The following is a 142,653-nucleotide window of genomic DNA, read 5'->3' as shown; positions in this document are numbered from 1 at the left end:
AACACAAAGATGAAAATATCTTCACTAAAAGGTTTGAATGTTGCAACTAGACGTCGTCGCTAAAGAGTTTATCTTTACAATAAAATCTTTTTTCAGAATGAATTTAATGTCATGATTTTTTTTCTTTTGGCCTCTGAACATTTCCCCAAATCAACCAAAACAACATCATAAACGACAAACTGCAACCAATCAAATTAAAATAAATACATAATAAATATAAAATACAATATGAATCCAGAAAGTAAAAGTCTTATAAATGTTTTCACTGAGGATTTTACTTTTTCAGTTGTAGACAAAAACAAAAACATAGTAAAGCATCATTGTGGTTATTCTCTACTTAAAACAAATGAAAACATGAAAAATGATCAATGCAAATGCAACAGACATGAGAAATAATTCTACATTTCATTTGTTCAAAAATGATTTGACCTGAACAGCAGAATTAAAGAAAATCTGAAAATTTTCAAGATTTTTGGTTAAAATAATCTAATGAATCCTCAAAATAAAAAGACTTAGAATGAGGAAGTTTGGAGATGATTTTTCGTTTTGGCGCCCCTCCAGCGCAGCGCCCCCTCCAGCACGGCGCCCCTCCGGGCCGCAGGTTCTGTGGGTTTGGTGAAGTTCTGATTTCACAGCGTTCTGAGGATTTTCTGCTGTTTCTCACTAAACGGACCAACAGTCTGGTTTCTGTTTGATTCTATCCATTGTTATGTCAGGAATGTGCAGAAATTTGGTGAAACATAGAAATTCCACTACAGATGTTTACATCAGAGCGCGCGCACACGCACGTTACTATGCGTAGCAAGTCCTCGGGAGCGCGCATCCACACACATGTCTCTGCTGACACGAGAGTTTTTCTGATGAAGAGGAGAACCGCAGCTATCAAGGTGTGTGTCGCGTCCCCGCGCGGGTGCGCGCACCTGTGAGTGTGCGCGCACGTCACGTCGGTGCTGATGAAGCTGGCTGGTTCTCCCCTCCTCATCTTCTTCAGTTTCAGTATCGAGCTACTTCACGCAGCATCTCCGCTCCGCTTCCTCCGGTCTCCACCCTCCTCTTCCTCCTCTTCCTCCGCGGTTCCGCTGCAGGTGGATGGAGGCTGGCAGCCCCGGAGGCGCGCACCATGCTCGGACTCGGCCGCTGGTAGGGCTCGGTGTTTGTTCCTGTGGGCTGGGAGGCTGGATGGGGATGTTTCTGGGTTTGTTTCTGTTTTTGTTTCTGGGTTTGTTCCTTCATGTCAGCTGTTGGACTCACCGTCTGGTTGATATTCATGTTTCCAGACGTGAAGCCGCAGCGGTGAGTTTGTAGAGTTTCCTCGCAGCAGCAGGGCGTGTTTTACGCACAGCTCGGTTCTGGTTCCTGTTGGCTGCAGATGCCGATGCTTTCTTCTCCTCCTCTTCCTCTCGTTTCTTCATCATCCCCGCTTCCCTCTGTCCCCCAGGCGCACCGCTGAGAACCTCCCCGCCCCCCGGAGACCTCCTCCCGGATTGACCCGCGGCTGAACACCGGGTGTCTGGTCCGGATCATGGCATGCTGCCCTCACCGGCCCTCCAGCACTGACCATGGGGCTCCGGTCCAGGACCGTCGCTAGCGGCTCCGAAGAGCAGAAGAAGACCTCCGGCGCTCCTCTTCCTCCTTCCGGGGACTTACTGGACCAAAGCGGAGCCGGAGGAGCGGACAAAGATGGGGCCCTGCTGCTTATGGGCCGGGAGGACTTCAAGCGGGGGGCTCAGGGCATCACCATCGGGCTGCTGGCCAAAACCCCCCTGAGCTACACCCGGCCGGCCAAGAGGAATAACATCCGCAAGAGGAAGATCCAGAACCTGATCTACGACACGCTGGAGAGGCCGAGAGGATGGGCGCTGCTCTACCACGCGTTCGTGTGAGTAAATGCTGCTGGGTATGCAGGTGTTTGCTGATCATTTCGCTCATCTGTTGGTGAGAAGTGAAGCTGCGCGTCCTGAAGAGGAGCCAGGCGAAACTTCTGACCCAACAAACTACGGGAGGGGACGAGGGCCACTGAACAGAAATAAAAAATGAATTCTGACTTTAAACTTTGAGATTAAAGTTAATTAAAAGTATTTTTCTGTTTTCCAGTGACTCTAGTTCCCATTCGGTCCCTCCAGGATGTTGCCATGTTTTTCTGTGATTGTTGGATTTTATTCCACCAGAAAACTCACAGATTCTTAAATGAATCAGAAATTTTCTAGAAAAACTTGGACATTTTCAGAGCACAGACAGTTTAAATCTTTGGATTGTATTTCCTTAACTAGCAAAGGCTGTAAAGCGACATCAGCGTCATCGGTAACCAGTTTAATCTGATCAGCTGGCATGGATTAACTAGTCATTTAGAAAACATTCCCATCATGCAGCTTCACTTTCTCAGTTTTGACCTGCTGGTTTGTGGATGATGCTCTGATGGAAATGGAAACATTTAAGCATGATGAGTGAATTTGGATGAATAATTGAGACCTCAACTTCCTGGAGAGACGGAGCTCAACATGATATGAACCAGAACCGGTTCTGGATCAGAACCAGTCTGGACCAGTCTGAACTGGTTTACTGCTGTCTGGAGGCTGGATCTCTGCTGGGAGGGATTTTGGTTTTAAAAGTCAGTCAGAGGTTTGAAATATGAATGTCAGGAATCAAACTGGGTGTTGGTGTTGATCGTCGCCATGGTGACAGATGTTGTTTGTAAAATTAGTCAAAAACTAACAGCCGTAATTTGGGTTTTTGACCAAGTTTTCAGCTGATTTATGGACAGTTACCAAAGTGTTCACACCCTGTTATGGGATTTTCTGTGATTGTTGGACGATCCGCCTGTTTTCCAATCAGCTGTTGACCTTTGACCCCCTTCAGAGAACTCGTCTCAGCGCTCTGATCTCCGACGCAGGGGTTTTTAAATGTCTGCCTGTCTGCGGTGAGGAGGAGTGTTTGTTGTGCTCCGTTAATCTGATCTTGTCGTCGTCGTCTGCGGCTGATAGAGCAGCGAACTCATCAGTTTGGACCAAAACTGACAGGAAGAAACTTGTTTCCTCCGACCGGTTCCGCTCACTTTTCTCCTTACATCACTGGAATCTGGGCCAGGAAAATAAAAAAGGCTTAAATTCAGCTTTGATTTTATCTGTCAGAAACATGAATTAAATTTGGATCGTTTCTCTGCTGCTCCTCTTCTCTTCTGGATCTGAGTTTGTGCTTCACTTCCTCTCCAGTTTGATGCCACATTAATCTAATTTAGCTGCTGCTTTCCGTCTTTTTGTATTTCTCCTTCTCATTCAGTGTTTTAAGCTTTGTGTTTGATCCAGGGTTGAGGAATCCCTTCAGTCTTCTTGTCGTGACTCTTTATTTCTGCTCCCTGCACCTTGAGCAGAAACCTGCTGTTTCCATCACGGTTTGCAGCAGCAGCCAGTTTTCCCCTCTGCTGATGTCGGGTGGGAGTCCGTATCAAAGTGACCTCATTGTTGGTTCTGGTGTGAAATCCTCTCCTCTACAGGAGGCAGCGGAAACGCCACTCCTTTTGTTCTCCCTGTGGTTTAATCTGCACCGGCTTTTATGGAGAAATCCTAAAAATGCATCCAAATATTCACAGTTTTCTGAGGTTATTCATAAAATATGTTTTCTTAATTGCACATGAAGGCATAAAGATGCATGCTGCATATTTCCTTCTGTCCTACTGGGAGTACTGGGAGCTGTGGTGGGTGGCGTCCCCAGCGTCCGTCGTCTGGCCTCTTCCCACATCGCTCTGTTAATGCTGGACCGTTATTGACCAGAAATCTGAGGCTTCCTGGGATTTAATGCAGGATTTTTCAGTAAAGAGAAAGAAAAATCCTCCTCAGATTTGGCTGAAAATGTTCCACTGAACTCTGAGACGTCGAAACGTTTCTGGTTTTAAATCTTATTGAGGCGGACGCTGATATTAGCATTAGCTGCAACATGTTAGCATTGAGATGCTATTTCAGGTTTGAATACCTTGCTGACAGGCTAACTCCTTTTAGCACAACAACAACCTTCCAATCAGATCGTTTTAGGAGCAGAAATGAACCGTCATTGGCTGAAAGAAGCAGCTTCATCGTCTGTTGCTGCTGTTAGCGGATCTTCATGGTGTTAATGTGAAAATGAACAAAGAAAGTTGCACTGAACGGAGAAAAACCCTGAAGAAAGTGACACAGAAACCTCTGAAGACACAGAGAGAAACTTTCTTCTTCATGAAATGGAAACTAAAATGGAGGCGTCAGATTTTAGCGGCTGGAGGATTTCTCTTCAATCTTTGGCTAAAACCAGGAGTCATTTCTCATGCTAGTGCTAGGCTAGCATGTTTGTTTTGGTTGCATTTACCCAGAATGCCATGGGCTGTAGTCCACTTCCTGCTTTTGGAGAGGACTCCAGTCCGCTTGGCGTTCACATATGAATACAAACCGAACCAGAGTTCACTTCAACCAAACCCAGACCGAGGTCGACTCGCCAACTGGACCGGACCGGACCTTCTTGATAAACGGACTGGAGTTGGATTAAAGCGGACTGAACTCTAAATGGTTGGTCATTTCTCAAAGTTTTAGCAGAAAACATCTCATTAAAGATGATGAGAAACTCCAGCTCTGGATCCCGGGCCGTTCAGCAGAACCGGGTGTAAACCCAGACGGCCGGGGGACTGGAACCGGACCGCTGAACAGCTGGTGGGTTCAGGAGGGACCGAATGAACGGCGGCTGACAAGAGCAGGACAATTGAATCTCCTGTGCTGTTTGGTGTAATCACCGTCTGCCGGAGGGAAACCGAGGCTCCCTGAGGCGGCAGCGGCAGGGCGGCGCCGCCGGAGCAGAGGATAAAAACTGGACCGGCCCGGTTCTGCTTCCTGCTGCGTTAGAGTCCAGAATACCGGGCAGTTCCTGGCTCTGATGACCTTTAACCTTAACCGTCATGGAGGCGTTTCTGCAGGAAGGGTTTTTACCTAGCAACCACATCTGAGTCCCACCCGTTACCTAGCAACCACATCTGAGCATCGAACAACCAGATGACCACATCTACATTCGGTCATCTGGTTTCCTGCTATCTGCGCTGTATAATGGCTGCTGGAAAAGACAAGCCTTTTGTTGTTGACTTATCATCCAGTTGACAGTAAATTTGAAAATGTTTCTGGGTAAATTTGTGTTACTGGAAGATTTTATTAAAAATATTGAAACATCATTTATAAAGACTTAAAAACTAAAGTAAACAAACAGCCTGGTGACCCGCCAGGCTGATAAAACACTGAGGGAAACCTGGAGGATTAACAGCCTGAGCCAAACCGACAGCATCATCCTCTGAAGGTCCAGCCATCAGAACCAGATCAGAACCGACGGGTCCGGACAGAACCTGCCACTCCCAGCAGAGAGACGGATGTGATTATTCTAAACGGCCACAAACACAGACTCCAGTCTGACCCGAGAGCTGCACAGAGACTGGATCAGAACCAGAACCAGAACCAGGTTAATACCCCAAACCTAGAGCTGGGTTTACTGCAGGAACCTGTGGGAGAAATGAAACAGAACCTTTTACGAAACAGCCCAGAACATCCGGGTCCGGTCGGAAAACAGAACCTGCTCTAACGCGTGTGTGTGTGTGTGTGTGTGTGTATGTGTGTTCTCTTTTTACAGCTACTTTACTGCGGTTAATTGATTACTAAATCACAATATTGAAAGAGGAATTAAACTTTATAAGAACCAGATCATTAAAAGGAACATTTTTATGATTTATCTGCTTTCATCAACAAAAGTCTTCAGTCTTCAATTAAGGGCTTGGAAATACATTTAATCTGACAACAAAACATTTAATCTGACAACAAAACATTTAATCTGACAACAAAACATTTAATCTGTAATTAATTTACTAGTTTTAACATGGTCAAAGTGAGTTTTTATGCATCAGAGGAAAATAAAGCAGCTTGTTTCTTCCTGCTTGTCCAATGTCAGCAGCGAATGCTTTGAACAGTCTGATGACTGTAAATATGAAAAGTCCCAGTAAATTAAAACAAATGACCCAAAACAGCAGTTCTGTTTAAGCAGCCAATAAAATGGGGACAAATATGAAACATTGTCAAGCTAAAGGTTTTTAATCACCAACCTTACAGCTTTCTAAACATGTTTAGAAAAATCAGCTTTTTCTGACTTCAGGATCAAACCTGTCAGGGAAACGCTAACGATGAGATCAGAATGATTCTGCTGAGTCAGCATTCAGTCAGTCAGAATATTAAAGTCGTTCTGTGAAACGAGTCAGCAGCGCGGAGCTGAACCTGCCGCTAACGAGCCGCTCAGCTTCCTGCTGCTCCAGTTTCATCCTGCTGACGCTGCTCATCACAGAACACTAAAAACTACAAACATGGCAGAATGTAAACTCAGACATCAGCAGCAAAACGACTTTTATTTACAATTCTACACAAAGTTTAAGATCATTTATTTTCTAATTGTCACATTGTGTAATTTTATGGTCAGTGGAAATTGGTCAAAGGTTTTTTGCTTTAAACATTTTTATCTTTTGTATCAGTAGTATTTCATTTTATTGCTCCTGATTGTTAATTTTATCTGGCCAGTCCGAACTCTGCCCGGTAACTGCTGATGCGTCTTTTCCTGGTGAGCTGCACGACTCAGATGGTAACTAAGAGGCCAGGATGGGATTTATCCAGCGTCTCATCCACAAGACTCTCTGCTGTCAGCCTGGTGTGTCTGGACGTCTGCAGGGGGTCAAAGGTCAGCAGCGATCTGCCACCAAAACTGATGACGCCCCAGATCTCCAGTTTCTCCTTCACACCCTCTGCTTTCACACACACACACACACACACACACACACGCTCGCTCAGCCCGGCTCTCAGCCTCCATCCCGAGCCGGCTCTGCTCGCTCTCATCAGTGCGTTGCCATGGAGACCAGTATTTGGGTACCAGAGTGAAGAATTTGGCTCTGACCTGAAATGCCCTCCTGCAGATCGAAACTGAATCCAGTCGAAGATTTACAGTAAAAAACAGCAAACAGACGTTACGATGAGAAGCTGAAACTCTGTGATCCGACAGACCCAAACCGGGTTCATTTAACCTGGATTAGAACCTGATCCAGGTTGGAACCATTTCTACGATTCAACTGTGGACATTGGGAACTTTTTTTAATCTGGTTTCAGATTTCTGTCTTCCCTCCAGTTCATGTCTAACCTTCGTTCTCTGAACTAACGAGCTTCATTACAGTATCGTGTAAAATTGAGTTTTTAATCTTCCCATCATGTTGTGATGATATTTTCATCAAAAACACACCTGGAGAGTTGCCTTGATATTTTTCATGTATTTGAGAAATCCTTTCATCTCCATGGCAACCATTCAGCTGTGCAAACGCCTGGGTGGACGTAGCCCCGCCTTCAAGCCGAAGCTCCGCCTCTGAGCTGCAGTCAAATTGTTAAAGGGTTAACAGAGGAGCTGTGATGACTTCCTGGAGGCGGAGCTTCAGAAAGACCAGGAGTTTTTAAAGAGACAGGGGCCCAAATTCAAGCTGCTACATTACAAAGTTACTTTTAAGTCAGATTTTATATGTATCATTTTTATAACAATTGGCTCTGATGATGTTATAAAATGGCAGTATGTGTGTGCAGCTAAAAGTGTACATGCTAAAACAAATGCTATAGAATCATGCAACTGTTTGAAGCTAACAGCAATATCATGCTAACTCTAAAGTTAGCATTAAGCCAACATTTTAACAAGTCTGTTTAATATCTCATTAAACATTCCTGCACTAACCAACATTAATGTTACAATGTGAACAATGCATTTAAAATATTAAGCTAACATCTTAATGCTAAGACACTGTTAGCATGCTAAGGGTAACATCTAAAGCTTTGTACAGACGATCTGAAGATCCCAAAGCAGATTTGGGTTGCTAGTCAGATTTAGCTTCAGTTTAAAGGTTAGCGTTAGAAATCTGCACAATGTTTGTTTGTATTTGGGTCATATTTTTTTAATTTCTCAGACTTTCAGTGCCAAACAAACCAAAGTGTGAAACATTTGCTCTTCCTGTCCACCTCCTCGTCTTTCTGTGTCGAGTTTCCTTATCGCAGCTCGTTGAACCGTTTCTCCTCTTTAATCCTCATCCCACTTCCCTCTCGGTTTTTATACGTGTCATGTTGAAGTGCTGCGTGTGCATCATAATCTGTGGGTGCACAGAGTGACTAATGTTTTCTCCTGCTGTCAGAAACGAGCCACTGAAGTGCCCTTGAGCAACTCATCCATGAGCAGCAGTTGAAAGCTGTAACAATGTCGGTTAGTCACACTTTTAGTCCAACAAATTATTTTATTCTGGTCCAGTAAATCTTGTCCTGGCCGAGTGAATCGGTTTGTTTTTCCAGAGTGAAATGAAATCTGAATAAAACGAAACTCTTCTGTTCAGTTCACTGTAATCCAGATTCAGTCTGTTTGTCTGGAAAGTCCGGTTCACTTGCAGAGGTGTGAATGTGTAACCGAGCTCTGAAACGAACTTCGTTTACTGTTTTTAGGTTTCCTTTGACTGTTTTATTGCACAATTTATTTAGAAAATAAACGTTCTGAAACACGGGAAATTAAAAAAAATCTTTTTGGTAAAAAGTTTTGGCTCTAGGATGAGGTGGTTATTTTGGCCGTATTAAAATTGGTTTATTTTGGATTTATTTCATCAAACGAGTCACATAATCAACAACCGGATGTTACTACTGGGGAAACGACAAAGAAGACGACAGGAAGTGGTTGGAGGATGATGACACAGCGTGTTTTTAATGACTCATCGTGTGAACAAACCTGTCCTCACTGGTTTTAGTTTCATTTTGTATTTAAAGAAAACAGCAGTTGTGTTTTTTCACCATTAGCAGAATATTGACAAAGTTTAATTGGATATTTCGGTCGGCTGTTCTGAAGGAGACGGGCAGAATCGGTTTGGATTGGTGGAAACGGGTCCAGTTATTCTGCCTGCAGCAGCAGATAGAGGATGATGATGATGATTTCTCAGCTTCTTCCTCTCCAGTGACTCAGATGGTTTACAACTGCAGAGATGCATGCTGGGAAGCGGGAGCTGGAGTTTTCAGAGTTTTATTCTGCGTTGACCTCAGCGGAGGATTTTATTGAGCCGTTAAGACGTAATGAAGGGATGAAGGATGAAGGATGAGGGCAGCGATGCTACCTGGGGATAAAACGTCCTGCTGCTCCTCCAGGTCACACGGAGACGCTCTCACAGTTTTCTCTGCTGGTTTCCAGGGCGACGTTTGGACGATGGTGTTTTTTATGCTCCAGTTTTCAGCCGTTCTGTTTCCACTGGTTTTGATTTCAGTATTTTATTATTTTATCTGCAGAGTGTTGCATCACTCTGTAGCTGCTTGGTGTTAATCTGGGATCATGAAGCTCTTTGTGTTTTTAATTGTTGGTTGTTTTTATTAATTTGTGTTTTTGTTTTTGAGAGTTTGTGTTACTTTGAATATTTTCTTTACTTTGTTTAGTTTTTTTACACACCAATAGGAAAATACTCAAAGTTTTGACAGATTTAGGTAAAGTCATGTTCTAGTTGTTTCTTTTGTTTCTGTTAATGTTTTGCAGAAGGCGAGTCATTCTGGGGTTTTACTAACAGACTCTGGAGTAAACATTAGGGTGATGGCACAGAGGCTTTCCAGCCTTCATCACCAAACGTTGAATCAGTGGAAACCTGCAGTTACATGAAGTTGGTCACAGAAAAGGTTGAAAATGTAATAAATATTTTTAGGTTATGTATTTCCAATAAATCCTCTTGTATTAGTTATGATTGATAAATGTCCATTCAGTAGGAAACTTTACAGTTTAATGAAAATAAATTTAAATCTACCAAAGTTCAGAATAATTGTGTCCTTTGCTCCAACAAAAATAACTTAGTTTTTGGTGTTTATATTTCCTAAATCCTGCTATCGTGTTTTTTTTTAATGTTTTTTATTGTTCGAATTGGACCGTCCCAGTTTGGAAGGCAGGAAGTCGAGACTTCAGCTGCTCCAGCAGGAGAAACCAAGATGTTTTAGATGCTTCTGAAACGTTTACAGATTTATGATCCACAGCCTGCAGCATCTGGCTGCATCTTAAAGATGATTTGGTTTTGGGGCAGCCCTGAACTGTGCAGCTTGGGATCCGGATCGATGGTGCAGGTGGAGCGGCCGGACCCAGAGGAGGATGCTCTTACTGGGAGGAGAAACCAGATCCACACCAGTAAAGGGAAACCCCCCTCCCTCCAATCCCACAATCCCACTGCAGCTGCTACACCCAAACCTGTGTGTGTGTGTGTGTGTGTGCGGGTGTGTGTGTGTGTGTGGGTGTGTGTGTGTGTGTGTGTGTAGGGTGCAGTGGGGGAACCAGGGAGAGCCGAATCTTTGCCGTCTGTAATTTCAGTCCCATCTGAATCACTTGTGATTTCTCGCAGCGTCTCTCGGCTTCCAGCAACACGGAGGGAATCATTTCTGCTTCCTGTAATTTATTCAATAATTCATGAAATGTTTTGTAGTTTTCTGTTATTTCTGCCATTTTGTCTGTTTTTAAATGACTTAACTTTAAAAGTCACAAAGCAAGAAATTTTTCTATTGAATTTACTTTTGTGAATAAAAAAACTTTGCAAAAAATGCAGTAAAATGATTATTTTTTAATTATTTTCTTGAATAATTGTGAAAACCAAGAACAATATTATCCCAACGTAAAACAAAATCTTTAGAAATATATCGATTGTAAACTAACACACATCTTTCTAGTCGATGCAAAGCCAGAAAAGTGAACAATAGTTCAGGATGAGAATCACATGGTGAACATTTTGAGTTATGAATCTTTTTTTCTGTGTTTTATTTTCTGTCTCAGGTTTGGGCCTGAATGGAGCTTTTATGGTCAGTTTGAGATGAAACCTTTAGGTTTTGCTCCTGTTATGGTGTCATGTTGACATGAACCTGATTTGTTAATGTTTGGTTCTGAGACAGCAGCGGTTCTGTTCGGGTCGAGCGGCCCGGCAGTAAAAATCCAACTGATTACCTCATTAGAGTCAGTCTGGATTAGATCACTGCTGATTGAACGTCTGAGTCTCTGCAGACTGAAGCAGACACCGTCAGTTTGGTCCAATCAGAACGCAGCATCACCCTTAGAGGAAGGAGGGAAGGAAGGAAGGAAGGAAGGAAGCTGCTTGTGGTTGTTTGTGTGGGAGCTTCAGATACAGTCTGTGTGGTAACAATGAATTTGCACTTAATTATCTGGTGCAGCTGTTTTCTCCTGCAGTGTGTTGGCGCACATTAGTGGAGTAATTTCCCTGTTATGTTGGGGCGGGTTGTATGTGTGTGTGTGTGTGTGTGTGCGTGTGTGTGTGTGTGTGTGTGTCTGTGTGTGTGTGTGTGTGTGTGTGCGTGTGTGTGTATCTGTTGCTGTTAAAACCAACAAACCTTTTAATCCTGACAGAACAAAAACAGAGTCAAAGCTCCGTCTCTGTTCCTGGTATCTCAGCTGTTTAATGACCTGAATTTGTGTTTTATGTTTTGATGAATATTTATGTTCAGGCACTTTTTGGCCACCTTTTGCTTTAAAAGCTTCACTTTAAATGTTGCATTAACTGATGATTTATGGACCCAAACGGACGACGTCAAAATAATCTCACCAAAAACCTGTAAAGACGGACAATTAGTCATTCCCATCCAACCATCCAACGATTCATCCAACCATCCATCCATCCAACCATCCAACCATCCATCCATCCATCCAACCATCCAACGATTCATCCAACCATTCATCCATCCATCCAACCATCCAACCATCCATCCAACCATCCAACCAGCCATCCAACCATCCAACAACCAGTCATCCAACCATCCAACCATTCATCCAACCAACCATCCAACCATTCATCCAACCAACCATCCCACCAGCCATCCAACCATCCAACGATTCATCCAACCATTCATCCATCCATCCAACCATCCATTCATCCAACCATCCAACCATCCAACCATTCATCCAACCATCCATACATCCAACCATCCAACGATTCATCCAACCATCCATCCATCCATCCAACCATCCAACCATCCATCCATCCATCCAACCATCCAACGATTCATCCAACCATTCATCCATCCATCCAACCATCCAACCATCCATCCATCCATCCATCCAACCATCCAACGATTCATCCAACCATTCATCCATCCATCCAACCATCCAACCATTCATCCAACCAACCATCCAACCATTCATCCAACCAACCATCCTACCAGCCATCCAACCATCCAACGATTCATCCAACCATTCATCCATCCATCCAACCATCCATTCATCCAACCATCCAACCATCCAACCATTCATCCAACCATCCATTCATCCAACCATCCAACCATCCAACCATTCATCCAACCATCCAACCAACCATCCATCCATCCAACCATCCATCCAACCATCCATCCATCCATCCAACCATCCATCCAACCATCCAACCATTCATCCAACCAACCATTCATCCAACCAACCAGCAATACAACCAGCCATCCAACCATCCAACCATCCATCCATCCAACCAACCAACCATCCATCCATCCAACCATCCATCCAACCATCCAACCAACCATCCATCCATCCATCCATCCAACCAGCCATCCATCCAACCAACCAACCATTCATCCAACCAACCATTCATCCAACCAACCATTCATCCAACCATCCATCCAACCAACCAACCATCCATCCATCCAACCAACCATCCATCCAACCAACCATCCAACCAGCCATCCAACCAGCCATGATGGATGGATTCTAACCTTCCATTCATCTCCATCAGTTCCAGTTTTAAGTTTTCTAACTTTGGGTTTCTTTGTAGAACCATCAGAACTTTAATCTTCATTTAGATCATCTGAGAATGTTGATGTATTTTACCTAAAGTCTGATTTTTAATTTGTAAAGGTGATTAAATACCAACCTGTAGCGTTTTCCTTTTGCCTCATTTTATTGGATCTTTTTAGAGGAGCTTCCTGCTGGTCTGGTTCTCCCATAATTTATCTCGTTTGTCTCCATAGAAACATTTTTATCCTTTAAAATAAATGAGGAGCTCAGATTATGTTTAGTGTCTCCTAGAAAACGTCTGACTAAAGAAATGTGACAGATTTATGACCTCACAGCAGCAGCTGCTTTATTTCATTCCTGATCATCTAACAAACCCAACATTTGGTTCTGGTTCTGGTTCTGGTTCTGGTTCTGGACCGGGATACCAGTCTGAACAGTCCAGAGCTGCTTTTACCAACAAGTGAGTACGACCACATTGGATTATTTGAAGACAAAATAATGGATTAAAGTAAAACTGCAAACTAAACTAAATCTGTAAAGGTGCAAAAAGACGCCAATGTTCCTGGATTATTATTATTATTATTATTATTATTATTATTATTATTATTATTATTATTATTCTCTTAGAGATTTATTAAAATTGTTTTAATTTTAGTGATTTTCTGGGAGTTCTGGACATTGGACCCGTGTTGGGTCGGACCTCATGTCGTGTCTCTGGACAAAATATTTTGTATTTTCTTTGTGACATTCTGTCTAACTACATATGTATGTTAAATGTCATTGGAAAGAGAAAAGTTTTGATTTTCTGAAGATTTATGGCATCAAGGATAAAATCATAACCATGGGCAGCGAAAGCGTTTCTGTCGAACATCGTGGGAATTCAGAATGAAGTCCAGCTCACCGTTTGAAGCCTTTTGTCATTGATTTCATCCATTAGCATGCTAACCCATGCTAACCCATGCTAACCCAACCCATCAGAACCACTGCAGGTTGAATTCAGTGGTTCTGAAGTAAATAAAAGTAAATATCTCCTGCATGAGTTTCAGGGTCCTGTCATTGTTTTAGACTCTTCTGGGTAAAAAGCTCCAGCTGTCTGCAGGCCTTTCATACTCATAAAGTCCCTGAATATTAAAGATTAATGTTCTACTACGTCTCTGTTGCCTCTGATCTGGACCCAGGTCTTGGTTCAGGTTCTGTGAGTGTTTGCGGCTGCAGCATCAGATTGCAGATCTCTGCTGCAGCTGACAGAGCACTTAGCTCCAGTGTGAACTCTGCTCATCATTTATTGATGCAGGGTTTTGCACCAGGAACCATTAGTTCTGCCCGTCCTCCACCGCGCCCTGGACCTTCCTGTCTTAATGGAGCATCACTTCCGATCCGCCCGGAGCTCAGAAAGCTTCTCCTTACGGCTCTGCTTGTTCCCTGAATGTCGATGGCTGGGCCTCCGGTGATCCACCGTTTGAGTTTACTTCAGTTTTTGGCCAAAAACCCCACAGAGTGAGGCTCTTCCTGTTTCTGGAGGCTCTTCCTGTCTCTGGAGGCTCTTCCTGTTTCTGGAGGCTCTTCCTGTTTCTGGAGGCTCTTCCTGTTTCTGGAGGCTCTTCCTGTTTCTGGAGGATCTTTCTGTTTTTCACTGAGGCTTTGTAAATATTTGAGTCAACAGAATCGGCTTCTCTCTTTTGTCAGAGTGAAGAAGTAAGACAGGAACTGATGCAGCATTGGTCCGACTAACTGACATTTTCTCCGTGAGAAACGATGGAGAATCCATGATTTTACCTCTTCATACAGTGCAGACCAAACGTTTGGACACACCTTCTCATTGAATTTAATTAGAAAGTGTCCAAACTTTTGGTCTGTTCTGTATAAACTGCAGGGAATATAAGAACCGAGCATGTTGAGGATTTCTCCATAAATAAATTACTGACTCTGGCATTGAGTTGAAGCTGAGATCAGATGCAAACAGTGAATCGACACATTTATTGAAATGAAAACAAATTAACTGTCGGTCTGTTAGGACCAAACAATCTGTGGATGAAAGTTTCCTGTTTGGGAGAATTTCCTTTTATTCTGACTCGGTCAACGTTTGGTCAACGTTCTGACTGTGGTTTGCTTCTGGACCATTTCTCTGACACAACTGGTGGAACTGGGTCGGGTTCAGGCCACCGGACTCACACACCTTCCCAGCCCTCTGGATCAGGACTTTGTGACGGACTCCAGACTGCTGGTCTGTTTGGGTTGTTTTCTGTTATATCGTCTCGGTTTAAACTTTGAGCTTCTTGGTGTAAAATCCGTGACGGTGCATTCAGGTGTTTCTGTAAATCGATTGTCATTATAAATTGTGATTGAAAAACATTTTCATGGCGGCTCTGACTCTGTGCCTCATTACACTTTGACTGACGTTGGTCTGGGCATCAGTTTAAACATTAGGAGTTTATTAAGGCTGCCAGTAAATCCCCTAATTACTCTTGTTATCAGTTTGCAAAAGAGAATCAGCTGAGTTCAAAGTCCTTTTAACTTTAAATGCCTTTTATATCAGTACAGCTTTAAATTTAAAGTGATCTTTCATGTTTCTAAAGGTCGTTTTATTTAACTTCTAAAGAGTCACAGTTTCTAATCTGAATAACAAAGAGGAATCCGGATCCTTTGGTCGGTTTTCAGGTGAGGCTGACGTTGTAGCGCTGATAATAAGTGGATCAGCAGATCCGGGGACGGTACATCTGCTAACATTCCCCTCGAACTGAAACCAGATCACTGGCAGGGATTCAGATCCGTGTGGTGCCTGAAGGACGGGAGAGGACACGGCTGGAGTCCGAGACGCTCAGAGGGATGCTGATGCGGCTTTTCTTCTCCTGGAGGCGACAGAAACTTTCAACAGGACTGCAGTCGTTTATTACATCTGTTTCTTCCTTTGGCGTCAAATCTGGAGAAACATTTCAGCCAGTCGTTTCTGTGAATTAATTACCTTAACTGTTATTTCTACCAACGTGATTCCAGTGGTGAGCCAGAGGTGGCGCTATAAAGATGCATCATTTCGTCTCACTGAAGGTTTCCTCCTGGAAACTTTGATCGTTGGAGCTCAGCTGAACAAAACAGACTGGATGTCCAAACAATTTGTAATAATTTATCAACAGCAGCTGGTCTGACTAAGGCTGTGAGTTACTGCAGTGAAAAACACCAATCATATCAAAATAAAGAAATCAGATGATGGAGACCAAAGTTTCATGTTCTGATGAAATGGTTTTCCAGCTTCATGGTAGTTTATGAACAACCAGACGTTGCCACCGGCGTAAACCATGAAGAAGAAGACAGGAAGTGGTAGCAGGATGACGGTGCTGCCTGTTTTTTAATGACGTGATTTTAATTCTGTTTCTTATTTAATGGAACGATGCAGTTGTAAAACTGTGTTGTTGGCTTTTTTTGCAATATTGACAAAGTTTTGCAGACATTTTAATGGAAACGCAGCTGGTGAGATTGTGACTCTTTATTGTGGCCCAGCAGAAAGGTTGTGTTTGGAAACATGCAGTTTATTTGTACTGGAACCAGTTTGTGGTCATGAAAGATCTGAAGTTCTGGTTCCTAACAGGAAAAGGTGGAGTTTTCCCTCTCAGGAGTTTCCTGGATGGTTTGTCTTCATGAAGAAGCTGAACTTACAGAGTTCAGCTCCAACTTTATTGCCATGATGGGATTTGGGAGAGAGGAACCTTCAGGACTCATGAATATTTGGAGGTTCAAGTGATCCGTCCGCCATTTCAAACAGAAACAAAGTAACAAAATAAAGAGTTTCATTTTAAAGTGAAAGGTTTAATTAAAAGCAAAGCCATCAGTGAGGCAGATTCTCCCGGTTCTCCTTCCTCCTCCTGATGGATCCTGATGTTCACTAACTTACTGGATGATGGATGAGCAGCTCTGAAAAAGATCAGGCAGATAACTCCTCCTGCCTTAAAGGGATTATTTAAGGCCTAATTAGATCTGGAAAACATTTGGGCTCTGGAACGTGCAGATGTTTTTCTTAGCCTCATAATGGAGCCAGCAGAACAGCATTAGGCACTAAATAAAAACAGGACCACACCCGAACACCAGACCGGCTGCAGGATGGACGGTTTGGACTAAACATTCAGAGTTTTTCTAAACAGAAGTAAAGAAGATTTATTTTCAGTTTTTAGAAATTAATTTCCTAATCTAAAACCTTAAATAGTACGGCATAGACAAGTTGACCAGTTTTCCATCCTGATTTGTGATTGGAAGATCAAAAACTGAAAAAAATATATTTTTATTTCTATTCATCAACATATATGTGTTTCTGATAGTTGGACAACCAGCAGGAGTAGTTTCAGGTAACCTTGGCCAATCACAATGCAGTTGTCTTTTGTTTATTTGTTTATTTTTTGTTTAGTTTTAAAATCTGTGTAATATGTATTTTTAGCCTCCCGGTCCACATTGTATTCCAGTAGATGGCGGTAATGCGCATGCGAACCGACATTAAAAAAAAGAAGAAGAACCTCAGCCAATCACATTGTTTGCCCCGCCCCCAGTTTGCGTTTTGCCTGTGCTGTGATCAGAGAAGCTAGCTAACCTCGTAAGTTGCCGAATCAGTTCATGAAACTAACTTGTATTTTTTGATATTATGATATTAATTTGTGTTTTATAGTGAAAGCGTGAGGTAAACATTGTGAGGAGTTTCTGTTTTTGATGTAACAGCCAGTCGACTGACAATAGTTTCCTTCCCTAATCAAAGTTGCATTGGCGAGTTCACATCAACCTCGCGAACCCGTTAGCCGCTATGCTAGTTTGGACTATTGTAAACTCCATTGAGCTATGCTAAAACCGTTAGCATGTGGATTCCGTGAGTTACAGAGCAAAGTAGATGGAGGTTAATCTATAATTACTCAGAGTGTGGCTAAAGGTATTTTAGCACTGTTCTTTGTTTTATATATTAGTAGTCATGTATTGTGTTCTATTACCTTTAGCTGTTTTTTCTGTATTAACTGGACGATACTAATTCATATTAATTTTATTTGATTAAATAAATTGTACAACAGAAGTATAAGTGAAATATGAGTAAAGTGACGTTTCAGTTTTATTTCATGGCAGTTAATTGTTATGGTTTTTCGTAAAGCATGAGTGTAATATAGTTCTGACCTGATCCATAGGTCAGTTTGTTATATTATCAGGATCTGGAGGACCAGAGATCTGAGACGTTTGACTGGATCCAGACTTTAGATGCTCCATTCATGGATGGCGACCCGTTGGCCATTTGAACAGAACCTATTGTGATTGGCCACGGTGTGGTAGGACAAACTGCACCAGCCTTACATTTACAGACTGGCATATAACAAGACAACTAAAGATCAGGATCAACTTTTATTTTGGGTAAACAGGGTGCACACATTTCTTTTGTGTCTTTTGAATATTACATTTTTCTGATAATATGTTTTTTGTTGTAGTTATTTATCCTCCAGGCCCCTGGCCTTCATAAGATTTTCTGAACTGGTCTAAAGCAAATGTAATATTTCCAGTAGTTAACACTTCCTCTTATTAATGTTACCTGTTACTAAGTGAAGTGTTACTGATTACATAATGACATATTTGCCAGTCCAAGTCTCCCGGCAGCAAAATATCACACTAGCACAAATAAAATTGTCAAAATGCTAAAGATCACACCAACATTATTTACCTCGCACATTTTTCCATACAATGCAGTCCTAAGTTTTATGTCTATCATCAGATAAGCTCCACAACATTTATAATGGAGCTTTTTAACCTTTTGGAGCAGTTGCATTTATAAAATCCAGATTTTTTTTTTTCTCACTCCATTTGATGATTGTCATTAGTTGTCCCGTCCTTTTCAGTCCCACTAAACGGTAGCTGGACTGACACTCAGAAATTAAGGCTCTTTCATGCATCAGTATGCAGATTGGTGGGTAATTTGGCTTCAGCTGCTGCAGCAAAAGGCCCATTGATATGTTCCAGGAGGGAAACTGGAATCAAACCCACAACTGTTAGATATCCTGCCCTCTGCAGCCCCCTTACAGAGGGCTAATGAAATCCAGCGTGACCTTCTCCTAGCAGGGAAAAGGTGCTGCAGGTTTGCTCCAGGACAGAGGAGAGAGGCCTCCTTCCTTTCAACCTGACAGACCTGCAGACTGTGTGTTCATAGTGGTGTGAAGACCCAGAGCCGGCTGACATTTTCCAGCCGTCCCTGACTTCTGAATTATTGATCACAGGCTTCACATCTCTGTTTGTGTTTGTCCTCCTCAAACGCTCCATCGGTTGTCCACCCAGCTGCTGCTGCCGCCTGCCAATCAGCCTCTGCTCTGGTTTTATGTGAAGGTAAAGTCCATGTGCAGAGTGCTGCTCTGCTTTCATCCATATATACTAGATAAATAAAAGGGAGAGGTGGCAATGAGACCTACTTCTCTTTTGTTGCTGTTCTTCAGGACCGGTGTTTGAACTATTTTCTCAGGGATGCAGTCGACTCTCTGCTCTTTTATCAGCCTCTTGTTGCCATGCTCTCAGCTCCCCGCCACCAGCTGTCGGTTATTTCTGCTTCTATGTTCCTTTCTCGTCTCCCGCCAGCCTTTTATTTCTGCCTCTCGCCCCACTTTTTTTGTTTTTCCTCTTCCAAAGCCGCCAACTCACACGCATCTACTGCTGGCAGCCTTTTTTACATCCTTTTTCTCTATTTTTTTGGATTAGCTGGAATATGCTTGGCAGCGTTTGGTTTCACTGTATTAAATAGCACAGAAAAATCCTTATGACTTTAGTTTGTGATTGCATTGGGATGAAGGTGATTCCAGGCAAAGCGATGGATCCAAGCTGATGTTTTCTAATATGAAGTAGTTCATGAACACCTTTGCTGTTTGTTTGGTTTAGTTGCTGCTCATCATTATCATTAATACAGAAAATCTCACAGCCTTTCTGAAAAGTCCTTTCACCAAGAATGAGTTCAATCTGTTAAATGTTTTGACCAAATTTATTGTCTAACATTCAGAAAGCAGAAGATTCAACGGCTCAGTCCAGACCTGCAGTCCGTTTGGAAATCCGATCGTTCACATCAGTACAACTGTTGTTTACATGGACCGTGGAAAGGCGACCCCAGTGGGAATATTCGTGCAGAAGAAGAGTGGGAGGTAGCTGCACTGAGGTCAAGTTTCACGGCCAAAATGATTCCCATTAGTTTGACTTTAGTTTTTGCTACAGTTACTTGGTAGAGAAAGGAAAATCTGTTTTCCTTTAGATTTTGTTCCTAACATCAAACAGGTGGAAGAATATGGATCATGAAAAGGTGGTTCACATACAGCAGAGTTGTTTCTCTGTTGATGTTGGGTAATCAGATTCTGTCGTCGACTCACCATCCTGACTGTCTGCGAGGTTTGAGAGCCATTGATCTGGGAGAAGACTTCACACCTTAGCTTGCTTTGCTGCACTTCAACTCTCCGTTTTTGAAAATGAACCGGTCAGTGCCAGGCAGGTACAGTAGTTGCCCGCTTCCTCCAGAGCAATATCACTGGAAGCTGCCAAGTATAAACTGGAGGTAAGGCAAGCAGCTCGCCACCACGTTTCGTCCACAGCTGCTGGAGAAGATTGCCAGGATCAGGGAGACGGAGGCCCCACCCTGGAGCCAGGCCTGCGTTCGGAGGGGGCAGCTGGTGTTTGAGCCTGGAGGCCTGGGGCTGATCTCAGCCTCAGCAACATCACCCCTCTGGGGAACACTGAGGTTGGATGTAATCTGAGAATCTGAGGTGCCAGTCAGGGATGGATGCTCAACTTCCTGGAGGTTTATTATCCAGCCAATCACAACCCATGTAAGACGTAACAGAGGATGTTCAGAGACTCAGTTCACCTCAGTGGAAGAGCTCAGGTGTTTCCTGCACTCTAAATGTAAATCAGTCGTCAACATGGATTAAAAAAACTCAGCTACGAATGACTCCAGTAAAGTTTTCCTTTTGTAACTTTACATCTTTGTAAACAGAAAACCAGAGTTTTTCTCTGCAGACCCAAGTCACCATGTAAAAACCAGCTCAGGTCTTTATGGACAGAGTTCAGTTTTCTTTTCCTCCCTGAGCTGAAGCTCCTGTGAACGGCTGATAGGAACATCTTCTTCTGGTACGTCCTGCTGGTTCTCCACCAGTCCCACCACCACTGTGATTCGGACCAGTTCCAGTGGTTATTGTACATAATCGCCTCATTTCAGCCTGAAATCTGCAATGTTTGGTCTTTAAAGTGATCAGAGCACCTTGTTGAAGTAAAAGACTGGCACCGGGTTCGTGCATTAAACAGAACCGTGACCCGATGTTTTCCCCTGAGACGACGCCGGTTTGCTGACTGCATCAATGCCTGCCTATATTTAGCAGGTTGGTGGGTGTGAGGGCTCAAGATGTGTGTGTGTTTTGTCTGTAATGAGTGTGTTTTGTGCTTCAGCAACAACACGATGACACAGCCGAGTCCCAGTTGCTAGGCAACCCCAGTTAAAACACTCGGCAGCGTTTGCTGCAGCAGGTTGCAGAGCTGCAGAGGATCACTAGATCCTGGAAAACAACAGTTTGTTTCACACTCAGATTATCTGTAGACGTGGGATTTAGTGACAGCATGACGCTGCAGATTTACGGTCCGTAGAGAATCCAACTGTTCCTCAAGCAGAGAATCAGAGGAGGAAATGAAAAACAATATATTTTCAAATCTGAAGAAAGACACCATAGTTTAAAATAAAGATTTGAGGCCCGTAATATGAAACGTGTTCAATCAGAAAGAAACTGAAAAACAAAACGTTACTGAGAGAACAGGCAGCCGCAAATGAAGCCAACTGTTGATTCTGGAGAGCTCTATTTTGCCTCCAAACTTTGACTAGGCCTTCTTTTTTTTCTGATGTAAATCTGCTGCTGTTGGAATCAGTCCAGTTGGTGACTGAGTTTGGGTCGAGTTTCTGGGATACTTTGGTATTCAGAGGAAATCCTGGTTGCAGTCAGATGTGACCCAAATCCAACTCTTTTCATGGCCGTCTGAATGACCCATTTCCTATCTTTTTGACCAAAAGACAATTGAATTTGTGCCACTTCCACTTCTGTAACTAAATCAGATGCGTCTCTGTAAACGTCTGCAGTGAATCAGCCATGTTGCATTTTATCCAACATGCATCATAATTTGGTACCAGAAGAGGCCAAATGAATCTGAACGAAGCAGCGGTTCTGATGAAACCGTCGGCTCCCGATGCTGAATAACTTTACAATCGATCCATAGATCAATTATTTCCTCGGTAAACAGAGAGCTGCTGTGTGACGTCTACATTCGTCTTCATGGTGCTTTAGGGTTGTACATCATTCATACCCAAGACGGATTGCAGAGGCATTTTATTAGCTGTACAAACGACCACAAAAAATCTGATTTCAGCAAAAATAATAAAAATCTGAACTGAGCATCAGGACCTGAGGTACCCGGAACCTGTGGGTCCGGAAAGACGCTGAGCTGGAGCAGCTCTCACACACAGAGGATCACAACCAGTTTCTCCTCAACTACCCCTCACTGCCAGCACTCAGTGAGTCGACACACTCATCCAGCATCAACATCCGTCCTCTGAGACACTTTGAGGACGTGACAGCAGCTGTGTCAGAGCTCAGAGAGAAACTACAGGACGTCCTGAGAGACTCATGGACAAACATCTCACTGATGGTCACTGGGGTGGATGTTCTACTGTCAGGACCAGAACCAAGGAGCAGAGATGGATTCTTAAGATATGCATGTAAAATCACATTGGATCCAAATACAGCTCACACACAGCTGGCACTATCAGAAGGGAACAGGAAGGTGACATTGATGAATCAACCTCAGTCTTAGTCCAGACAGATTCACTGGTTGGTTTCAGGTTCTGATAAAGAGAGTCTGACTGGACGTTGTTACTGGGAGGTGGAGTGGAGAGCGACATGGATTTATTTAGCAGAACATCAGCAGAGCAGGAGGTGGGAATGAATGTGGATTTGGAGATAATAACAAATCTTGGGTTTTATATTGTTGTGGTTCTGGGGACACATAGCAGACCAGAACCAGAACCAGAACCAAAAGACCAGAGAGGTCTGGAAGATTCATACAACTCCAGCAGAACTTGTATGTAGTTTGGTGCAAAGTGGTTCAGTGGTTTATGAACCACCAACAGTATTTTAAAGTCTCTTCTCTCAGTGTAAGGACTTCAGCCCTGTGTGATGTGATCCATCTTCCTGGTTTTAGTCAGAGCGCCAGCAGCAGCGTTTTGGATCACCTGCAGATGTCTAATTGATATTTTTAGGCAGATTTGTAAAGAGAGTTACAGTAATCAATGCGACTAAAGATAAGTGCATGGATGAGTTTCTAGATCTTTCTGAGACGTTAGTTAGAGTTTTAATTCTGGAAATGTTCTTCTAACTGATTGTAAATGAGACAGTGTGGAAATCAGAAATGTTGTCCGAGTGTCAATGTGAGGTTTGCTTTGACAAGCAGAGTTATGCAACTTTCACTTGATATACATGTGAAACTATCAGAAATGGCTTTGGGTTTATTTCCAACGTAATGGACAGAGAGAGACGAAAAGGTTTAAAGAGAAAGAAGGAAATAAAAGTAAAGGAGAGAAAGAAGTAGATAGAATACAACACCCTAGACATCTTCTCCTAAAGAAATAAATAAAAAGCAGAAAGTTGTCCCGCTCTGACCTGCAGAGGTCAGCGGCAGCCTTTCAAGTTGACCTTTGACCCTGAAAACCTTCCAGTTTTTCTCTGCACTGCGGCTGAAGTCCTGCTGAGTCCAGTTGGAAACTAACAACCTTGGTTAATTAAACGTAGCTCAGAAAGTCTCTGTTCACGTCAGAACGCTGACGGGCCCTCAGCACCAGGATCCTCCCGTTGAAATGGCTCCCAGCCAGACTTTGATCATCCTGTGAAAACCGATTCACTGTTTACATATTAAAGAGGATTTTAGGGCATGAAGGAGCATTATTGGTCTGATTCCAGTTGAATAAAGTTAAAGCCAGATTAGATCAGAGTTTGAATATCAGTAGGTAATGAGGTGTAATAAATGTCTCAAAGTCACCCTGTGAAACCTGCACTTCTGATTTTACTGCTAGTGGAGAAAAGGAGGAGCGGATTTGGAGGAGGGCAGGACTTCTGGCGAGGAGTCGCGGACTCTGAGCCAGCGGAAGGATCTCCGGATTAATTAGCCCCGGACCTCGGGCGGTTCCCGAGCCAAAGCTGCTGGTTCTGGAAGTTAGCAGTTTGATCCAGACATTGAGCTCCTTTATCTGCCACTCACTTTCCTGAAGAGGAAAAGTGAACTTTTAACAAACAGACGACTAAAAGTGTGATCACAGAGGACGGAGAAAGATGTGGAAGAGTTAAAGAAAGGAAATGCAATTTGTATTTTCCAAACATAATAAGGATTTAGAATAACTGAGCTTTTTTTTTTCTGTGCATATTTTGCATAAATCCAGCAACTGAGCAGCGCCTCCCATGACGGCTGCAGCCTTCGATGCCAGGCTGATGTCTCATGTCTGTTGTTCTTTAAACAGGCTGCACTGAAATGTCACTTTCCCACCTGGGAGCCTAAAAGATATTCCAGTTCCAGACACTGAGCACAACTTCCTGCTTCATGAAATGGAAACAAAAATGGAGTTTAGTGGTTGAGAATTTCTCTTTTGTCTTGGAAAAAAAAAAAACACGACCCATTTTATCCGCTAGCGCTAGGCTAACGTGTTTGTTTTGGTTGTATTTACCCAGAATGCCCTGTGCTGTAGTCCACTTCCTGCTTTTGGAGTGGGTTCTGGTCCGCTTGGTGTTCACATGTGCATTCGAACTGAACCAGAGTCCGTTTCAACTGAACCCAGATTGATGTTTGTAGGAGACCAAAGTTAAAGCGGACTGAACAGGAAATGCAGCCTACGGCACCGGAGCTGCAGGATCAACAAACACTGATGGAAAGGAGGTTATGAAACTCATTTTTATGATTTTAATTATTAATTTCACATCTTCATCTTTTCTATCATAGTTTTGGTCGTTTCATTCCAACCTTTTCTGGATGTTTTGTGTTTTCTTTGTTAAAAAAGCATTTAAAATCATTTTCTATTATCTCCTCTGCATCTGCAGAAGGAAGTGTGTTTTATCCGAGTCCAGTGACTGACAGCCGACACCATGACGATGGATAACAGTCATTATAATGATGAATGAACAGTTCAAGCGACTCACAATTCCTCATATTCATAAGAACCAGCTGTCCAAATGTGGATCCACCACCATCAGTTTAGTTACACAAGATATTAAGAAAATATTAGATTTAATCAGATTCATCACCAGTTTGAAAGAAATGGGTACAAAAGGAAGAAAAACTTTATGGTGATAAAATAGTTGTATGTTTTTGTTGCTCTGTTTTCAGACATACATGTGATTTAATATTGAAAAACTGGAGACATTTCAGCATTTTTCTGCTTGTTTTGCCTGTTTTTCCATCAACATTCAGAGTCGATTGTTCTGTCGTTCTGAAAGCAGGATCTCTGTCTTCCCGTCTCCGGTTGGACGCCGGTTTGTCCCCGGAGAACTCGGACCAGCTCAGCTTGTCGCATCGATAGCTGTGGAAGCGTTTTCCTAGACGAGGAGAAGCAGCAGAAGCTGCCGGTGGCGTCACGCTGACTGTCCCTCTGAGGCTTCAAGCTGCCAAAACGTGGCCCAGATAATGAGCGTTTATCTCAAACTGTCCTGAAATGTCTCCTTTAATAGGCGGTAAAATCTGCAGAGTTCTCAATGAGGAGACAGAAATACATTTACATGCACAAGTTGGAGCAGAAAACATTAATTTATCTCAGAAATAAGAACACTGGTGGATTTAATTACATGTAATTATACTGTTAATATGAAAACACGGAAAGTATTTTATTTTTACAGTTGTGTGAAATATTAACTCGTATATTTAAAGTAATTACTGGGACAGTTTACCAGACCAGTGTTGTGATCTGCAGCGTGTGATTATATATTCATATTTAATCTGAATTATTTTTCTGTTGAAATGAGAAATATTACTTTTCTGACTCTCACATATTTAGGATGTTATTTAGATTTTGGAGCATCATCCACCACAGAAATGGGTAAATATTACCGTGAAATATAGAATTCACCTCCAGATCTGCTTTTTTTTTTACTGATAAACTCACTAAATGTGTTATTTAGGGTTGTATCTGTGCAGAAGAAACTTATTCCTTAAACCTATTAAACTTATTCTGAAACTTATTCAGAATAGTCAACATAAAACTCTCCAACAACAGAAAAAAGCCTCTAGATTTGTTGGATGGTCTGGAAAGTCGTTGACTTACTAACAGTTGTTTTGACTCCACACTTGGCCACGCCTCTCAGCGTCTCTTGGCTCCGCCCACTTTGCTGAAATCTTTAAGACATTTGTCAGGACTTGGCTCTCACACATCCATCTCCGGTTCTGACCTGGTGATGTTGGACCCGGTCAGTTCAGTGTTTGGGTTTTCCTCAGTGATCAGATGTTCTGCAACGTTTATCCTGGGCCTGGAGTTCAATCAGAGCGGACTGAACACGGCCGGTGTGAATGCAGCCTGTGTGAATGCAGCCTGTGTGAATGGAACCTGTGTGAATGCAGTCGGTGTGAATGCAGCCGGTGTGAATGCAGCCTGTGTGAATGGAACCTGTGTGAATGCAGCCTGTGTGAATGGAACCTGTGTGAATGCAGTCGGTGTGAATGCAGCCGGTGTGAATGCAGCCTGTGTGAATGGAACCTGTGTGAATGGAACCTGTGTGAATGCAGCCTGTGTGAATGCAGCCGGTGTGAATGCAGTCGGTGTGAATGCAGCCGGTGTGAATGCAGCCTGTGTGAATGGAACCTGTGTGAATGGAACCTGTGTGAATGCAGTCGGTGTGAATGCAGCCTGTGTGAATGGAACCTGTGTGAATGCAGTCGGTGTGAATGCAGCCGGTGTGAATGCAGCCGGTGTGAATGCAGCCTGTGTGAATGCAGTCGGTGTGAATGCAGCCTGTGAATGCAGCCGGTGTGAATGCAGCTTGTGAATGCAGCCTGTGTGAATGCAGCCGGTGTGAATGCAGCCGGTGAATGCAGCCTGTGAATGCAGCCTGTGTGAATGCAGCCGGTGTGAATGCAGCCGGTGTGAATGCAGCTTGTGAATGCAGGCTGCATTCACTGAAAGCAGACAGATGAGCATCAGAGAAAAATCAATCAGATTAATTTTAATATGAGGTGGGATTAATGTGCCGAACATTGTGCTGCTTGTGCTGATCTGGTTTTTGTAATGATGTGGAGTCTGAGAAGTTATTCAGCCGTGTTATTTCTGACAGTGATTTATTTGACTGTGCTTGTAGCTTCAACACCGTAATATAAGAGGAGGCGGCAGTGACGCGTCTGGAGTCCAAATCATGTGACTCTAATGTGTTTTTATCTTTTTATCCTGATTATCTTCATTTACCTCTGCGATGTTTCCTCTTGTCTCTCGTCGGGGTTGCAGAGGAGCAGCTTGTATGTAACTTGTTGCAGGACATTTTGTCTTTTCATGTTATTTAGTTTCACTCACATAAAATCTGCTAAATCCGCCAAAAAGCCATGACTAAACACAGAAACTGCTTCTACACTGAATCCTTCCCAGCGCTGAGACCTGAGACACTCCGACCTGGAGATCCGACCAGCAGGATCAGCCCAAGACGATCAATCCAGGTGACAGGAAGTCAATTTAACAAGCTCCTCCAGAGCTGCACTGCTAAGACCTCCGTCTCTCTGCTGCGGCTCGTTTACAGCTCAAGTAATGATCCAGCGTCGCTGCGTATAGGAAAACTAAATGTTGCCTCTCTGAGGCATAATGAGAGGCGCTGCTGCAGCCTCCGTGGTTCTGCAGGTGCAATAAAGGGAGCTTACAGTGTGAAATACGGCCTGCAGCAGGACAGCTGCAGCTATAATAGTCCAATGACTCAGTCTGTGACAGGTTTAAAGGGTCCGGATGCTCATCCTGACCCGGGACAGAAACACGGCGCTGCTGAGACGGTTCTGTTCATGCAGGACCGTCTGGACCCAGAAAACAAACTCAGAGCAGCTCTGGGATCCAGGAAACATGGAGGAACCGATGGAGACGCTAGAAAACCTGCTGGGTTCAGGTTTCCTCTGAGAGAAATTCTGAATTTACAGAGAAACATAAACGGCTTCATTTCATATTTTACTGCAGAGAGAAAACACGAGTTTAAAAAAATACAGTTTCAGCTACACAGCCATCTGTCACATTTAATCAAAACCATATCGACAAGATGAGCAACATTTTCAAGTCAAAAACTGTTTCTCCTGCTAAATTGTTGAATAAATGTAGATATGAGCTCAACAACAAAGTCAGTTTTGGTTTTAATCGGTTCTACATGTTGGAGCAAAGTTTAATTCTCTCCATCCAGAGTTTCAGAAAGTCTTGATTCATCGAGCTTCTTTAGAAATGTGGACGCTGACGTTAGCATTAGACTTAGGCAGACTTTATTGTCATTTTGTATGCACATAATGAAATTTCGTTGCATACGGCTCAGGACAATGTTTTGAGGTTCGCTGCTACATGTTAGCTGCTGCAGAAATGCTACTTTAGCTTTTAATTGCTTCGCTGACAGGCTAACTCCTTATAGCACAGTGTGAACACAACAGTAGAGTTTTCCTTCAGATGGGTTTAGAATCAGAAATTAACCCTCATTGGGCCGAGAGAAGCTTCATCGTCCATCACGGCCTGTGCGTCAGATTTATGGGCGTACCAGAAACATGAATACAAAGGTTCCACTCAGAAAAATGCAATCAACAGTCATTTCCTCAGAGAATAACCTGAAGAAATGACTCTGATTACGTTTATCTGTCAGAGAAAAGAAGAAAAAACATAATTTTAGTTGATGTTGTTTTTTTTTTTTTTTAAATCACTTGAAGTTCGGTTCTGTTGGATTTGAACGATTTGATTACAGATAATAAAGGGATGCAAATACAATACTTGTTTCTGAAATTTAAAATTACACATAATCTTCTCTCAGCATCACCTTCAGTCGTTTTCAGTGGTTGGTTTGAGGAGTTTCATCCTCTGGGTTTTAGATTTTATCTTAAAGAATCTCTTTACATCTGGATTCCTGTTGCTAATCGGAGGAAAATAATCCTGCAGGAAACCAGAGTAAGAAACGTAGCTGAGTCTTTGTCCTCCATGTTTATAAGTATCAGTGAAATAAAACGGCAAACTGGGAGCTCTGACTGCAGAACGCAGCATCAGCCGGAGTTTCAGGAGAATTTGTCAGAATAAAACACAGAAGCTGCTGAACGTCTGCTTCCTCTCGTCTGATTACCGTTTTCACTCCCTGCACGCTGAGCAGATCCAAAATGACTGCATGATGGGAGGAAGGAGGGCCGAAAGGTTTCCAGTCGCCATGGAAACTAATGCCAAACGCAGCAGTGCGTTGCTCTGAAGGAAAGATGGAGGGAAAAAATAGCAAAACAGTCTGATTAGATGTTGGACAACAATCGTCGTGGTCAGGGAGGATTTATCTGACGAGCTGAGAGACAAACAGACCAGTGATCCCAGTGATGGAGGAATGGTGGATCTGAGAGGAAATTCCTTTGATTTCAACGTGACGTCATCGCCTCGGGTTGTTTACGTTGCCATAGTAACGATGTTCCCATCTGACGGTCACGCAGATTTTAAGAAAATATTTGAAGTTGGTCGAGTTTCCATCTGCTGGGTTTGGAGCGAATCAGTCAGGATATGATGTCATCAATGTTGACGCCACGCAGAGCTACAGTAAACAGGAAGTAGAGGTTGAAACCTGGCCTGGACCGAGTCTTAGGAAAGAAACGTTTTCCCCTGTGAGCCGGAGGGTTGAACCTCAGACCCGCCAGCAGGGGGCGCCTTCGCTGCGTCAGCTCATTGGTAAATGTGTTTCACTTTTAGCACTTTAACTTTTTCAGAAAAGTCAAATCTCAACTCAAGGGAACATAAAATCTTTTTTGTTGAATTGAGGAAATTATTTTTAATTTTTTTGTTTCCATCAACCTTTTTTAATGCGGTTCTTCAAAATGCGAATAAAAAACCGATGTGAACACATCCAGTGACCACCATAACTCCACATGAAAGGTTTTATGACAGATTAATAAATTCTTCCCAGTTAGAGGACAAAATGCTTCCACCCAGTCCCACATCATGATCCCTCCTCCACCGTGTTTTGGAGGAGTTTGTCCTGTTTGGATTTGCTCTTCATTTTGTTGTTCTTGTTGGTTTGTAAAGCAGGTCCGGCAGCCATCTTGTTTTTAGAGGTGTTCTTCTTCAAACAGCCTTACTGGTTCCAAGTTTTACTAACTGACCTTTCATGACCTTTCACCTGCTGCCTGTGGTCTGTAGAGGCTGTGAGATTTAGTGGTTTATTATTTCTTAGTTGTTTTAATCTGCAGTAAAATCCTGCTTGTCAGAGGAAACACTCTGGCTGATTCCTGCAGACGGAGCTCGTCTGCTGGACCTGTTGGACGTCTCCATGTCCTCACAGTCCCACTCTGTCCTCATCACATCACTGACACCCCAAGCTGACAGACTGGTGTCGGCTGACTCCAAGAATCTATCGCAGAAGAGACGCCACACTCAGATCTGTCTGCAGCCGAGCAAATCCAATCACCACAATAATGATATAAAGATGTTTGTACATTTATTGATACATAAAAAGTGACCAGACCCTAACCCAGAGTATTTGAGCTGTAAGGATCCGGGTGGAGCTGTAATGCAGAACCAAACCAATAAAATGAAACTCGTCTTTCGTGAGCTCTGCTGTTCCTCACAGAGAAACGAAGTGAAGATGAAACCCACAGAAACATGAAGCCGTCTGTCGGTGAGCAGGACGCAGCTGCCACTTCAGGATAATTAATCAGGGGAGGATCAGAGGAAAACTCCTGGCTCTGCTGGGACGGACTCATTTACTCCATTAAATATCAAACTTTTTAGGTGTTTATACTCAAACAGCCGACTGGTTGAACTTCCTCCTTTAATCCAGACACGTTGATGCTTAAAGATCCATCAACATGCTGCTCCAGGCGGTAAATAAGTGACCCCTCGTCCCCCAGGGCGTAAAAACATCTGAGCATCATGAAGATGAGCCACCTGACCAACTGGGAGAAGTGACCTTCAGAGCCTCATTATTCATGTCTAATTCATACATTAACATATTCAGGGTCAGTTTGAGCAGGTTTATGAATCTGGTCAGAAGATCTGATGATGGTCAGAAATCAGCAGCAACCGTTCAAACTTTGATTTATGGAACAACATTTGTGGAAAAAACTGCAAATAATGGAAGAAACATTCACAAAATGGATCCATTCTTCTGCTTTGGAAGCCTTTGATCGGGTTGGATGGGATTCGCTTGTTGGATCCGTCCAGATTTAAATGTTTCCAGGCAGCAGAATTTGATGAAAAGCATCGTAACTAATCAGTTATAAACCATGAATCCAACCCTTAAACATTCATCTGAGGAGGTGTCACAGCAGTCATCATCGTTCTCTTCCTCACTGAGCAGACCGGTAAACCTCCAGACGTCCAGCAGAACCAGAACATCCAGTAGAACTGGAGTTTTCCATCCTGGATCTCTGAGCAGAGAAACTGGCTGACGTCTCCTCCGGCGGAGAACAAGACTCCTGCATTAGGAGGCGAAGCTCTCTGACGTGTCTGGTCCGAGATAACGGTTCATCGTTAATGGACCACACGTCTGGTCCAATCTGATCCGATCTCAGGCTGCAGCAGGTTTAAGCTTCGTTTTACAGAACAGGATCCCAACAGGGTGGTGGAGCTCCCAGTGTTGCTGCTGGTTCCCAGTATTTCTACTGGTTCCCAGTGTTGCTGCTCGTTCCCAGTACTGCTGCTGGTTCCCAGTACTGCTGCTGGTTCCCAGTATCGCCTGGCTCCTCCCTGACCTGTGTGTTGCTTTGATCGGTTTTCCAGCAGCTCAGGAAAATGTTTTCCTTGATGCCGTTGAAACGTTCCAGTCCGTTTGTGTTTCTTGTGTTTCAGAAATCGAAGGCAGATGTTTGTAGTGAAACATTTTCTGTTTCTGAAAACTGGAAATGTTTTCGGTTTCTCTGCTGTAACCTGTTGGAGGTGATGAAGCTGTGAATGCTGCTGTTTAATAACTTCCAGTCTTTATCATCAGTTTTCAGTTTTGAAGCGTTCTCTAATCGTTTTATACTTTTCTGTCTACATTTCTTCATGAAGTCTCCTTGAAGGAAGGATGACATCATGCCTTCAGATGGCTTTTTGTTGATTCTGTCTGAGGATTTTCTGTTTACTCGTTCTGAAAGGCGTCCAATCACGTCGCGCCGCTCGCTGTGCGACTCGTCTGCCATGCGCTCGTCGCCATGGAGACACTGACAGCGGAGGTAATGCCGGTGTTCCCTGGCAGCAGGGAGGGAGACGAGCAGGTGTCGCCATGGTGATGGGGAGCGGGAGGGATGCTCCAGTGAGCAGCTGTTGCCATGGAGACGCAGAAAGCATCTGGTGTGCAGGAGCAGAGAGGATGGAGCGATGCTGCAGCTCGTTTAGCTCAGAGAGGAAACAGGAAGCGGAGAAACGCTGACGTGACGTTTGACCAGGAACAGCTGAGAGATTTTTAATTTTATCAAACCGAAACACACAAAATACATTAAAATACCATCTTTATTCATCGGGATTTTTTCTTTTTTAAATATTTATTTGTTCAATTAGAGATGCTTTCATATCTAGACCAACAGACAGCAGGTGGCGCTGTTATAAAACCTTAATAATAATAATAATAATAATAATAAAAGCCTGTATAGTTCTAATCACCTTTTAAATCCTTCATCTGTTTGATTACTGCTGCTGGTTTAAACAGTAAAACCAGTTTGTTTACTGCAACAATAAGACAGGATTGATTAATGACCAAACGATCGATACGGAGTGGAAAGCAGATAATCATCCGCTGCAGTGGGAGGATCCTGGATCCTCTGGTTGTTTCTGTTTGTGACCATCCAGACCCGATACGTTCAGCTCTGGTTTGGGTCAGTGTCCAGTTTATGGAACAAACTGTCTGGATGTTTTTCTGCAGGTAAATTCAGACAACAGTCAACCTCACCTTTTAGGTTTAATGTTGTTTTAGTAATAAGCCTGGCAGTATAATTCACAGCAGACAACCAGACCTCGTGTTTAACCCTGTTAAAAACCAATGATACTCAGTAGTTACACCATGAACTCTTTGTAGGAAGTTTGATAATGAGTTACAACATAATTTACTTTCCATTTAGGATCAAAAGGTGTTTTTGAATGAAGTTGACTGTAAGTCATTATGAAAATGATTTCCTTCTCTACATTACTCTGGAAAGAATAAAACTTTATTAAGAAGGATAAATAAATATTGTTTAAACAACACTAACAATGTTTCCTCTTGGAGGACAGACATACGTCCACAGATACTCTCCACTCAACAAAACCCCAACTTTACTATCGTTCCCCTTTCTGTGATTTTACAACCTCCTGTTCATTTTTACTCAAGTCTTACAAAGAGCAAAACATCTGAAAACCTCATCAGTGGTTGTATTGAAAAATTATCTGACTGAAACTAAAACATGCAGGATGGATGCCAGCGCTCCAGGACCCACCACTGTCATAAGTAAACCCACCACTGTCATAAGTAAACCCACCACTGTCATAAGTAAACCCACCACTGTCATAAGTAAACCCACCACTGTCATAAGTAAACCCACCACTGCCATAAGTAAACCCACCACTGCCATAAGTAAACCCACCACTGCCATAAGTAAACCCACCCCTGTCATAAGTAAACCCACCACTGTCATAAGTAAACCCACCCCTGTCATAAGTAAACCCACCCCTTTGGTTCCCCATAATTATTCTCCAAATATCCCATAAATTAGCTCAAGGTGCCTGAGATGCTCTGCCGGTTATCCTGTAACGGAGAAGCTTCGGGTGGAAATTATTCCTCTATTGCTAATTATAAAAGACGCATCACGTCGTCCAGAATTGAAGCCCATCAGTGCGTCCAGCAGACCCAGGTCCCCATGTTGACCTTTTGGTCTCTCGGAGAGCGCCTGACTGCCGCTGCTGCAGACTAAATGAGCTGCTGAAGGTGACAAAGCAAACCTGTTTCCATCAGCCCAGACGGAGCGACAGACGTCAGAGTCAGTGAGGCGAGAGCAGTCTTTGTGCTAATGAACAGCTCTGCTGGACGCCTGACACTGATTGCTGACACCTCGTCCTGCCAAGCCAGTAATGGCCGCCTCGGCCTCCAGGGCACTCAGGTGACAAATCCCAGCCTTTGGCAGACCAGCCCATCGGAAACTCGGTCCGGACGAGAGCTTGGCGCTGAATTATGCAGCTGGGAACTGTTGAAGGTACCAACTGTACGTAGAGTCTCATCTAAATGTGTGATTAATTCCTGCAGAGCTGCATGAGCTGAAGAGTCTGAAGCAGATAACTTCATGGTTCATTGACCTGATTCTTCTCTCCATGTCTGTTAAAACTCACACCTTTTGTTTTCAAAACACTCTAAATATACTTTAAGTTTTGAGAACAACAAAGTTTCCAAATTTTGAGTTGCCAAAGATAAAGTACTGGGTTTGGTGCATTATGTCTGAGCTTCTGTAACAAAGGCAACTGGTTCTGACAACACAAGGTACCAATACATGCAACTTGGTACTTACAAGGATTCTGCTGCGTTATGTAGTGGCTTGTTACAGCGTACTTACAGTTACACTCGCTGGTACTGTTGTCATTTCTCAGAAATTTTTATTTTAAATCAGTTTTAATGTCTAATACAAGCTTAAAGTGTCGCCATAAACCTGTATTGATGTGCATCTGTAACAAGCAACCCCACAACCAGATCGTTTGTCTTCAACGGCCCAGTTTCACATGTTGGCCTCATATAGAAGCAACAACCTGGAGAATGTCATGACCAGACAAAAATAAAGTCAGAACAACCAGCATTGAGATGTGACTGGATGCTCTGGGTTCCTCATGTTTTATCTGAATTAAATATCAGATCTTCTGTCCTCATGTTTCATCACAAACTTTGGGTTGTGACCAAAACAAGGAGATTCTGGATGCAAACGGTTGAAATGGGTGTGAGGGCCCAGCATGGTCGACCTGGATACGCTGGAGGAACGACGTCTCCCTGCTGTCTGGAAACCCTGAACCCTGACCCCTGACCCCTGACCCTAGATGATGACAACCACTGATAGATTAATTGTACTGCAGTTTGTTTAAGGTGTTCAATAATTCATGTGAAACTTGCAGCCTCACTCAGGAGCGTCAGGCGTTATAATTATCTGCAGCTGTGGTGTTTTTGCTAATAGCTAAGCTAACAGGCGCCCATCCTAGCTGTAGCGCTCTCTTCATGCTTTCAAATGTTTTGGCTCTGATTTTCCTTCCTGGCCTCCTTCTTGCCTCATTAATGCTTCAGGTAGCTTCACATTTATTCTAATTTTCCACTCTCACTCTCTGGCAGCTGGTCGGGGAGTTGCTCTTTGTCTCCCTGCAGGCAACAATAAGTTGCTGCTCAGCCCGTCTGATTTCGTTCCCTCTGTAAACAGACAGAAGCTCGTCAAAACGTGAGCCAGACTCAGATCCTTTCCTTCATGTGAGACTTTTACCCAGTGATTTTTCATCATAACATCTTCGGTTCTGTTAATAACGTCAGACAAACTCGGCTGATTGATGGACGAGCTGCGAGTTGGAGGAACGCCGTTGATTGATGAGCGACGGACGTCCTTTAGGAGTGACTGATCAGGCTGAACCTCCTCAGTAACAGGAGAAACTGTTTCTGGAGTCTGCTGCTTAAATACGCATCCATTTCTCCAAAGTAATGATTCAAAATCATTGATGACAGTCCTGCCTGTCTTAAATCACTTTGAGACAAATCCACCAGTAAAACCAGTAAAACCAGTTGTGCTCAGTCTGTGGGTTGGCTCCTCCTGCAGAGGAAACAAAGTGTTGGTTATTTTAGACGGCTGATGGATCCGCAGAGGTTCTTCTAAAAGCTCTGGGTTGTGAAAGTAAAGTGTTCAGTGGCAGAGATTTAAAAATGTTTGAGAAGAAAGTCCGGATGTTTAGACAGAAAACATCTGAATATTTTTAGAAAATAACGATACTAAAGATGAGATAGTTTAACAGATAGAAAAAAAGTCATTTTACACCAAAAGAATTTCATGAAATTTCTTTAAAAATCAAGAACATTTTGTTTGAAAAGTCACAAATGTGTTAGAAAACAACTCAAATTTTGAGATTAGTCCCAGAAATTTTTGTAGAAAAAAGAAATTAGAAATATTTCTGAGTTTAAAGAGTCAGAAATTTGCTTGAAAAAACCCCCCCCAGAAATTTTAGCAATGACAAAAATGTAGCAGAAAAAAAACCTGAAAAATTTTGAAAAGTTTCAAATTTGCAAGAAAAAGCTTCAGTGGAAACGAAGGTGGAAAACTTTCCATATTTTCTTTCTTAATTTCTGAAGTTTATTGCAAAAAGATTTTTCTAGCAAATTTGTAGTTTTGTTCTAGAAAAGATGATCTGTCTCATTCCACACAGTGACCAGGCAGCGTGGCCTTACTGGCTGGCTGTACTGGTTTTTGTTACTGGTTCAGGTTTTTGTTACTGGTTCAGGTTTTTGTTACTGGTTCAGGTTTATTTCTGCCTCAGCTTTAGTGTGAACACAACGTACAAAAATCTGTTTCATCCTGAAATGAGGGATTTGATGTAAATCATCCGACGTCTCAGCCGTCAGAATCGTTGCTTTGCAAAAGCCACAAATATTGAATAATTCAGAGTAGCACAGATTCCATCTTTAAGTGTCTGAGATTCTTCTGGTTTGTGACTCGGCTGCATTTTTCTCATTATTACACGTCAGTGAAGCCAGCAGCTGCTGTGCTGCGTTGCTTCCTGACTCACGGCTCGTCCGGTCCAAACTGTCCTGCAGGGTCAGCAGGTCTGGACCGGAGTGTGAATCTTCCTCCTCCGCTGAGCTGCCGGAGGAACGGCGGTTTCTGCTGCTGGCATCGATTCAAGAAGCTGCAGATCTGAATCTGAGCTGCTGTCGGCGCTGAACTCCAACCTCTGACCTGCAATAATTCATCAGCCACAGAGAGGCAAACTGACCACTAGGAGGCGTCGTCTCTGGAAAAGTCAATTAAAAGATAATTATTTCTAAATGATTTGACAAAATATCCTCAACATCATAAATCTTTTCACTCTATGCTGTCAGAAGCAGTAAATGTAGAGTTATGTGAAAGCTCTGGGCTTGTTGGGGGTTTAATTTTGTCAGTTTGGCAGCCAGAGTTGCTGATGAAGCAAAAGTTTGGTTGTTTTTTCCCAGCATGTCAGAGTTGCTATAAAAACCTCCTCAGTTTTTAAAGGTCACACTCTTTAACGTCTGTCTGCAGTTGTTACTGCTGCTCTTTGCATACATCTCATGGATTTATCTGTCAGAAATGCAGAGTCTGCTCTCACTTTATTGAATCTCAGCCATAAATTGTTTGTTAGGAATCCTCCAGAGACCCATCTGGGCCGGCAGCCCCATCAGAACCGGGCCTCCACGGCGCTAACCAACGTAAAGTGAGTTATAGCGGATGGACCGATCACTTTCAGCACATGAAGCTGTTGGGTGATTCTTGTTTTCAGAGCACTTTGAGGATTTTGTTTATCAGTGGAGGGATGAACCAATTTAATCCCAATTTTCTTTATCTTTGTATTTTTCTAGACATAAAGTTATTAAACTCATAATTCATCATCATCATCATCAGTTATGGGTTTGTTGAATCTACTTCAGCCTCTCTAATGTTGCTGCAGGTTTAAATCTCTTCATGTTTTCACTTCACTGGACTGAAAGGCTAAAGTACAAAAACCTAAAAAACCTTTTAATCAGAAATATGAGAAATATTCAGCTGGAGGTTTTAAGTGTCTCTTTGCTTTATTTACTGTGGCTGCAGGTTTTCACTGACAGATTCAGAAATCTTGCTGAGGTTTGTTGCAATCAGGCCGTGAACTGAGACTCTTGGAGTTTTTTTGACTTGCTGGGATAAAAAACATTCTCTGTTGTCATAGAAACGGACAGGAAGTGTTTCCCTCTGCGTGTCCGTCCTCTTGTCTCCGCTCGGATAAAAAGCTTCGTTACGTCTGTCTGAGTCTCCGGGTTCGGTCCAGACGCTGCCCGTCTGCAGTCGGCCTCTCCTCACCTTCGAAGCTCTCCGTCGGCGTCCTGCTGGCTGTTTCTCTGCAGGACGGCCCTGATGGTCAGTCACAGCTCAGATGGGATCCTGCGCTGCGTTTATCTGCAGCTTGACGTGTAAATACAACCCAGGATGATTTAATCATGTTAATATTTTGGATCTGGATCGAACACGTCCTTCACTGGGAAAGTTCCTGTCATCGTTCACTGACTGTTTGGGAAATTGTTCCCTCTGGTTTTGGATGCTGTGAAGCTGGAAGGATTTTTGCTCTTATTTAGTTTTGGACAGTTGTTATGATGCGTAACCATGGAAACATTGTATTGTTTACTACCTGAACTAAGAGCCCCGGATCCCAGAGGAGCTGAAGAGGATGCAGGGAGAAGGAGGAAGTTCAGATTTCCCACTCCAACATCATCTGATCATCCGATCAGACAGTTTTAAGAGGAGCAGCAAAAACAGAGGAGGAGGAAGAGCAGAGCTGATGATGTCATCCAGGACATGATACTGTGTGATGTATATCAACCTTTTAGCATTTCATACAGAAACTATCTTCAGTCAGAGGCCTTTTAAGATTTGTTGCGAGACTGACTGCTACAGGAGATTCATCACCATCTGCCCATATTTAACTCCCTTTGGGATAAGTTAGTATTTTTTTATTAATTTGGTGAAACATTCTGTTGTTTGACATTAATTTTGTGATTTCACTCGAATCATAAAACTGATTTTGGTTCCATCATTAACCCCCAGAAGGTTTTTCACTGCATGTTTTAATTCATTTAGTTGTTTTTGCTGTCATTAAACCATTAAATAAGTTTAGTTCAGGCTGGTCTTTGCTGGTTAAACTGGACAACCTGCAGCGTGGGTCCTGCTGGTCCTCATCGTCTCACTGATGGATGTTTGGTACCATAAACGGATCGTCCTGCTCAGGTTTTATTTACTGGTGTTTTTACAGCTGCCACCAGGGGGCAGCAACGTGCAGAATCTGCACCTCACGGTTCTGTTTTATTGTTCAGTCCAGGGGTCCCCAAAGTGGGCCCTGAGGGCCTCCTGCATGTTTTAGTCTCTCCCTGGTTTAACGGACCTGGATCACATGATGGGTCATTAGAGGCCAAAGAAGAACATCGACATGATGAGAAGGTTGTTGGTACCAAGGAGAGAATAAAAGAGGCAGGATGCAATCGGCCCTCAAGGACCCGCTTTGGGGGCCGAAACCACTGCAGTCTTATTCTAAGAGGAAACGGTGCCCTCTAGTGGCAGAAGCAACAAACTGGTTGTTTGGCTGAATTCTTTTTGTTTTTCTGCTGATTTCTCCTCCAGATAATTTGTAATTTCTCGAACCGTTTTGTCCCATCAGCTTTTTCTGACCTGCTGTTTGTTTCTTTTCTCTGCAGGTTTCTAATCGTTCTGGGATGTTTGATTCTGGCCATACTGACCACATTCAGGGAACATGAGAAGGATTCTGCACACTGGCTGGTCATACTGGTGAGAACGACTCTGTCTCTCCACAGAAAACACACACACACACACACACACACACAGAGTGAGTGAGCCTGTTTCCTCTGCAGGAAACGTTTGCCATCTTCATATTCGGAGCAGAGTTTGCACTGAGGATCTGGGCGGCCGGTTGCTGCTGTCGCTACAAAGGATGGAGGGGGAGGCTGAAGTTCGCCCGCAAACCGCTGTGCATTCTGGGTAAGCAGGAGAATCCTAAATGTGTTAATGTTTACAGATAAAATTAAAAGGCTCAGGAAGTCATTCATAAAGCTCAAAGAAACACAATGATGATTGTTTCAGAGAAATGGCTGAAAGCATTCCTAAAGGAGCCGTGCAGGCAGAGTGAGTCAGGCTGACAGGAGCTTTGTCAGCTGCCCTGAACAAACCAGCAGCTTTTCAGAATAAATTTCCAGTAATTGGCCAGAAATCCTCCCCTGGAAGAGACTGTCCTTCACTTTCTGTGGCAGTCAGGATGCCTGAAAGCTGCTGGAGGCATCAAACATCCTCAGTTTGTCCAGATTTAGAGCTGCTGCTGCCTTTAAAACTCCCACAGAGGAGCTGAAGACGCCTGATCTGTCCGTCCTCACCGAGCTGGCAGCTCTGAGCAGGAACCAGGAGACGATGACGACCAGAACTTCCTCTGGGTTTCATGGATTATTAAAGATCAAATTGCACAGAAACAAAAGAGTTTAAATAAAATTTGATCATTTTTCTTTCAGTTTATTAGAAAAATTAAAATAAAAAATACCCCAATGCAGGAATCATGGCTTCTTCACAGCTTTTTAATTTAATAGTAACATTAAACTCTCAAAAATCAGGAGCTCCGACCTCAGAGCTGAACATTCAGAGACACATAAAGACGATTACAAAGTCGGTCTTCTGTCACCTGAAGAACATTTTAAGGACGAATATTTTAAACTGCTTTATTGGCTCTGAAATTCACCAGAAGGTTTAAGAAAGATAAACTAAAAAACTATATAAAAACAGACAGGTAAGGTATTTCCACCAGAGTGTCACCTGGATCCCCGTCCAGGTAAATCAGATCCGATGTTTCTCTCCTCCACCTTCATCATTCAATCCATCATCATTTAACCTTTATCATTTTAACACGTCTGTGTTTGGGATTTATTTGAGGCTTGAATTAGAAGCTCTGCAGACGTTGGCGGCTCTTTTCTCAAGAGAAGCTGTGAATAGAAGAGAGTCAGAATTAATCAAACTAAATCAGTTTTTTAGTCGGGTCCTGGCGGTGATTAACATCTCCTGAAAAATTGTCTCTTTTTCTCCAACAAAGACAATTTGGGGTCAAACTCATTAGCTGCTCTCAGAACCTCTGGTCCTTCTGCTCCAGACATCTTCGTGCTGATTGCCTCGGTGCCGGTGGTGGCGGTGCGTAACCAGGGCAACGTGTTGGCCACGTCGCTGCGCAGCCTGCGCTTCCTGCAGATCCTGCGCATGCTGCGCATGGACCGGAGAGGCGGCACGTGGAAACTCCTGGGCTCTGCCATCTACGCTCACAGTAAGGTACGACTGGAGAGACTCCAGAGGGAAAGAAATGAGAGAAAACAGAACAAGGATAAAGTAGCTTCCAGGGATGTACAATCTTTTTTTGATTAGGTTAGATCCATCCCATCCAATAAAAAGTAAAGACACAACGAGCATCACGTTTTCAGAGTTAATCCTGTTATTGATCTGCGTGCTAATCTCTGCTGGCTGCCTCTGTGCATCATGTATGGATCCTAAAGACGCAGCCTGTCGCATAGAGAGAGTTTAAAACAGCCAATAGGAAGGAGAACGTGTCCATCTTGGTTTATCTGAGCAGACTGGCCTGATGGGACCGTTACAGATCCATTAACGGTTCTGGGTTTCTGCAGGAGCTGATCACGGCCTGGTACATCGGCTTCCTGTCTCTCATCCTGGCGTCCTTCCTGGTCTACCTGGTGGAGAAAGACGACGGCTCGGTCAACGTGTCGGACCAGGAGAACCCGACGGCGCAGAACCAGCAGCAGGACTTCGACACGTACGCCGACGCGCTGTGGTGGGGGCTGGTAGGTTCACCGCTGCTGAAATAACCACACAGATGTTGGTTTCATTTCATTTAGGAGATCTGGATTTCCTCCATGAACATCTAAATGAGAACAGCTTTGGTTATGATATTAGTGAAACAAAGTATTGATTTGAACAGAGTTTCTCTCCACAGTAGAAATAATCTGTGAAGTTCTGCTGTAACCAACTCTTCAAGTTTATAAAACTTCAGGTTTATAAAACTTCAGGTTTATAAAACTTCAGGTTTATAAAACTTCAGGTTTATAAAGCTTCAGGTTTATAAAACTTCAGGTTTATAAAACTTCAGGTTTATAAAACTTCAGGTTTATAAAGTTTCAGGTTTATAAAACTTCGGTTTTCTCCCCATTAAATCCGTTGTTCTTCCTGATAAAAGTTTTCCTGTGGATCTGCTCTGACCTCTTCAGGAGTCTGAGTTCATGTTTCTGTTTTTATTTCTCTCCTGCAGATCACGCTGACCACCATCGGTTACGGAGACAAAACCCCAAAGACCTGGGCTGGGAGGCTGCTAGCCGGCACGTTCGCTCTGATCGGAGTTTCCTTCTTCGCTTTGCCTGCTGTGAGTTTGGAGTTATGATCATTATGACGAAGGTTAAATTAACAAAATGAGAATATAAAAGGACGTTTCCTTACATTAACAGTTAAATAAAAGGAACAGAAGTGTAGCGAAACAGAAATCTGACAGATGAGACGTTTATTAATGTTTTTGTGAAGCTGTTGCTCTGGTTCTGGCTGCAGGGGATTCTGGGTTCTGGTTTGGCTCTGAAGGTCCAGGAGCAGCACAGACAGAAGCACTTTGAGAAGCGCCGCCACCCGGCAGCCGGACTCATCCAGGTCAGAGATCAGACCGCCGAACCGGTGCTGTCTGGTTCTGTGTATCACCAGAATCCTGAAGCTGTTCTGTGTTGAATCCAGTCGGCCTGGCGGTATTACTCCACCAATCCAATCAGGGAAGATCTTATTGCCACGTGGAGATTTTATGAAACCATCATCTCTCTTCCCTGCTTCAGGTACGAACCTCCATCTGTTCCCCCGTTAACGCTGCAGGTTGTAACTTCTATAAAAAATAGATCTTTTATAAAAATACGTCACCATGTCATGACAGTTTATGAGACACATAATGTGTGAAAACATGGAGCTCCAGTGTTAATCAGAACCAACCAATAAGAGCCAGGAGGCGGGGCTTAGCGCTGTCAATCACCGCTGCAGCTACCTGAGCCTGTCATGAAAGCTATGGCTAGTTAGCGTAGCTAAAGATGACAGCAGATAAACATTAACATGAAGTTGTTTCTCCTCAATTAGCTCAGCGAGTACATGAGCTTGATTGACAGCGCTAAGCCCCTCCTCCTCGCTCTGATTGCTGCATCTCTTCAGAGGAAATAGTAGCTCATGGAGGAAATCGATCTTTTCTCAGATTGTCTCAGCAAACTGTTCACACATGGCGACAATAAATGTGTAAAAATATATTTATAAAAGTTACATAATGCAGCTTTAAACAAACGTTTTCATGTTTTCCTCCCAAACTGTCAGATTCATTCTTACATTTTAAAGTCTTTTAGGTAATTTATACGCTCTAAGATCAATAAACTTTAAACTGTGAAGAACATTTAACACTGGAACATTTTAAATATTCAAATTAATAAAACCAATAAAATGAATTATCTCTGTAAACAGAGTGAAGACGTTTTCATCCAGAGGAAAACAATCAATCATTCAGATGGAGATTATTGAGCTTGTTTTAATTTATCATGATAAATTAAAACATTGTTTACGCTGCGTGTTGCTCCTGTTGGATGCTGCACTGATCATTTAGTTGTTTGAGTTTTTCCAGATAAATGCCAGAGTTTGAGTTTTTATTTGGTGACTTTCTGTCTCTGTCTGACAGGAAGGACACCTTGGAGGCCATGGTCAGGTAGGTCACTGAGCTCCTGCAGAGACGCTGTAAATTACAGAGCTGTGCCTACAGTAAAGACTTTAATTAGGCCACCAGCTAAAGAGAGAAAATAATGAACATTTCCTAAAATATCCCGCCCAGCCGTCTTTAAATAGCTTCGTATATTAATCCATGACTGGGATGAATGGCTCTGGGAAGAAGTTGATATTGAACGCCCACTCATTCTGTTGCTCTCGTTTTGACTTTAACTTTAGGCTGAGGACTAATTAGTGAGTCCATTAGTCCAGACTGAATGATTCAGGTTCATTAATTGAAGGCAGAAATTGTTTCCCGTCATCAGCTCAGGGACAGTCATGACTTCCTTCAGCCCATAAAACGTCAAAATTACACTGAAAATATTTGAAAATAAAAAATGCTTTTAACCACTTTTGGTGCTGAATTGTCTCTGACGTGTCCAGATTTAATTTTTCTCGTCTGAGTTGTGATGGGTTGATTTTCTGATCAATACCTGATAAATTGATCAGAGTTTTGGTTTTGAAGTCTTTCTGAGTTTCTTCTCCTTCCTCCACTCCGCCTGCGTCTCACTTCTCTGGTTTCATTTATTCTCTCAGCTCCTCATTAAACAGCCTGATTATTTTTTATCTTTGTTTTTCATTTTCTATCACACTGCTGGGAAAAACCTGCATGAATTTTGAGAACATGGAGACTATAAAGCATGCGATCTGAACAAAGACCCGGAGAGGATCTGGGTCGGACTTCATCTGGAGCTTTGAGGGAAGAGGTGGACTTCGTCCAGAAACTACGGCAGCGCTGGCAGCTTCGTGCTCTTTGTGATTTTTTGCGTTTCTCAACAGTTTGGTGGCTAATCTGGGATCTTTTCCCTGCAATGTGAACAGAAAACGATCCTCCATCTGAGAGCTGGATGAGTTTTGCTGCCAGCAGATCCTTTCAGATCTTCTCCATTCCAGTTTATTGTGATTTCTTTTATCTCTATCAAGTTTAGTCTTGTTGTTGGAAATAAGCACAAAACGTTGGGTCTTGGACTATCTGGGTTGTTTTTTTCTGCTGTTGTGTCGCCTCGTTTAGAGAGATCTGTGGATAATCACGTCCCATTTTCTGCTCTTTATTCGCCGAGGAGCGTTTGGAAAGAAGATTCCCTCTTCCTTTAAAGCGTTCCCTTTCTGCAGCCTCTCAGCGCTGTAATCTGCCGTCCCCATTCTGCCTCAGGCCACATAGAGGCTCATATTGTGTCCGCTGTGGGAGCAAAGTCGCTGAGAGCGCTCCACGTTTCAGAGCCTCGTTTGGGCCGGCGGCGGCTCCGGTTACTGCTCCACCTCCCCGCCTCTTCGAAGGGACACAGGAGTCTTATTTTACCCAGAAAGCTGCGTCTTTGTGTTGCCAAATATTGTCACAAGACAAGACAGCTGAAGACCTTCAGCCTGATATGCAGAACCAGCAGATCCTGAAGAAACTCTGGATGTAAAGAGAAAAGATGTTTGCAGTAGCATGCAGGTCCATCTTCAACATTAATAATGGAACATGACCAACATACATGAGGATTATTGGGGATTATTGAGGATTATTGATGATGGAAACAAAATGTTTTCTCAGTTGGTGACTGTGTGTGTTTTTATGAGGTGAATCACTTCCAGGAGCCTTGCTGCTGAGAAGTTATATAGAAATAAATTTGATTGATTGATTGATTGATAGGCTGTCATGGAAAAGTTCCGTATTTTTGTCCATTTCAGATTAAAATAATTGTAGTTGTTAAAACATTTTGCAATAAAATATTTTGTCAGATTTTGCCACAGCTGTGAAATCCTAATACACAATTCTTTCATACTTACTACAAATGTTTGAACATGTATATTTTAGTGTTGCTCCTGCCTGAATGGTTGCAGTAAAAACTCTTTTCTCCTTCATAATTCAGCCCTTGTTCAGTATTGTCAGCATGACACACGATGTAAATATTAAAGGTTTGGTGACCTGCTCCTTTCCTCCACCTCAGTCAGAAGGTTAGTTTGCTGGAACGAGTTCGCAATTCCAACGCGAGAACGTCATTGGGGCTGGTCAGGAAGGCCACGGTTAACGCCGAGTCCATCGAGGAGAGTCCCTCCAAGGAGCCCAAACCTGCCGGCTTCACTAACCGCGAACGCTTCCGGACCGCCTTCCGGATGAAGGGCTACACGCTGCGGCAGAGCTCTGAAGGTCAGAGTGCCGACCGCAGGAGGACGTCACCGCCAGCGGTCAGTTTACTTCATGGAGTCTGCTGTTTGTCTTCCAGATACTGGAGGCCTTGCAGACCCAGTCTTAGAGGACCGGGGCTTCCCGCCAGAGATCCTCCTGGAGGAGATGATCCCCACGCTGAAACTGGTCATCAGGGCAGTCAGGTCCGGAGAAATCATTCTCACTTTCCAGTGGTCCTGAACTTTGAGCTTGAATCTGTTAAAACAATCAAGTCTAGAGAGAAAACCTGAAAAGGTCTTTGCCTTGTTTCCACTGAGCGGTGCGGCAGGGGTCGGTGCGGGTCGGCACGATATTTTATGTCCAGTAGAGAATGTTTCCATGTTGGACTTTCATTGGGCGGGTTGGGTTAAACCCAAACACCTACCGTTGCATCACACTAGAGCAATAACAAACATGAAGAAAACCGTTTTCCTGTCCCAATCAAAGGATTCGTAGCTCTGCTCATTTTCCCGTAGACCTACAACTGAAGGGTCTCCAGGAACGGAGTGGTACGGACGGTTGTATGGTCCGCTTACAGACAAAAGTACGTACCACTGACCCATGCCATACCGTTCAGCAGAAACGACATCAGAGAGCCTGGAGAACCAGTGATCAGTGACACGTCAGAAGATAACAGGAAGGTCTGATGGTTTGAAGGAAATTACAGAGTCATCCGTCCATCCCATCTCTGGTGCTGATGTCTAAAGGTCAGTGGTGAGAGGTGAGGGACATCCTGGACAGGTCACCAGTCCATCACAGGACACACAATCCTGGACTCACCCACCGCTGAAGACAGTTTGGACCAGTTAACGAAGCAGTCGTGTTTTCGGACTCGGAGGAAGAAACCAGTGAAACTATTCATGCCCAGAGAGAACATGTAGATTTCATGGAGAAAGACCCGGAGCTGGATCATAAAAGTCCTTAACAACCAGAGTCTGTAGAAAACACCAACTGGTTTGAATGAACATGTTATGACCAGAAAGGTTGTGGTCTCAACATGTTCTGCCCTGCAGCTCACAGGTTTTCCTTCTGCCACTGGAAACCACGATGTTTATCTTACTGTTCTGAAATAAAAGTTTGTTTTAGGTCAACAGTTTTCATATATAGCAGTCCATTCACTCTGTCCTGCCTTGGTGCGTTGCAATAGTCAGGCAGTATTAGATCAGTTTAACTGTATTACCAGTTAAAATGTTTCTTTTTTATCAAAACCTTTTTTGGTGAACAAGTTAAGGCTTCCAGGTGTTTTAGTGAAACTTCTCTCAGCTCCACGTGTAACAATGTAATTGGTCTCCAGGTCCAAGCGTGTGTGCTCAGTGTGACCTTTCCTTCAGCAATGCAAAGCTGGACGTGTCGACATCAGTGATGTAAACCAGAGCTCACACATGTTAACAGTCTCCTGGTGCATCTATAGGCCACACCGCTGACATAATGCAGGAATTCAATCTCGCGTGAAGACCTGTGAGATGAGTGATTAACCCTGTGAAAGCACTTCTTCCTCCCACCCCATTATGCTGGGGCTGAATGGCTCCCTGAAAGGGGAACTCAGACATGAAGGGTTTTGGTTTCAGGACCCCCAAGACTTTCTGCCAAACACAGGAGCTCCTGCAGCCGCTGAGGACTCTGGGAAGAGCTGAAGATAACAGCTCAGTGGGCGGCAAACAGACCTCAAAGACGAGCACGTGAAAGAACTGATGGATGACGGGACTGAACTCAAGTAGGGAAAGTGTCAACACCAAAGCAGGCGGTGTACGGTTCGCCTGAAAAAGGAGCTCCTGTCAGGTGACTGTTCAGTAAAAGACATTTTGGACTTGGCTCTAAGCCAGTGTTTCTCAATCCCAGTCCTCACGGGCCCTACATGTTTTAGGTGTGCCTTTCTGCCACTCACCTGACTTGAATAGGCGGATGATTAACAGACTTCTGTAGATCTTCATGCAGAGGAGGTCATGAAGTCATTTGAATCAGGTGTTTCTGAACAGAGACACATCTAAAATATGCATGGCAGTGGCCCTGAGGACTGGGAACATCAGTTTAAACCAAACTGGAGCACCAGCAGATTGGTCTGAACTCTGAGCCCTTTACCAGGCAGTCCTTAAGACGAACGTTATCCACTTGAGGGCACCGAGTTTAGACTGGAAGGATAGTGCCACCAATACAAGAACAGGACTGAGCAGATCCACAGTGCTTGTTTTCTTGTTGTTCCCTCCAATTCAGTCAAAGTCAACAGTGTTTAATTTGCTGCTCTGTCTGCATTACAGTCTTTAACTGGGGTGGTGAGATATGGATCTTGACCAAACAAAAAGAAATGCAAGAATCTGGGATGACCTCTTTCTATACGGTAAAGAGCTGAGATCCAGAAGTTTGGTAGTTTTTAGTCGTTTGGTGATACTGATGCCTCTTTGACATCTTCCCCTGGTGGTTTTGGGGAATTTCCCCCAAACAACCAACCCCAGGGCAGACATTGAACTTGCATCCTACATCTGAGCAATGACCAGCAAACATCAAAGTTAGGTTTGTTGGCCACTGAATTGCCCTCTGTGTTTGCATTACCCTGTGATGGATCACTGACCTGTCCAGGGTGCACAAGCCTTCGTGCCCAATGACTGTTGAAGATAGAAACCAGTCCCCACAATGGACGGATGTCCTGAGGAGTTTTCAGGTTTTGTATGACTCTTCTAACTTGTGTGGGTAGTTGTAGAAAACACTGACTGTTTTCGTTGGTGTAAGTAGTTGGGTAAAGTCCTGGAAGTTGCAAAACTTCAACAGATGCAGTTCCACAGTCAAATGCTGATCTTGGACTTTCCTTCACAGGATCATGCAATTTCTCTTGAACAAGAAGAGGTTTAAGGAAACTCTGAGGCCTTACGATGTCAAAGATGTGATTGAGCAGTACTCTGCTGGACATCTAGACATGCTCTGCAGAATTAAATACCTCCAGACCAGGTGAGCAGACACAACACATGTGGAGGAGTAAATCTGGTTAAATGCCTCATGTGTGCAGTGCTCAGCATGTTTCTTCTCTAAAGGATCGACATGATTCTTGCCCCTGGACCTCCCCTCACCCCAAAAAGCAAGAAGCCCCAGAAAACACCCTTTAACTACCCATCCAGTCAGTCACCCAGGTACTGCGACACCATTCTGTATCGCTGATGCTCTAGCATATAAAGGTGACACCGTCTTCATGTTCTTGTTTCTCTTTGTTTCAGGCAGGAGTCCTACTTAGCCAAAGCAACGTCCATGCCAGATACTGAAGACCAAAGCATGATGGGTAGATTTATCAGGGTGGAGAGGCAGGTGAGAGTTCAAACTGCAGAACAATAGATCAAAATGCCCCACGTCCCATCTATGGACTCTGATCTGCTTTTGTTGTGTTTTCATTGATTGTTCAATAAAAACTCCATTTATTCATAGTTGAAGGTCATGAAAACCTTCAAATCAATAAATTTAAAGGAGTAAAACGTGTTTCTGTTCAGAACCCTGAGAAGCGGCCGACCGTGTCCTTCATGGTTCTGGGCGGGTCAGTTTCCGGAGCTCATGGACGGATGTGTCTCTGTCTCAGGTGGAGGACATGGAGAAGAAGCTGGACTTCCTGGTGGACATGCACATCCAGCACACCGAGCACCTGCAGGTGGACTCGGCCGGCGACGCTCGGATGACCCTGGAGGCCTGCGACCAGACGGCGAACGGTGAGATCCGCCGGGTTTTCCTCAACTACTCCGAGGTGTTCCCTCAGATGTCATACCAGGTGCCTGTCAGCAAAGCGAACTCGGCCTGCAGCAGAGGGCGAGGCGGCAGGCAGGGGGTCGGGATGCCAGGCGGCGCGGCGCCGGCCGCCATCCCCACCTATACGGAGCGGCCGACCGTGTTGCCCATCAGCTCCCTGCAGGACTTGTCGGCGGGGCGGGGCAGGACCACAGGGTGCCGGGGGGGCGACTCGCCACTCTCGCTCCTGTCGGTGAACCACGAGGAGCTGGAGCGCTCGCCCAGCGGGTTCAGCATTTCCGGGGAGCGGGAGGGCGAGGCGGGGTTGGACCTGTCGATGGGGGCGGCGGTGGCGGCCGGGGAGGCCAGCTGGACGAGAACCAGGCCGAGCTACTTGGCCGAGGGCGAGACGGACACGGACACGGACCCCTTCACGCCCAGCGGGGGCGCCCTGCCACTCTCCTCCACCGGCGAGGGTTTCGGGGACGCAGAGTGGAACACGCCGCCCTGAAACACGACGTCGCCTCGACTCTGAGACCTTAAATCCAATCCATGCCTCTAAAACCCAGAACGCTGGGTCGAAGCCACACCTTATGGGGCGAATCTTTGGGACAAAGGTGGGTTTAATCCGCCTCGTTGCTGCGCGTTCTGAACGACCGGCCATCGACCCGCAGAGACCGGGCAACGAGTCCACCCCCACGGCAAAACAAAAAAAGGGAAAGCAGACCGTTTGTAAAGAAAAAACTGTGTACAGCGCACTCTTCACAGAAATTTAACTAAAAAAAGAACATTCTACAAAATATATACAGCCAAAAGCTTTACTGCTGCAAAGCCAACCGCACTGCATGTGACGCATGCGACTTCTAGTGTAGACACTGCAAATTTCAGGATATATCAGGAAAAAGAACAGAGATTGAATGGAAACTTATACCTGCTATGCCATTTTGTAACACTTATTTTTTATATGAAGACATCCTTGTTTCTGCATGTTTGCATGATGCTGCACCATTCCTGGGTGACCATTAGAGGGCGACACTGGAACCAAAAGTCTCCTGTCTGTTCCCGTTCCTCACTGTCTCGTCGTTTGATCCAAATATTCTTACATTTATGTTGTTTTGTTTTTGCTGGAAGTCATTCAGATTTACAAACTTACAGTCAGAAAATATTTGAAACACTAAATTTCTGATGCTTCGTTGGCACATGAATCCAGGGAACCGTCCATTTCATTAAACACATTCAACATAATGTTGGCCAACATGTGTAATACAAAGTCATAAAAACATACTGCTGGTTTTTACACCCCTTTGCTTTTTCCATGTTTGTCAGATTTAGTGATTTTTATTCTTAAAAATAAAAATCCACATAAACACAAAGTAAAACCAGGTTATTGAACTGTTTTGTAAAGTTGAAGTAAATATAAATATAAAGTTTCTACATTTTCACTACTGATTCTCTAAAGCACTGGGGATAAATTCAGCTCCATGGATGACAGCAGTGGGATTCGTTACATTTTCTTATTGAGTTCATTACAGGTTCTGTAATTAATTTAAAACCGTATATTGACAGAATAAGCAACAAATTCTCTTGAAAACCCATTTTTGCTGCTAAATTATTTAAGAAATAGAAATATGAGCCCAAAAACTAAGATCTTTATACTTTTTAATCTGTTATTTAGTTTATTAAACCATCAGATTGGAGCAAAATGTTATTCTGGCCAGGAAGTCCTGGACTGTGGATGCTAACATTAGCATTAGCTGCTACATGTTTAGCATTCAGATGTTATTTCAGGCTAGCATAGCCTCCCTGATAGGCTAACTCCTTTTAGCACGACTTAAACACAACAGTAGCCTTTCCCAGCGTCCAATCAGGTCGTTTATAGAGACGTTAACCCCAGAGGGAGGAGAAGCGACTTCATCGTCCATCGCTGCTGTTAGCGGATGTAGCTTGTGCATCAGATTCACAGGCCAGAGCAGAAACATGCAAACAAACCTTTATATGGACAAAAAAATGGGATTAATTTGGTTAATAAAGTGTGACAAGTTTCACAGAACAGAACAGAAAGTCCTGAAGGTAAAGTGTCTGGATCTGAACTGATTACATGGAGAAAAACCACCAGGTTCCTCCAAACACATGTGGAGAAAAAACTGGAAAATCTGAGGCTCCAGGGGATTCAGAGGCTGTGAAAACTTATGAATCCAATCATAAGAAACTTATGGTAGTAAAGAAACATTTAAACATCCTTATAAAAGCCTTTTAACCTTTAGATTATGTTTGTGGATCTTAGACTTCAGTCTTCATATTTCTGACAAAGTTTTAGAGGATCAGAAAACTTCATAATGTGAAAATAAATTTGAAATAAAAAAATAACTCGCACACAGAACCTGCACTTTCCAACTTTAATGGAGCATTTTGAGAGATTTATTCAAAACTTTCCCTAAAATGACCCCAAACAGAGAAATATAATTAATTCTAATTTATTTTGGATTGCCTGAATAATTTATTATTCTCAGTTTCTGCTTGATTTATAGGAAATGTTGCTCCATAAACCTATTTCTGAAATGTAAACAGCTTTAAAAAGTTAAATCTGAAGGCTTTTAAAGCTTTTCTACTTTAGTCGATGTTAATGTTGCCATTTTGAGGTCTAAAAATATTAATTTTAGAACATTTTCACTAAAGTTTACTGGGATTTTATGACGGAGCAACACAAAGTAGTTCATAATAGTGAAGAGGAAGGAAGCAATGCTTCGCTTTCAGTTTTCTGTAATAAATAATCAAGTCAATAAATTAATCCTCCTGTAATCGCTGCATAAAGTGGAACAATAAAGTTGTAATTTTACTGCGATTAGCTGGTGCATGTTTTAAAATTTAATTCTTTTTTTGCTATCAATGAAAGTAACGTATTTATTAAGAAAGTAATTAAATCTGCTGCTTAATCTTTTTTATATATTTTGAAAAGTTAAACAGTAAACTTATTATATGATCAAATAAATGGATATTTAGCTTTATTATGGAGCTGTTTGCTCTAAAATGGTTCAAAATTATTTAAATATACTAGGCCTTAATAAATCTAGAGTAGGAAATGTTATTTATTCTACTTTGCAATAAGACATTTATATATACTTAAAGTTTGTTAATTGTAATTAAATCTTGTTCTATTTGTAGTTTTGAAATCTGGATGTTATGAACAACCTGGAAACATTTTGAGGCCTGAACTGATTTTACTTCTTTATCTGTAGAATCACAGATTGTGACGTAAAACCTGACAAAACTTTATCTGAAGACTTGAATAATCACCAAGTCTCTGCTCTGCTTTTATGACTTCTTCTATAAACTCTATTTAACAATCTTACGGTTTTAAATTTTTGAAACGCTGTAGCTCTGCTCTACATTTTAAAAACAAAACATAGATTTATTAGGAAAACCAAAACTCCTTGGAGGGAAATTCAAACTTGTTTGTCTGTTTTTTGAGACGTCAGAAAATGTTTCCTCAGTTAATTCAGCAGTCAAGAATTTTATAACTTATAGGGAAGAGTTTGAATTTAATGGGGTTGTGTGGAGTAGCTATAAGTAGTCAGTTTTCTACCTACTAGATTGGACTCAGTGTGATCTCAGTGACTTGTTAAGGACATTAGTTAGTGTGAAGGTAGTGGATATAGCTAAAGTTGCTGTCACGCTAACAGAAAAGCCAACAGTCACGCTAATTTTCAAGATAATAAATGAGCTAACTGTAGAGCTAGCAGTTAGCCAGCAGTTAGCTAACACTGTTCGCCATGGGCCATTTGCTGGTCAGAAAACCTTTATGATTTGCTTGTTGTGCTCAGGGACCAAACTCACTGCTACTAGCAATACAAGCTAATGTTATTGTATTTTATACATTTATGCAGATTATAAGATTTATACGTTCTTATGACGTATAAAATGTCCTGGCAGGAAAATCTGATCCGGTTCATTCCAGCTTGAGTAACAGAAGCTAATCTTGACTGTTAGCTATGAAGCAAACAGATAACATTCAACTTTACAGTTACAGTTCTGCTAATTTAAAATCTATGCTAAATGTTAGAGCTTGAATCTAAAAGTTTCCAGTACAGAGGTGAGATGCTCACGTTCATTATTCCATCCTAAATTATTTTAGGACGGGAGTTTTGGACCAAGATGCATTTAGCAGCCCTGACAAATACAGGCAGAACAGTAACAGATACTGACTTCTTCTAGATACTTGAGTCAAACCCAGCAGTAAAAATTCAAACTGTTCCTTTAAAGTGGCTGTTAGTGATGCAGTAACTGGATGAGAGGAAACTCCAGAGAAAATTTATAAAACGTTTTACTATCTGCTTAACCTGCTGTACAGCAAATATAATCTGACATTTATAGAAAAACAAAATGTTGTAGGACTGGTTGTCACTGCACAGACTAGTCATTCATTCATTCATTCATTCATTCATTCATCCATCCATTCATTCATTCATTCATTCACTGTGCCTCAAGCACCGTCCAGAATGATTCAGTCATTCATGTTTTAGTGTTTCAGACTCTTCTCTTCACCCCTGCAGTTTAAAATCTGGTTTCTGTAAATCCGGTTCAGACGGTTTCTGCTGTTTTCAGACCCAACATGTAAAGTTTCTACTGTTTGTTTTTCTTCTTGTTCTGGTTGAAACTTTAAATGTTTTGATGTTTTCTTGTTCATTATTGTTCTTTAAAAAGTTTTGCACAACAATATCTTTGCTTTGCACTTCAGTTGTAGTTTATGAAACATCTTTAGCTGCATGCTGTACTTATTTCTTCCATCTGAAAGTCAACGAGTGGCTTCCTCTCAGATTGACTCACTGTTAAAATTTATTTTTTTAATTAGAGAAAATGTCTTCCATGACGGGAAACAAACTGCAAAAAGAATAATGCTACCAAAATTATGAAATAAAAATTCTCTTTATTTCACCTACTGAAAATATTCAGTAATATTTTATATTCAGTAAAAAGTGTTTCAAAATAAAATGCTAGCTTTACTTTTTGCAGTGAAAAATTGTCACTTTAATTTATTCTCACTTGAATTAAATTGATTTTGAGTTTTTATTACGTCGTCCATTTTATTTTATTTATTTTGTTTATTTGTTGCTGCATGTCTTTTCATTTTATCCGTTTTTTCTAAAACTTTTTCAAAAGAAGCAAAAAGTAAAGAAAAAGTCATAAATTCAAATAATTTAGTTCAAACTATCTGTTATTTTAACACAAAACAACATTTAGTAAAAGTTTGTCAGAACTCGGTTGATGATGTAATGACTTGTAATCAAATTAAAGGCACTTAAATCAGATTATCAGCAGATATTTTATAAAAACATTTGTCATTTCTTTCTGTTCATTTTACTTCATGTGGAGTTTTTTCCTCGTCATTCAGGATTTTAAAAAATGTTTTAAATCTGTTTCTCATCCTAACTGAGTTTTGATTTAAACAGATTTAAAGATAAAAATGTCTGAATCCAGGATAAATTTCTTCTTGTTTGTTTCTTTGCTGATTAATTGTAACTTGGTTTTTTTATTTTGTCACTTTCAGACTGAACATAAGATCAATATATTTCATTGATTGGTTTTTAATTTTCCATTTAAACTTTTGAATTGTTTTCTAGTTTGTTCAAGTTTAGTTATCATTTAAAAGTCAAACTGCTTTCTGTTCCTGCAGATTGTTTCTGTTTGTAATGAGGGAAAATTAGTTTTTAATTTCTGTTTCTTGGACTTTAATTTTTATTGTTGATTGAATTGGAATTAATTTTTACAGTCTGCGGTGGAAACGCTGCACAGTTTTTACATTTTCCACAGAACAATATCTGAACAAACTTTATGTTTTCTGCATCGTTCTACTGGTGAATGAGTGAAAATGAAACATCTGGACTCAGAAACATCAGAAACATCTGGACTCATCAGAAACATCAGAAACATCTGGACTCATCAGAAACATCAGAAACATCTGGACTCATCAGAAACATCAGAAACATCTGGACTCATCAGAAACATCTGGACTCATCAGAAACATCTGGCTCGGGTGAATTTGGGAAACATGCTGCACATGTTTTCTGTTTTTGCAGGAGGATGAAAGCCGGCCCACTTTAACGGATAATTAAAAAGAGAAACCATGACGACATCAAACTGTTTCATAACGATAAGCATCAAACTGCGGCGTTTTTCTTTGCGTTTAATAATCGTGATGAAAAAAAAGGAGCACTTTATGGCACCACTGCTGGACGAAATGTTGTTCTGATGAACGTTTGTTTTCCACGCTCAGCGGCTCTTCCTGCTCTCAACCTGTAATGTTGCTGGACGCTTTGATTGCTACTAATTATTTGTGCCTTGGCCTTTTGCAGTTATGATTTTCTCTCATGCTTTTCTCGCTGAGGTCGTCAAACTCCGAACGCGAACCCGTCTGTTCGGGCGGCGGCGCGACGGGACTCCGTCCCCGTATGAGGACGTTGGAGACGTTCCGCTGTCAGGCAGACTGACGTGAGGAAAAGACGGCAGCTTCTACAGAAACATTGTTATTCAGTTTCATTTAAGGAATGTTTGGACTGTTTTACACTAGTGGCCTTCAGAGCTCTGCATCATCTCATTTATTTCTCATTAGTTTGGAAAAAAAAACAAAAACTAAAGTTGCTGTTTTGATTCAAACCACTTTGTTGGTTTATGTTGTTTTTATGATATAATATGCAAATGTATTCTTACTTGATTTTTATTTTATTTTTGTGTTTTCAATTGCACCAGTTATTAATAAAGTAATAAACTGAACATTTTCTGAGTGTTTTTTCTCTTTGCTTCCATTAAATTCCCTGGAAACTTTCATGTTGTTTTTATAAAACTTTATTTTTTTCTGAACTGTTTCTGCTGCTTCCGTTTTATTTACATCAATATTACTGAATCTTTCAGAGTTTATAGTCTGTGGGAGTTTCTTTAAGTGTTTTCTGTTCCTCAAAGTTCAAGTTTTCAGTTAAAATATTAAATATGAAGGAAAATGTTTGATTTGGTGAAATCATAAATCTGGATGTTTGAACCAATCATTTAGTTTTTTGATTCAACATATTAAAACCATTTAGAATAAAAACTAGTGAAATATTTCCTGCAGGTTTCTGTGAATCATTTGACCAGCGGCTCAGTTACCGGACCGACATCAGGTTGGTTCTGATCCGGTTTTTATTGTTTGTTTTCTTTTAGTTTTATTTCATAAATTCTGCAGCTGGAGATCCGTTTCCTAAAATTGGCTGAAATCTGAATCATCACTAATTTTCTCCTTCAGCTCTTTCCACATGTTGTTTGTTCAGCAGAACCAGAACCAGTTTGTGCAACAGAACCAGAACCAATCGACGTCTGCACACAGTTCCTGTCAGGTTAACTTCTGGACTTTGACTACACCACTCCTGGTGAAATCAGAACTTTGATCTGGACTCAGTGATGCTGCAGATTTTCATCTTTTGGATAAAAACTATTGAGATAATATCTTAACTTCCTCCTCCTCCCTGGTGGACATTAACGAGCCAGAATAAATCTACTTTCTGAAATGTTCCTGTTGTCTCGGCGTTAGTCTCTCTTGCTCCCTCTACAGGTCAGTGTTGTGAATTGCAGCCGTTCTGCAGTTTTCCCTGGAGGTCTGGTGTTTCTTACAGCGAGCTGTTGGAGGTGGTGAAGGATCTGAATTATTCTGAATTCTCCAAGCCGCCGGCCTGCTGCCAACAGCTGCTGCTCAGAGGGGAGAAAACGGCCTAGTTGAATCCTCTGACCGCCGCTGTGTGTGTGACTCTCTGAAAGGTTTCATTCTGCACGGCTGAAACACGCCGTGAGGTTTTCCTTTGCAGAGATTCTGCTGAGGGTTGAAAAGTTTCTGCTGGATTTGAAGGTTTTCTTTTCCTCCTCGTGTTGCTGCAGCCTCCGTGTTGCTGCAGCCTCCGTGTTGCTGCAGCCGCCTGTTTGACGCTCTGCAGCATCATGGCAGCTCTCAGGAGGTTTCTGCTGCTTCCTCGCCTCTGGTTAATCTCCTGTGTTTCTGCAGCTTCACTCTTCATCCTCTTCAGCCAAGGTTGGTCATTTATTAGAAAATAATGAAAACTTATTTTACTGAATGTTTACTTTCTATTGTGAAGAAAAACCTGGTGCTTTTAGAATATTTATGCATAAAAGAATTAGAACTATAAAGATCTCTGTAGTTTTCATGTTTGCTGTCAAGAAGTTTAATAATCTTTATAAAAGTTGTAATCTTTGTTTCTGAACAGATTTTAGAAGCAGGATGCAAGACGAGCGACACAAGAGAGACTTTAATCATTTCTCAGGTATTTTCTTTCTTTCAAAGAGACTTTATTACAAATTTCTCCTGATAAATTTACAACTTTAGACACAAATTATTCAATAAATTTTAACAACTGACTGTCAGAAAATGAGCAAATGCTCCATCTCCTGTAATAAAATAAACTTTACATTTCTATCTGTTTAATTCCCAGGACTTTATTAATAATGTTTCTGTAAAATATTAAAGTTAAGGTCAGAAACTGAATGAAGCTCATAAGTTTCCTGATGCATGAAAATAATTTTCTAGAACTTACAGGATACAAAACACTTTGACAAACTTACAGCCTGAACTCTTGGGTTTTTCTACAGAACTTACCGGATCTATTATGGGATGTAAAAGGTTCTGCAGGATCCTTTCCTAGAACCTTCAGAACATTTTGCAGAACTTTCTGATTGTTTGCATGGATTTTGCAGATTGTTTTCTGTAAACTGTTTCTCAGAACGTAGAGACTCATTTGGAAACTTTGAGAAAAGAATCTTGAATCTCTGAGAAAACAAAGAAAACAAAGAAAACAAAGACAACAAAGACGTGGTGGAACACGTTCTGCGTTCTGAGTTGTTTTTATCCGTCTAAATCATGTCATTTGATTTCTGCTCCCTGTTTAGATCTGACTCTGTATCGATGAATCAAACCCGTCTGACTCGTCTCTCTGCTTCACCTCCCAGAAATCCCAGCGGAGAACCTCACCGCCATCGACCCCACCGCCATCGACCCCACCGCCATCGACCTCACGCCGCTGGTCAACACCTTGATCACTTCCAGCCAGTCTGGTACGTCGTGGCAGCGCCGTCGCTCCGGATTGTTTCCATCCTTCAGATTTCTCTTTGACACTTAAAGAAACCTGGATGTTGGTGTGAAACCTGGATGTTGGTGTGAAACCTGGATGTTGGTGTGAAACCTGGATGTTGGTGTGAAACCTGGATGTTGGTGTGAACTGTGGGATCCACTCGGGTTTTGCTCCCTTCAAACTGATCTGGTTTGTTGGTCTGATGAAGTTTGAATAAAATCCTGACGGACTGGCTGCAGCTCTGCTGGAGGAAATTAGATTCTAAACTTGATATTTGAATAAAATAATTTTCCTCACTGTGTCTGAAGTTAAATCAGACCAAAGATTTATTCTTTTAGGTTTGCGAATCATTGAAACTGGAACATTTTTAGAGATTTTTTTGTTACATTTCTCTTAATTCAAACGTTTATCTGGTCAGTATCGGGGATAACTGACCTTTGACCTGAAGGTCTTGGGTCAAACCTTTTGGTTTCTTTATTCAGATCTCTGATGGGTGAACTGGAGTCACTCCTGGACGCGCCGCTCTCCGCTTTGACTAAATGAATCAGCGTTCTTGGATCTTGCTCTGTTCAAACTGTTGTCTGAAAGTTGGACATGATGCGAACGTCCAACCGTCCCCTGCTGAGGACGGAGTCGCGTCACGGTGCAAAACGTTTTGGTCGAGTGCAGAACAGAAACCAGAGACGACGTGCAGAAGCTGAAACGCCGCTGAGGGAAGAAGAAACATTTCTCTAGTCCGGATGTCAAACTCATTTTCCAAACCAAGAGCATGAATGTTCCTAAAGTTTGTCCCAGAGGGAAAAAATGTGATAAACTGTTCAAATGAATGTTTTCAGCTCCTCCAGGTTTTCACAGATAAAAAAGTGATTTTGGTTGTAGTTTATAAATATTTCTGTTTGTGTGTGATGTTAAATTTAGCTCTTTGTTTTTCAAAGTGAGGTTTTCTGACCCGGTGGTGCTGGATGTCTTGCAGGCTCTCGCCAGCTCTTCTCTCTGCTCAGCGTCTCGTCCTTCAGCCCTCTGGACCTGCATAAACTCACCCTGCTGGTTTACAACAGTAAATATGATCCATCAACAGGTTTATTACAGCCTGCAGGTCTCGCTGCTCATGTGTAAATATCGCCACCTGGTGGTGAGAGTGTGCTATAGCTGCAGTCAAATCTCTGGACCAGTTCATCTTGGTGATAAAACAAATATTTAACAAATCATTTCTCTTTGTTTTGTTGTGTTTTAGTTTCCAGTGTAAAGAGTTTAGACAGCGGTTTGTTCAGGAGGCGGTTCTGCTACTGCGTCACCAACGACACAAACAACCTGAGCGGTGAGGATCCGTCAACCCCCCCGACCCAAACCTGCAGCTCTTCTTCTCATCAGAACCTTTTCATCCTAAGATTTCACCGCCATCCTTTTGGACGTGATGGGAAACTCAACCAGTTACCTCCAGGAGCTGTTTAGGTCTTCCTCCATCCTGTCAGGTGTGACTCCAACCCAGACGCTGCCGACCGCTTCCGTTTGAGCTCAGATTAAATCCAGATTCAGAGACTCAGATTAAAACCAGCAGCTCAGATTAAAACCAGCAGCCCAGATTAAAACCAGCAGCCCAGATTAAAACCTGACTGAGGTGTGAAACGGGTTTACCTTCCTCCAGATTTACTTTTTTAGCTTCAAAACATGAAATGAATGTAAATATTAAACATGAAACCAAATGCAGATTTTAAATGAAGTTGTTTAATAATCCAGACCTCAGCAGAGCAGGCTGGGAACTAGTTACATTTAGTTACAATTAGTTACATTTAGTTACAATTAGTTACATTTAGTTACAATGAGTTATATTTAATTACATTTAATTACATTTAGTTACATTTAGTTACAATTAGTTACATTTAGTTACAATTAGTTACAATTAGTTACATTTAGTTGCATTTAATTACATTTAATTACATTTAGTTACATTTAGTTACAATTAGTTACATTTAGTTACAATTAGTTACATTTAGTTACAATTAGTTACATTTAGTTACATTTAGTTACAATTAGTTACATTTAGTTACATTTAATTACAATTAGTTACATTTAGTTACAATTAGTTACATTTAGTTACATTTAGTTACAATTAGTTACATTTAGTTACAATGAGTTACATTTAGTTACAATGAGTTACATTTAGTTATATTTAATTACATTTAATTACATTTAGTTACATTTAGTTACAATTAGTTACATTTAGTTACAATTAGTTACAATTAGTTACATTTAGTTGCATTTAATTACATTTAATTACATTTAGTTACATTTAGTTACAATTAGTTACATTTAGTTACAATTAGTTACATTTAGTTACAATTAGTTACATTTAGTTACATTTAGTTACAATTAGTTACATTTAGTTACATTTAATTACAATTAGTTACATTTAGTTACAATTAGTTACATTTAGTTACATTTAGTTACAATTAGTTACATTTAGTTACATTTAGTTACATTTAATTACAATTAGTTACATTTAGTTACATTTACTCGATTACTGACCTTTCATGTACTTTTAGAAGTATTTTCATTACACTGTACTTTCTGCCTCGCTGCCTCTTAGCAGAAACAACTGCAGTGAAGCTTTACTGTAACTTGCAGTGAGTTTTTCTAGCTGTGTGAGAATTTTGGCCCATATTTTTCAGAATGGTTCTGGTTCTGGTTCTGCCTCGTTGGAGGGTTTTGAGCGGGGTCGAGCGAACTGGGTCCCCCTGCAGGCCCAGTGAGGACGTCACAGTTTAGTCCAAGAAAAACGTGCAGGACAAATTCAAGTTCTGCAGAAAAACGGATCAAATATATTTAATTTAATCAGTTCTGGAACCAATGAGCGACAAAATGTTTCCTTCCTCCAATGATCCAGGAATCATTTCTGATCTGAGAACGATCAGCTCCAAACTCTGAGAAGAATGAGAACAACATTCAGGAGGATGAAAATGCAGAATATTAATCTGGAAGGATTAAAGTTCAACATTCAGCTCTGAGTGGAACCGTGAACATGTTTAATGTCTGATGTGCTTCCTGTTTCCTCAGTCAGCCAGAGGAACAACTCCGACTGCATCTACATCTGTGTGATGGCTGGGAAGACGGGTAGGTAAAGATCTGCTGCAGCGACTTTCTCTCAGAAATAATCTGTCCTGTTTTTAAGGTTGATGGAAGAAACATTTGTAATTTTCTCAGTGAATAATCCTGGAGCTTTTTGTCTGATTGAAGTGCGTTTTGTCCAGGCAGAGAGGTGAGCGGGTTCTGGGCCGACGGCTCCGTCACGCCGATCTTCAACCAGACCATCGTTGAAGGACCGAACAGAGGTTCGTTTAATCCGCTGGAAGATTTAATCCAGGAACTGGATTGGGAATAAACTGAAGAGAAAAGCAGATGCACTAATTCTAAACTAAATAATCCTGCCGTTTGTTAGCAGAGATTATTCTTACAAGACCAGAAATGATAATTAAATAACTTCCCAAACAAACATAAGAATTAAGGAGGAAAACATGAATTAGTAATAATTGGGTAATGGATTAAAATCAGTGACGGTTTAAAATGAAACATTTTCAGATGAACTGTTTTAGTTTGGTTTTCATATTCCTGAAAGTTTGAACAAAATAAAAAAAACAAATATGGAAAAATATATTATGTTGATCTTTAAATCTGTTTCTGTTTGGAAAAACTGTGTGACTGAAACTTTTTATTTGTTAATGTAACTACGTTAGCCATATTGGCTAACGTAGCATCATGCTAGCTTCTGACGCTAACAGATTTAGCTAACGCTAACAGACATACAGAAACTAAAACATTTGTTTTCTCAGATTTATATCTACAGTTGTATTTCCATAAACTTTAAACGTCTTTATCTCTGCTTGATATGAAATTCTGTGTATTTTATATCAAACAGGAACATTAAAATCTGACCCTTGACCTTTCTGTCTTTTTTTAAAGTGGTTAACATCTCCTCCATTCGACTTCCTGTTGGTGAGCGGACTGCGTCTTTACAGGATTAAATCAGATTATTCAGCTCTGATCCAGATGTTAATCTAAACCTCAGATTATGTTGCTCAGGATCAGGTTTGGTCATTTCACTTTTCAACAAGTCAAAATCTGTTCAAATCTGTTTCTCGATAAATGTTCGTTATTTGGTTTAAGCTCAGTTTCATCTGCATATTTCACAAGTTTGATTCCTTCATTGCTGTAAAGGACGGGGGATAAAACGCAGGACACCAGAGATTAAAACCAGATTATCAGATTTAAAACATTTAAAACATCCTGGGAAAATAAGAATATGAATCCATAAAATCAGATGTAAAGTCCATCAATTGTACGGAAACTTGTTACCTTTACAAAAACTAGTTCATATTTTTCAGAGCACAAAGTTCAAAATCACAAGATTAAACTAATTTACATGTAACTTTTCAGCAGGAAATATCAACTTGTTTTAAGTCACTAGTTACTGAATATTGATGAAAAGTTCTGGCTTGTTGCTCTGTCAGATTGGTTCATTTATAAAATTGGAAAATATTTTGTTCTAAGTGAAACAATCTGCCACGTTGGTTTTGTCTTGTTTCACGTTTACCTCAATATTTACACAAGAAGCTACACAGAAATCGTGACGGTTCCTTTATTTGCTCATGATTTCTTCAGCTTCGCCTCATCTGAGCAGAACATCGTCAACAACATTAAAGGTCACGACCTCCGTGGCGGTCACACCGACGCCCTCCAGGCCTCCGGGCTTCACTACAGGACGTCCATCAACTGAGATGCCAAACATCCAGACGAGCCAAAGCCTTTCAACTCCACGGATCAGGACATCAGCTGGAACCGTGAGACGACCTACCAGCACCGCTGCTTCAGCTCCGCCAGTAGTCACAGCCCGACCTCCTGCAGACACAGGCGCAGACGCAGCCACAGACGCAGACGCTGGATCAGCCCGACCGCATGCAGTCACAGCCCGAACACCTGCAGACGCAGCCACAGACGCAGGCGCAGACGCTGCTTCAGCGCCGCCTGCAGTCACAGCCCGACCTCCTGCAGACGCAGCCACAGACGCAGGCGCAGACGCTGGATCAGCTCCGCATGCAGTCACAGCCCGACCTCCTGCAGACGCAGGCGCAGACGCTGGATCAGCTCCGCATGCAGTTACAACCCGACCTCCTGCAGTCACAGCCCGACCTCCTGCAGACGCAGCCACAGACGCAGGCGCAGACGCTGGATCAGCTCCGCCTGCAGTCACAGCCCGACCTCCTGCAGACGCAGGCGCAGACGCTGGATCAGCTCCGCATGCAGTCACAGCCCGACCTCCTGCAGACGCAGCCCGACCTCCTGCAGACGCAGCCACAGACGCAGGCGCAGACGCTGGATCAGCTCCGCATGCAGTTACAACCCGACCTCCTGCAGTCACAGCCCGACCTCCTGCAGACGCAGCCACAGACGCAGGCGCTGGATCAGCTCCGCCTGCAGTCACAGCCCGACCTCCTGCAGACGCAGGCGCAGACAGTGCTTCAGCGCCGCCTGCAGTCACAGCCCGACCTCCTGCAGTCACAGCCCGACCTACTGCAGTCACAGCCCGACCTCCTGCAGACGCTGGATCAGCTCCGCATGCAGTCACAGCCCGACCTCCTGCAGACGCAGGCGCAGACGGTGCTTCAGCGCCGCCTGCAGTCACAGCCCGACCGCCTGCAGACGCAGCCACAGGCGCAGCCGCAGACGCTGGATCAGCTCCGCCTGCAGTCACAGCCCGACCTCCTGCAGTCACAGCCCGACCTCCTGCAGACGCAGGCGCAGACGGTGCTTCAGCGTCGCCTGCAGTCACAGCCCGACCTCCTGCAGACGCAGGAGCAGACGGTGCTTCAGCGCCGCCTGCAGTCACAGCCCGACCTCCTGCAGACGCAGGAGCAGACGGTGCTTCAGCTCCGCATGCAGTCACAGCCCGACCTCCTGCAGACGCAAACGCAGGCGCAGACGGTGCTTCAGCGCCGCCTGCAGTCACAGCCCGACTGCCTGCAGACGCAGCCACAGGCGCAGCCGCAGACGCTGGATCAGCTCCGCCTGCAGTCACAGCCCGACCTCCTGCAGTCACAGCCCGACCTCCTGCAGACGCAGACGCAGGCGCAGACGGTGCTTCAGCGCCGCCTGCAGTCACAGCCCGACCTCCTGCAGACGCAGGCGCAGACGGTGCTTCAGCGCCGCCTGCAGTCACAGCCCGACTGCCTGCAGACGCAGCCACAGGCGCAGCCGCAGACGCTGGATCAGCTCCGCCTGCAGTCACAGCCCGACCTCCTGCAGTCACAGCCCGACCTCCTGCAGACGCAGACGCAGGCGCAGACGGTGCTTCAGCGCCGCCTGCAGTCACAGCCCGACCTCCTGCAGACGCAGGAGCAGACGGTGCTTCAGCGCCGCCTGCAGTCACAGCCCGACCGCCTGCAGTCACAGCCCGACCTCCTGCAGTCACAGCCCGACCTCCTGCAGTCACAGCCCGACCTCCTGCAGACGCAGCCACAGACGCAGGCGCAGACGCTGGATCAGCGCCGCCTGCAGTCACAGCCCGACCGCCTGCAGTCACAGCCCGACCTCCTGCAGTCACAGCCCGACCTCCTGCAGCTACAACCTCCCTGAAATCATCTGACAGTCTGGTGGAAACAAACATTTCTCCAACATCTCTACAAACGACCTTCATTAGACCTTCAACCCTCCGACCGACAGGACGACCTGCAGACACGACGGCGAGCAGCAGAGATACAACACCTGACCGGCCCAGAGAAACGGAGAGACCAGGTAACCAGTGACCAGGTGGAGGCTGTTAGCCGCTGATGACCACCTGCAGTCCAGGTGTTCTATGATGGGAGGAAGTTCTTAAAATCAAACATTTCAAAGGTCAAAATTCACTGAGGTGGGAACTAAATGCTAAATATTTATTTTCCAAACTAAACATGTAGGACCAATCTAGATATTTATCTAATATAAAAATGATTTTCACAAAAATAATTTATGAATGGATGAACAGGAAGTCTTAAACTAGCTAAATATTTAGTTTGGACTTGAATATTTAGTTTCTAACTCAGGCTGTAGCTTCCAACTGGAACAGTTAGCTTGGTTGCTAAATATTTGTTTGAAAAATAAATATTTAGTTTTAAATTAAACATTTACCTGATTCCGACATTTAGTTAAGAACTAAATGTCTCCTTTTCAAACTAAATATTGAGCTTTCTTTTAAATATTTAATTATTGAATTAAATATTTAGTTTGACATTCTGACATGATGAAAATGTGACTTTGGAAAATGAAACACATATTTTTATTATAACAGACAAAATAAATCCAAATATTGCTTTTTGTTTTGACAGTCACAACCTGTTGGGTTTCCAGGCAGCTGAAAATGTTTCCTGATTTATTTCTAAATCCTGTTTTTCTCCAAATCAGAGCAACAACTAACGTTTTATCTGTTTTCTGCTGGAATAATGAGGAACTTATTCTGCAGTGATTTCCTGCAGCGCAGCGTCTCCTCTGACATTAAAACACATTAAATACATTTTTATTTGTTTTGTCGCATTGAGAGAAAACAGACACACGACTCTGATCTGGAGGCTTCGTCTTCCTGCTGAGTGTCGGTGACAGCATCAGAACCGTCCGCCGTCATTTCTGGGCTCATCGACGGCGTCTGATTTAATTTGAGGCTGACGGGGGGAGCGGGGGAGGGCAGGTGTGTGTGCTGCAGATGGAGGCAGAGCCGGAGACGGTCACCATGGCAACTGGAGGAGCAGCCCTTCTTTATGAAGGAGACTTAATACAGAACAGCATCAACTCTTAAAGAGGAATTATTAATAAATATCTGCATTTTTTATTAGTTTTACATTAATACCAGTTGTTTCTTTATTTTAATCTTAAGGATTTTAGTTTTTTTATCCCAATTTTTCTTTGAAATCTTTTTCTTGTTTTATGTATCAAGGTAATTTATTTTAAAAATTCACTCTAAAATTATCTTTGTTCTTTTTAATGTGTTTAAAAGACAAAAGACTTTAAAATGTTGGTCTAAATCTGGAGTTTCAGGGGGAATATTCGCTTTGTCCGCATTTCTCATCAGAACCACTAGATGGCGGTAACATCACACTGCAAAAGAAGAAGAAAAACCGTCCAGCCTCCTCGCGCACTTTGACTTTTGCCTGGCAACGGCGGAGCTGCAGCGGCCTGCGCAGTTTGTCTTTAGTTTGCAGTAAAATGAGATTTTAGCTGCACAGGTTGCTGCGGGCAGAGAAACGGGCAGCACAATCTGCTGATCGATCGGCTCCGATCAGCTGGGAGGGAAATCTGATCTGATCTGATCTGGGATGCAGATCAGGTTTATATTCATGTTCAGCAAAACGACAGAAACAGTTTCTGTCATTTTGGAGTTTCTAATTGTCTCATTGTGTTTATTTAAATCTGTTTTATGTTAATTAGGATTAATTAGATTAACAACGTGTGTAACCAAGAATCTCCTGATTCCTCCCAGAGATTCATTTTGTTTGGTTGTACTTCACCTTGTGCTTGTTAGTTTCTCATCTGTAATCAGGCAGCAGACAGAAGCAGACCTCAGGGCCTGTGGATGTGCTGAGTCTCTGACTGACGTGACCTTTGACCCTGTCTCTCGAGAGGCTGTCCCTGGAGGAGGCCGCAGCCTGGCGGCGAAGCGGAGACGCTCGGCGAGCTCAGGCTGCAGCCCTGCGTCCTGCAGCTCTGCCGGTTCTTCTCCCAGTGCCTCTGCAGGCCGCTGAGCCGGACGCCGCCGACGGTCACCAAAAGGTTTCCACACCGCCGCCCCCTGCTGGCCAGGCTGTTAAATAATCCGTCACTGGGTCAGACAGCGGCTGAAAGGACGGAGAAATAAAGGTTTGAGGTTAAAAACTCTTTTGGTTTGTCACCAAAAGGAGTTTTTACAGATATTATGGAGTCGCTGCGGCTGGTTGAGCAACAGGAATAATAATCCCAACAAGGGAACCATAATCCGAGATTAACACAGTTAACAAATAGTTATAGTTATTAGTCATTTATCAATAAACAGGTTGATTTATCAGCAGGTTGAGAAACGGAGCCAGTTTGACTGAAACGTTTCCAAAGTGGGAACTGATTGTCTCAGGTGGAGGTCGGAACGTAGCAGAACCGGAAACTGGAGAACTTTGGGTCAGTTTTCCTACCAGTAAAGAGTTTGATGGTTTGGGACTGGTCTGGACTGGACTGGACTGGACTGGTCTGGACTAGTTTGGTTCCTGGTCCAACTGACGGGCTGTTTGTTGAAACGATGTTTAGAGGAACCATTGGAGCAAAGCGGTGAAGGAGCTCTGTCCCTCAGCAGATATGGATCATGAATATGGATCATGAATATGGATCATATCATCATCTTCTTGCTGTGGGTCGGCCTGACTCGGTTCAGAACTTCATTCTGGGTCGTTGTGGACTTTAATTATCAGAGTAGCTTTTATCGCCACCTGCTGGACCTGGAGGGTTTTCAACTGACAGGAAACCTTCAGGTAGAACCAGAACTCTCTGGATGGGCCGTTCATTGGCGGAGGTTGCCTCCTGTACCCGTTACCATGGCGACCCGATCTGAACGGATTAGGAGAAACCCTGGCAGTGCAACCAGCCCGGTGTCAGTTTGACTCCAGGTCTCTTTTGGTCGTTTCTGATTCTCAGTGACTCTCATGTTTTCATCCCGTCGTTCATTCACTTTTCATCAAGATGATATTTTATTTATTTTTTATTTCTGAATGTTTTATTTCTGTTTGCTCTTACAGATACTGTGATGACAGCTTCCTGTGGTATGAAGAGCAGACGTTCGAGGTCTGTCGAAGAGTCAGGAGAGTTTCCTTCTCCAGAAGTAAGTGATGAACTGAAAACGACGTTTCACAGAAACTGTTTCACAGAAACTGTTTCATGTTCTCCGTCTGCGCTGACTGAGACGAGACAAACACGGAGTTAATACCTGAAAAATGGCGCAGCATTTAAAAAACAATATTTTGTATATATTGATTCATAACAGAAGAACCTGAAACTCGTTCTGCAGCCGAGGCGTTGAGGAACATTTAAAACCAGTTCTTGTCGCCTCCATCTGGTTTTTGATTCTGTGAATAAATAGATTCATGTTCTGAATTAGATCTAGAATATTTATTTAACTTTTCACATTTTAGCACAGAACTGAAGAATAATCCATTAAAATGGCCGATCCTTTAACTTTTAAAGCTTTTATTTATTTGTGCAGAATGATTTTGAAGCTGCATTAGGCATCATTGCTAATTATTTAATATTTCATGACATCAAAACAGAAGATAACTGCTGGTTTGTGGAGTTTTTTGTTCTTTATATTTTAATCCAAATGATGTAAATCCATCTGTAAAAAGTGTAACATAAATAAAGTTACATCTACAGAGTCCCTTTAAAGCGAACAGTGAAAACCTCTTTTCTCATTAAGCGCTAATGAACGCCGTTGAATCCATGGTGTTGCTATGGCAACCTGGATCTTCATTAAACGTTTAGGATCAAAGTTTCTCTTGAACTTTGTGTGACTGACGTCCAGGTCCATCATGGTGTTTCCGGCTCCGGGGTTCTTCCTCTGGTGTCGGGTTCCCGGCTGTAACCTTTTCGGTTTTTCTCCTCCCTCCACAGATCTGAAACAGAGATGCTTGTCCAAGATGTGCAACAAACTGTGACCCGACAGGAAGCGGCGGAAACAAAGAGCCGTTCATCTTCCCAACAACAGCTGGAAGCTGCTGGGGAATCAAAAACAGGAACAGTTTTCACTTTTTATCTGGATTTTAATCACTAATCTGACAAGCATCATATATATAAAACCTTTATTTAAAGAGAAGATAGTTTTAAAACATCAGTGTTTATCGGTTGCCCTGTTTACAGTTTGTTTAAAAAATAAAACAGGTTGATGAATGTAAACTTTAATCCACTTTTAAATGTTTGTATTCTTCATGTTTAAAAAGTAAATGGCTGTTATGAAATCATGAATAAGAAAAATGACGGTTTTTTACTATTAATGTGATAAACATCCTGAAAACTTCAGATTTCAGAAGGAAATAAACATTTTAGAAGAAAATTAGGTTTTTGTTAAGAATTTGGAGTCACATCAGTTTGTTGCTCTGCATGTTCATCAGCTCCAATGTTTTCACAGGATTTTCCTGTTTTAACGTCTTTGCAGGATTTTACCCAAAAGAGGCAAAAACTTTCATCTGTAGAAAACAAGCAGAGAAACAATCAGCAGCTGCAGGATGAACAGGAGAGAAAATCTCAGCCAGGAAACCGTAGAAGATTTTTTTAAACAAACCTCAAACCTTCAGATCCATAAACTGAACCAGTTTTAATTCCTCCTGAGTTCCAGGAAGTCGCTGCTGTTTTCATTTGCATGTTGATAATCTGGCTTTTAATTCATAAAGATGCTTGTTTAGTAACATTTCTACAGTCTTATTAAAGTATTGGAACATTTTTAAACTGTTTGATCAGATTTAAAAAAAAAAAGATATTTCCATGAAGTAAAACGTTGATCTTTCCTCTTTTTAATAATTTCTCATTTTGTTTTAGATCTGTGGAGAGTTTTATTTTGCCTGGAGTCATTATTATTATTATGAACATTATTATTAGGCCTTTTGTCTGGGAAATCTTTATTTAAAAAAATCCTGACATTCAGAACTTTTCTCATTTTCTGAGGTCAGTTTGGGAATTTAAGGCTTTATTTATTCAGGAAACAGAGCTGGTAACAAGTTTAAGATTTTCATCTAGAAAGAAAATCCTGGAAACGTCCAGGAACAAATCTGGACTTTAACAAGACCAAACAAAGATCTTATCAAGACGTACAGATTTGTAAAAACTTGCAAGTCTTTGCAAGAATGAAAGTGGGAAACACACTAAAATAGTCAAACCTAAATAAACATCTCTATATCCAGATATTAGTCTTATTAGAATGACAAAACGTCCATTAAGACCTGATGACGGATCCAAACTCTTCCTTGATTTTCCTTTGTTTGGTTTTCGCCACGTTGGAACTAAAGTTCATTATTTCTTTCATCCAAACAAACATTTCTTTTTGCCTGTTGTCATAGATTGAACTAAATAAATGATAAATGTAAATAAAGCAGCTCTTTAAAATGTCTTTTCATGTTGGAAACATTCTTACTTTGGATCTTAAAACCGAGTCAGACGTTCATTAAAAGATGTTCTGTAACACCTGGATCTTCTCCACCCGTCCGACCCAAAGCTTCTCCGCCAGCCCTGCTGCTCCGGCGGGCCGGCCCCTCCCTTCCTGTTTGCACTCATTGATCCGAACTCCCGGGAGGATCAGATGAGACCCGTTTGATCCTCCCGGGTCGCAGATCCAGACCCCTGATGGACAAAGGCGGCTCTGTGGATCCCCCTGCCGGACCCCGCCCGCATTTATAAAACCCCCGACATACCTGCAGGAACCGGACCGGGATAAGCTTCTGCTCAGGTGTCACCCGATAGCCAGTGAGAGCTGGAGGCTCCCTCCTCCTCAGGTCGGAGTGATAAACAGCTAAAGAAGCTGAGGATTCATTCTGCTGGGAGTGGAGAGGCTGAGCCACTTCTGACTGCAGCTGGAAGACAAATCAGGTAACACCTTACAGTTTGTTTGACAAACGTAGGAAATGGATGTTAATGTTGTTGTTTTTCTGTTAAATAAACATTCAGGCTGATATTTAAGCTGATTTTAGCTGAAGGAAGTTCCTGCAGATCCTCTCTGGATGTTTCTGTGTCCTTGGATTCGTTTGGAGGTCGACTGAAAAATCAGAGCAGGCAGACGAGGTCGAGTCAGGGCAACTGTAAGAAAACAAACCAACGAACAGATCTGCAGGAAAACGTCAGGGTGAAGATAGAAGAGCAGAAGTCTGGAGTTTATTCTTCCTCATGCTGGATGTTAACTCTGGGACCAAATCCTGGAAGGCCGACACATTTCTAGTGCTTAAGAGTCGATCAGTTTGTTCATTTCTGAGAACTTTTCTCTGGGTTTTCAGTGGAGCTGTTTCAGAAAAGTTGCTGTTTGGAAACATTTTTGATCCTTTGCTGCTGGAAACAGTCAGGAGAAACGACGCCACCAGGCTCTCCGTCCAGGTTTTTCTCTTCCACTCAATGGTTTCCTTGGACTGAAGTGGTTTCTTTACTTCCCTTTCTTCACCTGCTGCCATTGTTTATGAAGCTCTGCACTGGTGGCAACATGATTTTATTGGAGTTTGATGTTTTCTACATGAAAATGAAGAAAATTTCTCAAAGTCCAAACATGAATTAAATTCTTCTAAAATCCGTCTTTAGTTTCAGTTTGTTCTTAAATCAGCTGTATTTGCTGCTGTTTTGTGTAAAATCTGGATTAAATTACACACAGTATGCAGGGCTGTGCATGCAGGTACAGCTCAGCCTCCTCAGTCATCACTCCTCCACCACCGTGCTCAGCTGTCCAGAACACAAACCCGCCGGATCGTTCCTTGATTAGCATTTAGCATGCTAACTCAGGCTGTGTATTTATCTTGTTTGGTAAAGCTGGAGCTCCTGTGAGCCTCAGCAGCAGCTGTCTCCATTAACACGGAGGCTCAGGCTCTTCAGCTGACATTAAAGATAAAGTGTAGCAGTGTTAGCGTTAGCCCCCCGCTCAGAGGCAGTGATATCGCTTCCCGCTCCAGGTGAAATCCAGCCGGCTCTGTGAAGCATCAACAACCCACTTGTTGGTGTCGTGGATCAGAGCCACAGGTGGGCTGAGCGGTTTGGAGCCATTAACCGCTGATGCTGCAGGCGCTGAAGGTCTGTCTGGCGCGGCAGCAGTGATCATTACGGTGATGGGGGTAATTTATGGAGCTGGTGTGAGATGCTGGAGTAAATGCAGGTCTCTGTTACAGCCCGGCAGAAAGCAGCTGCGATATTTCCCTCCTCCTCCCTGATGGCTGTGATGAAGCCGACTGTGGAGGATCTGCTGGCTTCATGTTCTCTCTGCACCAAATAAACACGACAGGAAACTTCACCTAAACAAACCGGAGCAGGAATTCAGGCCAAACTGAACATCAATAAAACTGAAATCTGAATCACTTCCTGAAGCTAAACCGTCCTGGTATTGGTGAAAACCAAACCTGATCCTGTGAATCCTGTGACGTTGGAGAGGATGTGATGTCACTGACATGCTGGGTGATTAGCCCCGCCCCCCAGCCTGATGCTAACTTGTTCTGCTAGTGATGTTTGTATAGCATTTAGCATTAGCTTCTGTTAAATACCGTGCTAGCTTAGCACTAGAACTGTTTGGAGAAGCACGATATATCGGTGCTAACATCAGTTTCGGAAGATGTTTTTGACTTATCGCTTTGACTCCAGGAAAGCTGGTTTTTATGTCCATTTTGTTGCCTTTATTTCTGGAGGGAGCGCCGAGGCGACGGTGTTTGGGGTCAGAGATGGTGACCTTGGGGTCACCGTCTCATACGCTAACCATCGGAAGGCGCCACCTTAAAGGGCCAGTGCAGTGTGGATCGCTAATCATTTTTCTCCAATAAAAGCTTTCTTAGTCCTCACTTTGAGGTTCCCCCATCTGTTCTTGTTTTATTGTGGTTCTAATGTTTTTCCAATCAGATTTTCTCTGCAGGATCTCATCATGTTTCTGCTGTGGATCTTCCTGCTGCCGGCGGCTTCCTGCTGTGAGTTTCACCCAATCACTGAGCTCTAGGCTGGCTGCTCCCTCTCTGCCCTCATGCTTTCCTTTATTTGTGTAATTACACTAATCACACAATGATTAATCAATTAACTGCTGATGTGTTAAATGTTGCATGAATTAAATCTCCTCTGTTTTTCTGCAGCGCTCTCCGGCAGCTCCGCGTTCTGTCCGGACCCAGAGGGCAGCAGCCGAGACGCAGGTCATGTAATTGGTGAGAATCATCCTTTATTATTGTTGTTATGTTTTTTTATTTGGAACAATAAACTTCAGGCATGTTAACGGTCACCACACAAGCTGCTTGAATTAATCCTAATGAAGGAGTGGAGCTGAAGGTTCAGCGGGTCGAGAGGATGAGTCAACGAGCCGAGTCGGATCACAGCCTGCAGGGAGAAACGTTTCCTTCAGGACTTTCATCTTTCCTTTAATTAGCTGATATTTACTGAAAGCAAAAAAATAAAAAATTTCAACAGAGAGAAGCAAATTTTAGAATGATAATCAGTTCTAAGATGTCAGAACATTAATTTCTGTAATGTTCTGGTTGGATCAGATCTGGAGTCACAGTTCATCTTTTCTTTACAAAAATGATTAAGAAACTTTTTCTCTCTCTCTTGGAGAATCTTTGATTTAAAAACGACCTCATTATTGGCACCAAGTGACGGATAAAAACCATCAAAGTAAATTAACGTTTAAGAAAATGTTCTGTTAACTCGTTTGGAGCATTTTTCTGCTGATTAATGACTCATTATTTGCAGAAAATCAACCTATTTTTTTCAGTAGATCTAAAATATTCTAAAGAAAATGCAGCCTGGGAAGCTGAAATACTTACTTTAATGTTTAATGACACATCATTGGTTGGCGTTTACAAAGCAGCCAATCCAGAGGCTGCATTTGTTTTCCTTTGTACTGATTGGCTGAATCCGTGGAGATAAGAAAACTTTTCCCAACTTGAACATCTCATGTCATATTTATGTTCCAGAGAATCAAAAAATCATAGATTACTCATTTAAAAGTTTTAGACATCTTTCTGTTAGTAGAGGTAGGTTTTAAAAATGCTTATTTATCTATTTTGATAGCACTTGTTGATGCTAATTAAATTTGTCATCAGTGATTTTTGAAAGAAGAAAATAACATTTAGTTTTATTCCCTCTGAATAAAGGCTACATCAGATGACGGTAAGGAGTGAGCGACAGAAAGATGTTTCATATGATGAAACGTCTCAAAACACACAAAAATCTGCTTTAATTATGAAACAGAAATATGATTTAAAGCCCTTTTAAAGTAATATTAATTTTAAACCTAAGTTGTGCAGCTGTGAGAAAACAAAGCTACTGATTATTACAAAATGATTGATTATAGATTAATTTTTTGCGAGACTGATTGTAATAATCCCACATGAACTCAGCAGACTGGATCACCAGTGAGACGGACAGAAATCTGCTGCAGTTTGATTTTAATTCGACCAGCTCCGTCTTCTCCTTCCTGCGTCAGATTGTCTGGGTCTGCGCTTCGTCTGGCTCCACGCCGTCTTCGATAACTTCCCCTCGCTGCTGAGCTTCGTGTCCAGGCTGCGGTGTACATCAGGGCTGTGTCCGCGGGACCTGGAGGACTACGGCTGCTCCTGCAGACATGTGGCGTCTGGGAACCCAGTGGATCCTCTGGACACGTAAACAAAACCCAGATGATTCCCAGATTCTCATCTTATCCATTGGGGATTAGAGGAGAATCTGTAAACTTTGGTGCTCATCTAAACACATTTTAAGATGAAGAAAAATGAGCAAAAATGATTAGAAATACGTTGACTTCTGTAGATTTGATTTTCTGTTAGAAACAGAGTTGGTTGGAGAGTAACTAGTTACATTTACTTGAGTAACTTTTTTAAATAAATGTACATTTAGGAGTATTTTTACTATCCTGTACTTTCTACTTTTACATGAGTAATTTTATTATTATTATTATTTTATTATTACTGTTATTTGAGTAAAAATTTCTGAATTTTCTACTCACTGAATAAGAAACAGGGTTTTTTATTATGGTTTACCCAAAACAACACCAGTTTTTGTTAAAGTTTAATATGTTTTTTATTTAAAGGAACTGATCTGGGAAAGATTTTTTTCCCTGATTTTGTTATTTTTGTTACTTATATGAATTAATGCAATTTTTGTCCTTAAAATATATTTTGATCCATCTGATGATGTAATTTTTAGACATTAAATAATTAATCATTTGATCAGTTACTCAGTAGAGTAAACCTTTTACCAAATACTTTTTTACTCTTGAGTAATTCCTTGAATAGTACTTTTTACTTTTACTTGAGTTAAAATACGTTGTAGTATTGCTGCTCTTACTTGAGTATAATTTTTGGGTTCTCTTCCTCCTCTGGTTTGAAATGAAAGGCTCTAGATTCCTGGTCAGGTTTAAGTAGCGTTTTGTTGTTTTCTTCTGCTGCAGCTGTTGTGCAGCTCACAGGCAGTGCTACCAGAGTGCTGCCCCCTGCAGGCAGCCGCTGCCTCTGCCTCCGTATAACTACTCTTGCTCCGCAGAAAGCAGCAGCTGCGGTGAGTCTCAGACCGAACAGAACCTGGAGCTCCTTCCTGAGGATTTGGGTTCATGGTTCCTCTTTCTCCTGCAGATGTTGGCGACCCGTGTCAGCAGAGGTTTTGTGAATGCGACCGAGCCGCCATCGACTGCGTGACCCGGAGCCGCTACAACCCGAGCCTGAGGGGCCTGACGGCGGCCGCCTGCTCCGCTGGAAATGCTACAGGTGGGTTGGATCGGTTACATCTCAGTTTCACAGCACACTATTGGGATGATTACTAATACTAATAATATTATTATTGGAAATATCTTAGCAAGGTACATCTGACGTTATATTTGACCTCTTGGTGGTAGAATTGGTTGATCTTTAAACTGGTTTCAGGTCACAGACTCGTCCGTAAACTCCTTACTGGTTTAATTTATTAGCAATGACGTGGAGTATTTTATTTTTGTTTTTTGTCAAGCAGATGCTAAACTGAGAAGTTTTGGAATTAGTTTGGATGTTACCACGATGTCACGGTTTGTTTTTAAGTTATAGACAAAAATGACCAATCTAAATATATAGCTAGCTAACTAGCTACATAGAGCTAGCTAGTTTAGCTCTAATTTGGAGACTAACTAGATATTTAGTTAGCAAGCTAAATATTTAATTTAGCTTGCTAACTACATTTTATTTATTTAGTTTACCAGCTAAATAAACTATATATTTAGCTAATTAAGTATTTAGCTAAACCGCTTCAAGCTAAACATTAACATCTGATCTAAATATTTAGCATCAAACTGAAAGATTTATAAATTAATAACTTTGAAAAATTAACTTTTTTTCCCTTTGACAAGCTAAATAACCCAAACTACTGCAGTTATTCTTTTACTGTTTAATTTTACAAGCTACAAATATTGATTTATGTATTTAGTTTGCAAGTAGTCAGATTAAGTTCCGACCACTAGATGGCAGCAAATTGCTACAATATGATCCTCAGTATGTGTAGAATATGCATCACCTGGCATCTGTGGAATCAAATATGCCTCTTTGGCTGTTTGAGAAAAAAACCCACAATAAATGTAGAGGGGTTCAAGTCATCTGACCCTTAACCTCTACTCTTAGTGGGCGGCCGCAGATTACTGGTCACTGGATGCTGGTGTTTGACTGGTTTCACTGGTGCTCCAGAAGTTCCTGAATGGTTTATGTTTTAGTTTCTGAAATTGTGGAAATCTACAATTATCCTTCTGGGTTTGATGCTGCTCTTTCAATAAAAGACACATTTTCCAGTTAAATTCCAGTTCTGCTAATTGAGGCCCAGATTCTGCAGCAGCTTGACTCATTTTCACGTCTTCCTCCTCTCTTCCTGATCCGGGTCGGAGTCCGGTCAGCGGCTGGGATCTGTCATTAGTGTGGTTCTGGTTTCAGATTGGCTCGGCGGCGGCGCGGCGGAGGCTGACGACGTCTTCAACAGAACGGGTGAGCCTGAGAGGACGGAGCCTCCACTCGTCTCTGGACGGTGCGTCACGTTCGGAGAGGGTCAGGCTGCAGGAAGCGGCTGATTCACACCTCAGCCAATTAAAACAACGACCTCCTGACGTCTCATCCTGCAGCTTCCTGCCCACGTTCATCTGGGGAGAGAAAAATCATTGGTTCACAGAGCAGAGTGTCTAAATATAGCTGCAGGAAGAGGCTGAGCTGCTCTCAGACTGAGTTGAAGTGGAGGTCATTAAAGTGGAGAAGTCAACTTCACAGAGAAAAGTTAGTGAAGCCTGCTGGAGGTCTGAGTTCCTGCAGGAAGCCTCAGTTTGAACCGACCAGAACACGACGGTTCTTCCACCTCTGAAGGACGAGCTCAGCTTAAAACCTGCTAACGTCCAACTGGCTCTTTTCCTGCCTGGACTCTAACTGACCTCATCCTTCCTCTTTCCAGATGTTCTCACAGCAGCAGAGCGGCTGTCCAACGCCGCCCCGCCGCCCGCAGGTGAACATCCAGGTTCCAGGATCCACAGGAAAAATATTCACACACTTTAGGATTCTGAATAATAATAATAATAATAATAATAATAAACTTTAATTCTGCTTCATTTGAGAGGAAATAAATTGTTTTAACTTAAGTAAGAGAAAATAATCAGCTTAGCGTCACATTCTTTATTATGTATATTTATTTATAATATACATAATAATAGAATTAGTTAATATGTTATAGGAAAGCATAATTGGATGTTTTAATGAAATAAATTGATAAAAATAACTAAGACAACTTTATTTTCTAAACATTAAACAGCAAAACTGACCAAAGTATTGAAGAAACATGATATAAAGTTTTTGTATTTTAGATTATTGATTACCTGAGCTGTAGGTTTCCATGGCAGCTGGACAGTATATGATAGTATATCTTGTTTTTTTGGAATTTACATGTTTATTATTTTTAATCTTGGTTCTTTACCAAAATCTTTCTGTCCACTTTTTCACTTTTACGTCCTCTGAACCATCAGAACCGGACCGGGTGATGATCGGTACCGTGGAAAACCAAAGTAAACCGGCTGAGCTGAATGGAGAATTCATCACCGGACCACCAGAACCAACCGGACTCCGGACTCGTCCCGGTACGATCAGAGAGGAACGGCGCCGTGCTGGGATGTTTGCAGAAATAAAATGAGCAACAGAAACAGATTTGAAAATGTTTCTCCTGCTCCTCTAAAACTGAATCTGTTTTCTAAAAGACTGAAAATATTTAACCGAAGTTTCATTTCATGTAAATCTTTTCTTTCAGAGGAACAGGCAGCCGAGGGAAACCAAGAGGAACAGAAACACCAGAGTTTGATCTCTAACGGTTTAAATCTCCTGTTTTTTAGTTTCTTGATCTTTTTCCTGAGCTGCTAATTATTCCATTTGGATCTGATGGTCCAGAAATCATTTCTCTTCCCACTGAGTGACTCACTTGGCTCAGACGCTTCCAATCTCTGCATCTCCAGGCCTGAAAGAGGCAGAAGAAGAGGAGTGGGAGGACCAGGCTGAAGATCAGATGACCCAGAGTCCTGCAGAAACCAGTCCAACCAGTCCAACCAGTCCAACCAGCCCAACCAGTCCAACCAGCCCAACCAGCCCAACCAGTACAACCAGCCCAACCAGTACAACCAGCCCCGGTGAGCCAGAAAAACATGGAAACCAGTCTGTGTTTTTTTAGATGCATGTCTGAACTTTAATGCAGATATTATGTTTACTGGTTCTAACAAGTGGTTCATTTGGCTTTTTTATAATTTATGATACATTTTGGAACTTTGTTGTTACTTTTTGATTTAAATGTTACTTTTTGATTTAAATGTTACTTTTTGATTTAAATGTTACTTTTTGATTTAAATGTTACGTTTTTAGAATTCACATTATATTTTTGGAGCTTTTATGTAGCTCATGTTAGAATGTAAGTGTTACAGATAAAGTGTTCATTATAGTTTTTCTAAATCCTCCTGATTGAGTCAGAAATGCTCAGAAGTAAAAGTAAAATGGTTAAATTACACCAGAATCTGATCAGCCTGTTTCTTTTTCAGTTTTAATTAAACGCTGAATCGAGCAGCTCAGGATTCTTCCTCCTGTTCTCCTGCTGAACAGGGGTGAAAATTTAAATTTTTTGAGTTTATTGAGGAGGAAAAGTTTCTTCTTTCCTCACCAGGTGGGAGGTGCCAACGTTTTATCTCAGGTTTCTGTTGCTGAGGCGTTTGATGTCGTCAACAGTTTCCGTTTTCTCACCGTTTTTAGGAGGCTGGTGAAAACCACAACAATTGTCTTTGTTTTGTTGGTGTTAAGAACCAGATCGTCACCTAGTTTGATGTCAGACTGACGAGCAACGATTGGTCTGAAGTGTGAAAAGGGCGGGGCTTAGTGCTGAAACGTTCTGAATCTGCTGCAGATCCGGTCCAGTTGGTCCATGAAGGAGCGACCCCAAACGGGCCGCCGTCTCCACGGAGCCCTTCTGGTGTTTATTATGGGATGGATCAGACAGCAACGCAGATTCCTGCTGCTGGCGCCTCAGCATCTCTGAGAAACACGCTGCTGGATGGAACCGGTAAACGTTTTACTAACAAGAACCACTGAAAATTCTGCAAATAAAATTTATGTTTTAGTTATTATACAAACATTTTATGATTTAAAATTGAATTGAGTTAATCTAATGTCTGACTGTTGGTTCTACACTGAAACTGTGTATGAATACCAATAACTCACCAGTACATGCCACTGGTTTCAGGTTTTCTACTGAAACCAGTCCATGCCACTGGTTTCAGGTTTTCTACTGAAACCAGTCCATGCCACTGGTTTCAGGTTTTCTACTGAAACCAGTCCATGCCACTGGTTTCAGGTTTTCTACTGAAACCAGTACATGCCACTGGTTTCAGGAGAACCCCAGAAGTCTGCAGGAAATGTTCCAGCATCCGTTCTGCTCTGTCTGCAGCTTCATAAAATCAGGTTCTGAGCTGCCGGGTCATCCGGCGCCGTTTCCCTGCCAGGTAGAAAACCTGCAGCAGGTGGAGAAACCGTTTTCCTCCTGACTGGGTCTGTAATGACGCCCTGAGGCTCTGGGACAGCTGAGCTGGGAAACCTGGCAGTTATCAGGCGAAACATTAATATTAATAAGCTGCTTCTGGCAGTGAATGAGTCTGTATGAGGAGGACAGTTTCACGTTCGCTCCAGCTGCCCCTTCAAAGGAGGAAGCAGGTCTGAGGTCATCTGAGGTCATCTGAGGGTCTCTTCACTAGTACTTCCTGTTTCCTCTGTAGACTGGACTCGGCCATAGAAACACGCTAAGGAGCAGAACACGATGTTCGGTTGTTCAGGAAGATAAACGTTTCAACGGCTGCAAACACATGAAGAATAAAAAAACTCCAAAAAAAATAATACTGCAGGAAATGGAAGCAAAAGAGGAAAATTCTGCAAACTTGCTTCTCAGTCCTCCAGACCACTAGGGGGAGTCGGCCACCAAATATTACAGGATTTGATGACGGGATGTCATGATTTAACAGGATTCAGTCTGTCACTGTTCTATAGAGCTGCAGCATGTTGACTGAGGTGATTTTAGCTACACTGGACTCCCCCTAGTGGCCTGGAGGGTAATATCACCTACATACATACATACACTGCTGTTCTATAGTATTGCAAAACTTCCAACAGCATATTAGGGAAAATGTAGATAGAAAAACAAAGAAGGAGTAAATTATCACCAAAACCCTCTGAGGTTAATCTTAGAAATTTAGAAAGTTGAAAATTTGCTTGAAAAGTTTTTTTTTTTTTTTTTTTCAGATTCTCCAAAATCTTTAAAAAATGAAAAAATAAATAAATTTCTAGTTTCAAGTTGAAGAAACTTGAAATTTACTGATAATAAAACAGCAAATTTTATTGGTAGAAATTTACTCTGATTGTTTTCTTCTATTTAAAATGGCCCTAATCTGTTGTTTAACGACATGAAACAAAACGCACCTTTTGTTCTTCCTTCCACTTTCTCTGATCATCCCGTCTTCACTGTACGGAGGAAGATTAGAGCCAATGAAAAGAAAAAATCTGACTTATTCTCAAAATTTTGACTTTAATCTTCTGAAATCAAAATTTTTAAATTTTTTTCCCTCTTCTGAATTGATGAGGTCCAGTTCTGGTAACATTTGGTGACTGACTCCCCCTAGTGGTCTGGAGGATTTTGCAGCCGTTTTGCTAATTGTTACATTTTCCCTGTTGCTTCTGTTCCTTATAATTGAGGCATTTTTTTTCTTTGCAGCGTTTTTCTGTTTGTTTTTTGTTTTGTGGAGTGGATTCATTCATGTCTGCAGATTGTTTCTACTCTATACTCTTAACATCTGGAATCACATCTGGAACGGTTAAACATTCCTGCTGGACTTCAGTTAAAACTCTTGAACTGAACAGCAGCTCAACAGAAACACTAGTTAAAGAAAAGAACAGCTTTGGGTTTCCTGTTGGACGGCTGAACTCGGACTTGGAGACTCGGTGAAAATCTCCACCAGGTTCTGGAGAATCAGGAATCTTCTGATCTTCACCTTTAATCTGCTGCAGGTGTGGAGCTTCTGTCACCTGCATCTCTAACCATCGCCCAGTCCAAACCCACAGGAAGCTCAGCGACAGCTGGGAAATCTCCACCAATCACAACGATGACGACGCCTCTCTGTGAGGAAGAGGAAGAGGAGGAAGAGGAGAAGGAAGAAGGCTCGCAGGAGGAAGACGGTACGGCTGATAAACAGAATGCAGCTCAGGGTTTCATACATTAAACCCATAAAACCAGACGTGAACTTGAAGTCGTTGAGCAGCCATCTTGGTAGGCAGCGCAGCACAAAGCTTAGATGAACCATGACTTTAAAAGACTTTGTGTTAACAGGCCCGACCAATCCGCTAGAGACAAATGTATCACCAAAATGGCTGCCGTCGAGATTGAACCATAACAACTCTATAGCAACTGTCATGACGGTTACAGATACCTACCAAGATGGCTGCCAGCTACAGAGTTAACTGTCTGAGGAGGATAATCAGATGACCTCTGACCCTTTAGTGGTGGTCAGAGGGAAGCTCATAAATCTCAGATTAAACGTCTCAGAGGAGATGAACCTGTTTGTCATTAGGGGCGGAGCCAGGTCCGAAGAGGGCGGTGCCGTTCTTCGCCTGGTCTCTGCTGGAGTCCGTCGGTCTGACCGACATCCAGCAGCCGGGCGGCCGAGGTGAGCCGCAGCTTCGACCTCAGGACGTCCATCGCTGGCGGTGAGGCGTTTAACAGATGGGCTGCTGAATGTCTCGTCCAATCAGAATGCAGCTCCTCCTTCGGCGTGTTCAGCAGCGACGGCCGGCGCCGCAGAGAGATGCCGGCGCTGGGGGAGATGCTGCGCTGCCTGACGGGACGATGTCCGCACGAGTACGAGATGTACGGCTGCTACTGCGGACAGGAAGGGGCGGGGCTTCCTCTGGACCAGCTGGACAGGTGAGCACGGCCCCATGGGAATTTATTTACATAAAATACACAAAAATATATTAATTTAAATTCATGTATTCAGTATGTTATTGATTTTTAAAATGTTATTTATAATTGAAATCTTTATAAATCATTAACGTCTCTGAGCCTGAACAATTTTCAGATTTAATAAGAAAAATAGTAATAATTATTGAAAAATAACTATATTTAAAAAGTAAACTTTCACTTTGATGAATGGGCACAAAGTTATAAAAAATGTAAATAAATTGTATAAAAAATAAACTTGTCAACTCGTATTAAATGTTAATATTAAAAAATAAACATCTTAAATATTAAGAATTCTAACAATGTGTCTTTATGATCAAATATTATGAATATAAACGTTTTAATTATATAAATATTTATACCATTTTTAAAATATTTCAATAATACTATTAAATATTTATTGCTACTAAAATATTAATGTTTTTGGAACATTATTAAAATAATTATCTATTCAAACTTTGTGAAAGATTTTTACTGATTTTGATTTTTCTGCCTTTAACTTGAAATTGCTGAAATTGTTTTCAGAGAAAAATGTTTGGTAAAAGTTGAAAAATAGATTGTTAAATGCAGAAACATAAAATAAAATAATAAATTTAAGGCAGTGTATTTTAACCCATTTCTTGTTCCTGATTGGTTCTTTGATTCTGCGGGTTTTTGGAGGCACATATTTTCTTAAGGTAACTAAACAGGTGAAACGTTAGTAAATAATGATACTGTCTCTATGGTAACGAGTTTCTGCTCCTCAGATGTTGCTTCTTCCATCGCTGCTGCCTGAAGCAGATCGGCTCCATGGGCTGCCGGGCCGACAGGAAGCTCGACGCTCGCATTTCCTGCGAGAGCCGCAACAAACCGCGATGTGAGTTCAGCTTTAACGTCTGAGATAAAGTTCTTAATATTCAGCACAAATCCGAACGGAGAAGAGGATTATGAAACGTTTTAATGCAGCCGCTTGCTTACAACACAGGAAGGGCAGACCTATTTCAAAATAAAAGTATTTAAAGGTTACTTTGATGAAACTTGTTGGGAAGCAACGGGCCAGCTTCGAAAAAGTTTTTTCCCAGAATGCATCGCTGTCTTCATAGATTTCTACTGGATTTTTTCTCCAAGTTTACAGAAACTCCCAGTTTCTTTCAGCCTTTAAAAACAGTTTTTCTGTTCTGGAACGTTCCTGTTTTTAACCTGGAACCTGCTTTCTGTAACGTGTGAACTTTGACCCCACAGGCTGCGTTCTCTGACCTCAACCCGGGACCAACCGGTTCCTTCCTTTAAAGTTAGACGTTGTAAAGTTGGACCTAAAGGGAAACATTCAAAGTGCAGGTTGCTTTCCTTGAACCTTCCTGCTATTGAACCAGAACCAGAACTTCAGGAGTTCAGAAGACGCTCTGAAAGAAAATACTGATTTCTGGAAGTTTGTCCTGGTCAAACTTTAATATTTCACAGGTTGTTCCCATTTCTCTTTAAGGAAGCAAAACGTCTCAGAACATAGAAATCACTTTCCCACTTCCTCCATCAGGGCTTTAGTGAGTCATGAAGGTTCTGAAAGTGTTTGCAGGAGGTTCTGATGTCGTCCAGATTCTGAATCATCGTTTCCATTTCATCTGCAGGTCAAGGCGTCACAGTGTGTGACAAACTGCAGTGTGTGTGTGATAAAACCACAGCACAGTGCATGGCTGCTGCACACTTCAACCACAGCCTGCCGTCGCAGCGCTGCCGCGGCCCGGCGCCGCCCTGCCGCCGGCCCGGCAGGCCCTCCAAACCCGCAGCGGAACCGGCCTGGTCCAGTGAGGAGAGCAAACCCAGCCAGTCTGAGACGAGTTCTGCTCAGTATTCAGACAGGTGAGATACGGAGAACCACAGGGCTCACTGAGCGGGTCCATTTCCTTTTCTGTGTTCTGATCCACCTCAGTGCTGCTTGTAGATCCAGTTGAAGGGATTTTCTAATGTTTTATTAGTGGAAGTGGGTCCTGCTTTATCTGCAGCAGGTGATGGAATCTATATTAAGTCTTAATAGAAAATGTATTAATTAAATGTTTTTAGCTCCAAAACAACTTTATTTCTACAGAAGATGTTTTAATATTTAATTAAAACAAATTTCATTGTTTGCAGTGATCAAAGTTCTGATGTAATGAATGAAGAGACGCCGACTCCTCCTGCTGGAACATCGAGAGCCGAAACCAAAGAGCTGCAGACGGTCGGTGGGATTCAGAACCAAGACAGAACACCAGCAGAAAGACCGGGGGAGGAAGAGGAAGAGGAGGAGGAAGAAGAGGAGGAAGAAGAGGAAGAGGAGGAGGGGGAAGAGGAAGATGAATATGAGGAGGAGGAAGAAAACTAAACCAACCACAGAAAACGTTGCAACTCAAATACTTCAATAGAAACATTTTATTTCTCTCCAACATGAAATTTCAACACATTCTGAGACATTATGGTAAAACGAGGCTCTGCTGCTGCTCAGGTTCAGGAAATGAGATCTGAGAACATCAAAGCCAATCAGTGTGTAAGTTCAGGTCAGTGACTCCAGAACAAAAACAACGTCATTTCCTGAACCTGCAGGAAGAGCTGAGCCTTGGCGCCCCCTAGTGGTCATAAATCACTGAACAACAACTCTGAGCGTCAGCGTTTTATCTTTGAAGGTGAACAGAGACGAGACATTTCTCTAAAACTGGCACAAGAATACAGACTGCTGCACCACAGACGAATAAAACGAGAAGGTTTCGCTGTTGCCGTGGAAACGAGCGGTTCCGCCCAGGAGGCGTGCATCAGTAAGTGCAGGCTAATCAGGCTGCTAGGACGACCAGCTGAACATTCAGAGTAAAAACATTCCCATTCGTACCTTTGTGCTGTTTTTGTGCCTCAGAACCGTTTTAAGTGCAAACATGAGGAACCGCAATCCGTTTGGGTTTGAAATGCCAGAACTGGACTCTCCTCCACTCAGCCTAATACTGACTAAAACCAAGGAGCGTCTAAACCCGGAAGTCTGTTTGACAAGATGTCTGATCAAACCACGGCGACGATCTGGTGAAAAAAGGTTTAGAGCTAAATGAATAATCTCATTTTAATCAAAATCATTTATGATTAGAGACAAAGATTCATGATCCGATTCAAGTGACGACAAACAAGAAACGATGATGCAGCATTTTTTCAATGATATGTTTGAAATCTACCAGAACCAGGTGATGCATAAAATGTACAAAAATATACGATCTGCTGCGTCAGCGACATTCATCACGTTTTCCAGCCACGCATAAAACAACAGTAACCGGACCGGACCGAACCGAACCGGCGGTGAAACGTCTGGATCGGGTTTCACAGCGTGTTTTATATTTAGAATCATGCGGTTAGATGGGAAGGTCGGGATTCACAAACGGCTCAGTTTGCTCCGGTTCGATCTGAACGGACCGGGTTTGGATCGGGTTTCTGTACAGAAGCTGGTGGACGATCTCAACCTGCACGACTCTCCTCACGGCTGCGAGGATTAAATTATTAGACTAGACAACAACGTTGATCGAGTCGCGATCAAACTCTCTGTTTGCAGCCCGTCCTCTCCCAGAACTTCAGATTACTTTCCTAAAACAAACCGTCCCTGTAGTTAAAGGCTCATTTCCGGGACTCTCAGGTAAAAACTGAAACCCCGCCCAGAACCACCAAGATAATGGAAAGACACTGGAGGAGAAGTACCAGACTGAATACCAAGGAGCTAGAAAGCATTGGAAATATCTGTCAAATATTTACTTATAGATTTCATTCAGGAACAGAGAAACGAAGCTGAAAGTTTCGCAGGATTAACTTTTATTTTCCAGCATATGAGAGTTGAAAGGAAGAGTGGCTCCATTTGCTGCCGTTAGCTTTAACTTTAGTAAATAATGCTTCGGTCTGAAATAGACTCCTAGTGGTCATAGTTGGTATTGCACTTCAGGAACTCCCATGTTAATCCGTTTCCATCTGTTGGACCCGAACTCAGCGACAGCCTGCGGTTCTTTCTGAACGCGTCCCAGCAGATGTTCTGCTGGTTTTGGTCTAGTTAAAGTAAAGAAACCAATACACAGTTCAGCTTTAACAGGCTCAGGTTGGTGAATAAAAACCATCAAAATTCACTTATCGGGAGGCACGACGAGCTCAACGTACGACAGAACCACCGGGAAACGATTCGGTTCAGATCCAGCTCGATGTGCCCCGGATCGTTTGCTCATGTCTGACCTTCAGCCCGAAGTACCGATCAGCAGCAGGATTTCAGACCAGAACAATATTCTGGTAACCAAAACCAGCTGCAGCCCGACCAGAACCAAACGGACCTCCACACTCAGAACCGACCCACTTCTACAAACTTTACACCCTCGGGTTTAGTAGCCATGACAACAACCTCTAAGATTTTATAGCTTTTCAAACCGGTTTTAAGAAAATCCAGGAATATCGATGCAGCTTGATAAAGCCCAGCCGGTCACATACTGGGCTTACTGGAACCAATCCGGCGGTTTTAATCCCAGTTTGCCTGGTGAACCGATAACTGGAAGCGAACACTTTGGTAGAGCCGTTCTAAAACTACCATGGTGCCGTAAATACGACGTTATGGTGGAAAGTGTCGCATCGTTAGCCAGTTAGCTGGTCAGGCAGTAGCCAAACAAGCTAGCGCTTTAAGTCCATTAATTGTGATGCACTGCCCCCTGGTGTTCATGTGCTGAACAGCATGACGGTGGTGATGCGTGACGAACAGACCGGGTAACAAACGGGTTGAAAACAGAAGCAGAAAAAAACTAATTACGACTGCGGTTGTTTCCACTTGGTTAAATATGTGGCAGCCATATTGGATTTTTATTTCAAAGTTCATAAACACTATTTCTTCACAATTCTGCTTCATAATGCATAAATGTTTAAGCTTTTCCGTTTATTTGGGTCAAACATCAAAATCCGAAGAAATATTTCTTCCATCAGACCTAAAATATTTCAACATAATTCACAAGACAATTCAATAATTCAATAATAATTGAATTAAATTATTTTTAACCTCGTAATATTCTTTATAATCTATAAAAAACTTATTTTTGGACCTTACATGGTTCTGGAAAAATTTTATTTTGAAACTGAATATTTTGATCATTTTGTTCTCTCCTTTGTTTCAGAAAAACAAAGAATATTTGAGTTTATTTCTAAGTTATTCGTGGAAAATCTGCCAAACAAAACCTCATTTCAGCTTGAACAGGTACTGAGACTTTGCACATTTTGCCTAATTTTAATCCAAGAATCATTGTGAAAGTTGTGATTTTGTAAATCTTCAAATCCTTGAAAAGCTTCAGGAATAAAAGCTGGATCCGTTTCACCAACCATGAGCCGTTAGAACTGAACCGATTAGTTTTTATGGTTGTTTATGAGTAAATACAGACGATCGGGTCGATCTATCAGCGGTTCTACTGGATTCTCTGCTAAGAAGCTGGAAAACCTGCAGCTGGTTTTTATCCAACAGGTTAGTTTTTCTACACGGCGTGAAGCTTGAGCATCGACATCAACACGGAGCGTAAAGCGGTTTGCGTTGTTCTGGTTTTGTTCTGTTCGACCGTTTGGGTTCGGGGACGTGAGTCAGAGAAACGACGTGCAGCCGGTTCAGCCCGCCGCACGTCCGAGTCTCTGATTGGAGGACGAGCGGCGGGCGGCTTCGTTGATGTTCTGAGTGGTTCAGTAGACACACAGGTCCGGGAACTTCATCTCGTAGACGGGAACGGACGGATGCTGGGTGTGACCCGCTGAGATGGAAACCACGCCGGACGGGCTGGGCGGCGGCCTGCCGGGAAAGAACATCCCATACTGGTTTAACTGGTTTATTACCAGGGTATCATAGTGTCTGACTTTTTGTTAGATTTTTTTATGACTTGTTAAATTCAGTGAAGTTTAATTGGTTTTTAGAGTGCGTCTGCTTGTTTTTAATTAAACACTGTTTGGTTTTTTTAGTTTTCAGTAGTTTTAGTTTGTTCATACTTTGGTTAATTTTTAGGTGCCACATTACAAACATATTGTGATTATGTTTACATTGATGGTTAATGGAGAATCAACAGAAGAAGTAATTTTCAAAAGATGTTAATTATTGAACCACAAACTGACTTTGGTGTTTAATCAAAACTTTTGCTGTTTTGCCGACAGGTTTAACTGTTGCTAGGAGCAACAAGGAGGGCCGTAATAATAAATAATAAAAATAATTTCACATCAGGTCAAAAGGCTAATAAATGGATTCATAAACATGAAATGAAGAACATTATATCTATAATTTCAGTATGTTTCAGTAGGTTTGATAAGAGCACAATGAAGTTCCAGTTATTGTTTTTATTAGTTTAAGTCAACTAAAATATCTTTTGGCATATTCACTAACATTTTGTACTAAATAATAAAAATCCTGAAATTGTAGCTGAAGTTTCAGTAATGAAAAGACGATCCTGCAGTTCCTGTTTCTGAACCAGGACTTACCGGATTGTGAGCTCAAAGATCTGCGCCAGGCGGTCGTGGAGCATGTTGGCCTGCAGGAAGGAAGCAGAGAGTCACTGCAGTCAGGATGAACGTCTGACCCACACAAACGTTGGGTGACAGAGTTCAGATGTTTGGCTTTAGGACCCGGTTCTCCACAGGACTTGTTTCAGGTCAGGTTCTGTTCACCGTCCTGGTTTCCCACCTTGGACTCGCAGTGAGCAGCGATCTCCTCAAACGGAGCTTTCTGGAACTTCTCCATCACCTGACGCCGTTTCTCCCTCTCCTGCTCCTCCAAGCCGGTTGTATCTGCAAAACCGTCACATCTCTTTCAGGAGACTAAAATACGACCCGTCAGGTTCTGACTCAATGTTCTGCACATTTTGATGAAGCAGAAACAGCAGAAACATCGACTGAGAAATGAGTTCAACTGTAACGTTTATGAGGAAAAGTAGCCGTCAGGTTCTGTTAGCTCCTTGGCTAACCTTAAAGTCTGACTAACGCCACATTCATCAAAGGTAGGACAGACACTGAACCAGTGGGTTGTTTGGAAATAAATATGGCAGCGAGGGTTATTCTCTCAAAACCTCTGGATCAGTGAACGTCGAGCCGTTTGGCCCAAAATGGAAACATCAGTACAAACAGAAGGTTTATGATATGAACTCATCAACTTTAAACATATAAAACTAGAAGAATTGATTTTCTGTGATAAACGGGAGGAGCTGGACGATCTCACCGATGGCCTTCTTCAGCGTCTCAAACGTAATCTCCTCAGCCAGCTCCGACTGCTGATGGGAGAAACCCAAACAATGTGATTCAGTGGGAACTCTACACAGGAATCAGCTTCAAAACTCATTTTTTATCTTTTCATGAGTGACTTTGTGTCCTAAAATGAGTCGGACCTTATCTGGCAGGCTGCTGGACATGATGTCCACCTGGAGAGAGATGGTGTCCACAAAACTCTTCCTGCGGGTCAGACGGTCTTCATCTGCAACATCAGACAGTTACATCATTAAAGTCAAACGGTGCGTTAGATAAAAGGAGCTTCAGGGGAATATTTCATCACAAAACAAAAACAACTAAAAATGGCTTCACAACTAAAACAAATCACTGTTGGCTTTTCAATCAGTGATTTGAAAGCATCTTCTGACAAAATGACTGAACAGTGAGGGAGCATTTCTACACCATATGGAGGTGAAGAATCGTTCAGATGAACTGAACCGACATTTTAAATTGGAAAAAGTCAATCTGAACAAAATGTCTGCAGGCATCGATTGTTAGAAAACAACAAACTGGTTTCTCTAAACGTTTTTTCTCCATGTTAAGTCGTGATAATTTGCTGGAGCAGCAAGTTGTTTCTCAGTGTCTGAGCCAAATGAATGACAAATTGTACAAATCAGTCGTTTGATGATGAGCTTTAGGTCTGCAGAGCAAAATGACATTTTGTTGTGTGAAAAGTGGAATCGGTCATAATCATCTGTGTTCCCATAACAACATTTTGAAGCAGTGAAAGAGACTAAAATCTTCCATTTACAGCTGTTCTGTTGATTTAAACTCCTCTCAGGATAAAATGCTGGTCAGAACTGGAGCAGAAATGACACTGAATTTTAGATTCCTCACCAGGCACACCATCCAGCTTTTAAATCTCTCAGTAGAGTGCTGGTCTGTTAGGTCTCCAAGCTATTGCTTTGTGTAAAAAGACGAAGCCAAGTTTTACATAAAATAAACTAGCAAAATATAATAAATTAAGTAATGTAATGTGCCCATTTTTATTGAAACTGGAAGGTTAAAAACAAACTAATGAAAATATTTGAAGATGAAATTACTTATAATCAGTTGAAATGATCAAACATTTGGAGAAAGCGATAAACTGTGTGTGGTTTTATTGACGTTATGAATGTTTGGGAGCAGAAACGAGCCGCTGATGGACTCAGACACAGAAACTCCTCAGGTTCAGCCGGAGCGCTGCGGTTTTCTATAGGGGAACAAATGGGATTCATCCGGGCCGAACCGAGTCCGGTGAGGTTCTGAAAGCGGCCGCTGTTTGCTGTTCTGCAGGAGGAGATTAAAGTGCAGCAGAGTTTGACTGCGCAGGGTCAGCCGAGGTGTGAAAACAGAAGAGAAACGCGGCGCTTTGTAATTAACTTTCTCCATGAGTCACGGCGACCTTTGCTGCGAACTCGGAGCAGGAATGACTCAGCAGTCGGCACTAATGAGGAACGTCGTCCCAAATGACGGGAGATTAAAGACGCACAGAAAGCCGGGCTTCACTTCACTGACATTTACTCTTTATGTTTCATAAACTCTTAAAAATTTAGAGGGAAACAGAGAAAAACCTCACAGGCTGAAAATCATTTAGAAGTTTAAGGAGAAAAACTGATGAGAGGAAATAGTTTGAAAATCTGAAACTGCAGGTCATTTCTGAACATCATCTTCAAAAATCTCACTGCAGTGTTGAAAATGGTTTTAATTTTCTTAGTATCTGCATGGAGTTTAAAAATATCCTTACAACCAAAGCAGATCGAGATAAAAATGCTCAGGAAAGGATTTCCCACCTCGCAGTAAAACGCTAAAAACAGAAACATTTATTTTACAACAGGAAGCAAAAGTAATAAACTCCTCCTCTGAAACTCAGACCTCACAGCAGAAACGTGAATCGCAGTCTGGGTCACGTCAGATAATCTGCTAATGAAGGAGTTTTTTGGAATTTTCTCCACAACCTGTTTAAGCTTCTGTTGGTTTTTATTTTCCTGCAGATCTTTCAGGTTTAAGACGTGAAAATGTCACATTTTGATCATGATATTTTAAACTAATGTAAAGGAATAAAGAGCGTCTGTATTTACTTTCTCCTGTCGAGTCGGTTTATCTCTCCATGCCTCCAACCTGAGACACCAGGAGGTTCTTCTACTCAGACTTGAACTCATTTTGGTAAAACTTAAAGCAGTGAATGTTGTGGAGCTACAACTGGTACTGATATAATGAAGTATATTAAAGTTTTCAATAAATATAGATGTGAAGTGGTGCAAGTCGTGTTGCTGAACCAAAAAGAAACGACTAATTTATTCACTCTAAAAGAAAAACAGATTAGAGCCAAAACAATTCAACTACCAAACTACTTACATGAACTACATCCTGAAATACTCACCACAACGAGTCCAGAGGCAAAGCAGGCAAAATAATTCAACAAGTTGTTAAAGTGTTTTACAGTCCGTCTAAAACAACATCATCAGCTTCTGTTTGGTTTATTTTTTTAAGACTTTATCAGTTTTTCTTGATGGTTTATGAAATTTGGAGCTAAAAATCAAACTTCCCTTCATTCATATTAACAGATTAATAACATCAGTTTATATAAATAAACGTTAACGTCTAATTGAAGTTTCATAAAACCACATTTACCGCTAACCGAGGAACAGTATTCTGAAGTAACTATTTTTGTCTGATTACATTTTTATAAAATATTTTTTTATTCTTACTCTGGTCATTTCTTGCATAAATATGTCAAAGTGATGCATCTCTTGGTTGAGTAAAATCTTTGGCTCCGGTGGTGAAACTGCATCCAGAGAAACTTTTTCATGATCTTTAAATTGTAGCTGAATAAACGATGTGGGCGGAGCCTGACCAGCGGACCAATCAGAACCCTCGAATCCTTGGCAGGAAGGAAGACGCTACAGGGACGTTAGCCAGGAAGTCTCAAGGTTTTGTAGCTAAACTGAGCTCATGTATCACATAAGGAAACTAAATCTACAGAAATCTACTGCAGTTTTTACCTCTGGACGTCTGCTTGCACCTGTGGATGATTTTTCCTACCGTGTAAAGAACTGAACACGAGGCAGCAAGAACAGAGCGACAGTTTCAGTTAGAGCCAAAATACAACCGTCAAGCTTCAAATCAACCCAACACTTCACTTTTTACTACTTTAATAGTATCACATATTGATGCCTTGTGCATCATTTTAAACAATTATCTACAGTTCATGATTATTTTAGGTGTTTTATTTGTTTTTAAGTAGTTATGTCAGTTTCACATTCTTTATAAACCTCTGAATATTTTTTTAAAAAGTCAGACAGACGTTAACTTTGTCTGATCGAGTATTGCCTTTCAGAAACATCCACTTCCTCTGAAGACATTTCAATGTTTAAATCATGTCACAGGTTGGTTCATGTTATCAGAACCAGGAAAGTTCTAGAAAGTAACTTGTAAGTTCAACAATATCTCAACCCTGGATGTGATTCTTGCAGCATCTTTCCATGTTGCTGCTTCTTTAGTCAGTAATTACACATTAGTACTTCTCTCATTTTAAAATGTCAAACATTTCCAATCTAAAATTGCCTTCCATATTTTTTTACTGATCAATCCCAGCAGGAATCTTTTCTGTGTGCATGATGTGAACGTTAAAGCAGGTGGGCGTCGTACCTGTGACCTGGGGAATGTAAGGGATGGACAACCTCTCCACGTTGTATCCTGGACCTGCCAGGCACTCTGCCATGTCGGCCGTTTGGAAATACAGCTGCTTGTCGTCTTTGTCCAAAGAGTCAGGAAGACTGGAGTCCAACAGGAAGACATGAAATCAGACATGAAATCAGACATGAAATCAGACATGAAATCAGACATGAAATCAGACATGAAATCAGACATGAAATCAGACATGAAATCAGACATGAAATCAGTGAACAGAGACGAAGTGAAGCTCCTGTTCCTGCAGGTCATGAAACCTAAATCTGGTCTCATCAGCAGATTTTCAACTTTCAGGTTTATTTTCCACTGAGTGAAGTTAATTATTATTTTCCTCTCATACAGAATTAAAGGTCAACTGAGAACCATTTAGTGCCATCTGGTGGAAAGGTGGAGGACTGCCGTTGTTAAATAAATATTACTAAACTCACTGTAATGTTTATTATAGAATAATAAAGTAACAGGGTTTCATGTTGGCCGTGTTTCTTTGGTCCGTGGCGAGTTGCTGTCCAAACATGGCGGTTCCATCGTGTGTTCAGCTGAATTAAACTCTTCAGGTTAGGAAACAACAGATCTGCTGCAGAGTGAATACTTACGGACACTTGTCTCTGAAGATGTGTTCAGGCAGGAGGTACGGAGCGTCCATGTTTCTCAACTCGATGACCTGAAGAGGCACAAATCACCAGAATTATGATTCCAAGATACTTGGAGCAGGCGATGCTAACCAAAACATAAACATGTTCAATGTAACCAGCAGTTGATGATGCACCTTGCTGACGTGTTGACAGAACGGCGGGTTGGCGATCATCTGACTCAGGAAGTTGAGGTACGCCGCCACCAGCGCCATGATGCCGCAGCGGATGAACATCGGCATGTTCTCCTCGTTGTTCAGAGCCATTTCCTGCAGGAAGCAGGAAGACGCTTACAGATCAGGCCTCTCCATCGCTGCTCTGCGTTTCAACACGCCGACTGCAACACGCCGACAGCAACACGCCGACAGCAACACGCCGACAGCAACACGCCGACAGCAACGCGCCGACTGCAACGCGCCGACTGCAACGCTACCAGTAACGCGCCGACTACGCGTAACGCGCCGATTGCAACGCTGCCGATTGCAACGCGGCCGACCGTAACGCCCGACAGCAACGCGCCGACAGCAACGACAGCAACGCGCCGACAGCAACGCGCCGACAGCAACGCGCCGACTGCAACGCGCCGACTGCAACGCGCCGACTGCAACGCGCCGACTGCAACGCGCCGACTGCAACGCGCCGACTGCAACGCGCCGACAGCAACGCGCCGACTGCAACGCGCCGACTGCAACGCGCCGACTGCAACGCGCCGACAGCAACGCGCCGACAGCAACGCGCCGACAGCAACGCGCCGACAGCAACACGCCGACAGCAACACGCCGACAGCAACACGCCGACAGCAACACGCCGACAGCAACACGCCGACAGCAACACGCCGACAGCAACACGCCGACTGCAACACGCCGACAGCAACACGCCGACAGCAACACGCCGACAGCAACACGCCGACAGCAACACGCCGACTGCAACACGCCGACAGCAACACGCCGACTGCAACACGCCGACAGCAACACGCCGACTGCAACACGCCGACAGCAACACGCCGACAGCAACACGCCGACAGCAACACGCCGACTGCAACACGCCGACAGCAACACGCCGACAGCAACACGCCGACAGCAACACGCCGACAGCAACACGCCGACTGCAACACGCTGTCAGAATAAAGGTTGTTGTCCAGGCAACAAAAAGAGCCCAACATGAAGCTGTGCATCTGTTTCCCTGCAGGGTGATGCAACATTACATAATGCATGAAGTGGCTGATCTGATCGCACCTCACAGGAGCATTAATACCTCCATGTCAACACTCAATAATCAATATTTAAAGTGTTTAGTTGATAATGTCAGCGATGTGCCATACAGCTGGCACCATCCTGGAATATTCACCTGTATGTAGAGAGAAACCAGCAGGATGCTAAAGATGTTACTTTCTGCTACTTTCCAACATCCTGAGGAATAATTTTCACAGAAGCTACAAGAATTGCTTCCAGAACAGAAACAGGCAAATTTCCTGAATTAAAGTTTACTCTGGACTCACAGCAACATTTCCAGAAGCAACGTGCTCCTCTCCCCTGGAGCGTTGACCCCCTGCTGAGCCTGCAGACGATCCCGTCATGAAACAGACCAGAGCCTCATATGGAGGATTTTCACCCACATGGTGGTAACAGGTCCGATAGACTGCTAACAGTCTAACAGGTCCGATGTGAACAACTCTCCGCTAAACGGATTTCACTCACCAACATTCAGATGTCAGACGAGAAATCTCCCAAACCTTCGCAGGAGCAAACATGACTTCAGAGTAAACAAACATGGCCGACTGGGAGACGTCATGGTGATGGAACATTTTTAATGGATGTTCTGGTCCAGTAGTTCTGTGTTCTGTGTCTCTGATTGGCTACGTCACATTCAACAGGCCGAGCATCACACACTGCGACATCAGGCCAAGACGACCCAACATGTTGGACTTTAGACCGGAGCGGTCCAGACCGCTCTGAACACACGGCAGGAATATCAGCTAAGATTCACCAAGAACCGTCCTGATGATCGGGTCGGTTCTGAAGATGGAGGAGGAAAATCAGCATGAAGCTCCTGCTGTGTGAACGAGTCGTTATCCAAACCCTGCGGTCCACTCTCATCTCCGGTCCCAGAACCCAACCAGGCTTCTCACTCTGAACTTATAACCCACTTCATCAGAACCAGCAGGCTGCTGCACACAGAACTTCACACGGTTCTCCCAAACCCGACTGAACTTTGCTAGAACTGACAGTCAACTTTCTCCAAACTTTCTCTCCATCGTCTCTACAGACCACTCTCCTGAAACCTGCATGGTACCACATGGATCACCAGAAAAGAGATTTTTATGTTTAACTGGCATCATGATGAAGCTACAAGTCGTCTTACAGCTGAAACATTTAGAAGAACCTTTTAGATGAAACAACATCTAAAAGCTGCAGGAAAACATCCAGAAAGACCCTCAGTAGACCTGGGATCAGGCTACGTCCCGGGATCCGGCTACGTCCCGGGATCAGGCTACGTCCCGGGATCCGGCTACGTCCCGGGATCCGGCTACGTCCCGGGATCAGGCTACGTCCCGGGATCAGGCTACAACCTGGGATCAGGTTACATCCTGGGTCACAATGTCCAGCGTGTCACCTGCAGAGCGTGGGCGAGGCGGATCAGGTCGATGACCACTTCCTCGTTGGCCAGCTCGATGGTCAGGACGGCCAGGGTGGTGAAGAGCAGCTCAAAGTTCTTGTGGACGTTGTCTTCCTCTTTGCAGCCCAGGTAGACGTGGCGGTAGAGCTGCTGGCCGTGCTGGAAGGGAAACAAGACGAGAACATTACAGGCCGAAACATCAGAGTTCAACATTTCAGCAGCCTGGATGTTCAGACACGTTTTAGAGGAGCTGCTGGGTTTTTCTCTCCATCCGACTCAAATCACAAAACTCTCCGCATTTCTAAAATAATTTCTATTAACTAGAAAACTGAACTTTGGATCCATGGTGGAACATTAACCAAGAACAGACTTCAAATATGGAACCTGCTAAATGCAGAGTGGAGATGGACCCGACATGTCGACCCACAGTCAGACATACAGAACCGTAAACAGAACCTGAGAAAAGATTCAGGACGTTTAAACCCAAAGAATCTCTGATCCAGGTCACTTTAACGGATCTTTGTTCTGCTTTATTCTCAGGATCTTCCATTCTCCTCCTCTGGAAGTAGGAAGAATTCGACACACATCAGGGATCAGACTAATTCCTGGAAGAAACGCCTGCTGTTTGTAGGACTGGAGCAAACAAACGGGCCTGTTTGTGTCGTGTTAATGAAGCGTCGCGTCTCCTGGTGGGACGAAGCGTCTCATTAATAGCATCTTAATAGCTGCTGGACAGAAACGAATCTCTGTGACAGTGAAGGATGGGAAACATTAACGTGAGCCGCTCAGTCAGCAGGGGGCAGCGTCCGAAGAGACGCTTTAAAACATTTCAGACTCCGTCAACAAATGAGTCCAGGATCTTCTCAAGATGGGAGAATTTACTGCAGTTTAACAGAATATCTTTAAACAGTTTATCTCAACACATCGGCTTTACTAGAAACTTTAAAGCCAAATTACTGACCTGCTGTAACGACAGACTCTGATTTCTGCTAAAAGATTCGGTGAGAAAAAGAAAATCCAGTTATTTCTGGACGGAAGGCTGCAGGTCGAGTATGAAATAAATAACCGGGGCGTTAAGACGCTGTGGGAGGAGGTTAATGGAAAGCAATCTGGTGAGTTGCATTTGGGTTCTATTAAAAGCAGAACCGGTGCTGGTTCCGGTTCTGCGGGCTGCAGCCGGTGTGAGAATCACAGGTCAACCTGTTCAACCGGCAGCGTCTTGAGGGAAATGTCAGGATGTGAGGCTGAACGGCCACTTCCTGTCGGGGTCAGCGAGCTCACAGGATTCCTGAACGGAAACCAGCCGCACATCTCAGATCATGGAGTTTTCCTCCCAGCTCAAAGTAAAAGTTTTACAGAAACCAAAACAATATGCATGTCATTTCATAGAAATCGGAAAACTTAATTATTTCCTTACTTGGTAAAGTCGAGAAAACTTCACCCAAAATGGGGAACTTACAGAATTACTTTTAGTAGAAATACTCTTAATAAACTGGAGTATTTTGCATTTAAGTTCTCAGTGTTACTGATGAGATGTGGGTTCAGGATCAGAACCAGATCCCGGCTAAAACAAGCCTCCTCACTGGAGGCAAATTATCTGTGGAAAATTATTTTAAGTGAAAAAGTAATTATCTACTTTTTACCTTTTTCATGAATGCAACATCTTGCTTGGATATTTTCTCCCTTTTAATCTTCAGAGCTGCAACGTTGGGAATGATCCTGCAGGAGGGAGGAAAACCAACCTGTGAGACGCTTCGCTCAGAGACCCGGAACCGGGTCGTCCGACCGCGCCGTTACCTGATGCCGCGCAGCTTGGCGCGGTTGTCATGGCGATCAATGATGTTGTGGAGGATCTCGAGGACCAGCTGCCTCAACTCGCTGTCCTCCATCAGCGAGATGGAGAAGAGAGGGTCCAGGAAGGGAGGAGGCAGCGCCGCCGACATGGACTTGGACTTGAACCCAGAGGTCACCTGAGGGAGAAGACCAGAGCCGAGTTGTTACAGCAGGGGGCGCCACCGAGCAACACCAAGATCAATTTAAACACCAAATATCTGACTAAACATGAGCTGAACTCTGCTCCTCCAGGAGCCTCACAGATGGACCCGCTTTAACCTTTGACCCGGAGAGCACTGCTGGGTCACCTCAGTTTGAAACAAACCAATTCTGTCTGCAGCCTCTAAGATGCAGGAATACTCCAAACTTTCACCTGCAACCAGCCGCAGGGTGAAGCCAGCCTGCATCCAGCAGAGCTGTTCCTCCTTAAACCCTTAAACTCTGAGGGTCTCAAGGAGCCGAGAGACCCTGAGAGTTTAAGGGTTTGGATCTCTGCATGCACAGCGATGCATCAGGTGTGTTGCAGCAGCTTTTAGAGGCTTGCATGTTTGCATTTCTCTATTTTTGTGCATGTTTGCTTCTCAGCATCGATGAGGATGTGGAAGCTTTCCCAGGTTTGTGTGTTTGTATTGTGTGTTTGCATTGTGTGTTTCTATTGTGTGTTTGTATTGTGTGTTTGTATTGTGTGTTTGCATTGTGTGTTTGTATTGTGTGTTTGTATTGTGTGTTTGCATTGTGTGTTTGTATTGTGTGTTTGCATTGTGTGTTTGCATTGTGTGTTTGCATTGTGTGTTTGCATTGTGTGTTTGCATTGTGTGTTTGCATTGTGTGTTTGCATTGTGTGTTTGCATTGTGTGTTTGCATTGTGTGTTTGCATTGTGTGTTTGCATTGTGTGTTTGCATTGTGTGTTTGTATTGTGTGTTTGTATTGTGTGTTTGCATTGTGTGTTTGTATTGTGTGTTTGCATTGTGTGTTTGTATTGTGTGTTTGCATTGTGTGTTTGCATTGTGTGTTTGCATTGTGTGTTTGCATTGTGTGTTTGCATTGTGTGTTTGCATTGTGTGTTTGCATTGTGTGTTTGCATTGTGTGTTTGCATTGTGTGTTTGCATTGTGTGTTTGCATTGTGTGTTTGCATTGTGTGTTTGTATTGTGTGTTTGCATTGTGTGTTTGCATTGTGTGTTTGTATTGTGTGTTTGCATTGTGTGTTTGCATTGTGTGTTTGTATTGTGTGTTTGTATTGTGTGTTTGTATTGTGTGTTTGTATTGTGTGTTTGTATTGTGTGTTTGTATTGTGTGTTTGTATTGTGTGTTTGTATTGTGTGTTTGTATTGTGTGTTTGTATTGTGTGTTTGTATTGTGTGTTTGTATTGTGTGTTTGTATTGTTAGTTTGTATTATGTGTTTGTATTGTGTGTTTGTATTGTGTGTTTGTATTGTGTGTTTGTATTGTGTGTTTGTATTGTGTGTTTGTATTGTGTGTTTGTATTGTGTGTTTGTATTGTGTGTTTGTATTGTGTGTTTGTATTGTGTGTTTGTATTGTGTGTTTGTATTGTGTGTTTGTATTGTGTGTTTGTATTGTGTGTTTGTATTGTGTGTTTGCATTGTGTGTTTGTATTGTGTGTTTGTATTGTGTGTTTGTATTGTGTGTTTGTATTGTGTGTTTGTATTGTGTGTTTGTATTGTGTGTTTGTATTGTGTGTTTGTATTGTGTGTTTGCATTGTGTGTTTGTATTGTGTGTTTGTATTATGTGTTTGTATTGTGTGTTTGCATTGTGTGTTTGCATTGTGTGTTTGTGTTGTGTGTATTGTGTGTTTGTATTGTGTGTTTGTATTGTGTGTTTTGTATTGTGTGTTTGTATTGTGTGTTTGTGTGCATTGTGTGTTTGTATTATGTGTTTGTATTGTGTGTTTGTATTGTGTGTTTGTATTGTGTGTTTGTATTATGTGTTTGTATTGTGTGTTTGTATTGTGTGTTTGTATTGTGTGTTTGCATTGTGTGTTTGCATTGTGTGTTTGTATTGTGTGTTTCTATTGTGTGTTTCTATTGTGTGTTTGCATTGTGTGTTTGCATTGTGTGTTTGCATTGTGTGTTTGTATTGTGTGTTTGTATTATGTGTTTGCATTGTGTGTTTGTATTGTGTGTTTGCATTGTGTGTTTGCATTGTGTGTTTGCATTGTGTGTTTGCATTGTGTGTTTGTATTGTGTGTTTGCATTGTGTGTTTCTATTGTGTGTTTGTATTGTGTGCTGCAGCCTCAGACATGCGTCTGTAGCTGCGTTTCCTAAACCATAGAAATGCACAAATTGATAATTAATTCAGTCAATAGAAACATGTCAATTTCAAAAAAACACATTTTTTGATATGTTTTTGTGATAGGAACAGGTGGGTAGCAGCCGGATGTTGCTACTGGCAGAAACGAAGAAGAAGAAGACAGGAAGTGGTCGCAGGATTTGTGTTTGTTTTTTCCGGCTCTCAGTTTCTCACCATGATGAGGGAGCTGAGCAGCATCGTCTGGATCCTCTTGGTTCCCTGAGGCCTGAAACCAAACAGAACCGGTCAGTACCTCAGAACATCTGGTCCTTTAATGCTGATAATTTACTGGATTAGACTAAATTAAGGTGGAATAGTAAAGGTGGACTGGGAGGATGTAAAGCTAATTCTGCATTGAATCGTTGACATGCTGCAGATTTCAACCTCAACGCTGAAAGAAGGAAGCCGACTGAACCAGGAGGAAGAGGAGGAAGAGGAGGAAGAGGAGGAAGACGTTCATTTGAGTTGGGATTATCCTTCCTTTCTTATCCTGACGTCTGATGGATTTACTTGATTTTCCTTTCTCCATCTCGGCGGCCCGGCAGCTGAAGGCACCGCGATGCGTTCAGGAGAGTTTTTATTTTCATCAGCTGAGGGTCCAGAGATACGATGAAGATCCTCAAAGAGCAACAGAGCGACTGAGGAGGACAGCAGCTAACGACTGGGACGATAATCAATTAGTGTGAAGATTAATCAATTATTATATAAATTATTCTGCCGATTAATCGAGTTTCAGACATGGACGAATTCTGCAGACTTTTCATTTAAGCACTTAATTTTTTATACATTAGGACATTAAAAAATATTTGAATTTCTTTAAATAAGAAAATAAACATTTTATTATTATATCTATGATTTATTTTTTTCCATTAAGCGATTAATAATTGGATAGAAAAATGTGCTTAACATGAGATTTATTTTTATTTTTATACAGAATTTGAATCAGGAGAAACTAAAACTCCCAATTTAGGAGAAATTAATTTTTTGGTCTTAAAACCAAAACATTAATATTTTTATATGTTTTGGTTTAATTACAGCTCTGAGTCTGTTTGCTCCAGTTAACGATTAATTGATGACTAAATTACTTGATGATTACACTATTGATCGTTTGCGTCCTGATATGATTCAGCAGGAAAACAATCTTCATCTTCATCTTCGTCTTCATCCTGTGGGTTTGCAGCAGGAGACTAAAAGGTTTCGTCTCAGTCTAGACTGGATGTAGGCGGACGTCCATCTAAAATTATTTTCTTCCCTGTTTCTGTTAAAGTTCTCTGGTGGTGAGTCATGATGATGAAGAGCAGGACGCCCCCGCTGCAGCGCGGCGCTGAAACCCCGGGGCGCCGCCACGTCACGCCTGACTCACCCGATCTTCACCGTGTCCAAGGTGTGGCACGGCGTCCCGTACACCGGCACCTTCCCCATGATGAACATCATGACTTCAGCTCGCTGGTAATCTGGCAGGTTTCCACCAAAGAACCCTGCAGGGGGCAGCAGAGAGGCGGGTCAGAGCCGGAGGAGCCGCCGGAGAACCGGCGAGGAGCGCGGCGCCGCACCGATGGTCTGGATGATGGCGTTCTGCACGATGCGCTCGTCGCTCTCCCGGCCGCGCACCGACGACACGCTGCTGCTGGAGTTCCTCCTGGAGCCGTCGCCCAGCTCCAGGTCCACGCTCATCCGCAGGTGTTTGAGCAGCGTGTTGAAGACCTCCAGGACCGTCGGACCTGCCGTCACACCAACAGGTTAAAAACCCAACGGGTTGTGAACGAGACCGACAAGAAACAACGAAGAACCACCAAGTCCAAGAACCAGCTCAGATCAATCAATGATCAATCAATGATCAATCAATGACGACGCCAATAACTCGACACTTCTATGAAAACTTTGTGCTTTTCTGACACAAAATGGCAAAAAAATCAATAAATTCCTCTGACCACTTTCTAAAAACCAGCCAAATAAATCAGATGAAAGTTTAACAACCTGCCACATTTTCCATCCAAACAATAACAGAAATATTAACATCAGGAATATTTTCTAATCTGTCCATGTTTCTAATGCTGCTAAAGACGTTTCATTATTGCTCTAATTTTAATCTTTTTTCTGTGTATTCTGGCACTTTCACTTCAATTTCAAGTGAAAAACCCCAAAATAGATTTATAGAACAGACAGAAACCAGAGTATTGCATCGATTATTGAAAATACAGAGAAGAGGAATGAAACAAACAGTTACTGGAAACAAAAACACCGTCTAGAAAAAGGGAAGCAGAACCATTCGGTTCATTTTTATGTATTTACAGAATAATATTCAGCAAATCTGACAAGTTAAAGAGATCCAGTCATAAAATCCAACTTTCAGCGACTCATTTAAGCTCTGGATGATGTTTCTGATCCAAAATCCAAATTATGGAGGATTTTACTTTTAAAATTGTGTAAAAACAACAAAGTATCCATCTGGACGGTTTTATGGGATTTTCTTACACTATTTTAAAAATATGGCAGAAAATGAATAATAAATAAATGTGCCAGGCTGTGATTCTGTTAAAATAATCCAGCTTCATCCCAGAATAATTAGAACATGTTTGGTTCTGATGAGCAGCAGCAGTTCTTTGGTTCTGGGTTTTAAATGTGATTCAGTTTTTTGAAACTAAAATTAGCTCCAGGATGAGGAGAAACCTGCAGCTCACAGCGACGGCAGCCTTAATTTATTCTGTCACAGGAAGCAACACCTCAGATTATCAGTCAGTGCTGACTGGTGCACCCCGGCTGCCTGGGGCCCCATGAGGGGCCAGGAGGCCCCATGAGGTCCCAACCCTCTGAAACACATTATTTACTACCTGTGCAGAATTCAACACGGACAGACGGATTCTTCCAAAGCCAATATAAGAAATAAAACGTTTAGCCTGAGGGGAAAGGATGTGACATTAACCTGGTTTTCTAAAATAAGAGCTTAATCTACGTTAACACATCGACTTCCTGCTCTACGCACCACTACCAGCTACTCCATCACAACACGGCCGAGCTGCAGCTCCCTGACACTCCGGCTCCGTTTCACAACCAGGAGCCACCAGAAGAATCAAACAGCAACAACTATTTATGGTCCTGCTTTGTTATTTTTGTTATTTTCTAACAGTATTTTAATCTGCGGCTAAACTGAAATGTTGAAGACAAAATGAGACGCCATGTTTGATTGGACCGTCGGGTTCTTCTGGTCACTCTCCGTTTTCCTAAAACTACTCACTCAGACCTGCTGGGACTACAGGAGAACTTTTACACGAACCCGGCATCAACAGGCATCCAAAACAAACATTTAGGCTTCATTCATATCAAATATTTAAAAATATTCACTGCTGCTTGAATTTATGTTTGAAGTAAAAGAACCAAACAAAACTGAAGACGAGAAACTTGAGAAAAGGGATTTGGCTGAACAAAACAGTGAATGAGTTTGATTTATTAAATCAGTTTAGGAAAATTATCAGAAGGAAATAGAGCAAACATGAAGCTAATCACTCTATAACAATAGTTTATTGGAAATAAACTAAATAAAGAACTAAAACTTTGACATGTTGCACAGGGAATGTTGAATATTGTTACTGTCTCAGAAAATTAATCACTGAGGAATATTTACCAGTCACTGATGCAGTGACAGCTTCACTGTTAGCTTCACTGTTAGCTTCACTGTCAACTGTTAGCTCATTTCTTAGCTCAGTTAGCTTGCGTCATTGTTCATCTGTAAGGTTAGCATTGCTAGCTCTAACTGCGGTTTGAGTTTAAACTGCTAGCTCACGTTAGATCTGCGGTTAGCTTGATTCTCAAATTTTAGTTCAGCTAAAAGCTTCACTGTTATTTTTGCAGCGTAGCTTAGCTGTTATCCAGCTCCTTTATCAGATACAAATTATCCTTTAGTTTGGTTGTTGGTTTCATTCGTCACTCAGATTTTATCTCGAAGCTTAGTTTAGCTTTAAGATTCACTGTTAGCTTAATTCTTAGCTTGTTCGCTCAAATTTTCACCTCTTTAGCTTCGTCTCTAACTTTTAGCTCGGCTGTTAGCCCAACAATCAGCTAAATTTTGAGACGTTCTGACTGAACTTGATCAAATGGAAAAACATCTTTATATCTTCAGTTTTGTGTCAAACAGGCTGATGGCCTGAAGCTCATTTTCCCAGGATGCTTGTTGATGTCGGGTGAGTTGAGGGAAAAGCTGCAGACATTTCTAACCAGACTGTATGAGTACTGTACCGAGCCACAGATTGTGAGGAGTCGGGCTTTCGCTTTCAAAGTTGAACACGTCGCTTCCTTTGCACTCTTGGATCATTCCTGTCCACAAAGGGTTTCGTTTTTATTTTCCCAAAACATGGAAGAAGAAACAAGTTACAGGTTTTTTTCTGAATTAATGAACGTTTTAAATTATTTCCTCTGGTGGGAGATTTTCACCTTCATTTAACAACAGAAACATTTTTTCATGGCAAAATTAAAATGTTAATTTGTTTCTGCTGCTGTTAAGGTGGTAACCTTCATGCTTCAGAAACATCATTTAATTACAACATGATTTAACAGGAAAAGAGAGAGGAGCAGTTCGGTTCTGAGAGGGAAAAAAATTAGATTTTCTTTACAAAATTAGCATAAAACCAAATGTTTTGTCTTCAGCGTTATCTCCATTATTGATAATATTCTTTTTGAAGAAAGTAAATGTTTAATTTTTGCAAGTTTGAATCAAATTGAGTTTCACTGTTGATGAATCAACCATTTATTTAGAGACTTTAAGAAAAATGTCAGGTTCTATAAAAAAACCGACTAATTTTCCATTTTCTTCTCCAGCAGGTCCAAACGGACCTTTTCTCTGCAGAACCGGCGTTTCCATCAACACTCGATGTGAACCGTGATGGAAGCAGAACGCTTCCAGACTCACCCACAGATCCTTTAGCAGCGATGGCCACCGTCTCCAGCAGAACCTGGACGATGCCGGCTCTGACCCGCGGAGTGCTCTTGTTGTTCCCGTCCAGGTGGGTCAGAACCTGCTGGATCACGTGATGCGAGTGCTGAGCCTGGATCGGAAACACAAAAAATATCTAAATTAATGAAGAACGGGTAGAAAGTGAACAGTAACTAGTTACATTTACTGGAGTAACTTAGGAAAATGTATTTTCAGGATTACTCTATGATGCTGCAGTTTCTGGATTTTCTAACCACTGAATGAAAAACAGACACCTGCAGTTTTTCTTAAAGTTTTTTATTGAAAGACATTTTTTGTTATTTAGATGAATTATTTCCATTTTGGTCCTTAAAAAATTTGCTCAAATTGACATTTTTGGTCCATCTGATTATGTAATTTTTAAATATTAAATGATTGATAATTTCTTTTGCTGCATCCTGTAAACATTTGCAGATGTTAAAATGAAGATTAAAGTAATTTTTATTCCAGCCCAATCTCATCTGATGAAGTGTAATAATCTGGATTTTATCCCAGAATGAGGAAACAAACATGAAACCCGGAGAAGATGGTGACGGTTCAGACGTTTTTAGTTAAAGTGAAATTATTTTCTCTTCTTTTGCTCCTGCTGTGAGAATAAAATCAACGTTTGTCTTAAACTCTGCCACTGATTTCCTGCTGGGCTCAAGGTGACGACTGTAGAAACCAAACATGACGTCTGAAACGGATCTCCAGCCAGAACCAGGCTTTGGGTTTCATCTGAGGCTGAAAAACGCTCCGGTTCTGCAGGATCAACACGAACTTCACCCGTTTCTGTCGCCCTCAGATCAAAGAGGCTCTTCAGACTCGAGACGAAAATCTCCCCCAACAAATCAAATTCTGACATAAAGGACGCACAGAGGAAAAAACTCAAACTGAGCTGCAGTGGACCAGACTTCTTCTGTCATTGTGTCCAACAGATAAAAGAGGAGAGATTTCATTTCCAAACAAGCAGATTCCTCCTCAGTCTAAACGTAAGCCTGCTAGCGGTGGGCGGCTAACTAACGCTACGCTCACACAGCGGGACTGAATGCTTCATTTGTTTCTTCTGCATGAAAAGTTTTTTACCGCAGAAAGAAAAAAGTCTTCCTAAATCCTGCATTAATAATTAAACTGGTGGATATTGAAGTATTTCCCGGAAACGTTACCTGGATGGAGAACATGACGATCCTGAAGCAGGACACGGCGAACTCATTGGGGTCCCACAGGTGATGATTGTCCAGGTGACTGAGAACCAAAAGCAGAAATAAAATCAAAATACGATTTTAACCAACTTCCTACGGAAAACCATTCTGCACAAAAATCACGCTGTGAAAGAAAGTCATATACAGATGCTTCATATTTTAAAAGCTTTAAAAACGGCTGAAGCGCCCCCTTGTGGACACTCTGGTTTCTCAAAGTTTAATTTTATATTTCTATATGCTTATTTTTGCTCAAACAAACAACTGAACCCGACGATTATAACGTAGAGCCGCGGTAACAGAACCAATAAACCCAATAATCTGCTAATAATGGTGATTTATTTCTGATCATCCAACTCACTCCGAGGTTTGAAGAAGTTTAAAAAACATTTTAGTCAAATTATTCACGTCTTATTGGGTAAAATCAAAACTGCAGAAGAAGAATTGTTGACATTTTGGTAAAACATTTTATTTTGGTCAATTTAACAAGATGCTGTATGTGGAAGACATCACTGCTGGGAAGCATGGTGATGGCAGCATCATGCTGTGGGGGTCGAAGGTGAAATGAACACAAGACAACAACCAATGAATCCACACAGAAATGGACTGAAGACAAGGTGGATGTCCTGGTGAGGCCTAGTCAAAGTCCAAAGAATAAACACAACTGGACCGATAACAGCAGGAATTATTTTAATTTTAATTATTTATCGTCAGTTTTCACTTTGATATTAGAGGTTTTTTTGTGGGAAAATCAGCTAAATTATGTCGATCAGGACTGATTTGGAAACAGAATCTGACGTCTTTTTGGAAACTTTCTTTTGTCTCATTTCAAACTTAAGATATTTCTACTAGACATTAGACCAACTTGGTAATATTTTGAGTTTTTGCAGCGACTCAGAGGTTTGAGGGTCAGCTCTGCTGGTGGCTGATTGGTTGATCCACTGCAGGTTCAGGGTCTCTGACCAGAACCAGAACCAGACTCTTTTTAACAATGTAAGAGGAAGATAAGAAGGAAACCAGGCGGCGTTGCTTATTGAGAAAAATAAAATCACTGAATCGGTTTGAGTCCAAAAAGGGTAAAAATGCTGCAAACAGAGAAAGAGAGAATCAGATGTTGGAGCGAAGAAGAAGAAAAGAAGGGATGAAGAAAGAGAGGAAAGATGAAGCAGCAAGAAGAAAGAAGGGAACAAAAGATGGAGGAGAGGCAGCAGCTTGGAGGAGAACAGTTCATGACGTCAATCCAAACCCCGAACCCCCTCCTCCCCGTTAACCCCAATCTCGCTATTTATAGTCTGAAGACGCTCGCCCCTCCCCCCCCCGTTGCTGCCTGCAGAGTTCTGCAGGAGGACAAACGGGTCTGAGACACGCAGGCGCCTTAATGCACCACGTTAGTATTCTCCACGCCGCTTCGCTCATGAAGGCGTTTAATATTCACACAACGTCTCTGCAGCAGCGACACGTCAACGTTTAATCTGGAGGGGGGGGGGGGGAGGGGGGGGAGGGGGGAGAGAGAGAGAGAGGGAGAGAGAGGGGGAGGGAGAGAGAGAGGGGGAGAGAGAGGGGGAGGGAGAGAGAGGGAGATAAAAAAGGAGAGATCTCTCTCTCTTTCTTGATGTTGGTGTTTCTTCCTTGACCAGGTTTAAAATTAATAAAATAATTTTAAAACCTAAATATGTAATAATTTTTAAAAAACTATAAAGCAGAATATTTTGGATGTTTCTGCATCACCAGGTGAAAATGTAACACAGGTTGGTTTTTTTTGGGATCATTATTTTAAAGCAATGAGTTAAAAAGCAAAACCTGTACAATACAAATTCAACATTTAGTTTCTTTTTTTCATTTTTTACTTTCACTGCATTAAATCTTTTCAGCAACTTCAAACTGATCCATATAAAGTTTTTCATATTTTTAAAATCTGTTCTCTGCTTTAGTGAAGGAAAAAAAATACCAAAATATGTAACATTTTTCCATAATAAAACTACAAAGCTTTGTATTTTTGACCAGTTTGAAAATTAATAACATTGATTTATTTGATTTATTGCATCATTATTTTTCAAGCACTGAGTTAAAAAGCAAAAACACTTAGAAAAGTGCAATAAAACATTTAACATTTAAAAAAGCCTTTAATGCATTTAATCTTTTTCAAAACTTCAGACTGTCGGATATAAATTTTTAATACTTTTAATGATAAAAGGCAGCTAAAGAAGCAAAGCATCAGGAAGGGAAGCAAAGAGGTTTTTTTTTAACTAATAAAAAAAAACCTCTTTAAATATTTATGGGAATGAAAATCCAGCAGAAAATGAGCTAAATGTTAAATAAAGCTGAATTTTATCTGAGTTCAGATTCAGCCTGTCCTGCAGTACCAGGGTGTGACGCTCCGGCCGGCCTGCAGGGGGCGCAGCGCGCCAACCTGACCCGGAGCCAGACGGGAAACTGAAGCTGTGGCCTGGACTCAGAAACACTTACAGTAATAAAGTGTTAGTGTGAGAATGACACACTGCTGCTGTCTGTCACGGTGTGTGTGTGTGTGTGTGTGTGTGTGTGTGTGTGTGTGTGTGTGTGTGTGTGTGTGTGTGTGTGTGTGTGTGTGTGTGGGTGTGTGTGCAGACCTCCTGCATCAAGTGTCACACCTCAGATAAAAAGTGACTGGGTGTCAACAGGATGGATGGGAGACGTCAGGAGGTGAAACAAAGGCCTGCAGGAACCGAATTAATGACCAATTTGTTGCTTCATCCTCTGGATTATCTGACAGAATATGAACTAAAGACCCCGACACACACACACACACACACACACACACCCACACACACACTTTTTAAAATTTACAATTTATGCTGTAACTGTTCTTCCTTTTTCCATTTAAAACTATAAAGGTTTTAGCTTGTAGTTTTCTTTAAATCTTTAAACAAGCTGTGATTCAGAGGAAATTATTTAACATTTTCTGTCCCAAACCTGCTCATGTCAACAGAAAATCATTTTATTTTTCTTTGCTTGAACTGAGGAAAAACTTAAATATCAATACACCAGAAGGATAATTAAATACTGCTGTAAACAACCTACAGGTTCCCAGACTGGATTGTTTTCTAAATTGGAGGAGACAGACGGTTGGAAACAAAGGAAGGAGGGAAAGAGAGTATGATGGATGGATGATGAAACGACAAATTATTATTATTTTTATTATTATTTTTGCAGCTGCTTTGTGTTTTCTGTTCCTTTAAATGATGAACTTCAGTGAATATTTAATTCTTTCTGCTCAAACTGAAGAGAAAAAAAAATGAGTGGACTTAAAAAGAAAAGGATAGAAAGAGATTGTCTCCACAGTTTAAACTGAGCTCCGGAGTTCCTCAGGGTGTGAGTCCGGTCCCCTGTAGTTTAACCTCCTGACCCAGTAATACACAGAAGAACCTCGACAGCATGGAGAAAACACCCCGACGTTTAATGACCTGTTTGTTCCTCTGTTTCTGTGCTTATCTTCAGGAAGCGTAGCTCTTTTACCAGTGATAAATAAATGATAAGTGTCTCAGGTCAGCTGCTCGTAGAGAGAAAAGCAGGTGAGACAGAAAGAAGAAAAGCTTTTAAACTTTAAACTGAGGAAATGTGAGGAAGAAATGAGTCAGTGTTTCTGCAGCAGCTGTCAACCAGTGTTATAAAACTGACTGTAAGAGCAGCAACAAAAGGTTCAGTTCTTCAATTCATTTGCAAGCATGAGTTACATATTTAGGGAAAACGTGTCACTCCAGGCTGCATGAACATGGAAATATTCAATAAAGCCATTAAGGAACAACAGGGAGCCTGTTTTTGACTTGAAATGCTGCTGAGGAACTTTAAGAAGGAAAAATCTCCAGGTTGCACTCACACCAACACGGGCCGGACGGCGTTCTTCATGTTTCCATACGCGGCTCGGCCCAGCAGCTCCCTGAAGCAGTTCTCAGCCAGAGCCGCCGGGTTCTCCTCGCCGTCCTGAACCGACCCGGACGGCGTGCTGGGATGCCCCGCCCTGCGGAGGGAAGCAGAGCAGAGAGACATGGGAAACAGAAAAACTTTGCAAGGAGCAACAGGAGCCGTTAGCTCAGCAGAGCAACTGGAAAACAGGCAACTTCATGTAGCAACAAGCCGGGGAGGGGCAACAATCAATATTTCATAACAACACAGAGGCTGAGAAGACAAACGTCCAGGATGAAAGAAAAGGAGGGATGGAAAGAGAGAAGCTGACATTAAATGAAAGTTTCATCAGAAGGAAAACCTGGAGAAGAGCCGGAGGAAACAGCCAATCAGAAACCAGCTCCTTCAAGGCCACAGCTCACATCGCCGTAATGGCACCGAGAAGTCTGAGGGAAGGTCAAAGGTCAGCTCATTGGAAGGTGATGTTCAGAGCTGAGGTGTGAAATCTGAGCTGTCAGAGTTCACACAGCTGCAGGATCTCCATCATCAGAGACGTCTGGGGGAAACAGCAGCTTCAGCATTAGCTTCCGCTAAATACCATTCTCACTTTAGCATTAGCTTCCGCTAAATACCATCCTCACTTTAGCAATAGCTTCCGCTAAATACCATCCTCACTTTAGCAATAGCTTCCGCTAAATACCATCCTCACTTCAGCATTAGCTTCCGCTAAATACCATCCTCACTTTAGCATTAGCTTCCGCTAAATACCATCCTCACTTTAGCAATAGCTTCCGCTAAATACCATCCTCACTTTAGCATTAGCTTCCGCTAAATACCATTCTCACTTTAGCAATAGCTTCCGCTAAATACCATCCTCACTTTAGCAATAGCTTCCGCTAAATACCATCCTCACTTTAGCATTAGCTTCCGCTAAATACCATGCTCACTTTAGCATTAGCTTCAGCTAAATACCATCCTCACTTTAGCATTAGCTTCCGCTAAATACATCCTCACTTTAGCATTAGCTTCCGCTAAATACATCCTCACTTTAGCATTAGCTTCCGCTAAATACTGTCTTCACTTTAGCAATAGCTTCCGCTAAATACCATCCTCACTTTAGCATTAGCTTCAGCTAAATACCGTCCTCACTTTAGCATTAGCTTCCGCTAAATACTGTCTTCGCTTTAGCATTAGCTTAAGCTAAATACCATGTTCACTTTAGCCTTAGCTTTTGCTGAATACAATGTTTGTATAGCACTTAAGCATTAGTTAATGCTAAATATAATGTTAGCATAGCAACATAGTACCAGCTGAACTTTGTTTGTGGTTAGCGCTCTATGGTTAGCGCAACTAGCTTCTTGGCTAGCAGTGCCAGTCCTCCACTAGAGGACGCTGTCTGCCAGTGAAGGAAACTGATTTCTGTCGTTGCATCCAGGATCTCGGTTCTCTCTCGATATTCACGCCTCCGCTCCATAATTGAGGCATCAAACTTTGATTTTCATGTCATTATTTCAGCTGAAATCCTGATTTGTGTGTAAATCTTTCCACCATTGTTCTGTTGGAAACGAAACCCTCAAAGTTCTTCCATTTCTCTCAGAACCGCCCCATGAAATCCTGCGCCCTTGAAGCAGCCGCAGCCACTTGTTGAGGGGAAAAGCGCGGTGAAGTAAATCACGTCCCCGGCAGCGAGCGCGGTCGCAGATGGACTCCAGGCGGCCGCGTCTCAGGAGGGAAACGATGCAATTACTGTCAGCACACGGCAGCGGTTCAGGGGAAATTAAATGCTTATTGCTTGTTAGAAGTGGGGAAATGATAGACAAAAATGAAACGTCCTGCTGTAATTGGAGGAGGATTGTTGTGGTTTAATAAAGTGGGCAGAACAGTCAGAATAAAATGAGATTTTCTGTTGCCGGATCAAAAAATATGGAAAAAATATGATTATGTAGTCAGAATTTGTGTCTAAATAAAAGAAAATATGGTCCATATTGAGGGGAAGGAATGATTTCCAGCAGCAGTCAGTGTTGCATCAAATCTGAGCATCCCTCTGACTGAAGACCGCTGTATGACAGCATGACATCATAGATATGATATTCCACAGTAACATGTCCTGCTTATCTCTGCTAATCCACCTCATTTGCTCACTACCCTCCTGTCTCGTTTGTCCGGTTCGTTTTCAGCGGCTGTTTGGGTTTCATCAGTTCTGAACCGTTTAGAGAATCTTAGTGGCTGATTGTTCAGCAGCATTTTAACGCCTCCATAGCTGCTCCAAACGCCATCAGGGTGGAACCGCGAACACCAGCGGAGCCGCGGCAGGCCGGACACGTCCGCCTCACCGAGAGGCAATCAAGAGAAACATGGCGACCTTGAGCGGCGCCGTCCATCAGAGACCCGGCGCCGATCCGGAGGGGAAACAAACAGAAACCAGGAAGACGTTTGTTCAGGGAGGACAAACAACCAAACGGCTTCAGGTTCATTTCTGCATCAGCAGCAAAATGAACGACGGAGGAAAAAACTGCAGCAAGACTCAGATTAATGTGATCAGATTATTAGACATGGAAACACAGTTCAGGTCAAAGGTCAAGAGTTATTCCAACCCTAAATACATATTTATGTATTTGGATGGACGGATTGAGAGTCCAGAGTTTTCAGAGTTTCTTCAGGAAAACGGATGGAGACACGGACGGATGTCAGAGAGCTGAACAGAACCAGAACTGGATCAGAACCAGTGAACGCCTCCTGCAGCAGCACGTTACCGTGGCTTCAGAACCTACACACACACACACACACACACACACACACACACACACACACACACACACACACTGAAGGCTCCTCTAACAGGAACTAAATGTTTATGATCGATGGATCAACCTCAGTGGGTGAAGATACTGACTACATGCGAATGCTCGGTATTCCCCGCCCGCAGAGCAGAACCTTAGAGCCGAACCGCTCCGGGGCGCCGGCGCCACAGCTGAGCCTCTTAAAGGAAAGTCAGAGGAAGAAAGAAAACTGCAGCAGGAGCCGATCCAAAAATAGCTTTTTGTTCACATGGAAACCATACGGATGAAACGACGGCGGGGAAGACGGAAAGATGACGAGACGACGAGATCCGAGAGGAGAAATGAGGAAAAGAACCAGGAAGATGAATAAACAGAGCAGAGGGGCGTTGATTCAGCGACATGCAGATTTACTAAACCTGCTTTTATGAGCTCAGAATCCACAGAAATAAAGTTATTATTTCACAATTCCCATTATTTATACAGAAACTCTGATTATACTGCAACATCCAGATCCATCCTGTCTGAGACGAAAGGCTGAAATATCCTGGGAATTTTCCACGTTGGAAACTTTCCATGAAAGAAATGGAATAAAAGATCCATTTTCTACACAACTGCAGAAAAATTAAAAAAATATGGGCAGAAATTAGAAAGATTTGATTTTTGCAATGTTTTAACAACATTGCTGTTATTTTTGAGAAGTTGTAACTTTTTAAAGTAAAATGTAAAAACAAATGGATCCAAAATCTCAAAACTGAAAGTCCTGAGGCCAAAAGGAGTTTTTCTCTCCAATTAAAAACACAAATATAAAATTATTCCCTTTCTTCTTCACCTGCACAACAACAAATTAAACTTGTAATATTTTAATTTTCCTCCATAATTACAGTTATTTAACCTCTTCGGTCGATTATTTCCTGTTATGTTGGTCTATAAACTGTTTCCAGATCATTTCAGCCACAAATCTGAGAATTTTCTTCTAAAACTTTTGCCTCTGCTCTGATTTGATGTAAAACAGACGGCGCTGTGCGGCGTGGCGGCGCGGCGTGGCGGTGCATCACGGCGGCGTGGCGGTGCATCACGGCGGCGCTGCCTACCTGTCCAGGTCGTCGGCGTCCTGCATGTTGAACAGCATGGAGGGAATCAGTTTGTCCATGTGCTGAGGCTCCCAGATGATGGCCTGCAGCTCGTCGTTCACAGTTTTCCTCACGACCCCCTGAAGACCTTTGATCCCAGCGACTCGGATCCTGAAACACACGGAGACTTCCACTTCAGGATAAATGAAGTTTTTCTTCACCAGGATGATGGAAAGTCGTAACCTGAACTTTCCCTGCTGTGAATTAATGCAAACTGTCCTTTAATTTGATATTTGTTCCCTGAATGGTTTTTATTGGTCTTGAATTTCCTCTGAACTTGATTTAATACAGGAAATTGGCTCCAGATAACCTTTGATACAAAGATTTATGAGTTTAAAAACTTCTAAAATGATTTGTTGCATCAAATTGGTGAGACTCTTTTCCACAGTTTAGTCCCAGAAGTCTGGCCTAGTCAAAGCCCCATGAAACCAGGCCAGCCTTCAGCTCTGGACACAAAACTCTCAGAGCAATCAAACCGAAGACGAGGTCGGCGTTCCCGCCTGCGGCTTCCTGAGAAATCAGACCAGGACATAAAGCAGGAGGACAAAAGCTGCAGCTAAAAGTTAAATCCAACCCAGACAGCAGCACAGCTCCTCGTCCAGACAAATGGAAACAAACGTCCGTTTTTATGCCCGAACGTTTCCTCCACTCAGCGTCCCAGCTGGAGCTTCAGCAAATAACGAGAGCAGCTCTGAAGGCAGCGGGTTTCTCGCTCAGTAAATGAGACAGAAGAGGCTTCAGGTATTGTTTTCATCCACTGCTCGTCTTTATTAGCGCCAGACAGCCGCCCCTCGGCGGAGGACCGCCAGCCGCCCAGCGCAGACGGTCAAAAGCTATTTTTACCTCCCTGTAACCAGGAGCTCCATCTTCCAAACAACAAAACCTTCATTTGATTTAGTTCAGACACACTGGAGAAATAAAAGCAGGTTAATTCTTCCATTGTGTCATTTTAGGTTGATATAAACACAAGATGATAAAATATTATTACAGGGAATAATATTTACACTCTCTGCCCTGGGAACCCAACACGCCTGGACGTCTGTCACTTCCCTAAAAGGGTTTTGTTTCCTGTTCTTTGCTCAATGAGGGAAAACACAAATTTACAGCAGAAACAGAGAAATTACAGCAAAACGAAACCTGCAGACAAAACAGGAAACAAGGAGGGTGAAGCTTTGAATCACATTTTAACAACTTTAGTTTTCTTCTAATCACTCTGTAAAGGTTGTATTGATATAAATGATCAATTAATAACTGCAGTAACATCCGGTTGTTGTTCATGTGACTCGTGTGATGATTAAAGTTTTTCCTTTGCAGTTTTATCAAAAAAACGAGTTTTTTTCAAAATGTCAGATTGTGCAGTTATATGGTAAACAGAACCACTGAGCTCAGATTGGTGGCACAAATATGACTCCATAACCATCATGGTGACATGGAGGAACAGACTGATCATCAGTCGTATTAATCGGTTGGTTCGTCGGTTCTTTGACTTTCTGAACTCGTTCTGAAGGTCAGTAAATAAACGAATGTTACTCAGAAAGAATCTTTAACTTGATTTTAATTCGTCTTTTCGGAGATTAAAGGTATTTACCAGGTTTTTGTTTCTGCTCAGCAGCGATAAGTATTCAGTGTTTAGTTGTGAAAACCAAACTGTCCAAACGTTCAGGATCCTGCAGAAAGGCTCCGTCTCTCCCGACATGCAGACTCTGCCTGGTTCTTTTACTGGAGGATTAACGTTTCTCTAAAATGCATGTTTGGTTTCGTTGAATGTTTTCTCCTCGGGTTTTAATCCTCGTTTCTCTAAATAACCTTCCCTCGCCTCGAAGATGACTAATTATTCTACTGTGTTGGATCCAGATTAGCACCAACGCTTCCCGTTTCCTCCTTCAGGAAAGCGGGTTCAACACGTCTGGATGTTAGCTCAGCCTTGCAGCCAGAGCCGATTACTCAGGGGGAGAGAATGAAACTCAAAACAGCAGAAATGCAGATAACATTTGTATCTTATTTATGCTAAACTCTAAGATCAGAGTGAATTTCTTTATGGCCGTTTTCTTCATCAGGATGTGAAGCCATGTGACTGAAGCTTTTGTCTCGTGTGATTCTCACTCTGTCATAACGCTGTTTAATGTGTTCATGTTGAAACGGCGGCAGGTGAGGATCCGTTTCAGAGGAAACACGGATCAGACGGATTCATATCTGCGTTTTAATGGGCGTCGCGTCTTCATCTGTCTGACAGCTGGACATGAAGCTTCAAACCGAACCCTGACTGATTCAGTGAACTAAATACATCCCAACCCGCCGCGCACACCGGGGGGTCCACCGTCCCCACGTCCCTCCAGGCTGACAAACTGTACTATTAATAAATATCTGAATTATTCAATAAGAAACATCAGAAGTCCTAATAATGAACAATACAAGTTACTTTCTTAGGCTTCAAGTCTTACACACAGAAAAATGTAATAAGAATAAAAACTAGAAATTAATCCCTCTGAACAAGAAACTTTTCTACATTTCAACCCCAGATGATGCAGCTGTGAAGGTTTAGCATTTTTTAAAATAAAACCATTAACTGAAGGAAAACAGTTTGAATAAATCTAGTTGACATTTCTGGAGCCTCCAGCTGGTAAAAATATTGGTAAAAACTGAAATGATGATTTTTATAATAAGCTGAAGCAAACACTGACCTTTCACACCAAGTTTCAAACAACAACCCTGGAAACGAATGAAATGATGTGTTTTTGACGCTGCAGCGCAGTGAGAGTCTGACCTGGTTCTGGTCTCTGGGTCTTCGTGAGTCGAGTGGCACATGGCGCTGAACTGGGAGACGAAGAAGTCGTAGCGGCGATGGTAGGAAGGCGTGTCCTCCTCGATGTTGGCGAACTTCACAAACTGCAACGGAAAACAGCAGAGAAAGAAAGATCAGAGGAAACCCTCCGACATCAGAACCAGGTCCACTTAACGTCTGCTGAGGACTAATAAAAAGTACCGAAACTTTATTTTAAAGAAATCAAGTTTGACTAGGAACCAAGACTTCCAGTGGAAATTAAAAATCATGAAGCAGTGAGGCTTTAATAAATGACGTTTTCCCATCAGGTTAGATTTTTATAGAACAACCTGTAAGTTTCACTCCAGACCCGTTTCACTCCAGATCCGTTTCACTCCAGACCCGTTTCACTCCAGACCCGTTTCACTCCAGACCCGTTTCACTCCAGAACCGTTTCACTCCAGACCCGTTTCACTCCAGACCCGTTTTGTGCAGCAACTTCAGCTCCTCTCCCCTGGTTTCAGAGAAACTGTTCCTCTAAACCGTAACGGTCGTTTAAGCAGCAACTTACTGACTTTCCATCAGCAGTTAACTCGTTAAGATCCTGGTTTAATCTGAACAGAGCAGAAGGAAACTCTCACTAAAGGATCGTTTCCACAGAAGAAGGTAATTCTGGTTGAGGTCTCATCATGAGAACAACAGTCTGAGGTCGTTCAGCTGCTGGATGCCCGGCGGCAGAGCAGTTAAACCTCTGATTCAAACAAGCAGCTCCGTTTGTTTCCCTCCCCGGGGGAAGCGAGGAGCTCGCTCTGAAATGAGAAGACATTAAGGCCGTCGAGTGAAATGTTTTAACTTTATTATGCACACTAATTGGTATAATGAAGCAGCATCCATTTTCAAAGTCAAAGGCAGTGAGCCAAGACAGAAACTGACCATCAGCCTGAGAAATTCCCATCAGCTGGTGCAGGCAGGAAGTCGAGCCCTAAAATAAAGATTTCTGAATTTTTTTACTCCTGAAATTGGTTCAAAATCCTGAAAAAGAAAAATGAAAGAAAAGATGAAAAGATGAAATGGGAACTAATTATCTGGGGCTTTTTATGTCCCACAGGGGGATTTTGTGCTCTCCATCTCAGACAGTAATATGGATTTTAGTTGACAAACATTAATAATATTTGAGAAAAAGATTAGTTGCCAATTATGAAGGATTTTAAAACGAGTCTCTTGACATTTTCACTCAAACCCAGAATTATCTCTGCAGGAAATCAGTTTTCCTCGATCCGTCACTTTAATCTGGTCCAAGTTCTCACGCAGAGATAATCATGCTCTTCAAACAACTAGAAAACTTTATCCATTTGCATCACACCAGGACCTGAAACGACCCCCGCCGCCCCCAAATGAAATCACGTTTTACAGCTGACAATAAAAACTTCCACAAGTGTTTTGGCCTAGTCAAAGTTTATCATTTCCTCAAAATTCAGGTTAATATTAGCATTTTGGTTTCAACCTTCTAAAGGATTATAACCTTTAACATATAGAGGTGGAAACAACAATAAGACCTGATAAAACACTAAGTTTAAATTCTGACAGGATATTATAAATCAGTTAAATAAGTCGAGATTAAAATCCATCTTTCTGGAAAGTGGACCTGCAAGTTCTGGTGGAAGAAACATGAGGTTTTGGGGGAGGGGCCTGGCCGTTTTGGGGGAGGGGTTTGTACAATAACCCACACGGTTCAGGTAAGTTTCCAGTCAAAATGCTGTAAGTTGCAGTGAAGTTCAGGCATTACGACACCAACTTTCATTCCAATTATTAATTTGTCAATAACTGAAATGCGTTTCATATTTTAATGTTCAGAGTGTTATTGTAGAAGTTAATTTTACCAAATAGAAAAATAAAATTCTGAACAATTATCCTGATTTATAGTTGTGTTACTACTTTTATGTACACATTTGTAAATAAACAATTAGGAATCAATCATCATTTTTTTCATACATTAATTACAGTTTGAGAGTTTAGTTCTGAGACGGGTTGAAACATCAGAAACAGAGATTTCTGTGGTCTAATAATAGCTGGAGCCGACACTTTGCTGCCCATCTGTGAACAGAGTGGAAACGTGAGGAACCACAGGAGGAAACTAATGGAGTTTAATCAGGAGTTCATCTTAGAGTCACTGCGGCGGTTAAAATGTGAATTTTAGTAATTTAGGGATTAATTATGGAAAGAAAATCAGAACTCTGATTTTATTTTTGGAGCAAAATCATAAAGATAAAATGTTTTATTCCCAAATCCTCCAGGTTATTAAATCCCTAAACGTTGGACTCAGAGGTTTCATGCGTCTTAACAGGACAGATGAAAGAAGATGCAGGAAACAGCAGAAAGCATCTGAAGTTGAATCCAAGAGTCCTGGACATAAGCTGGTAGGAGTAAAGCAAAGATAGATGTTTGGGGTTTAATAAGAATCATTGTTCTGCTGCCTGTGGAGTGATTTATCACCTCCTCCCACCAGGGCTCGTTTTCCCTCCTGGGTCACCTTCTCATGGAAAAACTTTAAAAACAACAGATTCGCAGCACAGATTGAAATGTAAGGAGCTTTGTTTGAAACGGTAAAAACAGCAGCAGACGTGCAGAACGGCTCCGGATGTTTCTGTCTTCACACATTTTACCTCTTAAAGAAGAAAAGTGTAAAGAGAATAAAAGAATGGACAGATATGATGAAATTACATCTAAAGGAAAGTTAAACATCCTCATCTTGCATGTGAACAATGCATCACATCATTTACACAAACAGCTGCTTTTTTCCGCCATATATCTGGCGCCCGTTTTGCGCGGCGCCCAAATGCATCGCTTGTAGTGCAAACTGACGTCTTGCACCACTGGCTGCGACATCGACAGGAACATTTCAGAAGCTTGGAGGTAAACCTGGACCTTCATCCACAAACCAAACAGGAGCTGCGTTTCATATTTGTGTAAATTGGAGTCAAAATAATAAATTTGCTCAATGGAAACAGCATTTAAACAAACTCATGGTTTTTGATTAAACACTTTTGGGTTAGGATGTGGTGGGTTTTTCAGTTACGTTGAAATTTATTTCACAAAACTGCAATGGAGACACTTTTTACGTCACACGAGTCACATGATCAACAGCCGGATGTTACTACTGGCGGAAACAACGAAGAAGACGACAGGAAGTGGTCGGAGGATGATGGTTTGTTTTTTCAGAGCTCTCAGGATCTCAGGTCAGAAAATGTTTCAATCCAAAGCTTATGTAACAGCCATGATTTATTCACTACTGATAATTTCATTTCTTATTTAATGGAAATGGAAAATTGTGTTTTTTCATCATCAGCAGAATATTTGTGCACATTTGTATTGGAAATGCAGCTGATAAGATATATTTTGTTTGGATGCTGCAGTTTCAGTTTTGGGTTCTTCTTTGACAAATCTGAGATGGCAGCAACAAAAACAGAGTTTAGAGAAACACAACAAAATAAAGTAAACTGGTGATGATGGACTGGAAGCAGCCCAGTCTTCCTGATCCAACAGAACAAAGTGAAGCAGATCTGCTGCGACCACCATGAAGACAATCTAACTGCCACGGTTCTGCATCGGTTCTCCTCTGTCACAGAATAAATACCACACATCAATAATGCAGGTCCATCTGAACCCGCGGCTCAGATGGAGCGCCAACAATAGCCAGGACGACAGAACCGAGAGGAAACCACTTCTATTTCACCTTCTGAGGACTTGGAGGAAACAGATCTGAAGCAGCGTTAGGATGATTTCACCGCTTCCTCTCTGTGTGTTACTGGACCAACATGAGAGCAGAATCAGCTCTTAACCTCCTCCAGCCTCTGGGCTGCAGCCAGCTGACATGTTCAGCCCATTACGCAAAAATAAGGTAATAAGTGTGAGTCTAATAGCCAACTTTGTGGATTATGAGCTCATATTTTCTGGGATTTATTGTGCAGCACATGGAGGCAAACATTAAAATGCAATTATAGCGAAAGCAGCCACACTTCTCCCTGATCCAAGGAAAAAAAACAACAACAAAAAAAAAACTCAGGGGATTTTAATATCTGCTAAAAAACAATTAGTTAAAAATTAAACTTCATTTCACAGCCTGCTTTTGTTTTTATTGCCAGCAGCAGTTGGATTTCTGTACCATGAAGAGCAGGAACGTCTGTAAGGTTGTTCCAGATCCTGCAGCAGCGATGCTGCAGCATCGCTGCTGCAGCATCGTCTCTCCTGAAAGCTGGATCGGCTCTGAAGCAGCAAATCAACACAAACTGATTCCATAAAACCTCCAGATTAATGGATCTTCATCAGGTGGTTCTGATCTGTAAACGCTCGGCAGAAACAGTCCTCCATGTTTTAGTTTCTGCTGCTCCTGGTCAGCATATGGAGGACAAATCCTGCCAAAACTGGCAAGAGATAAATGAATAGACAATATTGCACCGAAAAAATGTTAAATCTGAACTTTCCTAATGTTTTGATTATACAGAGTGAAGAGAAGTTTAGATTCATTTTTGTGAATAATATTAATTTAATATCATCTGCAGTTAATTTATGAATTTTACTTCAAATCTTGTTTTATTTTAGATTTAAAGTGGAAAGAAGTGGAGTTTCCGTCACTCCAAACAGCAGTGAAAACCCCTGAGTGGCCCCATGGTGGCGCTGCTTACCGAGTTCGTTCCCAGAACCTGCAGGTCCGGTTCTCTGGACTCCAGCAGTTTGGCCACCATGTGCAGGAAACTCTCCACGAAGGGCTTGATGCTCTGGGAGTGGCACGCCATCAGCAGCTGGTCCAGCGCCTCCATGGCGATCACCACGTACCTGCAGCCCGTCACAGGGAAGATGGCCGCCGTTAGACCCAGACTCCAGGTTCTGGTCGGGTTCTGTTTGGACCGGCTCCTCACCCGTAGCGATGCCGCACCACGTCCCTGCTCAGCCGGTCGGCAAGGTACGCCCCGATCCGGTCCAGCTTCTCCGGCGCCGACACGGCGTAGAAGGTCAGCTTCTCCATGTCCGACTTACTGAGGCCATCCTGACAGGAAGCAGAGCGGAGAAAACGGGTCGGGTCGGTCCGGACCTCAAAACATTCCTCCCAGATCGAATGACCAGAGCTGAGCTTCCTGTTCATTTATTCGCTGATGACGCTCAGATCTACCGCCTGACATTTCCATGGTTTCCATAACTGGTAGATATTTCATCAGCTTTTAAATGTGAAATATAAATAAACTTAACACATAATTCAGATTAAAACAGATTAAAACGTTAAAGCTGCAGTACGGAACTTTTATAAAATTAAATGTTTTCTTACATATTCGTTAAATGTGTCACCATGTGCAGCTAATGATCCCATCTGAAGAAATGCACCAGAAACAACCAATCAGAGCCAGGAGGAGGGGCTTAGTGCTGTCAATCAATCTTGTGAACATCCTGCTAAATGCGATAATGGAGCAGAAACAACTTAACGTTTCAGGAAAAGTTGTTCATCAAATCAGTGGCTCTACTAACTAGCATTAGCTTTTATGACAGATTGCTAGCTAAGAGCGGGCGATGATTGACAGCGCTAAGAACCGCCTCCTGGCTCTGATTGGTTCTCTCCAATTAGCACTGGGAGAAGGCAGAGGAGCTCGACTTTTTCACAGATTATTTGCCTCATAATATGATGAGAGTTTCAACAAAAATGTTTTTAAAAAGTTACACACTGCAGCTTTAAAGCAGAGGTTTCCAAACTGCCCTGATGGACAAAAGCTGAAAAATAAAACTACACAAAACTCATTACAATACGAAGCAAAAATGTGTTAACTGTGAATTTTTTTCTTTCTGATCTTTTTTAGCAGCTCAATAATAAACCAAATGTTTATAAAATCTGCATAAAATCAAAAACATAAAAAACTCCTTCAGACTTTTATTTTTTGTTTTCATCAACTGTTTTCTATTTTGTTGGCCAAACATTTTTACCAGTTTTATCTTCTGGTCAGGGGCCTAACAGAATCATCTTAAGGGCCTCCGCTGGCCCGCGGGCCTCAGCTTGGACACCCGTAGCAGAACCTTGTTGGACTCACCTTGGGATCCTCTGGGAAGATGTTGTCCACCAGGCGCTTGTACCGAGGCCTCAGCGGCCCGCAGCAGCCGCACACTCCTGGGAAACGAGACAAGCAGACAATCTGGATCAGAACCTGCCGCAGTTTAACACCTTGCAGAACCAAAACCGGTTCTGGTTCTGCTGGATCAGCATGACTCATCCACACAACGGCCCGACTTCCTCTGCAGCCGCCGCCGCCGCCGCCGCCCGTCTTCCAACACGAACGAGTTTCAGTGAGTCAATAAGCACCGAACCAGAACCGGCAGAGGTTCTGACCCGCCAGAACCAGAACCCGCAGAGGTTCTGACCTGCACCGAACCAGAACCGGCAGAGGTTCTGACCCGCACCGAACCAGAACCGGCAGAGGTTCTGACCCGCACCGAACCAGAACCGGCAGAGGTTCTGACCCGCACTGCAGATAGATTATAATGATCTATATTCCCATAAGGGTATGGATTAAATTAATAAGTAAATCAATAAATAAATCGATAGGAAATGTATTTTGTTTTGGGACTGTCAGATAAATAAATCGTGTGATAAAAAAAAATAAACATTTAAACACAAATGTAAATAATTGGGCTTTAAGGGATTAAATAAAATAAAGTATGAACATGAAAATACAGAAATAAAAATATGTATTGGGAACAGATTCATAAATTCTGCAGCTTTTATAAAATAAAATACATAAAATCTTTCTTTGGGATTGTCAAATAAATAAAAATAAATAGTGGGAGGATATATAATAGTTATAAAATAAATCGAGACGCTTGGCTGCATAAATGAAGGACAGGATGCTGGCGGCAAAATGAACAACTTAAATTAAAAGAAAAATAGAATAAAGATGGTTGAGCTGAAAAAAGGATGGAGAAGGAAAATAATAATAAAGTAAAACTTTGGGTCTGGAACAAACTCTGCAAACGTCTGACTTCAAACATTTTGTTATTTTATGTGTAAAAATAAATTCTAATTTATCTGGAAAATGATGCGTCTTAATTATATTATCTGGTAAAATAAAAATAAATTCAGTTAGATTTACTTATCTTTAAAATAAAACATCTAAATACAAACAAGGTAAAATATTTACTTAGTATCTGAATGTAATTGATCTTTATCGATTTTGCATATTTTGATTAAGTACATGTACCCAAGTAAAATTGATCTAATTTATTTAAAAATCTTTAGTTGTGTGATTAATATAATTTACTAGATATAAATGAGTAAGGCACTAATATCCACTTGAAAAATGTTAGTGGAAATGTTCCAAGGATTTTCTGAAGAGCTTCACATTTGTCAGGCCAACATTGCGGCCAGTAATCTGAAACCGTCTGATGAAGATCTGACCTTCTGACTGCAACTGGGAGCTGAATGAAAATAAACGACTGGATTCAGTTGTTTGTTTCTGAGGCGGCGCCAGCAGCAGAAAATGAAAGACATTTAAGTTCATTCTGGCTGCGAGCGTCATGCCTTCGATACGGTAACTGGGGCGATGCATCAGGTTTAGTGTCCGCTGACGAATCTGCAAGGAGAGGGCGGCATAATCCCGACGCGCAGCAGAAGACTGATGGATTACAGCGGCGAGATTCACTCAGCCGGCCGAGGGAAGACGATTGCAGCCGATCGGATCCATCATCAGCCAGCGCAGCGCAGCGCAGCGAGGACGGAGATACGAGGAGATACAGCGGTCAGGGGGAAAACGCAACAAAATGTAAAATAAGTTACTGAAAACGTTTCTTTACAGACTGCAGAGGTTTATGGCTTCGTTTTAAAAATTCACACATAATATTTAATTAACAGCTTTAAACAAATAAAACCCACAATGACCTTTGAACTTTAGAGACCAACATGCTGAAACACGGACGACCTCTTCGTCCTCCATCCAGCCACCAGCTGGAGACCAGATGGGTTGAATTTACGGCCCATAAAGACGTTTCGTCCAGGAACCGTGAATCTTCCTGAGGTGGAAGGAAGGCGCTGCGTTCACTGACTGAACACAGACGATTCCCAACGGTTTGGTTGGCAGGTTAACGTTCTGGACCATCCATAGTTCTGGTCTGACTGAGTTAAAGTATCGTATCTTCATCTGAAGCTCTAACTCTGGGCTGTCAGAGGGTGAAACCTTCACATGAGGCCGTGAACACATGAATCTGCTCCTCCTTCATGACTTGATCATCTGATTCAGGCGACGCTGAGAGACGCCTGACCCGACGCCGACCTTCCAGGATCTCAGTGAAATGTGTGCATTGCCTGAAGGTTAATGGACCTACCGGCGTTCAGGAGTCCTCGTCTGTTTGAGGCCTGGTTGTAGTTGAACGCTCCGTCCGCCTCGGTCTGAGGAACCTGCCTGTATCGCCTCAGAACGTCACAGAGAGACGGCATGATGGGAAAAAGTTTTACTCCTCAGGCGGACGATAAAAATAATTCTCCTGCAGATCTTCAGAAGGCGGTAACATCTAAAACATGCAGATCCTCGTTTCTACCTCCCCAGGTGAGACCATGTGTCCATCTGCCACACCTGCAGACTCTGCTGCCGGTCCGGCTTCACCTGTGGCAGGTTCAGCCAATCAGCTTCAGCCGTGGCCCGTGTGACTACGATCACCTGGAGTTACCCCGCTTCATGAGGAGGAAGACGAGCCTCTGCCTGGTGGTGCCGGCCCGGCCGCGGCGGCTCAGGTTACCGGCCGCGTTGTTCACAGGAAAATGTGACCCAACACGAGGCGAAGGGAAACTCTGGAAGCGGAGAGGCTCCGGGAGGGCCTCACCTGAACGCAGAGCGGCCGGGTTTCCATGCAAAGCAGATGCAAACGATGAACAAATGATGACAAACGTTCATGTCTGATGGCGACTGACTCACATCGGGGTGCATGCAAGTTTTATCAACGACCGTAACAAAACTTCAGTTTTAATTCCTGAAGTTTTGAAAAACCTCAAAAATTAACAACATTGACTTTCAAACCCAAGTTTTAAAGATCTCAGGGCTGAGATGTTTTTTCTTTATGTGTGTAAATAATCAAACAAAGAAGGTTTGTTTTCTTTCATTGAAGCTGGAAATGCATCTGGTCTCATCCTGCACAGTTTAATAACTTTTACACCCAAATTAAAATAATTATCCAAAACCTCAAAGGGTTTTAGAAAAAGTTCCTCTTTCCCAGAGTAAATTAAAATTGTACCTAAACATCACAGCTGGGGAAAAGTCGACCGATTCAGAGCGCAGACACCAAGGTGGAGTCACTTAAAACAAACGATGTTCGAACTAATGGCGGACATCCTGCAGGCCTCTGCAGCAAAACGTCGCCTTTTAATCCAAATGTCCAGTAAATGTCTGGCATTGCATTGAATCGTGCCGATTGGTGCCTTTACTGCAGACTTGGATTACCACCCAGAACCATCCATGTTTTAAAATGAGATCCTTTCCACCTGGTGATGTTTCCACATACTGAAGTTATGTTTGTGTTTGTCTTCAGGACAGGATCTGGGATCATGTCCAGCTTAGCAGTGTTTGGTAACAACCAGAAAAAACGTCTCCAGCTTAAAAGTCGATGTGGAATTTGCAAATTTCGAGGTTGTGATGTTTGCAGCCAATCAGACTAAGTAAATAAACAGAATCGCTCTTTGTTTCAACAACTTTGGAGTCTGAGTTGGATTTTTGCTTTGGATGCTCCACAGATTTACAAAACAATGACTAAAACTTTGTCCCTGTGCAACTTCCTCACATCCGGAGTAAAACTATTTCCCACTTGTTCCTGGTAGAAACCAGCTTTAAATGAACACTTCAGCACAGTGTTGGAGGAAAGCTCCCTCAGCAGAGCCGTGTGCTTTAATCTACACCCAAACCACCAGAGGCACATAATCTAAAAGATTAAACGTGGCTCCCTCCCCTGCTGGTTAATACCTCAGCCTCCGACAGGACCAGAAAAACCCACACAGCCCCTCTGCCCACGGCTCGCTGGGCGGAGGGGCCACAGCTACTAGACAGGCGGCTTCAGGTCGTCCATAAAGATTTAGGATCCATGATTTACGTTGGACAAAACCAAACATGGAAGAGCCAAACTGACGTTAGATAAGAGATCAGATGGTTTCCCTGATGTTATGAAAGCTGAGATTGTTTCTGTAGATGAACAACCGGCTCCAAAATCTACCTCAGTCTGACCTTCATACCCATCATCATCATCATCATCATCATCATCATCATCATCATCTCATCCTGCTGCTTTATTAAGACGAAGGTGACAGGTCACAGCGTTTATAAGCAGAGAGAGTTTATGATATTTAGTCCAAACAAATAAATCTGAAACAGCTGTGAGTTAATAAGCCAAACAAATGAAGGAATAAATAACGGTTATGATCCGGCGGCTCGGCTGGAGCGGCTGCTCCTGTTTCCATGGCCTGGAGGCAAACGGAGACGATGGAGCACAAATCTGCTGCTGCTCATCCTGACCGCACGTTTCTGCAAACATCAACCGCTTATGAAACTTTCACCAACTTCAAACTAAAACCTGTTCACCAACTTGTTCTGTTTTCACAGCAGAACGCCTGGATTTCTCAAACTGAAATACAAATTACTAATTCCACTAATCTAACAGATCATTTCTAAAAAAATAAAAAAACGATGATGAAAGAAGCAATTAATGCATGTTTGAGAAATCCTATAATCTCCATGGAAACCATTCAGCTGTGTAAAACACCTGGGTGGACCTAGCCCCGCCCTCGAGGCGCAGCTCCTCCCCTCATCTCCTTCAGACTAGCCAGCAGCGATTAGCAAACCTCTGGTGGAGCTGCTGAACTCATTATAAGAGCAACGCTGGTAAAAACGTTGCTTAAAGATTAATGATGACTTCCTGGAGGCGGAGCTTCAGAAAGAGCAGGCGCTTCTTAAAGAAACAGAGACCCAATTTCAAGGCATTAAATTACAAAGTCAAATTTCTTTTAAGTCATATTTGATTTATATAGCATTTATGTAACAGTTTAAGCTAATATAGCCACTTGATAATGTTATAAAATGTCTCTGTGTGGCTGGACAATATCTGATACTGTCCCTTTAAAAACAAAAACCCAAACTTCCTAATGATGACTCCTCTCTGCAGGTTTCCTGGATTCATAATGTTTATTTGCTCATGTCAGAACCAGCAGGTTCTGCCGCTCCGGATCAGGGAGGTCGGGTTCATAACGATCCCAGCGACATCCGGCCTTCAGACGCATTAAAGCCAGGAGCTGCGGTCCGTTCGCCTCGCAGGCGGCTGAGCCAGAGAGCCAGGAGGCGGACAGCGGCCATCCATCTACCGGCAGATTACAGCCACCATGAGGGCAGAGCTGCTGGTGAAAGGAGGAGGAGATGGATGGAGGGATGAGGAGGAGGAGAGGATGAAAAGAGGCCCCTGGGGAGCCAGGAGACGGAGGGACGGCTGGCTGCAGAGAGACAAATGAGACCAATTTAAAGTCCCTCCTCCATCCAGTGAGACTCTGCAGCCAAAATAATGAGATCTGATCAACAAACCCTGAAGACAGACAGGAATTACTAGAGATAAACTGAAGCACAACCAGAAACTGGTGGGGGAGGGGCGAGAACGGCTGCTAACCTGACGAGATGAAGCGACTTAAACCTTTAAAATTAGAGACCAAACATAAAACTTCACTCTTCTGGTGGCAGAATCAACATTTGAACAAAAACAAACAGGAAATAAACGGCTGAAACGATCAAACTGGTTATTTATTAAACGACTGTCAACTAATTTACTAATAAATTAATTGTTAACTGGAGAATATCGATTCTAAAATTAGCTAAGAACAAAACACTCACGCCTATAATTAGGCAAAAAAATAAACAATTAAGATTAAAAAAACAAAACTTTAGTCTGTAAATCTGAGCTCCTCCTGTGGCAGTTTTAGATTCACCTGCTTCAGATTCTGTAAAATAATCTACTAATCTCCTTTTGCATCCAATTATTATCCAAAAACAACGACGGATCAAAGGGCGAGCTTTTTATCTGCAGATGCATCATTTGCTACAAATCATCAACCTTTCACTGAAAGAACGCTTTTTATTAAAAAAAAAATTTATTTAAATTTTTTTAGCTAAAATGTTAAAATAAAAAAAATCTGCATAAAGTGCTAATTTTTCCCTCCAATTACATCAGAATAACTGATAACTAAAGTAATCACAGCTCTAGTTGTAGAATAAAACCTAAAAAGGACAATATTTATCCTCCATCATCATAATGGAGACCAGAAACATTCTTACATTTTCTGCAGTTTTTCCTTCCACTTAATTATAACCAGTTAAGATGCAACACATCAAATCAAAACTTATTAAAGGTGACTTCTCTCTTACATGATGGATTTTTCTGTGAAACATAAAACTTTACCTTAATGCAGATTTGAACTAATATTCAAAAGAAAACGCAGTTTGGATAAATAATATAAAACATGTTTACTTCTGATTTCTCCTTTCTAAAGAATCAGAGAAAAATCATTTTCCCTCTGAGCCACTTTGAGCAGAATCTGATGTTATGGACTGAATTTTCCCATTTTTGTTACAAACTGATAAAAAATGCATCTCCTGCCGTCTTGTGAAGAAAAAAAACGGAGCAAGTGTCAAATCAGGACTAAAACATCTCCGCTTCCATGGCAACAACACATCCCGTTTGTGCCGCTCTATAATTTTGTTCTGCTAATTTTTCATCACATCCAGGTTAAAAGGGTTCGAGTTTATATCATAAGTCAACTTTCTGGGTCTGTTAATCGTGCAGTGAGGCAGAAACAGTCAGAGGAAGACAGACTGGATCAGTCAGTGCAAAATAAAGCCATCCCATAATAAACCTGCAGAGAAAATGAAGACTTAAAACTGCTGTGAAAGAAAACGACAGACTGTCCACTGACTCCAGACAGATTCAGATCAGACTACATGAAAATGAGCAGGACACACTGAATAATTACTAAATTAATCCTGGAAGACCGATTCCAGGAGCCGGGGATTCTGGGAACCCAATTTACACCAATATAACTTGGAAATCTACAAAACTTCCTTCATTTTAACCTTAAAGCAGGATTCTGACACAATCTGAGTGCAAAATGACAATATTTAGGTTTGTAATCTAGGAAGGCTGTATGTTAAGCCTTTCTAGATTAGAAATTAAAAAGTCAAGTTAAAAAACTGAATATTTATGACTAAAAGCTTCAATTTAAGGCTTAACCAACATGGTGACCGTGTCCATCATTTATACAAATTAAATCCTGAAAGCAAAGACAGCAAGACTGGTACTGACAGAAATGGATAAATAAACCAATACCAACTTCTCAGCAAACAATAAATACCATGACTTATGTCCAATTTACCTGAAACAGCAGCTAGCATTAAAATATGGTAAATAGGAAACAGCAGAAAGAAACTTTACAGTGATGCCAAACCAAGGATTTTCTGCAGACAGCAGAAAGACTCCATCTAATTACAACAAGTTAATGCCACATGAAAAATAAATTAAACAATAAAAGCAAAAAAATATTAATCCTTGAGGAGAAAAAGTTTACTCCAGTTTGGAGCAGTTCAGTAAGATATGATGCTTTAGCAGCTATGCTAATTCGATACTCTAATCCTGATAGTTTAGCTACCATGTTACCAGTCAACATAATCAACCTCTAAATTATGTTCAACATAAAAAACAACGATGTAACGGAGAGAAATGTCATTTTCTTAGCCTCTAAGAGAAGAAATCCTCAGCTAGCCTAAATGGATTAGCAAAGCTAATTTTAGTTTGGCAGCTAGCCTAGGAGCTTCCCTGCTAATTCTCGCCAACTAGAAGCAGTCACGCTAATTTTAGCCTAGAAGCGGCCACGCTAGTCTTAGCTTAGAAACAACCTAGCTAATCTTAGCCTGGGAGCAGATGAGCTAAAGCAAGTCTAAGAGAAGCTAATGTTGTAGCCAAGCTAATGTTGGATGCTGCCAGCCTGGGACTGGCTGTGTTCCTTTATTTCACATAAATTTATATTTTACAAGTTTCTTTTTTCTGTTTTCATAAAGTTATGAACAGAAGTTGAGCATATTTAAAGTTTTAGCCTCAGTGAGAAGAATATAGCTTTGAAAACAATAATGGAGCCTCCTAAAATCACCACCAGATAAAATCGTGAGACTTTATAAACGTCTGTAGATCAGAGCAGTAAAACAACACCAGTGAATCCGTCATCATTTCAGAAAAAGCTTCTGTTGAACAAATCCAAGTTTTGTTTCCATCCTAAATAAACCACATCAAGTTATTTGTTCTTGAGGCATGCAACCCAGCTTCTGTTTTGGAGTAACATGACAAACAGCACCAAAGACAGAAAAGGAAATCCGTCCGTCCGTCTCTCAGTGAGGTAGTGGGACGGACTTAATGAAGCGTGAAAGGCATCAGATGACCTCTGGTGTTTTCAGCCACGCTGCCAATCAAACATCTGTCAGCCTGCAGATGAAGGACGGCGTCCAAACAACCGCGCAGTCCTTCATGCTCAGATTCCCCCTGCAAACACGCCGCTGACCACATCAACACGAGAAGAAGAAACGCTCCAAACAGATCTGTGGAAAAAGCATTTGCTGCCTTACAGACGTCTTCTTCTTACACATTAATTTCATTATTAGAAATGACAAACTGTTAAGTGATTTACATTTAATTATAAATGAAATTATTGTTTAGAAACAGGAGCCAGAATCCGAACGATCCGCCTGACGATCGTTCAGAAAGTGATCTGAAAACAACACTTTATGTTTTATTAACTTTATATTCAGTATTTAAATGTAGCTCAAACCATCCATCTGAACTTCCAAGCACCATGTTTACTTTGTAACAGGAAGTAGAAGTTGTTTTGAAGCAATCCGATTGGTTGACTTGGGTTGTAGTTCTGCGCTGTACTGCCCCCTGTGGGTCTGGCATGTTTCAAACGGCGCTGATTTGTGCCAAGTGGATGCAAACTTCTCTGAAACCAATCCGGTGAATTGTTTTTATAAAAACTCTGCTACGTCATAGAACAGATTTGTCACATTAACGTTTTTAAGTCTAGAAATCCTTGAACTTCTACTAAATCAGCTAAAAAAAAAAAAACAACATAAAATCAAAGCACCATTAGCCTCTGGCATTAAAGCACAAACAAGTCAAATGGGACTAAAATATAAATAATGATCAGTTTTGTTAAATACAGCAGTTACTACATTTCTTCCTCTGAAAATATTATTATCCAGAAATGAAAAAGGTAAAATCATAGCTGGATGATCTTACTGTGAACACAAACCACTGAAGGAGACGGGAGTAAATCAATTCTTCCTAAAAGTTTGAACTAAAAGTTTGAACTGCTTTTCTCATGTTGTTTTTTTCCTGTTTAACCTTTAGAGTAAATCCTTAATAAGACAAGAGTTTCTGAGGAGGGCAGATCATAAAACAGCAGTTAGTACCATCATCATCATCATCATCATCAGCGCCTGCAGCGGCTCGTTACGGCTACCTGGCCTCAGCGCCCTCTGATTGGTCTCAAGGTGCGCCAGTCAGGTGGAACCAGCTTGCTGATTGGCTATCGGGCCTCAGTGGAGGAGCAGATCGATGGCCGCGGCAGAGCGGGCTCGTCCACTGAGCCTTCGGCCTCCATCTCTGTCTACCACAGTCAGAAATGAAGAAACTGCCTCCTACCGGACTCATTGCTCTCTGAATCCATCTTGATGGAGGTGAAGCAGCGAACGGCCTCCCAGGCGGACCTCCACGCCTCCGTCTCTCCTGCTGTGTCCGTGTCCAGCCTCTCTCTCTCTCTCTCTCTCTCTCTCTCTCTCCCCCCTCCTGCCTCAGACACCGGCAGTCATCGCTGACCTTGCGGTGTTTGTGTTTCCCCTCGCCGGCGGCAGCAGCAGCCGCTCTGCAGACACCAGCGTGTGCAACCAAAGCTCTCCTAAACTCTCTAATTATTCCTCTGAGAGGAAAACACAAGAAACAAACGGGGAGGGTTCGTTTGCTGGGATTATGTCAGTGAAAAGCCTTTTACCTGACTGGACACAACCTGCAGCTGAAGAGTTTAAATATTTTAGAAAGCGTGACCATCGGTTCTTGTGTGTAAATATGTGTGGGTCTGAGGTTGTGTAATCCAGATAAAGCAGCTCAATCTGCAGACTGACTCCAAACATGAAGCCTGAGGAAGGTTTCAGTTTCCTAAACTCAAACATATTGAGCCTCAGGATGAGACGCCTTCAGAAAGCGCCGCTCCGCCATGACGCCACACGAGCGCTAACTACTGTAAGCTAGTCAAAAACCAGACTGTTAGCAATCCAACATCGCTTTTATTCAGTTGGGTCACTAAAAAAAAATGGTCAAATGAGAAAAACGTAAACCAGACTGGTCATTTTTCATAAACCTTTTGATGAGGAAAGAAAAAAACGATGGATTAAAGCCGTTAAAAGATGTGCAGCTTTTTACAAGACAAGAAGAATAAAAACCAAATATTGCATTATTGCGAATTTACGCATCAGTCACTATGGAGAAGAAGCTCCGTTAGCATGTATGAGAAAAACGGGTTAGCATCCAGAGTAGCAGCCATGGCTGATCTGGCAAAAACAGCTTGGGAAAACAATCGCAGTCGATCAGTTCAATAGTTTAGGTGACGTGGTTGGAAAAGATCAACATGAAGCTCTTCTAATCCGGACCGGATCCATTCGTCATCTTTAGTCATCCTGTCCTGAACAATCCAGAGAGGATCCTGACCACAAATCCAATATTTCAACTTTTATAGTAAGAGGACTGATTCAAGATCTGAACGCTGTGTGACTCCATATTCAGCGCAGATTTAGCAACGGTTTCCTTAATTCCAACAGAAAATGTCTATAAAAGTAGCACTGAGCTCCAGGAGGACCAGTCTGTTGATCCTAAAGATCCATGTTCCCTTCATCTTTTCTTCTTCAGCTGTCAAACAATCAGGAGGATTTAGCAAAAAACGTAACTTGGCACCACTTTGTTAACGTCTTCAACTTCATGCAGAATATTTGGTTTAACAACCTGTTCCCCTCCTGGCCTGTGGGGGCGCTGCACCAACAACCACTGAAGGAAACCACACAAAAACCTCTGAAGACACTGAGAGCAACTTCCTTCTTCACCAGATGGAAACAAGATGGAGGCGTCAGATTTTAGTGTTGGAGGATTTCTCTTTAGTCTTTGGCTGAAGACCAGGAGACATTTCTGCTGCTAGCGCTAGGCTAGCATGTTAGCTTTGGCAACTTCATCCAACACCAGAAAGCTCAAATTAAAAGATTGTTTTGCACAAAAATTACATTTTTTGTTTGATTAATCGTCTTTCTAACTGATCACCAGGCATCTGATTCCTCTGCAGAATAACACTTTCAGTGACAGCATGTGCATCACTGAAGAGCTCTGGCCAGGGCCGTAAATAGCCGAGCCGGAGCGTGGAGGCCAGGTCTGGTTGAGGTCACCATCTCATACTTTCATCCACCGACGTCCTAAAAAGGACAAACAGCAGAACTGACGGCTCACATGGACTCAACCGTTCTCTAACAGGGAAAGAAACTTTTCATTTCTAAACATCCAACACAAGCAGTGTAAAGGTTCATCCTAGACATCCTTAAAACGACTGTTTATCAGGAAACAGACTAACCACAGAGAGGTGAAGCACAGCAGAACTTTGGATTTTTCCCTGAGAAAATGTCAACAGGTCAGACCGACACGCTGCAGAGACTCGGCCATTTAGCTGAAACGTGGGGGTGTAAATGTCAGCCGTCTCCTCACATGATGGCGCCGCACTTCAGCCGAACAAACCCAGCCTCCTGATTTCCATCGGAGAGGTAAAAGCTCTTACTCCGTCCTTCAGGGACGGCAGGTCTCCACCTGTTCGCTTCACATCAACACAAAGCAGAAGTTTAAATTCGGCTCTGCGTGTTTCTGAGCAGCCAGGGATTATTAATCTGTTGGGATTTCATTTTCATTATGAGACCAAAGACTAAATCGGGACTGGACCAGGTGGAGCAGGAAGCTACAAACAGAACCACTGGCAACAAAACTGATCATGTTTTGATTTTAACCATTTAAAATCTGTGCTTTTAGTTTGAAGGCAGGTTTTAGCAACTGGCTAAACCTGTTAGCCAGTTGCTAACAGGTTTAGCCAGTTAGCAACTGGCTAACAGTCACTGACTGCTTCAGTGACTCGTTTAAGAAACACTTAGCAGGAAAATAATCCGATAATCAAAAAGATTAAGATTAGCTGCATTGTAAAAACTAAATCTTACCAAACATTTTGATTGTCTAGTTTCTGGTGAAAATATTTCAGTAGACGTGAAATAAAACAAAACTAACTTAGAAAAACTTTTCAGCAAAACAATTTTATAACATTGATTAAGAAAATGTACTAATTTAAAGTGAAATAATCTGCCATTTTCCTGGATTACAAATTAAAATCTTCCACTGGTAGATTATTTCTCTTATAATTAGAACATTTTATTAAAACCAGCTCTGATGGATTCAACCTGAAGTTCTCCCTCTTCATTTCAACCCAATCCAGATTATTCTAGCATAATCAGAAGTTCGGTGTTTGCAGAACCAGCAGGTTTTGGGCTGCAGATATTTCACACGTTCCAGCCCAACGTCTCTGCAGCCTGATGCTGAGCAAATATCTGAAGAGAAAATCCTTACAGAAATGCTGAAAAGCAACAAGCTGAGCGTCACACAACCAGCCGACGGAGATAAAAGCTCTCGGCGCGGCGGAGACGCGACCGGCGGAGGAAAACAGAGGGAGGCCTGCGCAGCTTTGAAGTTATATTTAGGACAAAATCCTTCTTTGCAGAACAAACCGTCTTATTCTATGAATACTAATCAGAGGCAACAACTGAGGGAGGAACCGTCCTCAGAGCACAGCAAGCCGCGCCGCGTTTGATCCGGTTCGGGACGCATCAGCCTCCAGCTGCTCCATTCGGGCCGCGTTCACCAGAAAACAGTTGGGTCCAATTCAATGTTAAACGGAAAACTAAAAGTGTGCAGTTCCTCAGGTTTACATAGGAAAACTAACTTAAAGTTCTTCTCTTCTTCCTGAAGCAGATCACTGTTTGGAAATCTCAGAACAGGAAGGCAAAATCCAACCCAATAAAGGAGGAAATAAAGTTTCTCCCAGCAGGAATCCCATCATGCATCTCAGCTCATCAGGCTGCGCAGCAGCAGCAACTTTCTGCTGCACAATGGTTCAACTCTTCAGGAGCCTGCAGACCAGGACGGATGCTGCAGCTCACACACGGAGAAACAGCTGCATCCATAAATCAGATGCATCATCGATTAAAGGACACAGATTCAAAGTTTAAAAATAATAAAAACATTAAAATAGGAGACTGTATATTGTGAGAAAAGATGAAAGTATAATCATTACAAACAGCATGTTCAAATTTAATGAAACTGGACAGGATCATTTAAAGAACCAATATGTAGGTTTATGCAGAAAAAACAACAGACTGTAGAAAATCAGAAGTTTGTTGGGAGCAGTAATGGCTGCCGGCAGGAAGGATCTGAGATGATGCTGCTCTGTGCACTGAGGACGCAGCCGGCCGTCACTGAAGGAGCAAACACTAATGCAACATGATCCTGGTTATACTTATTAGACTACCAACTGTTTGAAAAAATGATCCTTTCCAACAAGGTTGTTGTTGTAATAAAAGTCACATTTATTAAATCTGCTGTTATCACAAAGAAACAACTTTAGTTTTAGTTTCCTCCTGATCTTTTCTCCTGCCTTAAACAGCAGCAGAGATGCTAATGTAGCTCATAGTTATTGCAGTCCAAGCATTTCCGGATATTGCAGATAATGGTTCTGGGATCATGATAAACTATTGATATATTGTTCATCCCTAAAAAGCCAACAATGACTCCAAAAGTTATTCTTGGCTTCTGTCTGCAGAGACTTTCTGCTTCTCCATTTCTTCCTTCTGCCACTTTAACCAATCAGCGATCAATACTGCACTCGTCACATTACCGCTAATGCAATCAGCAGTTTACCACAGGGAGTGATTATCTGGCAGACATGAGGCTGAAATATCACCTCCAGAGAACAGAGATGCTCTATCTGCAGAGAGATGCTCTGCTGTTGGTTCTTCTGGCTCCAGGTTCTGGTTTCCAGGTTCTGGTTTCCAGGTTCTGGTTTCCAGGTTCTGGTTTCCAGGTTCTGGTTTCCAGGTTCTGGTTTCCAGGTTCTGGTTTCCAGGTTCTGGAGCCGAGTCGGGATTTAACAGGAGAAACATTAAACAGCAGCTGGTTTCCTGTCAGAGCGCAGAGAGACGGGAAACACACTTCTGGGAGTTCTGCAGTTATTCACTCCCAGAATAACAGCAGCCATGACAGAGCACACACACACACACACACACAGGCACACGCACCCACACACACACACGCACGCACGCGCGCGCACGCACACACACACACACCAGGGATTGTTCCTGTATTCGTCCAGAACGTGTTTAGGATTTACAGAGGGTCCAGCAGGTCGAATATCAGAATAAAACTATTAAAGTTTAATAATAAAACTTGGAAATTCTGAACCTGAAGATGAATTTCCATGTTTGACTTTAAGACTCTTTAATGTTTGTTCATCAGTTCTTCAGCTGCTGTTGCTCCAGATGAAGTTGGACGTTAAAAACCCGGAAAATCTTCAGCCCAAAGCTGAAGAGTTAATTTTTCATCTCCAAGTTTTATTTTGGATTCCAGCTCTAACTTCTGATTGATCTTCATTTCCACTTCCTGTCTGCATGAAAGACCCAGAAAACTGAAATTAAAGAGCATCAAAGACAAACCTAAAGCCCAGTTGAGGACGTTGGTTCTGATCCAATCTGTGACAAACAAAAACCCGTGAAATAATCTGACCACATCTGCTCAGGTAAACACCTGGATGAGCGGCCATCTTGGACATTTTCATGCAAATCCTGTAGATTCCCTCTTATAAAAACCAACAGAAGGAAGCAGAAAAACACCCAGAAATGATTTTCCCCCTTTAGTCACTTTAATCAGGAACCTGCGGGATAAAATAATCCTGAAAGCCTCAACATGGCTCCTCTCAACATGGCTCCTCTTCCTTCCTCCTAATTTCAGCTCTTCTTAAAGAGGATAAAAGGAAGATAAAAGCTCTGGTGTCTCCTGCTGAAGTGACCCATTTGTTAAATTTCCTCAGAGACCGCAGCGCGTCCCGCAGCGCAGATCCAGCTTCTCTAAACCCAACCAGCTCAGACCGCTTCCTGACCTGAAGACACTCGGGTTTCCTGACTATTTTAAATGCAACACAGTAACAGCAACCATTAGCGGATACCATAATTCAAACATTTTATAATCTACAGGTTTTGGTGTTTTAAATCAAAGTTTTTCTCTGGTTTAAAATCAGAACTGAATGTTTGTGACAAAAAGTGAAACTGACATTTTTACTGTGTGAGGAAGTAATTTGCTTTCCGAAAGGCTGTAAGTGAAAGTACTTCCTTTATAAAACAAGAGTTGATGAACAACCTGCATTCAAATAGGATTTTTTATTTATCATCACAAATCACAGGCAATAGTTTATAAATATATATTTAATGCTTCAATCAGAAGTTTAAAATCGGAGCTGCAGTTCTTCCTCTGATTTTGTTTCACGTTTATCATTTTCTTTTGATTGCAAGTCTTTTATTTGACGATACATTTCCATTATTTTGGTAAACACTATAATACGATTACTTTCTTGGTTAACAAGGACCAGTTATTTCAGTTTATCTCTCTTTCTTTTTGCCATTACCAGGTTTATTCTTAATCATTTTATTTCATAACTAAGATGTTCAACCTTTTTGTAATTTGAGGATATTTTACGACCTTCATGGCTTCAATTTATAATCAAATTTTTTTTTTACGACTTCTACCTTTTTATATTAATTTCATTCCACATTTTTGTATTTTTTCTCCCCTCCAGGGGGTCTTTTATGGGCTCTAGTGTCCCTTATTCGAAAGTAGGCTGACAGGAAAGGGGGAAGGAGACGGGGGAAGACATGCGGCAAATGTCGTCCGGGAATCGAACCCGCAAACGCCGCGTCGAGGACTGAAGGCCTCCAAATGTGGGTCGCGCTGTCCCCTACGCCACCACAGCACACCCAACACATTTTTGTATTTTTATTACTTTTTCCAGAAATCTAACATCCTAGTTTTCTTATTACCTGACTTTTTATTTTAAAATATAGTTACTATTTTGATTATATTTTGTAACATTCCTGATCTTTTTTTACAACTGTTGTTTTTTTGCAAACTACTTTACTGCTAAAATAAAACAAAAACATTAACCGTACAAAGACAAAAAATAAAGTAAAAGCTTATAAGCAATGAAAAAAAAATCTAGTTGGGGATATTTTTATTTCTAAAATTAATAATCCAAAGGGACAGTTTTGTGTTCATAGATTTATATGCATTTCTTCTTCCTAACTTAAAGATTTTCCTTCACAAATGTAACTTTGGTTTAAAACGCCAGGAAATATTTTAATGATTAAGAATTTATTGTCAGATTAATCCACATTTTCATCCGTGTCAATATATTATTTAATCCAGTGGTTCAGAAACTTTCCACTGTTAATTTAACAATCACAGCGATCAGCTGAAGACCCGTGCTTTAGTTTGTCTCGGCCCAGAGTGGGACCCCGACCCCAGGTTTAGGAAACCCCTCTCTTCACCTCTGCGTCAACAGGTATCCCACACAAACGCGTGTCCGTGAACGCACCACTCCACCGTTTACCTTGAACCCTGGTGGCGTTCTGGTAATTAGCTCAATAAATGCCGCAGTTTCACACTCAAACACGAACCCTGCTCCCCCAGCGTGTCCACGCACACCCACGGCCACAGTCCCACGGTCACACACACCGCTTACCGGCGGGCATTGTGGAGCTAAAGTACCGCAGACCGTTCCAGCCGAGCCCCGTCAGTTAGCCTCCATGTAGCTTCTCCAGCCGCCGCTCCGCTTCACCTGGTATCCGGGTTCAGAGTGTCTGGAAGCCCCGGATCACCTGTTCGGAGCCGAGAGACAGAATTAACGCCCAGCCAGGCTGCCCCGCTCCGGGCTGGAGCTGCCCGCTGACACGGAGCCACAGCCCCACGAACAGCTCCTCCTGTCCGGGCAGGCTTTCACCGAGCTGCCGCTGAAGCGCTGCGGAGCTTTAACAGCGACATTAGCGCTAAAAGCAGCGCAGAGAGGGACATACCTGGACGTAAACATCCGCAGATTAACTCCCACACATTACCGCCTGGCTTCCTGCTTTACGGTGACAGACAACACGGAAGTGAGAGCAGCAGCGGAGCCTAACAAGCCATAACATGCGGGCTGAGCGGCCAGAGAGGCGGCTAATTATAGCAGCCTGAGGCAAGGTGTGTCTGCGGAGAAATGTCCTCTGACGGGACACATCCAGCTTACAATCTGTCTGCAGGAACCTGTCCTCTAAACACTGGACACACTGTCCCAGATTTCACCTGTCTCTGCTTCGTGACAGATTTTATTCCCTCTTATTGGTCGAAAAAAACGTGAAACTTTGGGCTCATGTGGGTCAAATGAAGGTCAACCTGTGTGGCCCTGTCCCAAGCAGGGAGACACCTGGAGGTCAACAGATGTGTTTATCCATAACAGACGGATGTATGGATGTTTCCATGGTTGGATGTTTTAGCTCCTTCTACTACAGTCAGAGGTAGATTAGAAAATGGCGGACAGGTGCGACCCTTAGGCCACGCCCCCAGCGGTTGACCTCCAGCTCAGGTAGACATCAACCTGAGCTGGTTGTTTGTTTCCTGACAAATGTAAACAATGCTGTAAGCAAGATGGCGGATATTTCAAATTGTTTCTTTCTCAACATTTAAAGGGTTAATGTTGCTAACAGCTGTTGTTCTCTTCTGGCTGTTTGTTTACAATAGTTAATGCAGCTCTTGGTGTCATTTTATCTCCTTTCCAGCTCCTTATAAATGCTGCAGAGGTGTAGCTCCGTCCTTCAGCGTCTCTAATGGTTGTCATTTAAGTCAGCAGAGACACCAACGTCCTGCAGACGGTAATTATTGAACCGGAGTGAAAACATCTGATGTGTGAATGTGAGAAAGTTTTCAGTTTGTGCTGCTTTTTAAGCTCTTAAGGCCCTTTGCTGCTCCGTCTGCTGGACTTAAGGCTGATTAAAGGCTTTGGCCTCACAGATGGCATGCCAAGCGTGTTGAAGTCAAATGAGTGGCAGCGCCGCCGCCGCCGCCTCTAGGCCTGATGGGAAAATAATAATAAAAAACCGCTTGTTTAATTACTCTGATGCACAAACATCCACATGTTATCGCTGTGCAGAGTGGGATTAAAATGGATCTGGAAGGGGCGGGGCTTATCGCAACATGTGGTTACTGCACACATTAACAGATTTAGAGGTTTTAGTAGAGCAGTCAGGAACTGTGTGAGTCCACTAATAATTTACTTATTAAAGTTGACATTATGCATATTAAAAATCAATAAAAGACATTAATTTATTGGTTTTCTTCTGGTTTTCTGAAGGAGGTCACACAGCTGCAGCATGACATCACACCCGAAGTAACAGTTTCCAGTTAACATAGTTTTTGTTGTTTTATAAATAAATTTATCTGGTTTTACATTTATGTCTTGATTAAAGTAGATGACTGTTTGCCTGAGCATGATGGTGGCCAACAGTTTTCCAGAGGGGCCCTGGCCCCCGGTGCCCACCGTTGGGGGCGCCACTGCCTGTAGTGTTGCTGGGGTGTGATATGTCCTGGGTCAGTTAATAACTGAACTTACTGAATAGATTATATATAAATGTACACAAGTTTTAACTGAGTTAATGGATTATTAAAATAAGTTAAAGTTCCAGCACCAACATGTGACCTGAACCATCACACAAATACTGCTGCTGTTTGAGAATCAGATGCTTCTTTTTTCACAT

The 142,653-nt window shown here is 42.3% G+C and overlaps 4 protein-coding genes and 1 long non-coding RNA gene across 12 annotated transcripts; 3 read left to right on the top strand and 2 right to left on the bottom strand.

Annotated features, from left to right (window-relative positions):
- Window positions 1-570: 570 nt before the first annotated feature.
- Window positions 571-56,091, top strand: kcnq3 (potassium voltage-gated channel, KQT-like subfamily, member 3). 5 transcript variants are annotated; one of them, XM_044135190.1, is made up of 17 exons: window positions 573-1,140; window positions 1,439-1,879; window positions 39,381-39,471; window positions 39,555-39,681; window positions 40,832-41,004; window positions 41,355-41,528; window positions 41,993-42,103; window positions 42,283-42,378; window positions 42,460-42,554; window positions 43,430-43,456; window positions 45,447-45,646; window positions 45,723-45,828; window positions 48,473-48,604; window positions 48,688-48,783; window positions 48,868-48,955; window positions 49,135-49,347; window positions 55,746-55,823. In XM_044135190.1, exons 2-16 carry the CDS (start codon window positions 1,560-1,562, stop codon window positions 49,315-49,317), a joined length of 2,019 nt encoding a protein of 672 aa, XP_043991125.1. In that variant the 5' UTR covers window positions 573-1,140; window positions 1,439-1,559; the 3' UTR covers window positions 49,318-49,347; window positions 55,746-55,823. The 5 variants fall into 5 exon arrangements, with proteins under 5 accessions (XP_043991121.1, XP_043991125.1, XP_043991124.1 ...); XM_044135188.1 differs by having other exon boundaries at window positions 574-1,140; window positions 49,221-49,347; window positions 55,746-56,091; XM_044135186.1 differs by having other exon boundaries at window positions 571-1,140; window positions 49,221-56,091.
- A 10,657-nt stretch (window positions 56,092-66,748) lies between these two features.
- LOC122841775 (HERV-H LTR-associating protein 1) lies at window positions 66,749-69,906 on the top strand. Of its 2 annotated transcripts, none has more exons than XM_044135341.1 (4): window positions 66,749-66,814; window positions 67,108-67,257; window positions 68,247-68,329; window positions 69,115-69,906. In XM_044135341.1, the coding sequence occupies exons 1-4, from the start codon at window positions 66,804-66,806 to the stop codon at window positions 69,156-69,158; spliced, it is 288 nt and encodes a 95-aa protein (XP_043991276.1). In that variant the 5' UTR covers window positions 66,749-66,803; the 3' UTR covers window positions 69,159-69,906. The 2 variants fall into 2 exon arrangements, with proteins under 2 accessions (XP_043991276.1, XP_043991275.1); XM_044135340.1 differs by having other exon boundaries at window positions 66,750-66,883.
- On the bottom strand, window positions 68,678-72,596 carry LOC122841790. The gene is made up of 3 exons (XR_006372442.1): window positions 71,311-72,596; window positions 70,905-71,063; window positions 68,678-69,116 (listed from the first exon to the last, which is right to left on the bottom strand). It is a non-coding gene; the product is annotated as an uncharacterized LOC122841790 (long non-coding RNA).
- Window positions 72,550-85,506, top strand: LOC122841673. 2 transcript variants are annotated; one of them, XM_044135198.1, is made up of 18 exons: window positions 72,550-72,636; window positions 73,085-73,136; window positions 73,296-73,364; window positions 74,642-74,816; window positions 75,602-75,708; window positions 75,783-75,914; window positions 77,097-77,147; window positions 77,602-77,652; window positions 78,167-78,277; window positions 78,445-78,504; window positions 78,647-78,817; window positions 79,579-79,734; window positions 81,726-81,893; window positions 82,286-82,381; window positions 82,467-82,638; window positions 83,421-83,530; window positions 84,279-84,510; window positions 84,781-85,506. In XM_044135198.1, the coding sequence occupies exons 1-18, from the start codon at window positions 72,619-72,621 to the stop codon at window positions 85,007-85,009; spliced, it is 2,160 nt and encodes a 719-aa protein (XP_043991133.1). In that variant the 5' UTR covers window positions 72,550-72,618; the 3' UTR covers window positions 85,010-85,506. The 2 variants fall into 2 exon arrangements, with proteins under 2 accessions (XP_043991133.1, XP_043991134.1); XM_044135199.1 differs by lacking the exon at window positions 78,445-78,504.
- efr3a (EFR3 homolog A (S. cerevisiae)) lies at window positions 85,039-142,134 on the bottom strand. 2 transcript variants are annotated; one of them, XM_044135191.1, is made up of 24 exons: window positions 140,941-142,132; window positions 140,610-140,745; window positions 123,736-123,812; window positions 122,581-122,708; window positions 122,347-122,497; window positions 117,668-117,789; window positions 114,865-115,014; window positions 110,968-111,108; window positions 107,079-107,157; window positions 105,871-106,006; window positions 102,521-102,688; window positions 102,331-102,445; window positions 101,142-101,193; window positions 98,619-98,791; window positions 98,465-98,540; window positions 96,819-96,980; window positions 94,343-94,474; window positions 94,170-94,237; window positions 93,535-93,662; window positions 90,024-90,109; window positions 89,858-89,909; window positions 89,327-89,430; window positions 89,125-89,174; window positions 85,039-88,447 (listed from the first exon to the last, which is right to left on the bottom strand). In XM_044135191.1, exons 2-24 carry the CDS (start codon window positions 140,617-140,619, stop codon window positions 88,342-88,344), a joined length of 2,466 nt encoding a protein of 821 aa, XP_043991126.1. In that variant the 5' UTR covers window positions 140,620-140,745; window positions 140,941-142,132; the 3' UTR covers window positions 85,039-88,341. The 2 variants fall into 2 exon arrangements, with proteins under 2 accessions (XP_043991126.1, XP_043991127.1); XM_044135192.1 differs by having other exon boundaries at window positions 88,007-88,447; window positions 89,858-89,906; window positions 140,941-142,134.
- Window positions 142,135-142,653: the final 519 nt, after the last annotated feature.

The sequence above is a fragment of the Gambusia affinis genome, linkage group LG12 (genome assembly GCF_019740435.1).
Source record: "Gambusia affinis linkage group LG12, SWU_Gaff_1.0, whole genome shotgun sequence".
NCBI lineage: Eukaryota > Metazoa > Chordata > Actinopteri > Cyprinodontiformes > Poeciliidae > Gambusia > Gambusia affinis.
This window is presented reverse-complemented; position numbering and strand designations above follow the sequence as displayed.

Coding starts and splice junctions, on each gene's coding strand:
- efr3a (XM_044135191.1), bottom strand. Junction 101,194..102,330: donor TTGGACACGGTGAAGATCGG/GTGAGTCAGGCG, acceptor GTTTGGTTTCAG/GCCTCAGGGAACCAAGAGGA. Junction 98,792..101,141: donor TGCTCAGCTCCCTCATCATG/GTGAGAAACTGA, acceptor CTTCTCCCTCAG/GTGACCTCTGGGTTCAAGTC.
- kcnq3 (XM_044135186.1), top strand. CDS start 1,560: ATGGGGCTCCGGTCCAGGACCGTCGCTAGCGGCTCCGAAGAGCAGAAG. Junction 45,829..48,472: donor CTGGTCATCAGGGCAGTCAG/GTCCGGAGAAAT, acceptor TTTCCTTCACAG/GATCATGCAATTTCTCTTGA. Junction 48,956..49,220: donor TTATCAGGGTGGAGAGGCAG/GTGAGAGTTCAA, acceptor TCTCTGTCTCAG/GTGGAGGACATGGAGAAGAA.
- LOC122841673 (XM_044135198.1), top strand. Junction 77,148..77,601: donor CGACGTCTTCAACAGAACGG/GTGAGCCTGAGA, acceptor TCCTCTTTCCAG/ATGTTCTCACAGCAGCAGAG. Junction 78,818..79,578: donor AACCAGTACAACCAGCCCCG/GTGAGCCAGAAA, acceptor AATCTGCTGCAG/ATCCGGTCCAGTTGGTCCAT.
- LOC122841775 (XM_044135340.1), top strand. CDS start 66,804: ATGCAGATCAGGTTTATATTCATGTTCAGCAAAACGACAGAAACAGTT. Junction 67,258..68,246: donor CCGCCGACGGTCACCAAAAG/GTTTCCACACCG, acceptor TTGCTCTTACAG/ATACTGTGATGACAGCTTCC. Junction 68,330..69,114: donor GAGAGTTTCCTTCTCCAGAA/GTAAGTGATGAA, acceptor CTCCCTCCACAG/ATCTGAAACAGAGATGCTTG.